We start from the raw sequence: 138,106 nt of genomic DNA on the forward strand, positions 1-138,106 counted from the left end.
TTTGGTTTTTCGAGACAGGGTTTCTCTGTGTAGCTTTGCGCCTTTCCTGGAACTCACTTGGTAGTCCAGGCTGGCCTCGAACTCACAGAGATCCGCCTGGCTCTGCCTCCCTAGTGCTGGGATTAAAGGCGTGCGCCACCACCGCCCGGCTTCTTAATAAAGCAATATGTTTATACAAAAGACTGAAATCCTATCAGTTTTAGTTTAAACAATAGAAAAGTTCATTAAACCTGAGAAAATAATTGTAGTCATAAAAAACTGTTAAGAAAAGCTTAATTGACAAATTTTCATAGTCAAAGAAAAGTATATATAGAGACAGGAATAATTATTCCTATTATTTCAACTAATGCAATGCAATCCTGGAAGAGAATGTGTCGAACTGTACATACTTAATAGCAGATTATGGATTTGAAGGATAAATCACTGTTCAACTAAAAATTATTTCAGTAAGAGATAAAGATACATTTGAATTTATTAGTGTTATTACTGGGTGTTATTCTTCCAGTATTTTATTAACAAAAGGTAGTTAATATGACAAAAGCCAGCTATACTATTTTTGTTACTTCTAACTGAAAAAAAAACTAAAATAATTAGCATTGCTATTGATTTAGCATGTCTTTGCTTCTTAGGCATGTGGACTAACTCGATGTTATTCTAAATAGTGAAAAGCATGCTTTGAATCTATATAGCAATCATTCAACCAAGAAATATCTGTTTAGTATTATTTCTAGACACCAGTAAAGCTCTTGGAAAATATAGATAACAAGCTGGAGTTATTGGCCTGCAGCTATATTTTGATGGTACATACCAGACTTCTCTGTCAGATGGAACATAGGCTGCAAGAGAATAGAAACTGAAGTGGTAAGAAGTTGAAAGGGCATTTTCAATGAGTTAAATAATCCTGTGCTTCTACAAGAACATATTTTAAGAAGGACATTAATATTTGTAGAAAACAAATATCATTACTGGGCAATGGTGGCACACACATTAGTGGTAAACTCATACTTCAGCACACTGATTGGTCCATGGATGCCATGTGGACAGCCTTGAGGGTGTTTCAAAATGTGTCTTTTATAAACTGTTCTCTCTTGCTCTCTTTGTCCCTCCCTCCCTCCCTTCCTCCCTCCCACCCTCCCTTCCCCCTCCCTTTCTCTCCTCCATCTGGTTACCTTTCTTTCCCTTTTTTCCTTCTTTCTTTTATTTCCTTACATTCTTTATTTTGGTAGACAACTAAAATATGATACTGAAATATGTAACCTCTCTTTCAATATATATCAAATCCAATCCCTTTTCTTTTCTCATTGCATTTCGTAAGGTGCTGAATGACAGAAGTAGTGATTGGCATCTTTGCCTGGATCTAATGTAATTGGACTCAACCAATATTATGTCCATTGTGCTTAAAACCTAGTAGTCTGAACTATGTCTATGAAATTGTCTATGGAATTTGAAGATTTTAGAGACAGAATCTTGAAGTATCTGGAATTCTTACATTACCCTTAGACCATGAAGCAACTGGCCATGGTCAGAGGCTAATGAGGGACAGCCAGTGTCAGTGTGAAGAGGGTAAGCCCCGGAAAGGACCAGACACATCCTTAGATGTAACACAGACATCATGAATCAATACAAACTTATGATCACACCGTATGAGTAGTTACAGGTGAGTAGATAAGTCTGACAGATATGATGGTGTTGGCATATTTGAACATATCCTTACCAATATTCTGTTTCCTACCATTCTTTCTCTTTTCTTCCCTTTCCTTTTCCTCTTTCTCATTGTTCTTCCACTCTCTCTCTTTCTCCCTCTCTCCTCTATTTGAGGATCAAACCTACCTCAGACGTGTGAACAAGTACTTTACAGTCCATTTTCGTAACAGAGACTTTAAGCAAATTCATCATCATAAAATTCTTATATCAATTGAATACACTTTTATTTAGGTGTTTCTCTGAGTAAAAGTCTATCTTAAACAACATGATGAGGAGTGATACATATCTAAATAGCCATGTCTAGAGATTAGTTTGCATCCCAAATCTAAGGAACTGGTGACCTATATGCTGACCAGCAATGATTATGTGACCATTCCCAGGCAATGTCACTGAACTATTTAGACCTAAAAGTACTCAAAACATATCTATTAATGTTTTAAAAGTTGTTGAAAACTGCTTTACCAAATAAAATTATGTCTTTATTTGACTTTTAAAATTAATTATTTTGTACCAAAAATTATAGCTACACTATAGCCACTAATAGGAGTAAAACTCAGATTTTTTTTTTTATGGGGAGGGTGTGGGTTTAAGAAAGGGTTTCTCTGGATAACAGTTCTGGCTATCCTGAAACTCTCTTTGTATAGAAGTCTGGCCTCAAACTCACAGAGGTCCACCTGCCTCTGACTCCTGAGTTATGGGATTAAAGGCATACACCACCACCAAGCCTGGCTAAAACCCAGATTCTAAATAGCACCTGACACCAGTTTAGTTGAACAACAACCTTTGGCCAAAGTGCTGAATACCCAAGACCCTTCCCATGCTGGCATTTAGTCTCTGGAGTTCATGGTGACGTTGAGTGTTTCATTATATCATTCATGTCAAGGAAACAGATCAAGTAGTGCTGTGGTGCTGTAGTCACAGATGTGTTTTCTATTTCTTTTTAAGTCAAATACACCAATTCAGTTGTTTGAAATTGGAAATTCTATCATGGACATCAATAGATACTGTGGCAAAGTGCTTTCCTTTATGTGTTAATGACTCTGCTAGCATATCATTGCTTAATGGGATAATTAAAACATATCTATAGGAAATGTTTTAGCCCACTTTGAAAGTTATAGAAAAGCTTCAATAGAAAATATTAGGAAACTATTGGGGTAAGTCTGTTCCAAAAATATTAAAAATCATTATTTATATCATGTGATTCTCACAATTTTCTAAAACTGTATAGTAACTTGTTTCTGACATTTCTTAATTATTTTATTGCATCAGAAACGAACCTAAGGAGTCATAAAAGCCTACAGGCAATGCAGCTAGAGATTAGGAGAGACATCCAGCAGTGATTAATTGGAATAATGGAAGGAACTGAAGGGAAGTCTGTACAAAGCTGCCTGAGGCATTCAAATAAGTCTGCCTTAAGACAATTGTCAAACTTCATGATGAAAGAAAGGAAAATGTAGAGAATACTATTTTTTTCTTGAATATCTCAGTTTCTCTGTTCTTAGAAATTAACATATATAACTTTAATTTACATTAAAAAATAAGAAATGTTACTTATCTAGCCTTCATAAGACAGTAGTTAGGAAAAAGTGGAGAAATGAGTAATTCAATTGCGGGCTCCATAGAGTAATTCCTTTCTAATGTCATAGAATGAAGTATTTCCCTCTGTTCCACATTTTCTCTAATACTTGATTTTGTCAAATCCTCCAGTATTCTCACTAATGCTCTACACACTCTCTAACTATCATCTATCTATCTATCTATCTATCTATCTATCTATCTATCTATCTATCTATCTATCATATATATATATATATAATATCTACCATATATCATATATATCACCTATCTATCATCTGTTTTTTATACCTATCATCTATCTGCCAATCTACTATACTCTATTTGTTTAACCTATCTACTACCTATCTACCTGTCTATCCATCTATCTATCTTCTATTTAATCAATAGCTCTTAATAGCTCAGCACAGATTGTTCCATCTGCTGCTCTAAGGCAATAGGCTAAATACATTTTTTTTTCTTTCTTTCTTTCTTTCTTTCTTTCTTTCTTTCTTTCTTTCTTTCTTTCTTTCTTTCTTTCTTTCTCTCTCTCTCTCTCTCTCTCTCTCTCTCTCTCTCTCTCTCTCTCTCTTTCTTTCTTTCTTTCTTTCTTTCTTTTTGAGGGGATTGGTTTTTTGAGGCAGGGTTTTTCTGTATAGCTTTTGGTTCTTGTCCTGGATCTCAGTCTATAGACTAGGCTGGTCTCGAACTCATAGAGATCCATCTGGCTCTGCCTCCTGATTGCTGGGATTAAAGGCGTGTGCCACCGCCACCTTGCTCCTAGATACATTTCTTATGCTTGTTCTCCATATGTATTTCCTTAATAAGATTTCAATTCACTTTCCAAAATTCTCAACACACTTTTTAACATTTCCTAAAGACTTTAAGGAGCTTTGGACATCAGGCTGGTTTCTGCACTTTCATTTTATTCTGTTAATTTTATTAATGCCATTGTTAAATGGACTGAATTTATAAAGAGCTTATACTATGTCTAATGCTTTTTATAAACTGTAAAAATATCCTAAAACAATGAAGCAGTTATTTCACAATATATTATATTTATTACTATAATTTTATATTTGTGACAGTTTCTAATGCAACTTAATTAGCATTAAATTCTCATGCCACCAGGTAAGGTTTAAAGGTCTTTTCATATATATATATTTTACACCAAATAGTGTATCCCCAGTAGTTTACAAATAAGTTTTATTATTAATATTTTTGTATTCCATTTTATTGACTTAGGATTCAATTTTACAACAATAGCAAATGATATAGTTTATATTTTTAATAATGCTGACAATCCATAATAATACTATAACTTCTCAAATTTCCTTTTTCTTTTAATAACATGGTCTATAAAAAGCAATTGCTAAAGACAGTCATATAATTTTGGTATCAATGCTTTAAATATATAAACATGATATTCTCACCGTAATTTAAAGTACCTTGATCTCAATAATTATCATTAAATATTTATACATTCGTGTATATTTGTTGATTTGTACTTCTGGATACCACATCAAAAATTATAAATACTAATTGCTATTAATACTCAGAAATATTATTTTCATAAATTAACATGGGGTTAAAAATATTTTAAAACATTGACTTAACCTTTTATTCTTTTACCTGTATTATATGTTCTAACTTAATATTATAAAAATTATCTGCATAGTGTTCCTGATAGATGAGAAGTTTACAATATTTTATCACTAATAATAAAGTTTGTTAGCTTTTTCCCAAGCTTTAACAGTGTTTTTCCCATCTTTTTATACTTTGGTGAGTTTTTACCATGAACAATGTGGTGATATTTTGTTTGTGCTCAAACACATAAAGCACATCCCCTGAAGATCAGAGGGTGGAGCTAGTCATTAGTTAACCATAAAGGTCTGGAGGTCTGTACAGACAGACAGCAAGTGAAATGGCTGGGCAGAGAGAGGAATATAAGGTGTGCGTAAACAGGATTTCAGCCCCTTTTGGGTCTGAGAAGTCATGGAGGTAAAGGAGGCTAGCTGCTTTACTTCCCTGATAGCTCATCATTTACCCAGATATCTGGCTCTGGGTTTTTGTTATTAATACCAATTAGAATTCATACTACATCTGGTGTCCAACATATGGGGCTTGAATTCATGAAAAAACAAAAACAAAAACACTTGCTTGTAGCTTTGCAGCCACCAGCACAGGCCAGAGCTGCATGCAGAAGAGTCACCATCCCTCTGAAGTCACTACCCTTCTGGCTAGGTTTTCCTTTCCTTTCTTTTCCCCAATTCCTCTGAGCAAGTTTGGGATTTTTCTTTCACAGTCTCTCTGCAGCAAATTTCACAGGAATTTGGGTTCCAAATGCTGCCAGAGTTAGTCCATCACCACTGACCAGATTTGTTTTTAGGCAGCTCCCACCACATGTTTTTCTCCTCCACCATCTCCTGCATTCATTTGTCAGACAGTGGGTTCCCTCTTCTGATGGGTTGTGGGTATTCCCTGTACCCCCTCCTCAAGCTGCTGCCAAACTATGTAGCGGCCTTGAAAACTTTCTCCGGCTTTCACTGTTCTGTGCAGAAGCAGTCATCCCCACAACTCCAGCAGCATTATCAACAGATTTGGTGATGATTGCAAATTCTTAAAGGGAGGAATTAGTTAAAAGAGAGAGATTTTTTCCCACATTGAAAAATGGGAAACACTATTACAATGGCGGGAGTTAGTCTCTATGATAATATGCTGGATAGTTTGAAAATGGAACAATCAAATGAGAGGATAATTAATTTAGATAAGATTAGTGTAATGTCAATTATAAACATTATGGGTTTCATTATTTTTGTTTTATCACTAAAAAGTTGGTTAATATGAATGCTAAGTTACAAGTTTTAGAAAAAGTTATTAAAACAGATCATAGAGATATTCAGACCCAGACAGAGGGATTTAAAGGAGAATGAATCTAAGCACTGCATTATAAGTTTACAGAGAAATCGCATAAGGTTTTCAAACAGGCAACCTTAATTTATCCAGTAACCTTAGAGGAACTGTCAAAAGATACATACCCCCAGACTCTGTAAGATCCAAATGAACTCCTGTTCATTGTGCAAATGTTAGATTTGAGGAGATTCGAGGAAGAGATAGTCTCATATGGTATGCATTCACCTTTTGTGAAGCAAATGATAAACTTGTAGTCAACTTGTAACAGAATTATCCCTCATGACTGGAGAGACTAGGTCATAGCAGTCTTGGAGCCTGGTCCTCAATTACAGTGGAGGACCTAGTGCAAAGACCATTGAACAATGAAATAGAGCTAGAGGTATGAAAATCTTCCAATACTAACTTCTTTTTTTTTTTTTTTGGTTTTTTGAGACAGGGTTTCTCTGTGTAGCTTTGGAGCCTGTCCTGGAACTCACTCTGTAGCTCAGGCTGGCCTCGAACTCTCAGAGACCCACCTGCCTCTGCCTCCTGAGTGCTGGGATTAAAGACATGTGTCACCACCGCCTGGCTAATACCAACTTCTTGGAGAGGAATATAATGCTCAGGTATGAAGGCAATCTCTATATGATGACCACACCCTGGATTAATTCTTCACAGCAATCTTGAATGCTTGGGACAGAATTGAAGAATTAGGAAAGAAAACTGAGTCATTTACTCAAGTTATACAGGGCCCCAAAGAAACCTTCACTAATTTCTTACAAAAATTGACACAGCAGTAATAGAATTATATCAAATTCAGAAACTAGACAAATAATAATTGAATCTCTGACTTTTGAAAATGCTGCTGCACAATGCAAAAGGGTAATTAGCCCATTAAAGGCAAGATCAGCACACTTAGAGAAATGGATGTGAGATAAAGTCAATATTTAATCTCATAACCGTGATGATGCTTGGATAGGAGAGGTGATTTCCAGAAATTTGAAGAAAAATTAAAATGTCAGATGTTTTATTTGTGGTAAATAAGGTCACCTAAAAAGGGATTATAAACAGGGCATTCCTAGAAATAATGTTTTTCTAAGAATAGTCCCATCAGAACACCCCTCCAATCTGGAGAATGCAGAAGGTGCAGCAAAGGCAGACATTGGTCTAATGAATGTAGATCAACAAGGGACAGTCAAGGTAACCAACTGTCTTTGGGAAACACCTTAGGAGTGTCTCTCATAGACCCCCATGTCAAATATGGTTCAATCATTTCCTGTAATTGTGGAAGAAACTGCTTCTCTGAACAATTAAAGAACCTAATGCCTATTGTCAAAAACCACACTGCTCTGGATGATAGAACAGCTATAGAAGACAGAAAAGAAAATTCAGGAGAAACAAATACTTTGGCAAACTTCTATAAGTGAACAAAGACTAAAATAAAAAACATGAATGATTTCACTGAGGGTCTTGTAGACACAGGTACATATGTAACAATAATTGTACCAGAATTTGGGCATCCCAATTTATCTTTTCAAGGTAAATGTTCAGCTTTTAGGGATAGGAATGTTATCTCAGGTAAAACAGAGAGCAAGATGGCTTGAATGGATAGGGCCAGAAAGACAGACAGAAAAATTAAAGCCATATGTGCCTAATAAAGCAAAAATTTATGGAGATGTGATTTGTTATAGCAACCAAATACTCAGATTAACATTCCTCCAATCTCAGAAAAAATTATAAATTTATATATGTTTCTGGGAAAAACTTTTAGAAGGTATTATAAAGAATAGTCAACAACCAATCAGATTGTACAAGAAAAGGACACAATAGCTTCTGATCTTTCAAAGTCACCAACAGCCCTACCTTTAAAACGGTCAATAGACAAACATGTATAGGTTGAGCAATGGCCTTTCACATTAGAGAAATAACAGGCCTTAGAAGAGCTGGTTCAGGAGTAGCTAAATGCTCAGCATATTGAAGAATCAATCAACTCTTAGAATTCTATTGTATTTGTTATTAAAAAGAAATATGTTCTGGCTTGCAAACTTGTACAGTCACTTTGGAAATCAGTATGGTGGTTTTCTCAGAAAATTGGGAATCAATTTACCTCTAGACCCAATGATATTACTCTTTTGCATATACCCAAGGGATGCCTAATAATACCACAAGGACACTTGCTCAATTATGTTCATAGCAGCATTATTTGTAATAGCCAGAACCTGGAAGAAACTTAATTGCCCCTCAACCAAAAAATGGATAAGAAAATGTGATCATATACACAGTGGAGTACTACTCAACTGTAAAAAACAATGACATCATGTAATATGCAGGCAAATGGATAGAACTAGAAAATACCATCCTTAGTGTGGTAACCCAGACACAGTAAGACAAACATGGTATGCACCCACTCATAAGTGGATACTAGATGTAAAGCAAAGAATAATCAGACTACAACCCACAGCTCCAGAGAAGCTAGGAAACAAGGACAACCCTAAGAGGGATGCATTGATCACCTTGTTAAGGAAAAACAGGAGATCTCCATGAATAAACTGGGGATGAGGGGGGCAAACAGAGGGGAGGGATGGGGGATGAGAACATGAGGGAATGTGATGGTCGAGCTAGGGGAGGGACGGAGTGAGAGAGCAACAAAAGATATCTGGATGGAGGGAGACATTATGGTTTAAGGGAGAAACCTGGTGCTAGGGAAATTCTTAGGAATCCATAAGGACAACCCCAGATTAGACTACTAGCAATAGTGTTGAGGGTGCCTGAACTGGCCTACCTTGGTAATCAGATTGGTGAATACCTCAACTGTCATCATGGAGCCTTCATCCAGTAACTGTTGGAAGCAGATGCAGAGATCCACACCCAAGCACCAGGCCAAGCTCTGAGAGTCCAGTCAAAGAGAAGGAAGAGGGATTATATGAGCAAGGGGTGAGGGTCAAGATCATGATAGAGAAATCTACAGAGACAACTGAACCAAGCTCATAGGAACTCATGAACTTTAGACTGACAGCTTTGGAAACTGCATGAGACTAGACTAGACCCTCTGTATATGGGAGACAGTTGTGTAACTGGGTCTATTTGAGAGGCCCCTGGCAGTGTGATCTATCCCTGGTACATGAGCTGGCTTTCTGGATCCCATTATCTATGGTCAGATACCTTGCTCACCCTTGATGCAGGGGGAGGGGCGTGGTCCTACCTCAACTGAATGCATCAGACTTAGCAGTCCCCCTCATGGGAAAACTTACCCTGTTGGAGAAGGGATGAAGGTTGAGGGAATGGAAGTCAGGGGTGGGGTGTAGCAGGAGGAGGGATGAGAGGGGAACTGTGGTTGGTATGTAAAATGAATAAAAAAATTTAAAAGAAAGAAATCTGGAAATTGAAAAATGGTAACTGATCTAAGAGCTGTTAATAAGGTGGTTCAGCCAATAGGCTCTCTATAGCCTGAAACTCCTTTGCCTTCTGTGTTACTTAAGGATGGCCTCTTATAGTTATTGATTTCAAAGACTATTTATTCACCATATCTTTACAAGAAAAAGACAGAGAAAATTTGCCTTTACAGGACCTACTTATAATAATTCTCAGCCTGTTAAGAGGTATCAGTGGAAGGTTCTCTCACAGGAAATGTTAAATAGACCCACCCTGTGCCAATATTTGTGCAACAGCCATTGGAAATCTATTGATTACCATTATATGAACTACATTTTACTACCTGATGTAGATGTAACCAACGGTCTTATAAAATAAGAAACACAGAGCCAATTCAGAGAAGAAAGCCAAGAGGTCAGAGCTAAGAGCCTCACCCTTCCTGATTCAGGGATCCTCTCCAGCCAAGAGAGCTCTCTGAAAAGGACCTACTTCCTGTGTGTCTGTCTTTAAAGTCTTCCTGTTCTGCCTTCTCATTGGTTGTAAACCCAAACATGTGACTGCCTCGTCACTACCTGAATGTACCGCCCTCCAGGTCCTTAAAGGCGTGCGCCACCGCCGCCATGCACTTGCTATGACTCTAATAGCTCTGACCCCCAGACAACTTTATTTATTAACATACAATTAAAATCACATTTCAGTACAAGTAAAATACCACCACATTTCCCCTTTTCTATTTTAATAAAAAGGAAAAAACAGAAAAAGGTTATAACTAACAAAAGAAAAACTATATACAAAAGTACAATGACTATATACAATATATACAAGTAATAAATGTCTAAACAATGTCTAGTCCATTTGTATTTGACAAATTCAGAGAAAATAATTTCATTATCTATCCTATTTTGTTAAGTCCAAAATGTATCTAATTCACTTTCTATCCTAATTAATCTTCAACTATAACTAACTAACCTTCAACTATAACTACCTAATCTTCAACTCCCTCAGAGACCCAAGAAGGAAATAATATTAGCTAACAAAAATAAAAACAGAAAGTGCATGCAAGCAACTTCCAAAAAATTTGTGAGTTGACAGAAACAGCCAGCTGCCTGGACAGTCACCTGAGGTTTCTCCACAGTGTTGGGGCATCATCTTCAGCCTATAGGCTTAGCATATCTGACAGACTCATTTGTGAAGTAGGATGTACACAAGGTCAACAGTTCAACCTCACATTGGGTGAGAGCAGTCCATGTACCAGAAACACCTGAATTCCACTAGTGTCATGTCATGATTCAGGATTTTAAATTCTGGAAATTGTTGTTGATTTTTTAATTCAGCTGTCCATTCTTCTTGGCTGTGTATATATGGCTTCATCTTAGCAACCCGTTCTTCTCCACATCCCTCTGTCAAATGCCAGTTTACTATTGTGAGGCGTGAGCTTAGTTACTCTTCAAGAATAACTGTTTCAGCTGCTGTTCCATTGCACATCAGAAGCCATCGGCCCACTGCCTGTTCAGCTGCCTTCGAAGAAAAGGGCACTGTACCTTTTCCAAATTGCGAAGGCCACTTCAGGGATGGTGCCATATTGTCCTGGCCTCAGAAGATGCCTTTTGATAAAGCCATAACCACACTTGTTTTGGCAAGAATCAAGTCCTTTGTTTCATGTCCTGTCTGTCCATATTGTCAGCAGTTTATTCAAGGATACTTTGTTGTCCAGTGGCTAACTTTTGCCACAATGAAAGTTAACTCCATACACAGTTTCTTCAATGCCCATATTTTCCCTGAAGTAGATTGGTACTGCCAGGAGCCGACATATCTCATAATCATAACAAAAAAGAAAAATTTTCTAAGTTATTAAAACATTTTAAATGCCATATTCTGTAGATCTCTGAAGGGTTTGAAGATGACCTGTCTAAAATATATCTGCTCAATTTTTAAAACATATCTAATATGACTACAAGTTCTATTGTAATGTCTAACTACTAACTTTCATTTCTTTATATCCTAATAGTTGGTAATAATAACATTCAAGGATCAGAAAATTGCATTGTTAAATGAAGGTATAAGTACAATTAGAAATATATATATAGCATTTTCTAACAATATCAATTTCAATATATATAATTTGTATACAATATAAAACAATCCAATCCAATGTAAAGTATTTAAAACTAGTAATTGTCTTTTTCTTCTTCTTTCTTTCTCTTTTTTTTTTAAACAAGAACCTTAAATCTAATCTCCTTTGCTTAGCCTTTTTCCTAACCCTTGACAACAACTTGTAACCAACTCCCCTAAACAATGAAAATTATCCCAGACCCAAAACCCATTAAAAAGACCAAAAAACCACCCGCCCCACACCACCTCTTTGGGAATGTGGGCGTCGTATTCTTAAAATTGCTTCCTGCTGGGTATGGGCGAAGTTATCTTTATCCTGAAAGAAAAATTTTAGGTTAATTGTCAAATTCTAGGAAAGGTAACCATATCCTTCATTATCCAGTCTGTGTATAATGCCAAAGTTCAGGGTTTATCTCAAGTCTTTATTCAAGTAGTCTTTGAGACTGGATCATCTCAGCTAGTCATCTCAAAATTGCTATGAGCACCTTGTAGTTCAAAGCTGATCTGTAGATGATGTTTGTCAGCTTAATGATGTTATTATTGTCCACGTGGAATTGTTGTTGTTGTGGGGCCCCAACTTCTTCCTGGAGACTTCAGTTGATGTTAGGCCTGGCCGTGATTTCCTGCAGAAAACTGATAAGAGACTCAAACACAAAGACATATATATGCAGCTAATTGAAGCCTTTTTTCTAGAATTAATTAGTACTCTATATGACCATTCATATCTTAAAGTTTAAAATGTATATATAACTATATATCTATATATATTAATCTTGTAGATTTTGATATAAAATTTATACTTTAAGATAAGTTTTAAAGAATCAGAATAGAATCAAAGAGTTGAGATTAGTAATAGAATAGTCCCTTAGCTAATTTGGCTTTTCTCCTGTCCCATAGCAGAAGATGGCTCTTTTATTCTGGCATGATACAGGGGGTTTGCATTTTCCTTTTAACAACATGCTTGAGTTTAAAGAAGGAGAGAGCCATTCTCCAACTCTAAAGTCAGCTTTAAATTTTTAATTGAACTGGGACTATTAGAAGACCAATAGTGTTAAATTTTTAGAGAAAAGCAGAAACAAACATTTAGGAAGACATAAAAAATTTTTAGATAATATATACCCATATGCCATTTCACTCTGTTTCCTGGGATAGATGATTTGTTCCTTTTCTCAGTTGTCTCATTTGTCCAGTGTTCTTCAGATTCCTTAACCTTCATTCTCCTAAAAGACAAAAACAAAAACCTTTCCCCAAGACTAATTTTGGGGATGTTCCTTTTTGGCAAGTTATTATCTGATAAAATGAAAAGACATGTGTTACTGGTATAAGTTAGTTTAAATTGGATGTTCATGCTGGTTGAAGAACTATCACCTCCTCTAATTAAGAGGTTTCTCTTGTTCAAATCGAACCTTTATCAATTTTGATGGTACCCACAACTTATCTTCTCCTGTAGAAACAAAAGCAAAACCTCGTCCCCAATGTAAAACATACCCTGGTTTCCATTCTGAGGTCAGCACATCCTTAAAGTATATAGGCTGATTTAATTCTGTAGTTTTTTCTATTATCCAATGTCTCTCTGCAGCTGTTGTTCCTTTCTCATTGGCATTAAGAAAATTCAAAGTTAATAGAGCATTATGAAGTCTGTTTCTGGGGGTTTTTATTACCCCTTTCTGTTTATTTAGCATATCCTTTAGAGTTCTGTTTGATCTTTCTACAATTGCTTGACCTGTAGGATTATGTGGTATGCCTGTAATATGCTTTATATTGTAATAAGCAAAAAACTGTTTCATTTTAACAGAGACATATGATGGAGCATTATCAGTTTTGATTTGTGCAGGTATACCCATGATGGCCATAACTTCGAGCAAATGAGTGATTACAGAATCAGCTTTTTCAGAACTCAAAGCAGTTGCCCACTGAAATCCTGAATAAGTATCGATAGTGTGGTGTACATATTTCAGTTTTCCAAATTCTGCAAAGTGAAACACGTCCATCTGCCAGATTTCATTTCTTTGAGTACCTTTTGGGTTACATCCAGCTGGTAATGGCGTTTGATTGTAGAAGGAACAAGTAGGACATTTCTTTACTATTTCTTTGGCTTGTTGCCAGGTTATGGAAAAATCCTTTTTTAAACCTTTACTATTGACATGATGTTTTATATGAAATTCTGAGGCCTCCAGCACATTTCCTATCAATAATTTATCAATCTCATCATTGCCTTGTGCTAGAGGGCCTGGCAGACCAGTATGGGATCGAATGTGAGTTATATATAAAGGATGACTCCTTTTCCTGATTGTATCTTGTAATTGAATAAATAGTGAAGTTAATTCTGAAGCATAAGGGATAAATTCTGCAGTTTCAATATGTAATACTACTCTTTCAGCATACTGAGAGTCAGTTACTATGTTGAGAGGTTCTGAAAAATCCATTAATATCAGCAGAATAGCATACCATTCTGATTTTTGAACTGAATTATAAGGACTTTGAACCACTTTACTTAAATTTTCTGATTTGTAACCTGCCTTTCCTTGTTTGTTGGCATCTGTATAAAATGTACGAACTCCAGATATGGGTTTTTCCCATACAATTTGAGGCAAGATCTAATCAGCTCTCTTTATAAGATCAATTCTATCGCTTTTGGGATATTTGCTGTTAATTTCTCCCAAAAAATTACTGCAAGCTCTTTGCCAAGGTTCACTTTCTGTCCATAATTTTTCAATATCCTCCTTAGTTAAAGGTACGACAATTTCTGCTGGGTCTATTCCTGCTAATTGATGAAGTCTCAATTTTCCTTTCCAAATCAAGTCAGAGAATTTTTCCACATAAGTTTTTAATTTTTTATTTGGTTTATTTGGTAAAAATATCCATTCTAATATAATATCTTCCCTCTGCATTAATATTCCTGTAGGAGAATGTCTAGAAGGTAAAATAACCAAAATGCAATCCAGCTTTGGATCAATGCGATCCACGTGTCCTTCATGTACTTTCTTTTCTACCAAGGCCAATTCTTTCTCAGCTTCAGGTGATAATTCTCTTGGACTATTTAAGTCCTTGTCACCTTCTAAGGTTTTGAACAAATTATGCAGTTCATCATTTTTTACCCCAACAATAGTTCTTAGATGAGAAATATCTCCAAATAATCTTTGAAAGTCATTAAGAGTCTGTAGTCGATCTCTCCTAATTTGCACCTTTTGGGGTCTAATTTTTTGTAGCTCTATTTTATATCCTAAATAATTAATAGAATCTCCTCTTTGTATCTTTTCAGGATCAATTTGTAATCCCCAGCAAGGCAAAATTTTCTTTACTTCTTCAAACATTCTTTCTAAAGTATCTGCATTTGAGTCAGCTAGTAAAATATCATCCATATAATGATAAATTATTGATTTAGGAAATTTTTTACATATCACTTCCAATGGCTGTTGTACAAAATATTGGCACAGAGTTGGGCTGTTCAACATTCCCTGTGGGAGGACTCTCCATTGAAATCTTTTAACCGGTTGAGAATTATTGTAAGTAGGCACTGTGAAAGCAAATCTTTCTCTGTCTTTTTCTTGTAAGGGTATTGAAAAGAAACAGTCTTTTAAATCAATAACTATGAGAGGCCATCCTTTTGGTAACAGAGTAGGCAAAGGAATTCCAGATTGTAGAGAGCCCATTGGCTGAATTACTTTGTTAATTGCTCTAAGGTCTGTTACCATTCTCCATTTACCAGATTTCTTCTTAATAACAAATACAGGAGAATTCCAAGGGCTGGTTGATTCTTCAATATGCTGAGCATTTAACTGTTTTTCTACCAGCTCTTCTAAAGCCTGGAGTTTCTCTGTTGTTAAAGGCCATTGCTGGACCCATACAGGCTTGTCTGTTAACCATTTTAAAGGTAGAGCTGTTGATGTCTTTGGAAGATCATCAGTTGTTGTGCCCTGTTCCTGTATAATATGGATGGCTGGTGACCACTCAGAATAATGCCTTCTAATATTTCTCTCAGAAACATGTGCTAGTTTATGATTTGTTTCTGAGATTGGAGGGATGTTAATCTGAGTATTCCATTGTTGTAACAAGTCTCGACCCCACAGGTTCATAGCTATGTTAGCCACATATGGTTTTAATTTTCCTCTCTGTCCTTCTGGACCTATACATTTGAGCCATCTTGCACTCTATTTCACCTGAGATAATGTCCCAATTCCTAACAGTTGAATGTTTACCTCCTGAAGAGGCCAAGTTGGATGCCAAAATTCTGGTGCAATTATGGTAACGTCCGCACCTGTGTCTACCAGACCAGACAACAAAACACCATTTATTTTTATGGATAATTTTGGTCTTTGTTCATTAATAGAAGTTTGCCAAAAAATTTTCTTTATGTTTTCTCCTGAATTTTCTATTCTCTCTGTTTCATCATCCTGACCAGCATGACTTATTCCAATAGGCATTTGGTTATTTAATTGTTCTGAGTTGGGGTTTCCTCTACGACTGCAGGAAAGGTTTGAACTGGATTTGCTATTGGGGCCTGCATGAGGCCCCTCTGGGAGTTTCCCGAAGACTGAGGCAAAGGATTACCCTGTCTGTCCCTTGTTGATCTACACTCGTTGGTCCAGTGTTTTCCCTTACCACACCTTCTGCATACTCCAGAAGGAAGGGGCAGTCTGTTGCCATTGTTCCTTGAAGAAACATTGTTTCTAGGAATGACCTGTTTACAGTCCCTTTTCAAATGTCCTTGCTTTCCACATCCAAAACATCTAACATTCCTCAAACCTCTTGAAATTGCTTCTCCTACCCACGTATCATCATGCTCATGAGCTTCAACATTAACCGTGTCTCTAATCCAATCTTCCAAAGGTGCAGATCTTGCCTTTAACGGCCTGATTATTGTTTTGCATGCTGCATTCGCATTCTCAAAGGCCAAAGACTCAATTATTATCTTACTAGCTTCTGAATCCGGGACCATTCTCTTTACTGCTGAAGCCAGTCTTTGTAAAAAATCTGTGAAAGATTCTTTTGGGCCTTGTACAACCTTTGTAAATGACTCAGTTTTTTTTCCTGGTTCCTCAACTCTGTCCCATGCATTCAAGGCTGCTGTTCGACATGAAATTAGGGTTTGGACATCATATAAACATTGTGCTTGTGCTGAAGCATATTGACCTTCTCCAATAAGCTGATCCTGGCAGACTTGTATTCCTTTATCCCTCCACTGTTTTTCTATGTTTTTAGCTTCATCCTTGAACCAAGTTAGCCACTGAAGCCTTTGACTGGGTTCAAGAACAGCTTGTGCCAGCTCCCGCCAATCCTGTGGTACAATCCTATTATATGTTGACCAAGAGTTTAACATTTGCTTTACATACGGGGAATGCATGCCATAAGATACTATTGCCTCCTTAAACCTTCGTAAATCTAACATTTCAATTGGAGCCCAAATATTTTGTGTAGTCATTTGATCAGGCAACTGCTGTACGGTTACTGGACAAACTAAGGGTGACTGTGTGAAAACAGGCTTTCTTTCTGTAACCCTATGATCCAATCTTGAAGCAACTTCACTGTTAGTTTCTTCTGTCTGAGTTTTTACAGGTTTATCAAGTTTTTCTAAAGCTGTCATCCTGGCACTTAAATTGACTATCTTTTTAAATAGTAAAATGAGAATAAGCATAGTAATAAAAAGCATAATTCGGTACATCACCCTTTACTATAGCCACAAACGACATAAAATACCTTGGGGTAACACTAACCAAGCAAGTGAAGGACCTATATGACAAGAACTTTAAGTCCCTGAAAAAAGAAATTGAAGAAGATGTCAGAAAATGGAAAGATCTCCCATGCTCATGGATAGGCAGGACTAACATAGTAAAAATGGCAATCTTACCAAAAGCAATCTACAGATTCAATGCAATCCCCATCAAAATACCAACACAATTCTTCACAGACCTGGAAAAAATAATACTCAACTTCATATGGAAAAACAAAAAACCCAGGATAGCCAAAGGAATCCTGTACAATAACACAACTTCTGGAGGCATCACGATCCCTGACTTCAAGCTCTACTATAGAGCTACAGTAATAAAAACAGCTTGGTACTGGCATAAAAACCGACATGTGGACCAATGGAATCGAATTGAAGACCCTGACATTAATCCGCACACCTATGAACATATAATTTTTGACAAAGAAGCCAAAAGCGCACAATGGAAAAAAGAAAGCATCTTCAACAAATGGTGCTGGCAAAACTGGATATCAACATGTAGAAGGCTGCAAATAGATCCATATCTATCACCGTGCACAAAACTTAAGTCCAAGTGGATCAAGGACCTCAACATAAATCCAGCTACTCTGAACCTGCTAGAAGAGAAAGTAGGAAGTAGTCTTGAACGCATTGGCATAGGAGACTACTTCCTAAATAGAACACCAGTAGCACAGACTCTGAGACAAACAATCAATCAATGGGACCTCTTGAAACTGAGAAGCTTTTGTAGAGCAAAGGATACGGTCAACAAGGCAAAGCGACAGCCTACAGAATGGGAAAAGATCTTCACCAACCCCACATCTGACAGAGGACTGATATCCAGAATATATAGGGAACTCAAGAAATTAGACATCAAAATGCCCAACAGTCCAATTAAGAAATGGGCTATAGAACTAAACAGAGAATTCTCAACAGAGGAAACTCAAATGGCCGAAAGACATTTAAGGAACTGCTCAACATCCCTAATCATCAGGGAAATGCAAATCAAAACAACTCTGAGATACCACCTTACGCCTGTCAGAATGGCTAAGATCAAAAACACTGAAGACACCTTATGCTGGAGAGGATGTGGAGCTAGGGGAACTCTCCTCCACTGCTGGTGGGAATGCAAGCTTGTACAACCACTTTGGAAATCAATATGGCGCTTTCTTAGAAAATTGGGAATCAATCTCCCCCAAGATCCAGCTATACCACTCTTGGGCATATACCCAAGAAATGCTCAACCACACCATAAGAGCACTTGTTCAGTTATGTTCATATCAGCATTGTTTGTAATAGCCAGAACATGGAAACAACCCAGATGCCCTTCAACTGAAGAATGGATAAACAAAATGTGGTACATATACACAATGGAATACTACTCAGCAGAGAAAAACAATGGCATCATGAGGTTTGCAGACAAATGGATGGATCTAGAAAAAATCATCCTGAGTGAGGTAACCCAGACTCAGAAAGACAAACATGGTATGTACTCACTCATAGCAGGATACTAGACATGAAACAAGGATGACTTGTCTGCTACTCACATCACCAGGGAGGCTACCTGGAAAACAGGACCCCAAGAAAGACACAGGGATCACCCAATGACAGAGAAATGGAATGAGATCTACATGAACAGCCTGGACATGAGTGGGGGTAATGAAAGGCGAGGGTTGAGGGAAAGAGAGCTTGGGGGAGCGGGAGATCCCAGCTGGATCAACAACAGAGAGGGAGAACAAGGAATAGGAGACCATGGTAAATAAAGACCACATGAGAATAGGAAGAAGCAAAGTGCTAGAGAGGCCCACAGAAATCCACAAAGATACCCACACAACAGACTGCTGGCAGAGGTCGAGAGACAGCCTGAACTGACCTACTCTGGTGATGGGATGGCCAAACACCCTAATTGTTGTGCTAGAAACCCCATCCAACTACTGAGGGATCTGGATGCAGAGATCCATGACTAGGCCCCGGGTGGATCTCTGGGAGTCCAATTAGCGAGAATGAGGAGGGTTTATATGAGCGAGAGTTGTTGAGACCAAGGTTGGATAAAGCACAGGGACAAATGGCCAAATGAATGGAAACACATGAACTATGAACCAATGGCTGAGGGGTCCCCACTGGATCAGGCCCTCTGAATGGATGAGACAGTTGATTGGCTTGATCTGTTTGGGAGGCACCCAGGCAGTGGGACCAGATCTTGTGCTCATTGCATGAGTTGGCTGTTTGAAACCTGGGGCCTATGCAGGATTGTTTGGCTCGGCCTGGGAGGAGGGGACTAGACCTACCTGGACTGAGTCTACCAGGTTGACCTCAGTCTGTGGGGAAGGCTTTGCCCTGGAGGAGATGGGAATGGGGGGGGGGGGTGTTGAGGGGAAGGTGAGGGGGACGGGAGGGGGGAGAACAAGGGAATCCGTGGCTGATATGTAGAACTGAATTGTATTGCAAAATAAATTAATAAAAAAAAAAAAAAAAAAAAAAAAAAAAAAGCATAATTCGGTCAACAGTAATCTTCTCATATAGCTGTTCCATTGTCAGACTGTCTAAAATTGCAAACAAAGCCCAATTTTCTTCCAATGAACACAGAAAACCCATTTTTTTTTTAAATGTGGAAAAAATTTCTCTTTTAAATAGTTTCCTTTAAAATATTCGATATGTTAAATGACTTACCAAGTCCTCGTAGAACAGTACCAATCCAAGGGAATTTCAAAACAGCCTCCTAGTGTCTGAGGTGTGAATCCAGAGAGAGAGAGAGAGAGAGAGAGAGAGAGAGAGAGAACACACAAGAACCGTAGCCACAAGTTCTGCCTAAGAACTTGAATCCAGCCACGTGTTCCCGCTTGAGCCTAGTCAAGCCTTGGCTCTGGCTACCTTAAGCTCCAACCACGTGCATTGGCTTTACAGGCAGGGGCCCTGTTCGGCAGGGCAGGCCTGAATTGTCTGTAGCACCGGCTTTAAGCAAGTAGCTCAAAGTTAGTCCGGCCTGAGGCCAAGCCGACCTGGGCCCGGGCTAGGGAGCCGGCCGCCCTGGCGGAAAACGGGACCTGCCGGCCGCCCTGGCGGGAGACCAGACCTGCCGGCCGCCCTGGCGGGAATCCGGACCTGCCGCCAAGCCAAGTTAAGCGGTTTTTAATGGATTCTTGTCACGTTGGGCGCCAAATGTAGATGTAACCAATGGTCTTATAAAATAAGAAACACAGAGCCAATTCAGAGAAGAAAGCCAAGAGGTCAGAGCTAAGAGCCTCACCCTTCCTGATTCAGGGATCCTCTCCAGCCAAGAGAGCTCTCCGAAAAGGACCTACTTCCTGTGTGTCTGTCTTTAAAGTCTTCCTGTTCTGCCTTCTCATTGGTTGTAAACCCAAACATGTGACTGCCTTGTCACTGCCTGAATGTACCGCCCTCCAGGTCCTTAAAGGCGTGCGCCACCGCCGCCATGCACTTGCTATGACTCTAATAGCTCCGACCCCCAGACAACTTTATTTATTAACATACAATTAAAATCACATTTCAGTACAAGTAAAATACCACCACAACCTGACTCAACTGTAGATACTTTAGAGGAAATGATTGAAGAAGTAAAGAAAAATTTGCCTTGTTGAGGATAACAAATATATCCTGAAAAAATACAAAGAGGAGATTCTATTAATTATTTAGAATATAAAGTAGATCTAGAAGAAACTTGATAGCAAAAGTACAGACAGGAAGTGATATAGCTGGGTGGAGAGAGAAATATAAGGTGGGTGGAGACAGGAGCTCAGCCTCTTCTCAGTCTGAGAAGTCATGGAGGTAAGAGGTGACTTTGGCTAGCTCCTTTGTTTCTCTGATCTTTCACCATTTACCTCAATATCTGGCTCCAGATTTTTATTATTAAACCCAATCAGAATTTACGCTATAGAACAATTTTTTCTACATAGACTGGGTACCAGTTTTAAATGTCACCAGTTCACATAGGGAATTAAATCAACAAATTTTGAGTGTTGAATATTTTGGCATATTCTATACCATGTTCTCTCATTATCCTGGCATGACTGTCAAACTTTCCTATATTAAATTTTATTTTGGTAATTTGATCCTATACTTATTTTTAAATGCCTAAGATCAGTGAGTCAGTTAGTTTTCTATATTTAGGACAAAGTATTTGAGATCATAATAAACTTAAGGGGAAGAAAAACATTTGGACACCTAAATTTGATGTTTCAATCTATCATTACTTGTCCCTTGTGCATGGGTTTAGGGTAGCATACTCTGCCATGAGAGGAGCAATCAGTAGGTGAGCCCTGGCCACCTCATGTCTCATAAGCGTGTGTGTGTGTGTGTGTGTATATGTAGTGTCCAGCTAAAATTATACTCAAAGGGAAGAAACAGATAAAACCTCCCTTAATTTGATGAAAACTAAATCATAAATGTCTAGATTCAATCAACTGAAATGAAAACAAGATGCCATGAAACCAATGAACGACTAGATAATTTTTAATCAACTGCATGAAAATTAAATCAAAGAAAACAGTTTAAAAGACTGGAGACTGAGGATCAGCAAACCAAATGGCCAACATGTTCTTAGTCAACAGTTTGTAGAAGATAACCAACTGAAGCCTCCACATGTCAAGGAAGAACCATCTGACTATGAATTCTCCATGAGGGATAATGGAGAGGTAAAGCAGTTCATAGACATAAAAGAGTTAAGAGACTTAATATCTGCAGATCCCCTTTTAAGAAGGTGGAAAGGGTGTACCTTAAATATCGAACATTTAAACTGATTGTTTCGAGGTATTAAAGAAACAAGAGAATGAATTAAATCAGTGGTTCTCAAACTTTCTAACGCTATGACCCTTTAACCTAGTTCCTTGTGTTGCAGTGACCCCACCAACCATAAAATTATTTTGTTGCTACTTCATAACTGTAACTTTCTACTTTTATGAATCATGATGTATGATAATATAATACTTTTATGAATCATAATGCAGGATATCTGATATGTGACCCCAAAGGAGTCATAACCCACAGGTTGAGAACCACTGAATTGAATTTATGCATTCATACTTCTTTGACAATTTGTTCATATGCATATTTTTAATCATGAAAAGTATTTATCTTAACTATTTTAGTTTCAGATTAACATAGTTAATATACTTTTGATAAATTTAAATGTCATTTTCATGAATAAATTGGAATTAGTGTACTTTTTATTACTGAATTAGTTTGTTTCCATCACTATAACAAATAACCAAGATGATCAAATTATAAAAAGAAAATATTGATTTTTTGGCTCATGAGGATCCAGTCCATTAATGATAGGTCCCATTGCTTTAGGGGTTGTTTCAAGGTAGCACTTTCTGTCATAGGTTCTTTGTGCAGTAATACTGTTCATATCATTATCAGGGAATAAATAAAATTAAATAAGAGATTAGGATCCCCAAATCCTATTCTAAGGCACAACTTGAAAGATAACAAACACCACCTGCTAGCCCCTGATCTCTAAAGGCTCCACTATTTCCCATACAGCCATCCTAAGAAGTCAGTTTTTCCAATGGACTTTTGAGAAACATTTAGATCCATCCTACACAAAACAAATGTATCATTTCTTTATAGAAAATACATTAAAATCCTCCCTTTTCTTTTTTATTTTGAAAATGTAGAATACATTATTTTGTTAATTTTATTCACTCTACTGTATTGCAGAAAACTTTTTTTTTCCTTTATTGACTGTAAGAAACACTTGGTTAAATAATGGCATATCTCTACACGTATATACTGTTTTGATTATATTTACCTGCTCTATTTTTCTACTTTACTCAGTCTCATTCTACTATTCTTGTATTCATGTAATAGTCTGTCTTTTGGTTTCATGATCCGATAAATCCTACATATGAAAGAGGACAGGTGATATGTGCTTTTGTGAGACCATCTTATTTCACATTACATAATCATCTCGAATTCCATTCATTTTTCCACAAATGACAAGACTTTTTCTTCATTGAATCCAAATAAAACTTCAGTGTGTATGTGTGTGTGTGTGTGTGTGTGTGTGTGTGTGTTTGTGTGTGCAAGTGAGTTTGTGGTGTGTGTGTGTGTGTGTAAATTTTTAACCCTTCATTTATTTATGAACACCTGAGTGGATTCTGTTAGTCAGCCGTTTTTAAGTGTAACAGTAGCATAAATATGCATGCATCAGATATACTAATTTATATTTCTCTGGATATATAGCTAGGTGCAACACAGCTGAAACAAATGTTAGTTCTATGTTTTGTACTTAAAAATTTCCATATTGATTTGTTTGAGCTGACTAATATTCCCATCAACACTGTACAAAAGTTTGTTTTTATTGAACCTACCCCATGTACCATGCCAAAATTTGTTCCAGTTGGTTTTCCTGGTGACAGTTGTGCTGACAGAGCTGAGATGGAACTTTGGTGTAGTTTCATTTGCATGTCCATAATGGCTTTGAATTTAAACATTTTTCATATATTTATTGGCTATCTTTGCTTCTTTTGAGAAACATTTCTTCTACTCATTTGCCCATTTTAGTTTGATTACTTACACTTTATGGTTAGTCATTTGAGGTATTTATGTATTCTGGATATTGATATCCAGTTTGATTAAAAATATCTGAAAAATATTTTGTCTATCTTTGTAGATACTATTTTATACTTTTAATTGTTTCTTTTCCTATGTATAGCAACATATGGATATATATACAAGTGCCTTTCCCAGAAGTACTTGTTAAGAAGACTGCCTTTTCTTCCAATGTTTCCTTTGGGTAAACTTTTCAAGAATCATATTAAATAGTTATGTGGACTTATTACTATATCTTCTGTTCTATATTATTGGTTCTCACATGCTTAGCTCATCTTTCTCAGGATTATTTTGGCTTGTCTGAGTCTTTTGTGTTTCCATATGAATTTTAGAGTTGTTCTCTGTTTCTGGGGAAAATGTTATTGCAATCCTCCTAAGGATTTCATTTATTGTTTTGTCACTTGTGATAATACAGTTATTGTGTAATATTAATTTATGAGCATACGCAGTCTTTCTATCTTGTACAAACTTTTTAAATGTCTCTGCTCAGTATTTTATAGTTTCATTAAAGAGATATTTTGATTTTTTTGGTTAAGTTCATGCTTAAGGATTTCATTTTATTTTTGAGGATGTGGTATAATTTTTGAGGATATGGGAATGGGGTATTTTCTCTGAATTTCATCAAGTATGTTACTTCTATATAGACAAAGTACTGATATTTATTTATTGATTTTGCATCCTACTGCTTTGCTGAAAGTATTTATCAGAACTATAGGTTTCTGGTAGATTCTCTGAGAATAGGATCCTATCATCTACATAAAGACACAATTTTGTCATTTTTTTTTTTACTTACATCCCTTTTACTTTCTTTTATTATTTCTCTGGCTAAGATTTCTCTTTCTTTCTTTCTTTCTTTCTTTCTTTCTTTCTTTCTTTCTTTCTTTCTCTCCTCCTCCTCTTCTTCCTCCTCTTCTTGTGAGGTTTAAAGAAGATAGAGCTATACTTGTATTTGTCCTTCTTGATTTAAAACATATGAGTTGTTGCTTCCTGGGCAAGTTTATAATTCCTGTGCCTTATTGCTTGTTTTAATCATTTGAATTTTTCCTCTTTTATTGAAAAGAGATTTTTAATCTCATATAATATATACTCATTTTCCCTTGCTCTGCTCCTCTCAATTCTTCCTCACCTTGCCTCCCATCTTGATCCATTCCATGTCTGTCTATTATTAGAAAAGAACAGGCTCTTAAGAGATAACAATAAAGCATAACAAAATAAAACATAATTATACAAAACAAAATCAAAGTTGGACAAGGTAAACCAACAGAAGAGAAGAAACTCAAAAGAATGCACAAGAATGAGAGACTCACTCATTCACCTACTCAGAAATCCCATAAAAAAACTAAATAAAAGTTATAATGTATATGTGGCGGCCTGGTACACACAGGGGCAGGTTCTTTGCTTGATCCTTCAATGCCTGTGAGTTCATAGGAGCTTTTATTCAGTTAACTTAGAGGGACTCGTTATCCTGGTGTCCTCCATCACCTTCAGCTCCCAAACGTCCTCTCCTTCCTCTTTTGAGGGGTTTTCTGAGCTTTGAGGGGAGGCATTTGATGGAGACATCCAGTTTAGAGCTGTGTTCCAAGACCTCTTCCTCTCCCTCTCCATACCACCATATCTCTCTCTCTCTCTCTCTCTCTCTCTCTCTCTCTCTCTCTCTCTCTCTCTCTCTCTCTCTGAATAATGTCTGGCTGTGGTTCTCTCTATTTGTTTCCATCTGATTCAGGAAAAAGTTTCTCTGATTACAAGTGAAGAAGGCACCAATCTATGAGTATAATAGAATTTCATTAGGAGTTATTTTATCACAATGTTTTCTTTTTAACCAGTAGTATTTGGCTTTACCCTAAGTCTCTGGGATATCTAGTCTCTGGTTCTTGGTCACCCAAGCAGTGGCAGGTATTGGTTCTATCTTGTGTTGTAGGCCTGAAGTTAAATAAGGCATTGACTGGTTACTCCCACAGCTTTGTGCCACCATCGCCCTAGCATAATTTTCAGTCAGGAAAGAACTGCTCATCCAAAGTTTTGTGACGGAGTTGGTGTTTATGTTTCTCTTTTGGTAGACTGCAGAATAACTTCTCATACCAAAGAGAGTCGAAGGTATGGGTGAAGGTTCTATATACACACCAGCTTGACCTTTTCATATTCAATAAGTTGTATAGGTATTGTCTTCAGCAATGGAACCTTGCTGTCAATTTTTGGAGAATAAGTTGTATAGGTATTGTCTTCAGCAATGGAACCTTGCTGTCAATTTTTGGAGAGCAACCCATTCTCTTGCCAATCACCTGGATTGTTATGGGATTTCCATGGGATCTCTTTGGTCACTTAGATAAATATTCCATAACTGGTCTCACATCAATTAATGAATCATAATCTACAGAACATGCAAACTATGCTGAATCAAATTTTTAATTATTTCCTTGGAAATGAGAATTTCAAAATAAGTTCAAAACATATTTTATGTTGTACACGTTGATTTATGTAAGAAAATTATACTTAATTACACAGAATTTTTACTTAAATAATACCACAAACAAGTCTATTTTTTTCTTACCAAATTCATGCTTAATTTTCTTACCAAATTCATTTGAAGGCCATGAATTTGAGGATGGTGGGAAAAGAGTAAGAAAAGATGTTATGACATATTTCCACAAAAATATGTGAGTATTTTCTTTTGCAACTGTCAAACTTCCCAGAGTCCCACACAGCTTCCATTGTTTCATACATGGGGTATGACAAAAAATTGCTGAAATTAACATAGATACATATATATGTCTGTATCAGAAATAAATATTCTCAGATAAGTAGAGAGTCCAATCAGTTCCTTGTTGATAGTTATGGCATCTACAGTAATTTTCCTGCCATAATACATTAATTCAAACTTGAATGATATATGGGTTTGTTATGAGAGAAAGAAACAGAATGAATTATATCTCTTCTTAAAATGAAAATAAAGTGTCCTTGTTTCTGTAACATAAGACAAAGACAATTCATATAAATAAAATCAGCATTTGAAAGGCTTCATTTTCATTTTTTTTGCTCTGTAAAAAGAGTGATGATTAAACAGAAATGGAAAAAATAAAATGTTTTATCCCATATATCATTTTTGACCAAGAACATTTTTTGGTAAGGTTTAAAATGGTATCTTAAAATCAAAATACCTTCTTCTTGAAATGCAAACTGAAAAATGTTCATTTATGTGTTAAATTGGTGGATTTTATATATTGCACCATATAAATAAATATAATACTTTATCAAAAAGACAAAATTGGACAAACACTGTAAGGTTAGAAAAAGGGAAAGCCTTAACACTGTGACTGGAAATATTAATCATCTCCCATGATATCAGAGGCACCCCAAGTCCAACTCTCAAGTCCTTCTTCATCTTGACACAAAGTTTAGAAAGGAACATAGGGGGGTGTTCCTGTGGTAATCAAAGAATTGAATATGGCCTGGGGTGCAGAGGAGGGCAGTTCATAAAGGAGCAATCATGGATGGCTGCCTGGTGGAAGAAAACGGAAAGTTATGCTCTTGAGAGACAAAAGCAAGCAGCCTCAACAATTTCTATAAGTAGCTGACCTGATGGACAGTCCCTCAGGGCTTCCAAGTTCACCGCTCACTGAGATTCAGTTACTCCCATCTCCTCGGATATTCCATTGCCTCTTCCTATACTTTGGCCTATGTTTTGTTTTAGATTGCCCAGCAGATTTTTTTTTTGTGTTCAACAAAGCTGTCTCCAGCCCTTTCAGGGAGACGAAGAGGTGCCTGGTGAATACATAGACTAGCACCATCAGCCCTACCACAGAGGACTCCATGAACGAAGCCTGGTGGTAGTGGATTCCGCCATTCACAGCAGGCTTTCTTTTGGACCACCAACCAGCTCCCAGATAAAGACAGAGAGAGATATTATTAGTTATGAATGCTAGGCCTCATCTTATGCTTGTCCCACTAGCTCTTATACCATAATTTAACCTGTTTCTCTTCATCTACATTTTTGCCTTGGGGCTTTTTAACTTTCTTTCACTCTATATGTCCTACTTTACACTGGCTGGCTGATCCTGGATGACTCTCTCTCTCTCTTTTTCCCTTGTTCTTTCAAGCCTAGATTCCCCCTCCCATTTTTTCTCTCTGCCCACTAGTCCTGCCTGTCCCTCTGATGATAAGCTACTGGCTGTTCGGCCTTTTATTAGTCCAACAGGGTTCCTTAGGCAGGAAAGTTAAACCAGCAACACATCTTTACATACTTAAACAGATGCAGCACAAACAAACATAATACATCTTTACATTGTTAAACAAATGCAGAATAAACAAATGTAACATATTTTTATGTAGTTAAAGTAATATTCCACAACGGACATTCTGATCTTGATTTATCCCAGATGAGGTTCATGAAGCAAATGGTTGTAGGGTCTTTTGGCTTTTTCCCTCTCTTCGTGCCTTGTTCCTCTTCTCACAGCAATTAAGGAAAATGGCATGGGAAATTCCTTAAAGCATCAAACAGAACCACCATACTCAGCAATCCTTTTCCTGCACTGAATCAAAAAGATACAGAGTCAACACGCAAAACAGACACCTCACTCATATTCAATGACACACTATTTGTAATAGCTGAGAGATGGAAGTGACCAGTGTCTCTCCTTCAACTAATAAACGACAAAGAAAAGATGGTACAGGTATACAAAAGGGTATAATTTGCAACAAAATAATGAAATGCTGCTACTGTGACATGAAGACTTCACCAGAGATCATTAGGAAAAGCAAAATGAGCAGAAAGGCAAGTTTGAGTGGTCACACCCATACGTGGAATAAAAAAAAATCTGTTATCATAATAGTTAAGAACAGAATAAATGATACAAAGGGCCATAGAGAGGAGGCAGTGGGACAATGAGTAAGAATTGATTAGTGGGTAACAGCTACATAGGAAAAAGCAGTTCTGGAATGTTATTTGTCCAATATAGTCACTATAAGCAGCTATAATGAGCTGTGTATTTCAAATACAGGGAGCCGAACTTTGAAAATTTTTATCACAAAAAATGATAAATATTTGCACATGCTACACTGTTTTAAAAAGTGTACACATATTGAAACACTATATGATAACCCATTTATATATATATATGTATATGATTATATATGATTTTATGATTCACTTGATGGATGGAAAAATCAAACACACGTGGCTTTTAATATTTCAATTATGAAATGAGACTTCATGTTTCATTTGTTCACAGAATAAATATTTTTCTAATGTATATTGTGTGGATGGCATGCTGGCTGGCATTGCATAATACTAATTAAATGGTGGTTATGAAATTGATGTCTAAATAACAAAAATGCACATAATTCTGTCTGTGATGTATATCAAATGGAAAAATGTGAGAACTTAATAACAGACATAGATATAATCTTTTTCTTGCATTATCACAGTGGAAGGCTGAACATTTTTTCAAATAGGAAACTAGAAAACTTCAAACATGATAATTAGATCAAAATCAATCTGTATTTTTGTTTTGTTTTGTTTTTTTCTTTTTTTCAAGACAGGGTTTCTCTGTGTAGCTTTGCGCCTTTCCTGGAACTCACTTGGTAGACCAGGCTGGCCTCGAACTCACAGAGATCCACCTGCCTCTGCCTCCCGAGTGCTGGGATTAAAGGCGTGCGCCACCACCGCCCGGCAAAAATCAATCTGTATTTTAAGAGAAGTTAGATGAGAAAAAACAAGATTAGATTAGATTGTATGAAAATATAAACAATTATGGACTTTCTTAACATACTTTTAACCAATCAAATGTTATGCCTTTTCTAAACACAAATTAAGATATTCCTAGAATTAGAATGCCAAAGGAAAAAGAATCAATCAGTGTATAATTAACATATATGCACTATGTTTTTATGAGAAGTAAGGTTGCCTTTGCAGAGAACGCAAAGCTCAGAAAAATCCTAGTGTTGGATTTTAACAGAATTTTAACAAGCTTTCTCTGGGCCTGCAATCAGCTCCCAAATAAAGACACAGAGACTTATTATTAGTTATGAATGTTCAGCCTTATCTTGTGCTTGTCCCACTAGCTCTTATAACTTAATTTAACCTGTTTCTCTTCATGTACATTTGCCTCTGGTCTTTTTATTTTATTTCATTCTGTATGTCTTACTTTTTCTGCTTCTTTCAATCTGCCTTACTGGCAGCTGCCTGGCTGGCAGCCCCGGGTATCTCTCTCTCTTTCTCCCTCATTCTCTGCTCCTGTCTTGAGCTTTGATTTTTCCTCCTGTTTGTTCCCTCTGCCTGCCAGCTACGCCTGATCCCTCTACTGCCTAACTATTGGCTGTTCAGCTTTTTATTAGTCCAATCAGGTGACTTAGGCAGGCAAAGCAACATATCTTTACACACTTAAACAAATGCAACATAAAGAAATGTAACACATCTTTACATAGCTAAAGTAATATTCCATAACAAAGATTCTAAGAAATCTTTAATGCACAAAGCATGGTTGCTGAAAAAAAATCCAATTTAAGTAATCAAATTGGGAAAAACAACAAATACAAAATGCAGAGCTGTTAGCTGCAAATATTTTCAGAAAACGCATTGACATTTCATAGTGTCTATAAAGCAGGGGTCAGAGAGGAGAGACTGAAGATGACATGGGATCGTGTAAGACAATGAGATGCACACTGTGTTCCCATGTTGTTTCATATCCATCACATATGCAGCTCAGCAGTAACATGGAACTCTACCAGGAACTCCAGAGACATGATTAATACAAAGTTCAATATACAGTTGGCTCTCCCTTTCTCATGTACAATGACAGCTCTCAGGTAGTGTTGGCCTTTTACTAATGTTTTGTTCTCATGATCCCTCTTCAGATATCCATAACCAATTCAACTGAGACTTACTAGTTTACTTGAAGTAGGATTGAGGTATGTGGAATTAAATATGAAAATATCTCACTAAAAATAAGAAAACAAGCAAATAAAAATAATTAGATAAAATCCAGGTACAAATGTGCTTTATTGTGTCTTTATTATATACCATACTGAAAATTAGCTTAAATATTGCTGCTTAGATAATTATAACTAATTATGCACAAAGTCAACAACCATCATATTTTTGTAAGTATATGTTTCAGCTAGATGAAACTAATATAATTCTAACACAGTCAATAGCTAGACATCAGAAATTTCAAAGGAAAGTAGCACATGAAAATGCTGTGAATTAGGGTGTGTGAACAACAAGATAATAATGTTTCCACACTTTTAAGATCTTGGGACACACAGAATTCTAACACTGATAAGCCATATTGAGGAAAGGAGTGGGTGAATTATCCAAGAATTGAGGGAAAGTTTGCCCTGAATTTCATACTTCCGTTTCTGCCCAACTGTTTGATAGATGAGCAAATCAATTTCTTGGCATAACACTAGTCAATTTACAGGACCCATAGGGAGTGCATGGATGGTGGCCAAACAGAGTGTTTGCTCAAGATAAAGTTGGTCAGGTTTTCAAAAGTAAATGCTATACTAAAGTTTTCATTTTGAGAATTTTCTAGCAAGATGTAGGTAAGAGGTGAGCTTAGCATTATTATTTGGGCTGGAAAAGTTTATCTTCTCTGAGAAATGCCTACTGTACATCAAACATGCAGATTATGTCTTTTGATCATGGTGGAATGTTCTTTTCTTTCTTTTCATTTTCTTCCTTCCCTCTCCTGGTGACTTTAATTTCCAAATTGGTCCCTCAAGAATCTTCATATATTCTTTACTTATATTCTATGTCCTTTCCCCTAGAACAACCTTTTCAATCATAATTAGCATATGGATTGAAATATATTAGTCATCTTTGATCTAACACATCAGACATTAACTGGTAATAATTATAGTTACACTATCAGGTTTAAACTCAGAATGTAACCCTTATAGCTAAATTCATGTTAGGAACTTTTGACAGGAAGATGTATTTCAGTTATACAGTCATTCTTGTCATTCCCTGCATTCATTGCTATCTTCTTACTTTTACCTCACAATAAACCTATGAGATAAAAATCATATTCATTTTAGAAAAAAAGTATGTCTCAATTTCTTCAAAGCGTGTGGATTCCAAGTCCAAGTTTGTTTTCTTTACCCTGCAGTTCTGTGATGTTCATACAAATGCCAAAATCAGTTGGTGGGCATCCCTCTGGTTACATCACTTTTCCTGTTACAGGGCGGCATTACCCTTTAAATGACTGAAAATCTGCATGTAATAAAAACAAGGTACACATTAGTAAATGTGTCCTTCATGATGTAAGACTGTCACTGGATGTCATACTAAACATTAAAGGAAAATGTTAAGAAACTCTGACATATTATAATGGAAATAGCCCAAACCAAAAGAAACAGACATATTTTTTAAATGGCAAAATACTGAATTTTATTAAAAAATATGGCAACTTAGTTACCAAAAGGCAACAGAGATGAGGTGAAAAAGGACATTTTTAAAATTATAAGCAATCATTTTATTTATGGATTTATAGTGTTAAAGAATATATAGAAATTTTATTAATGGATAAATACTGGATCCTTAGATACAATTTTACCTCTAGTCACAGGAATTGGTTTCAGAATAATAAAGGATCAACGTAACAGGATCCTTGATCTCAAATGCTATGTACCTAAGAGTAGTTACTCAAAATATATGAAGCAAAAACGACAAAGAGAAATGGATAAATTCATAGTCAATGAATTGAATTAAGGTTTAAAGCCTTTTCTGCTAATGATTACAAAAATAGCTTGTTCAAAATAAAAAGATAATTAAAATTTATTCTGGTCAAAATAGAAATAAGATAGATTACCTGAATCTCTCTGTGAAACTGTCAAATGTTTTGGATCTAAATTACCTGTTTCCCAATCATTTTTGAATACAAGTGGACTTTTTTGGAAAAAAATGGGAACTAAACTGAGAGTTGGCATTAAGCACTAGAATTTCAACCATGACCAATAGGCTTACCTTCTTCATTTTCAGAGCCCACGTCTTAGAGAGGTTGGAAGATATGACATAACAAAATACATAACAGTTTTAATATAAGTGTTAATAGAGAAATTTTATAATAAACGTAAGAATTAGTATAATAGGTTCATAAGCATCACTTCTGAACAGCTATAGAGATGCTACATCATTACTGAGGAAACTCATACCACTGAATTCTTTTCATGGAAAATCAAAACCTTCATACACTAAAGGGAGATACTGACATATAAAAATAAGCATAACAAAAGGTAAATAAGAATAACACCAAAACATATATCAGTACAAAACACTGACACAATCCACCAGTTTCTCATCTAATCATTACGTATCAAATCTAATTTTTATTCACTTTCCTCCTCAATGATTAAAGATAAACTACTTTAAAATATAACAACAATGCCAGGAGACTGATATGTGTTATTCATTTCCTTCTTCCCCTAGACTATATTATGAACCTATTATACTAATTCTTATGTGTATTATAAAATTTCCCTATTAGCACTTACATTAAAAATTGTTATATATTTTGTTATGTCATATCTTCCATCCTGTCTAAGACTTGGGCTCCAAAAATGAAGAACCTAAGCCTATTGGTCATGGTTGAAATTCTAGTGCTTAATGCCAACTCTCATTTGGTAAATGAGACAATAGTCAACTCCAAATTAACTAATTTTATTATTTACATATACATTTTGTGAAGACAGAGAAATATTTGTCAGCTTCACTTGCTTTTTTACATGAAGGACATAAAGCATGGCCTTCCAATTATTACATTGTCAAAAGTATTTGATGTATGAAATAATTAGTGAATGGTAAGAGTTTTCCTGGGCTTTGCTGAAATTCTTTTATACCATTTTGTATATAAAGATTTTTTTTTAATAAAAATGAATTCAAATAAATCAGAACATGCTCAGAAAAATAACTTTAATTTGAAGCTATCTTGTTTTTTAATCTCGTAAGCATTATGATAGGCCTTTCAGACAGCTAGTTATGCTGCCCCATACTTAAAATCCCAGCCCTTGAGATGCTGAGGCAAGAGGACTGCCTTCAGTTCAAGGTCAGCCTGCAATACACAGTAAATTCAAGGCTTTTCTGTACTATAGAACAAAACTGTCTTAAATAACAGTATTTTTTTAAAAAAACGTAACCTTTTAGATAGATGAAACCAACATTGCTTACTGTAAGTGATTTGTGTGATTTTTTTTCTTCTATGCAAAAACTAAGAACACCGCAACCCTGCTTAGCTATGAAGATCAGAGGGGATCCATCATGTTCAAGGAAGCATGGTTGTAGATGGGATTTTTTTTTCTAAATATGTTGAATTTCAAAACTGAGATTTTCAAGAACACAAAAAATAGGGGAGGCATAAAATATGAAATATATACAGACTTTAGCCAGAGTTACTAGTGATCTCTGAATTTGATAAAATAAAATAACTGACTAATATATTACTACAGAATAATAGTGATGAAAACTATCTGGCAATTCTAAAGGATTAGATGAATTCGTCAGCATTAATTGCACCTTCTGTAGAAGCTGCGTCTGAGAAAAAAATGTGTCTGCTAGGGAGGGCAAATGTGAGATTTATCAAAAACACACCAAATGCTAATCCAGTATCACATGATGTTCCTTTTAGAACATTAATTTTTGCTATTACAACTTTTAAGTTCTGATCAAAAAAATGAGATCAAATAATATGGCCATTGTGTTTAGGAATGCAGCTCCTTTTGCGGGAACAATGATAAGAAACATTACAAAGAAACCTGTAAGTTAAATGCTTTTCTCTTTGTAGGTGTGATATATTTTCATACTTACTACGTAGGCTTCAGAAAATACATTCTTCAAAACAAAAAAAAAAACATACAATATTAACTTGAAGAAAGCTATGCATATCTTTTCTTCCCTAGTTTAGCTCAATGTTGTGTTGGAAATTGATACAAAGGGACAGGAAAGATAAAATGATCACTAGTAAAACAGTCTCCAAGGCAGTTAATGAAGGCATAGTCCGCATCTTATAATCTCTGGCCATTTCTGAACTCAAATTGGTCTGGAACCCAACTTTAGACATGAAAGCAGTAGTAAGATAAACACAGAATATAGCTTGTCTGGTGATACATGAATTAAGAGCCACACAGAACGATCACACCCACACACTGAACAAATGTGAGCTACTGAACCCAAGTATTACCATGATGAAGAAATCTTTTCAAGAACCATGTTCAAAAATAATTCTTTCTTAAATTGATTTATTTTTGTTTCTAGTGCATTGGTGCTTTGCCTGCATTTGTCTGTGTGAAGGTGTTATGAGAACAAGTGTGTATCCAATATCTGAATGATAACTGTCTACTCACCCCATGGTCAAATGACCATTATTTAAGGAGTCTGGTCACTTCTTAAAGCACCTAGGTAGTGACTGGCTGCTTAGATGATGTTCTTGCAGAACTTTGAGTTCTACAAGTTTAATTTTGACACCGTGTCTATTCTCTCACTCTGTGAGTGCCCTTCTTTTCAAACACAGAGCACCTGTATGTGTGAATTCCAGCACTTGTTTGTACTCTTTGGGCATAGCTGATATTGGACAGGGTAGTTTTGAGTTGTTGCAATTTTCCTCTCTAGTTTCTACTTTGTGATACTTCCTCCTTATCCTCAGGTATTTTCTCAAGCCACCATTAAACTTTACCAGTTTACAATGTATTTCACTGCCAGGTATGGTGCCCTAGCTCTGTACTCCCAACCCTTGACAGACTGAGGCAGGAATGTTGTATGTTCTAGGCCAGTCTGGGCTACGCAGTGGGTACCAGGTTACTCTAAACGAATAGAGTGAGATCTTGCCCCAAGAACAAAGCTAAATAAATGAACACACTGCATTGTCCAAAAATTATACTAATTATTTCCAATTGGAATAATACAATATGCTTAAAATTAGCAAATGCTGTATAATCCTGACTTTCACAGGGATGAGAGAGCTGATTATTTCTATCCAAGAAGCAGTAAGTTACCAGGTGAGAAACCATCATGTCTATGCTGTGATTTAGCCTGAGAAATCAGCACTATAAAGCCAAAAGAACATAGATGAGAAAGACAAAGATCTCAGAAGTAACAATTTTCTTAAGATGAAATACATGGGAGTTATATACTAAAAGATCACAATAAGATCGGAATCTGCTAGTTTCTAAGCTATGGTCATGTGACTTAATGTCTCCAATTTTTATGTAGCCACATAATGGTCCATATTTACTAATAGGAATCTCAAAATCAGTTAAATTTGGTTTATAAGAGTTATTTCACCCCAATCAAGTGCACAAAGAGTGTTCAAGCGGTCCGGGATCACCTCATCAAGGAGCAGAACTCTCTGGAACCTTCCTTTCTCTGATTCTCATTTGTGAATATAATCTCTCTCAGTGAAATTCAGATGCAGAATTTAAGAACAGAAGGCTGTTCTCAACAACTGACTGCTTTATTTCCTAAAACTGACTATGCAATGGGAGACCTGTATATTGTAAAGGTAAAAAACACTGCAATTGTCAAACAAACATCAGTGCTGTTTTTCATCTTAGATATCTTCTCATTCTTACAATAAGCCATCAGACCACATACCTTCATCCTCAGTAGACAAAAGAACAGAAGAGTATGTGAGTTTCCTCTATCTACCTATCCCTATCCTCTATCTATCTATCTATCTATCTATCTATCTATCTATCTATCTATCTCACACAAGTTATATTTTATTATAGATTTAGAATTTGTATCTATATTAATTACACATAAGCACATGGTTCCTCTTCCTGTTGAACCCTAGTAACCACAGAACCTCACTTTACTGGGAACTTTAGGCATTAATTCCCTCAGATATAATCTTGAGCTCTGTAATTAATTAATGTCAAATGATTCTATAACCTCAAATATACATTTATTATGTTTAAATTTAATTTATTTTTGCAAATTTCATACATGTGTTCACTGTATTTACCTCATTTCCACCCTCCATCTTTCCCCTTCTAATTCCTACTTAGGAGCAACACTAATCTCACAGCAACTCCCTGACTCTCTGGTTCTTAAAATCTTTGCACTCCCTCTCCCGCGATGTTCCCTGAGCCTTACATATGGGAGTTGTTTTGTACATGTATCCGTTTGAACTATCTATACTACCATAACAGATTAAAAGAAAGCTCAAACTTGTTCTAGTCTCAACTTTAGAACTCATCTCCCCAATGCTACCATCCCTGGGGAACTCATCAGGTTTTCAGAGTTTGGTTAGGGTGAATAAATAATTGACCCTAATGAAGATGAGGGACATTTTTTAAATGAAGTTCAGGTAAACCGTATGGTACATTTTGAATGTTAGGGTTATTGATTTATTGTAAGATGTATTGATGTATTAGCAGAGTTTACTCATTTGAACCAATGCAGAACTCCAATACACACTTCCAGTGTTTACCATCCAGCATATCCTCTATCTAGTTACTATAGTAGTTACGAAAGGGGTTGTTCACTTTGAAGCCTCAGGTCAACCAAACACCAACCAAAACTTGATGAAGAATGTCCATGCTAATTTCTGTTCTGGATGTCCACCAATTCTTTGATTTCCACTGCTCTTCACAGATCACATCGATTTTTAAATTGTGGAATATGTGCTAATCTTGCACACCCAAGGAATCCACCAGGATTGGAGAGCATCCCTAGAGACACTTTCACCTATACCCAAATAAAGTGTGTAAAAGAATACTCATTGCATTAGGTATGCAGATGTTAGAGGCTCTTTAGATGCTTATCACTGGGAGTAAAATAAAGAATAAGCATAAATCAAACATTGTGGATAAAATAGAAATTACTACCTAGGCTACATCCAGAAACGTGTTAGTTATATATATATATATATTTTTTAAAAGAATAAGGTAAAGCGAGCACATATATATATATATCTTTTAAAAGAATAAGGTAAAGCGAGCACTGGTTTTTTTATTGTCTTATAAAGATAATAATCTTCGAGTAGAGGTGAATAAATGTAGCAATTACTGTTATTAATGTCATCCGTTCAGACAAAATAAAACAGTGCATTGAACAGCCTACTGCAGAATCCTTTGATTTAGCTGCAATATTTTTCCCAAAGTTACTTTGTTCTTTTTATTTTTATCATCAGGTCTACAGTAGTCTAGGAATGTGAAGTAGGAATCCAGTTGGGAACTATTTGGCTCATGTGAACTTATGAACTGTGATATTTATTTAAAATGTAAACTTCACTAATAGATTGTGTTATATTAACAAAAAATCCTCAATTATATTGCTCTTCAAAATTAAAACCATAATTTACTTGCAGCATCATTCAAACTGGTTTTTACAAAAAGAATACAGATTTTCTAAGGGGAAAACATTAATCAAACAGTACTGAATATCCCCACAAAGTTTTTGGTACTGTATGTCTCCATTCTGTACTTTGAGTGACTTATTTAACATAAGTGGGTTCATCACTCAATAGCTGTAAGAAAGATGTAGAAGTTCATAACAGAAAAGTGTTTTCTAGTTTGAACTGAGCCCACAAATCATTTATTAACTTTAGAAGGCCATGAGGAGATCTCTGTAAACAGAAGCACATCAGCTTGTGTCCAGGATCTTGTGTTTTATTGTGAATTTTCTATTAACTAAAGGAATGTACCAATACATGTCTCTGCACCATGGTGGCTCACTGCCCCAGGATTAGACCCCATATGCAAAGGCTCTCTTTCTTAAAAACAGGAAAGCACATGAAGAGACGCATGGTTACAGTGTTGCCTGGGACACACATGTATTTAGAAGTTGGCATGGAACTAATTAATTAAGGATATTTTCTACTTTCTCTTCTATCAGGTTCAGTGTAACTGGATTTATGTTGAGGTCATTGATTCACTTGGACTTGAGTTTTGTGCAGGACAATGGACATGAATCTATTTGCATTCTTCTACATGCTTCCATCCAGTTATGCAAGCACCATTTGTTGAAGATGCTTTCTTTTTTCCATTGTATATTTTTGTCTACTTCGCCAAAAATCAGGTGTTCATGGGTGTGTAAATAATGTTAGCGTCTTTGATTCAATTCCATTGATCCATGTGTCAGTTTTTTTGAAGCTATGTGTAGCATGAATCTTGAAAGATCTTATTAGTAAAAACAAACCTGGAGCCAGGTATTTGGATGAATGCTGAAAATCAGAGAAACAGAACAAGCCACAGCTAACCTCACCTCGCCGATTCCTTAACTGATCTTGTTTCCTCAAACTGGAGGCCTCTGTGTCCTTATCCGAATGGATCTCAGCTGAACTGCTGCTAAAAGCCTAAAAGCTTAACCAGCTCTAGTTCCTAGTCCTCACAACTTATATACCTTTCTGCTTCCTGCCATCACTTCCTGGAATTAAAGGCATGTGTCACCATGCCTGGCTGTTTATAATGCGGCTTTGAACTCACAGAGATCCAGATGGATCTCTGCCTCCAGAATTATGATTATGATTAAAGGTGTGTGCTACCACTGCCTAAACCTATGTATAATATAGTGGCTATTCTGTTCTCTGACCCCCAGATAAGTTTATTGGGGTGCAAAATGTATCTACCACATTTCCCCATTTTATGTTTAAAATAAAAAGTTATAACAAATATAAGAAAAAGTATATCAATATACACAGTCAAGAATTACATTAACAATATCTAGTCCATTCATATTTGACAGATTCAAATAAAAACTCCATTATATACATAAACAATGTCTAGTCCCTTAACATTTGACAAATTCAGACAAAAAATTTCATTTCTTATCTTATTTACATATACACAACGGAATACTTCTCAGCAGAGAAAAACAATGACATCATGAGGTTTGCAAGCAAATGGATGGATCTAGAAAAAATAATCCTGAGTGAGGTAACCCAGACTCAGAAAGACAAACATGGTATGTACTTACTCATAGGAGGATACTAGATGTGGAACAAGGATGACTGGACTACTACTCACATCACCAGGGAGGCTACCTGGAAAACAGGACCCCAAGAAAGACACGGGGATCACCCAATGACAGAGAAATGGAATGAGATCTACATGAACAGCCTGGACATGAGTGGGGGTAGTGAAGGGCGAGGGTCGAGGGAAAGAGAGCTTGGGGGAGCGGGAGATCCCAGCTGGATCAACAACAGAGAGGGAGAACAAGGAATAGGAGACCATGGTAAATGAAGACCACATGAGAATAGGAAGAAGCAAAGTGCTAGAGAGGCCCACAGAAATCCACAAAGATACCCACACAACAGACTGCTGGCAATGGTCAAGAGACAGCCCGAACTGACCTACTCTGGTGATGGGATGACCATATACCCTAATTGTAGTGCTAGAAACTCCATCCAACTACTGAGGGATCTGGATGCAGAGATCCATGGCTAGGCCCCGGGTGGATCTCTGGGAGTCCAATTAGCGAGAAAAGAGGAGGGTTTATATGAGCGAGAATTGTTGAGACCAAGGTTGGATAAAGCACAGGGACAAATAGCCAAACGAATGGAAACACATGAACTATGAACCAATGGCTGAGGAGCCTCAACTGGATCAGGCCCTCTGAATGGGTGAGACAGTTGATTGGCTTGATCTGTTTGGGAGGCATCCAGGCAGTGGGACCAGGTCCTGTGCTCATTGCATGAGTTGGCTGTTTGAAACCTGGGGCCTATGCAGGATTGTTTGGTTCGGCCTGGGAGGAGGGGACTGGACCTACCTGGACTGAGTCTACCAGGTTGATCTCAGTCCTCGGGGAAGGCTTTGCCCTGGAGGAGGTGGGAATGGGAGGTGGGCTGGGGGGGAGGTGAGGGGGGCAGGAGGGGGCGGGAGGGGGGAGAACAAGGGAATCTGTGGCTGATATGTAGAACTAAATTGTATTGCAAAATAAAAATTAAAAAAAGACAAGTAGTTCCTTTATAAAAGTAGGTTCAATAATCTACCTTTTATCATATCATATCCATATTCTCTCTTTACTCTTTTCTGAGTAGATTCAAAAGTCCACCTTTTATCTTATCATTTCTATATCTTCCCTTTTTTTTCAGAGTAGATTCATAATCTACTGCTTATCTATAGTCTCTTTTTTCTTTTTCTTTTTTTAATCAAGAACCCTGAATCTTTTCTCCTTTGTTTAGTTTTTTTTGACCATTAACAATTAAAAACTTGTAACCAACTATCATAAACTAGGACAATATCCATAACTCATTAAATGACCAAAAACACCCATCCCACCTCTTTGGAATGTGGGCATCATCATATTCTTAAAATTACTTCCTGCTTTCTGGGGGCAAAGACATTAGCAACAACCTAGATGCCCCTCAACCAAAGAATGAATAAAGAAAATGTGGTACATTTACATGATAGAATATTACTCAGCAGTAAAAAAACAATGATATGAAATTTGCAGACATATGGATAAAACTAGAAAATGTCATCCTGAGTGAGGTAACACAGACCCAGAAAGAGAAACTTGGTATGTACTGACGCATAAGTAGATATTAGATGTAAAGCAAAGGATAACCAGGCTAAAATCCATAGCCCCAGAGCAGCTAGGTAACAAGGAGGACACTAAGAGGGATGCATGGATCACCCTGGGAAGGGGAAATAGATGAGATCTCCTGGACAAACTGGAGGCAGGGTGTTTGGGGTATAGGGATCAGGATGGTCAAGATGGGGGAAGGGCAGATCAATGAAAGGAGATATCTTGATAGAGGGAGCCATTATGGGTTTAGGGAGAAACCTGGTACCAGGGAAACTCCCAGAAATCTACAAGGATGATCCCATTTAAGACTCCTAGCAATAGTGGAAAGGGTGCCTAAATGGGCCTTTTCCTATAACCAGGTTGGTGACTACCCTAATTGTCATCACAGAACCTTCATCCAGTAACTGATAGAAGCAGATGCAGAGATGCACAGCCAAACACAGGCTGAGCTCTGGGAGTCCAGCTGAAAAGAGGGAGGAGGGATTATATTAGCAAATTCAGTCAAGATCATGACTGAAAACTCCACAGAGACAGCTGACCCAGGCTCATGGGAGCTCAGGGACTCTAGACCAACAGCTAGAGAGCCTGCATGGGACCGACCTAGGTCCTCTGCATGTGGGTGACAGTTGTGTAGTTTGGTCTGTTTATCGGGCCCCTATCAGTGGGCCCATGACCTGTCCCTAATGCATGAGCCAGCTTTTTGAAACCTATTCCATATGGTAGGATGCCTTGTTCAGCCTTGATGCAGTGGGGAGTTTGCTCTTGCTTCAACTTGTTATGTCATACTTTGTTGACTTCCATGGGAGGTCTTGCCCTTTCTGAATAGAGACAGAGGAGGAGTGGATGGGTGTAGAAGGTAGATAGAGAGAGGGAATGGGAAGATAGGAGGGGGGGAAACTGTGGTTAGTATGTAAAACAGATTAAGAAAAAATAATTTTAAAAACCACCAAAATAACATTACTTACGGCTTAGAGAAAGCGAAAATGAGAAATGAATAACAAACTATGTAGGAAGAACTCAAGAGAGACTGCTTATGAGTGAGAAAAAATGCAGCCTACTCTCTAAAGATCCTGCCTTGATTCAGGGTCCAAGATTTTTACATAAACAATTGACCAGTGACAATAAGCCCATAGCACAAGACCACAGACATGTGAAGGAATACATTATCCAGAGTAGATGCAACAAACAGAGAGCCGTCAATCTTGAGTACTGTGCATATGTGCTAGAACATTGTGAAAGAGGATTTTTCGTATGCATTTAAATCCACCAAGTTTCACATGAGAAAGAATGGGAGAGAGATGGCTCCAGTGAGACGTCTGGAAGAATGGTTATATTCTGACAATCTGACAGTGACAAACGCAGGCTGAGATACGGAACAACAGAATCGTATTCATTGTTCCTGGGAACAAAACATGGTGCAGTCAGCTGGAAGATAGCTTGACAGTTTACTCCCAGGCTGGTCAGTTTTTGTCAACTTGCCACAAGCTACGGTCAACTAGGAAAAGGGTAACTCAAGTGAGGAAGTGCCTCCATCAGATTGTCCCTGAGTGTGTCAGTGAAATATTTTCTTGCTCAATGATTAGTGTTTGGGGGCCCAAATCTCCTTGGTTATGTCTATGGGCAGGTGGCCCTGGGTCTTATGAGAAAGCGGGGGTTGGGGGGGGGGTAAGACATACTGAATAAGCCTGTGAGCAATGCTCTGTGGTCTCTGCCTGAGTACCCACCTTTGGGATATGCCTCAAGCTCTTGCATTGGCTTCCCTCTAAGATAGACAACAACCTGTAAGACAAATAAGCCGTTTCTTTCCCCAATTTGCTCTTGGTCAGTGTTTTATCACAGAAAACTTGACACAGGCTAGAGCAACGAGAACTAAATATGGACTCCAAGCACCGCCTAATAGTTGCGTGGAATGTTTGCTGTATAGATTATACATGAAAAAAAAGCACCTAAAGAACAATATTTCACTTTGTAGGTAAACACACTATAATTTATCCTGGAAAACCAGCCAATAAACATTGGGTGGACTTTCCTATGTTTTCTTTTTCAAATTTTAATGTATTTTTTAGGTTTGGTTATTATAAATTTAAGAAAGTAAAATATTAAAGTGTTGCTTTATATAATGCTTCTAAGGCAACTAAAATTTAACACAAATAAATACATATCATCTTCCTAACTTGAAAAATCAGGGCAGATATTAGAGACTTAGGGAGTGGCCCCTAGAAAGCAAGTATTCATAAAGTGGTGTTCTTAAATTCTGTGGGGGCACTGCCAAACCTACCCGACCCGTGGGACAAATGGAAAAAAGACCTCTGAGTGAACTGCCAACCTGCGTATAGAAAATAAGACTCAAACAAAGGAAACAAACACAAAACCTAAATCCCCCCTCAAAAAAGTAGCTTTTAAAAATAATGTATTACAAATATAAAGAAACAGAAATTTGACTCATTTTAATGAGGCAATGCCATCAGTTAGAGAGAGAGAGAGAGAGAGAGAGAGAGAGAGACAGAGAGAGAGACAGAGAGACAGAGAGACAGAGAGAGACACAGAGAGAGAGAGACAGAGAGAGAGACAGAGAGAGAGAGAGAATATTAATGCATATTTCAGAACCTGAATCTGTGTTTAATAACTTAAACCTGGACATATCTTGTTATAGGAACTACTAAGAAATAAATGGTGCTGTTATATCCCTGAGGTTGGCTGAGTGGTCTGGCTCTAAAATGAGGAGTGGGTTAAGAACATGTTGATGTGAAGAGGTGTATGGAAGTGATAAAATGGTCAGGATTTGCGTGTTTCTTTAAGAAAGTGTTTTGTCTTCTAATAAAAGAAGGGTCATGTGTAAGTAGTAAGTAAGTAGGTCAAGAAATATTCATGGCCAATAGGATAAAAATTTAATTTTCTTTATATATGGAGTGAGGTTTCTAGTAGGTTGAAAATGCTCAAATGAATGCCCCCACATCCAGAACTATGTGAAAAACAAAAATTAGAGTCCATTGGTTATTTACTTTTTTTAAAAAAGACACAAAGTTGCTGGGAAATAAAGAGGTGAGGGTAAATCTCAAATTAAGGGAAAGAGTGGGGGTGAATGTGATCAAAATACATTCTCTGAAGTTCTCAGAGTTAATAAAAATAATCTTTAAAAGAAAAGATGTATGTTATGCAACAATCTTTTTCTACACTATGAATATGTATCACTTCCATTTGCTGGTAAGAAGCTGATTGGCTGATAGCTGGGCAGGATGAGATTGAGCAAGAGAGCCAGAATAGGAGAATTCTGGTAAGTCGAAGGGCAGAGTAAGAGAGTAGTCTACAAACTCAGAAAAGTTAGATGGCCATCCTGTACTGAGAGAAGGTACCAATCAATGTGACTAAATATAGATAAAAATTATGGGTTAATTTAAATGTAAGAGTTAGTGAGTAACAAACATTTAGAACTAATAGTAAGCCTCACAGTGGTTTTTCAGGAATTGGTGAGTTCCTGAAAATGTGCAGGAGAGAACCATCCATTTACAAAAGAGACACAAATGAACATGGGCTAGAAATGGACTGTGTGACAACTCTATCATATGCACAAAGAGAATAAGAAGGTAAGTATAGACTTACCAAAGGTAGAAAAGAAAAATGATATTTGCTAGGAAACTTAACTCATTAAAAGATAGAATCTGTTCAGATTAGATAAAAGATATTTTTAAACTTTAATCTGTGAGAATGGGGAAGACAAAGACACAGAAAGAGACAAACAGAGAAAATTGAGAACCATAAACCAAACAAGAAATTTTGAAAACAAATGCACTGGTGTACGTGTTATTTTCCCGCTGCTAGGTATATAGTATGCCCGTGCACAGGGTTTCCACAATTACAGATGAATGAACATTTTTACATGTCTTGCTACCTGGGAGCATTTTGGTTGTGATTACATTGATCATATAAAATCCCTGATATCCAGTTGCATTTGAATTCTGGATTTAAAAGCAAGTATTAAAGTAAAAACAAGTCCATCATATTGGGCTGAACATTCTGAAATGAAAACATTATTTATTGTTTGCCCTAAATTAAAATATATGTGGATATCTATGTTTTTATTTGGAAATTTGGAAGCCATCTCTTGTGTAGAGGCATAGGTATGAGTTGGATTTTTTCAGAGGACTTGATTATTTCTGTTTGTGTCAGTCACGGACAAACTTAGTGTTTTATGTTCTACCACGAAATGCATGTCCTTAAAGTCTTGCACAGATAAACATTCTTAAACTTTCTCAATATTTTACAACTAATATTACTTTTAATTTCAATCTTTTTCTTAGACTCCTCTCTTTTAAGAATACCCTGAATTGTACAGTTCAGAACATTCTAGCATGTCCTCTGGTTTAGAACCACAGTGCCCTCCATCATTCTTCACCATGGCTGTATCTACATGGCTCTATGAAGGAAGATAATTAAAAATATTTGAGATTCTCTCAGAAATATTTATTTATTTATTTATTTATTTATTTTAATTTTACATACCAACCACTGTTGCCCCTCCCTCCTTTTCTCCTGCTCTCCAGCCCCTCTTCCCCCCATCCCACTCCCATCTAATCCTCTTAGGGGATAAGTCCTCCCTTGGGTATTCAACCAGGCCTGAAATACCAAGTTGGGGTAGGACCAAGCCCCTCTCCCCTGCATCACGACTGAGTAAAGCATCTCTCTTCAGATTGTAAAAATCTTTCGCCTTTTACTAAAGAAATATTTTTTAAACATTGCCATAAAACAAATATTAGGAATATTTTAGTGAATAAAATAAAAAATGTAAACAGTAAACAAAAACTTCAGTTGGTATTTCAAGTTTTCCAGCCTAATGGAGTGATTCCAAATTCCTTGGTGTAGCTATTCAGACATAGCTGCATTTCTGTTTTGTTTCCCTATTGTACACTGCAGATAGTCAACACCAGCTCATGAGAGCTAGGTGCTGTATTTTTAGGTGGCTTGTGAGACACTAAAAATGAAATTATTAAAATAACTTCCACCACTGGCCTGCTGTAGTGGCATGAACCCTTAAGTCTAGGACTCAGGAAGCAGAGGCAGACTTATCTCTGACTTTGAGGCCAGCCAGGCCCATATTATGAGTTCAATACCAAATAAGGATACAAAGTAAAACCCTGACTCAAAACACAATCAAACAAAATAATAAACATCCACAATTCTCTTCATCTCCCTGGAAAAATCCCATCCCCTCCTGAGGTCCCAAAACATTTTGGAAGAAAGTGTGATACAGCAAAGCCAGCACTGTTCCTGATTGGTATTTTCACTAACATATTGTCCAACCTATGGGTTTGCAATTAAGACTCTTTACTCTTATATGTCTTTCTTGCTATTTGAGGGCTTGGAAGATGGTAAGAATACAACAATTTTTTGTGAGTGAATAATTCTTGTAAGCTAACATATTTTCTTTTTCTGGTATCTTGAGATTATCCCTCTATTTGGAAGCACCCAATTTCGACCACCCACCCCCTAATTTTTAAGAATTACTTCTAAAATTTGCATTTCACTCCTTTGCTATTAAGCTTGAACTTTCTTCATATATAATTTTAAGCTACTGTTATTTAATATTGTGAATCTTCTGGTTTTTATGTATAAATGAAATGCCTTCTCATGTTGAAACTTATGGCAGGATTTGTTTTTGCAGAATGCAGTAGGAGATGTGTATTGATAGCTACCACCTCTTGGAGAATTGTTATGTATTGTATATGCAGCAAATACCAATAGTAGCTGCTCTTTGACCCTGTCAGACATACTGGCATGTGCCATGTCCGTAGCTCTCAGAATAGTTTCTGACATAAATCAGGTTCTCAAAAAATAATTATTGAAAGTAAAATGTATTTATTTTGTATATACCTTCGAAGATCTCTGTCATAGAACTTATATCATACTGGGGTAAAATCCAGAAGCAAGATATTGTTGTAGTTTACAGAAAGTAAGGGCCTGCAGAATCCAGATGGGTCTCATGACAACTAGTCAAGAGTTCCTTGCAGACACAGGAACATTGTGCACATTCTGTTAGTAGCCCTTTGGTAAGTTTTAAAAGACAAAGAATCCCCTTGAACTTCCTCAATAAATGCAAAACTAAGATGCATTTGTGGTTTTGCTTGTGTGTATGAATGCAGTATGTGGCACACCGCAGCATCCCATTCTAAAATACTACTGCTATTCTTCTACCAAGAAAATGCAGGTAATGAATAGAAAGCCTAAGATTATAGACATTGCTAACCAAAAGCAATGATATTTCAGGGTAGCAGATAAATGTCTGATTTTTAGCTCATATAGCAAATGAATTCTGAAAATAAGAAACAGTGATTAAAGTAAGCCACTTAAAATTGATGACTTCAATACACAGAGATTTTATTTTGACATACGTAACCCACAGTCCTGATTTATCATCAGCAAGTCCATCATTGTGACTTATTGAGCCTCAGATTGAACACACACTCAGTAGGACTTAAACAGTCCCCAGTCCATTAATCATACCACAAAATACCCTACAAGAAAGCCATGTGAGGATTCTTAGTTTTTCATTTTTCTATCATATTCAACTATTCCTAGCCTTGGGTGGTTTTCTTGTCAAGAAATTCAATATGGTATTTTATTAGTTTGTACCCATGCCTACAAGTATTATTTTATCTTTTCTGCTATGTGCATTTCCTTTAGGATGTATGATACAATTTGGTAGTGGAAATAATGGAAAAATAACTTAATTTATTTGTAAACTATATTTGAAGGGTGGAAGAAATAAATATGAATCTTCCTTTTTTTTCTCCAGCCTTATTGGACCCTCCGGAAACCAGGATATCTGGGGGAATGTGTTTTCAACTCTAGTTATGGCAACTGTTCAGCTTAGAGGGCAGATTTGAGAGCCTGACTTTATCTATATATCTCAGCATTAAGTCCTGTGCACTGATTCCTCATTGATCATGGAGCCATTGAAAGATACCCAAGGATGCCCAGAACAGTGTCCCTTGTTCTTAATGGACCCAGGTCTATTTTATCTGTCCTTCAAACAGCTCATTAAAATTAACTTCTGAATTTTCCTAATCCCTGTAATCAGTCGAGATATATATCTATATCTATATCTATATATATATATATATATATATAGATATATATATATATGTGTGTGTGTGTGTGTGTGTGTGTGTGTGTGTATGTGTGTGTATGTGTGTGTGTTTGTACATATGTACTATTGAATGTAGGTACATATTTCAATACTAGAAGGCAAACAATCTTCAAAGGCTAGTGAGTGTTACTATATATAGGCTAGAAAAGATAAATATTTCTATTCATATTCTTAATTATAGTACTTCATTCATACCTAAGGACAAATTACAACATTTCTAGTAGTTCATTCTTTCCAAGAACACTTAGAAAACACCCAAAATACAGTATGAAATTGTTATCTTGAGATTATATTTTAATCCATCCTGTATTTACTTGTAAGATATTTAATGATCTAGTTAAGGCCAGATTAAACATTGCACAAGAACCCTGACTCCCAATCTCAGCTTTTCAATGCTCATTCACTCCCTTCAGATATATCTGGTACTGTTGTTGTTTGTTTTTGCTGTTTTGAGGGGCCGACCACCCTGTTTCCAAATAAATCACACATAGAGGCTTATACTTAATTATAAATGCCCGGCCTTAACTTGGCTTGTTTCCAGTCAGCTTTCCTTAACTTAAATTATCCCATTTATCTGTTGCCTTTGTGTTTTCATCTTTGTTTGCTTCTGTGTACCTTTCATAATTTCTTACTCCATGTCTGGTTGTATAGCTAGGTGACTGGCCCCTGATGTCCTCCTCATTCTCTGGCTACTTCTTCTTCTACTCTCCTCCAAGATTTCTTCTTCTGTCAATTCTCTCTGCCTATCAGCCTCAGCTATCCTTTCTGCTGCCTTGACATTGGCTGTTTAGCTCCTTATTATACCATCAGGCACAGTGTATTAGACAAGCACAGTAACACAGCCTCACAGGGTTAAATAAATGCAACATAAAGAAAAGTAACACACTTTAAAATAATATTCCCCAACATGGTACAGATCAGACATCAATGTTTTCAAGCATCTCAGATTTGTCTGGGTGTCTAAGTTCAAACACATCTTCTGTGATACAGACTAGAGAGGTTTCTATGAAAGGCAACTCCTTGATTATATGCCCTCACAATATTCACTGAATATTGTGTAAGTGTCAGAGATAAACTGTATTCCCAAACATCAATGACCATGTCTTTCCTGTGGTATGTTCATAATCTGCCAATGTTCTTTTTTCCTCTGGAAATTTGGACTGTATGGTCATCAATACACTGCTTATCCTCCTTTAAACCATGTAAAGTTTGAAAATGTTCCCTTTTTCCTGTTTCTTTGATGAGAAGAATAAAAGTTCAACTCTATCCTCTTCTCGAGTCCTGTGTCAGAAGATGCTGCACAGTCTTTCTACTTACTCTTCTGACTCAGTCTGCTACTTGCTTGACTTGGCAGTCTTTCTTTGCATAAGTGTCACTTCTTATTATAGGACCCACTAACAATTTAACAATCATCCATATTTACAAATCTAAGATGTCAATGTGATTTGCTGGAAACAACATGTACCTTCAAGACTAGAAAGAAAGCCAAAGTATTAGCTTTACAATTCCTGGCAAAATGCCCTAAAATATTCTGGATTCTATTGCAGTCAGTTGTAAAAATCAAAATGTTGGTATACACACAAATGTTCATGTCAGAATGTAATACTAGTGTGATAATACATACACAGAACACACACACACACACACACACACACACACACACACACACACACGCACACGCAAATGCACATGCACATGAGCATTCACAAGCACACATGCTATATGAGAGGATATTAACATTCTAAAACAAATAGAGTGACTGAGTCCTTCCTCTCTGCTTTCTCATATTACTTGGACCCTTAATGGATTTAAGGCTGTCCACATGTCCTTTTGAGTATCAATTGTCATTACTACATCAAAATATTCAAATAGTAATCTTTCCTGAAAACACATTCAAAGATAGACACAAAATTCCATTTGCCCAGTCATAGTCATATAAGAATTTCTTAATCCATTGAAGTTGATATTCACAATTAATAATTCCCAATAGTTAGATATCTCTTCAGGAAAAAAACATAGTAGGCATTATATATATCATTGCATACTTTTCTGCTAATAAATAAGCTTAAAAGAAATGTCCAATTTCAAGGTAGTGAAAGATATTCTGTAATTAATTCTGATACAGTGACTACCATGGAGAATTTGTCCTTGTTTTATCCATTCATTTGTTTCTAGTTTTTAAGCTGTCTGATCAGAGAGTTAATATGCTCAAATATTCTCTTATACCTTTGCTTTTGAATATCATGGGTGTAAGTGGGATTTCAAAGATTTTATAACTACTGTTTTTCTTTAATACTAAAGATAGGAAGATTTGTTGCCTGCACTCACCCTATAAGTTCCCCAAATGGGCAAAAGATAAATTCAAAACAAAGAGTCACTATGACACAGTTGATAGAATATTCTACCTAAATGTTAATATAATACTCACACACAGGGCTGTGTTTGGAGATTCCTGTAAGTCATTAAAACACTCTGACATAAATTAGAGACGATGAATATCTTAATCAAAAATATATGAAAATTACAAGCATACAGGAAGTAAAATGTTAACATGTCTGTTGTCCAGCACAATTTTCTTGAAAAGAGCCTTATCATTTCTGTCATACTTAAAATAAATCTTAAAATATACACTATTACAGAAATATATTATGTATGTGTGTGTACTGTTATATGTTCATGCAAGTATAAGTACTTTGCATGATAGGTTAATAAATTTCTCCAGGATAGAACAAAAATTGTGTTTTCTTACCCTCATGGTTTCTTATAAATATGTATTATAAATTACATATTGAATTGGTTTTATATTAGCTTATGAAAGCAAAACATGCAAATTTCCTTTTAATGTAATAATATTTTTTTACAATAAAGGGATACAAATTCTCATGTTGGAATAACTTTATTGAAAGCTACTATTTTATAAGCATTCAAATACTTTATATATTAAAATAAATAGACTTTAACCTGTGAAAAATAAACAAAACAATGAAAATACTAATAATAGATACTAAGAAAAATTAATTAACTGAAAATTTGCATGGTTTGATATTTTGTGGTGTTATTAGGCTTAATTCACTATAAGTCAGTGTAGTTAACAGAATAGTTAAATAAAGAAAAAAGGAAAAAAGAAAATTTCCAAATTACCATCAATTATTTTAGGAAGTCTGTGACATTATGAATAGTAAGTTATTGACAATGTGCCCATAATGAAGTAACCTAAACAAATTGCAAATATTTCATTTACCTACAATGCTAAAATATTTTGGATGTCTTTTTGTCTGTGAATCTTGCCTTTAGTAGCTGAAACCCTCCAGCTAATTTGAGTGATCTAGTCGCAGTGAAAAAGGAGAGTTTTTCTGTACTCTATAATGATACTTTGCAAAATATATTAAAGCAACTGTGAGTCAAGTTGTCTTTCAAGTGTCATAAAAATATAAGCAATGTTTCCTTACACAATGGTCTGTATGTTCAGAAATCATTTTCATAATATTTCTCTGTCAACATAAAAATCCCTTCTCACATTAAAATGCAAATTACATGCATTTTAAAGTAACATTTAAAGTTAGAAATATATCATTTCTAGATTTAGACTGAAATTATTTTCAAAACTAACCTAATGATTTTAGAAATGGAAATGGTCTTATAAAACTGAGGGGCTGACTTTATCCCGCAGAGCCTAAGGTCGACACTCCCTAACTTCCCCTCCTCTCACCTGATAGGAATTCAACCTGTTCTTGAAACACACCTGTGAATTCTCAGAAGATGAGTGATTTGAAACTTAGTTTTTGCACAAATATCAAAGTTGTTAGATGGCTGTGGTAGTTTGAATGTAATTGCCCCCTTAAGTACACAGGGAGTGGTACTAATAGTAGGTGTGGCCTTGTTACAGGAAGTGTGTCACTGTGGGATTGGCTTTGAGGACTCATATATGCTCATGCTGTACCCATTGTCTCAGTCTGCTTTCTATTGCTTGAGGATCAAAGAAATAGAATTCTAAGCTCCTTCAACACCTTGTCAACTCACTTGCCACCATGTCCCACCATGATGATAATGGACTGAACTTCTGAACTGTAAGCCACCCAATCAAATATTTTTCTAATAAGAATTGCTGTGATCATGATGTCTCTTCATAGTAATGGAAACCCTAAGACAATGGCAAACTAACAGTTTCTTCTGTTCAACTCAGTAAGTCAGTGAGAAGAATCAAGGCAACAAAGGACATACTATATTTCCAAGAGGGAAAGAGAACAGTAGCAGACAGCAAGAGAAAGGTCAAAGAAAGCTAAAAGTTCAGGGAGGGGACAAAGATAGAAAAGCAGGAAACAGTCCTCAACAATCCCCACTCAAGAGAGGAACAGAACTGATGACACATGAACAAGGCAACCAGAGAGCACAGGGAGCCCTGCTGACAAAACCTGATCATAGCCTCTGACTTGAAGTCAATACAGGAATTTGGTTTGAAAGTGACTGCTTTGGTATGACAACTTAGCTGTAGGGAATAATCCATTAAATTGCATGCCATATCTTAGAATCCTGTGATCAGATGTGATCTTGAAAAAAGGATCTATCACATGAGACTGAGCTACCCTTGGGACCTGAAAACATGGACAAATCATAAGGTTGGGTGAAGAAATGTCAATTTTGCAGCCTAGGTGGGCAGAGAACAACAACAACAACAAGCTGTGGAGAAGCAAGAACATAAAACATACCCTCTAAGATATTTAAAGAGCCAAAAGTGAGGACTGTGGAAAGGCAGTTGTTGCACCACCTTCTACAGTAAAGAGCAAGGCTTTGCAGTGTGGTTGATTGGTTGACAGCCCTGAGCAGATGAAAGAAGACTACCCAGTTTTTGCAGCAGCCTCCTGAGATTTATTGAAAATCTGTACCACCTGAGATTTATTGAAAGATCTAGACTTTTCATTGCTAAGACTCAGACTGATCATTATTTGCTCCCCCTGACTTCAAATTTGGTGATTTTGTTAGTGTTAAATGTTTTCGCCACTCTGAGTCATACCGTGTATGGAGCACTCCAGAGAAAGCAGCTAAGAATACTCTTGCATAAAAATATAAGACTTATTCAACCCAACAAATCAGCTAATCTCAACACAGAAACAGAAGACATATGAAATTATACACTGATGGTAGGAATATAAATTAGCCCAGCTATTATAGGCCTCTGCAATGTGTTACAGTGGTATAGCTTGGTCTTCTTATGGAACTCCTAACAGTGAGAGAGAGCAAGGGCTGTTTCTGACTCTTTTACCTACTCTTGAGACCCTTTCCTTTTACTGGATTGCCTCATCCAGACTTAATAGGAAAGGAGGTGCCTAGTTTTACTGCAACGTGATATGCAATGGCTGGCTGTCATAAGATACCATGGGAAATATATGGGAGGTCTGCCCTTTTCTGAAGAGAAAGGAGAAGAAGTAAGTGGGGATAAGAGAGAAGGGAAGTTGTGGGGTGGGATTGGGAAGAGAGGGAGGAGGAAGGTGCTGTGGGATGGTCTGTATGTCAAATGTGTTGCTGATTGGTCAATGAATAAATCACTGATTGGTCAGTGGCCAGGCAGGAAGTATAGGCGGGACTAACAGAGAGGAGAATTGAGAGAACAGGAAGCTGGGTGAGAGAGACACTGCCAGCCGCCATCAGGACAAGGAAGATGTAAAGTACCGGTAAGCCACAAGCCACGTGGCAAGGTATAGATTAATAGAAATGGATTAATTTAAGTTGTAAGAACAGTTAGCAAGAAGCCTGCCACGGCCATACAGTTTGTAACCAATATAAGTCTCTGTGTTTATTTGGTCAGGTCTGAATGGTTGTGGGACTGGGGGGTGTTAGAGATTTGTCCTGACTGTGGGCCAGGCAGGAAAACTCTAGCTACAAATGGCGCCCAATGTGGGGCAAGAGTTTCCACCTAAAAACTGAAAAAAAAGATTCTAAAACGGAGCTTAAAACAGTTCCTAATTGTCTCTCTCAAATGAGCAGCAGCTGCCAGTTTGAGCTACTGGCGGTTCCTAGCGTGTGTGCATGCTCGACCTGCAGTATGGCAGGAATGAGGCCTCTGCAAATGGCACATTAAGCTGTGTGGTGGATTTAGGCTTTGCTAGTACAAAACCAAAAAAAAAAAAAAAAAAAAGAGGTTTTTGGGCTACAGGCTGCTTTGATAGAACCATAGACCCACTATTTCTGAGAGTTGATGTCTCCCAGAGCTGGCGAAAAACGTACCACCGCCATGTTGGGAAGCTAAAGTGGGCGGAACCAGCAGCCATAGTGCCAATGCTGTTTCAGGCTTAGAAGGCTACAGTTTAAAGCAATAGGCTCAAGCTAATATAAAAAAAATAAGCCACATAAAGATGGCAACCACACAGAGAATCTGGATTATGTTCTCTTTGATATTTGTAACTAAAGGAAAACATTTGATTACAAAAGCTGTTGAGTTATGCCAAAATGTATATTTTAAAGGTACCTTGACTTCAAAATTTGGATGTAAGGATATGTTGCTTTGGAAAGGAGGCTCTGCTTTTGTTTCCACAGAAAGCCAGAGGCTATGGATTTATTCCAGATTAAGACACATCAGGTTTGACCAGCCAAGACCACCTGAAAGGTCTCCGATGACACCATGGCCCAGACGATCCAACATCCAGAACCGTTTCAAGGCAACTGGCTCAGACGATACACTCTCATGGACTACTCCATAACCCTAAAATATTCTTTGTGTCCCCATAAGATACAGCGCCTCCCTCCAGCAGGAAGTAGTAAGAGAAGCTACACCCAAATTCCCAAATATACCAAGCTGACTTTGGAGATGTGTAAAGGTTAAAACCTTCCTTTTTAAGAAAAGAAAAGGGGAAGTGCTGTGGGATGGTCTGTATGTCAAATGTATTGCTGATTGGTCAATGAATAAATCACTAATTGGTCAGTGGCCAGGCAGGAAGTATAGGCGGGACTAACGGAGAGGAGAATTGAGAGAACAGGAAGCTGGGTGAGAGAGACACTGCCAGCCGCCATCAGGACAAGGAAGATGTAAAGTACCGGTAAGCCACAAGCCACGTGGCAAGGTATAGATTAATAGAAATGGATTAATTTAAGTTGTAAGAACAGTTAGCAAGAAGCCTGCCACGGCCATACAGTTTGTAACCAATATAAGTCTCTGTGTTTATTTGGTCGGGTCTGAATGGCTGTGGGACTGGGGGGTGTTAGAGATTTGTCCTGACTGTGGGCCAGGCAGGAAAACTCTAGCTACAGGAAGGGGAAACTGTGATTGGGCTGGACAAAAATTAATTAATTAATTGACTAATTAAAATATAAAGAACTAAAAGTAACAGCAAGGATTCAAAGCCCTAAGGAAACATATACAGTCTGAAAAAAGTCTCTACTTGGGGTGATAATGTTCCCCACAAGAGTCATATGCTAGCTAACAAAACCCCCCGGCATAGGAAACCCCTCTTTAAGCTGTTGATCAGGGGAAGACCCAGAGATTCCCAGAACAATACAAGTTACTGCCTTTGCCCTTGGTTGCCTCCCAGTATTTGAAAATAAAACTGTGTTCTATAAGACACCACACACATTGGACTGAGAAGTTGGTGGGGCAGAGTTGGAATTGACCAATGATGGGTGATGGTACTCTGTATGCTGTGAATGTGTTGTTCCATTGGTTGATAAATAAAATGCTGATTGGCCGGTAGCCAAGCAGGAAGTATAGGCGGGATAAATGGACAAAGAGAATTCTGGGAAGAGGAAGGCTGAGTCAGGATATGCTACCAGCCGCCACCATGAGAAGTAAGATGTAAGTTTACTGGTAAGCCACAAGCGATAGGGCAAGGTATAGATTTATAAAAATGGGTTAATTTAAGATATAAGAATTAGATAGCAAGAAGCCTGCTATGGCCATACAGTTATAAGTAATGTAAGTCTCTGTGTGTTTACTTGGGTCTGAGTGATTGTGGGCCCTAGTGGGACTGGAGAAATCTCCAGCTACAGACCAAGAAGCCTCCATTCTCAGGAATCACTCTCATAGGACCAAAGGTGCTATTCAAAAGTCTAATTAGAGAAAAGAAATCAATAGCATCTTCCTGGCAATGACCATTGCAGCAACATAGCCCCAAAGGTGCAAGAGTACATATCTAGGTAGCAAGCCAACAGCTGTCTCCTTGGACTTAAGGCCTGTTCACTATGAAGGAATGAAGACCTGATAATCTTGGCCTAATATTCACGGATGATGAGGTAATCGACACTAGAGGAATACTGACTGCCACTCTTCTAAGTTAGTACAATTTCTAACTGTGTTCTAAATGTTCATCCTTCAGACCCACAAATAGGTATAATTCTCACTCTTCATCAAAGGATTTACTCTTTGTGTTAGATTGATACCATCACAAAAATGTACACATGGTCAACATGTAGAGAACAACTTACCATGACGTACCAACCCTTACTGATACATCTACAATGCAGAAGCTACACCAAAATCTTAGGCAACATGACATAAGAGGGAGCAGAGAGATACAAAGAGCCAGAGGACCAAGGTGTCTGCTTTGTATTCTCTCACACTTGGAATCTAGAAAAGAGAGGAAAAGAAATGAAAACTAACACGTTTTTGTAGAAGGGGGACAACTGGAGAAGATCAAGGGTAATGAGAGGATATGTAAGGGTCCTCATGATACTAGGAAGTGATAATCAACATATGAATATGATTAAAATGTTATATTCTCATGTAAAAATGTCATGATGAAACACATTGTTCTGTACAATTCGTACTCACTTAAAACTTTTAAATGAAAACATATACCACTAGTATAGATTTAAAACAAAATACCACTATATTTGATTTTGCTCCTTGATACAAATTAATATGACATTCATTGGGAATTTTTATGATTAATAAAAGTTGTGAATTCTAGGGTGGTGACATATTCTTGCAACCCGGTTACTAGAGAGATAAGGTTGAAAGATCACCCCAAGCTTGAGGCATCCTGGAATACACAATGAGTTTCTGGCTAGTCTAGGCTACACATCAAGTCCATGTCTCAAAAAAAAATCCCTAAAGATTATTCTGTACAGTGGGGTAAATATAATGATAAAACAAGTACTATAAGACATAAAGAGTAACTTCTTGTATAATACACAATTATCTTATAGAACATGTCTTTTTATTTAGTTTAGTGTTTTTCACTAATAAAATTTTATAAATGTATATAATTTGGTCATTTTCACCTGCTCCATTATATTTTTTAAAGCTCAAGAAATCAAAATATTTAAGGATTAATTTTTAAAAGCTATCAGGTGTAGACTCAGACATTTGAAAGCTCCAAAACAGAAAAAGTAAGAATATCTACTTCATAACCTGCCCAGAAGATAGAGATCATACATAATGTAAGCCATTTTCTAACCTAGGATCACTTTCATAAGTAAAGTTAAGCGATGATAATTTTAGTATACAAATATAAGTAAGTTTACTTTCAAATAAGTAAAGATCTACAGTTCTCAACTATTTAAAACTATGGTCCTTACTAATCTCATCTTGTTCCATAAATAAAAAGATGATTTATGTTTGAAAAAGATATTCATTTATCCCAGCATGTTAGCAGATTAAAGTAATTGAGTAGAAATGGCCCCATACTTTAAAATGGTTTGATGATACTTAGCTTTAAAAATTGATGAAAGATCAAAGCTTAAAGAGGAGAAAATTTCACCTATAATAAAGGATAACTTCTAGGCACATTAAATAGCCTTAGTCTGTATTGTGAAAGGCTAGAAATGTGCTGCTTTGAGGAAAAACCTGGAAGGATTTTCCTCTGATCATGAGAGAGACTATGATCTTGCAATTCTACCCACTGTGATAGGAAGGGGCAGAAGATTGAGAGGAGACAATCACATGATATCCATATTTTTCAGAAAATTGGAAAAAATGCCATTAAAAATTTATGGACTTATGCTTTCCCAAGTCATTGGATATATGTTTGAATGTCCTAAAACCATGTGGATGTACAAATATGAAATTTAGATTTTTTTTTTACTGTTTAATGGCAGTCTCTTCTGTATTATTCAGATTTTAGGAAGTATCAGGTCAACTTCATATTTTATTCTTCTTCATTTCCAAAACAGCTCTCAATGGGCCTTCTCTTGGTACCTATCTTTGTTTTTATACAAAGCTTGCAGTCACTCTCACATGAATTGTATCAAGGCACCATATTTATCTGCGCAATTATGTTTTTTTTTTCCAAGACAAGGTTACTCTGCATAGCAATGGCTGTCCTGGAAAACTCACTCTGTAGAACAGGCTGGCCTTGAACTCACAGAGATCCACCTACCTCTGCCTCGGAAGTGCTGGGATTAAAGGCATGTGCCACCACTGCCCAGCCACAGTTATGTTTTTTTAGCTTATTATTATTATTATTATTATTATTATTATTATTATTATTAAGTAATTTTCTATTCATTTTACATACCAACCACGGATTTCCCCCTCCTTTTTCCTCCTCCCAGCCTTTCCCCCCAACCCTCCCTCCATTCTCACCTGCTCCAAGTCAAGGTCTCCCATGGGGAGTCAGCAGAGCCTAGTACATTCAGTTGAGGCAGGTCCAAGCCCCTCCCGCCCTGCACCAAGGCTGCGCAATTATGTTTTAAGACCAATAGGTCAACACTGTGTCCTGAGATGATCTTGTTATGTGTCTAATAAAGATATGCTAAAAATTGTGTCCATTTCTTTCACACTGCCCATTGGGATAGCCCTCTTTTGTATTACTATGAGAGCACACTGAATAAAAAATTTAAAAAAAAAATTTTAATACAAACATAGTTTACAGTTTGGAAACATACACCCTCAAACTCAGAACAATGTTTAGTTCTTATTAATAAGAAATTGTAAAAGACCACAGAAATAATACTACACACCACAATGCTTAAAACAAACAAAAAATCTAGAAACATAACTTTGAAGGAAGAGAAATATGTAAAATAGTTTTAAGTTGTAACACTTTACCACAAAACTTTTTAAAGTTTCATGTACTCAATATTTTCTTTCAATTTGTTCCATACATTTAATGTGTATGTCATTGAATTATCAGGAATTTTTGAGAAATGTGATGGTCACCTGAAATACAAAATATTAAAGAATGTGTAGAAATTTCCAGAAGGATAAGCATATTTAAAGCTAAACTCTGAAACCCAACATAATAAACCATTTTTATGATTGAGGAATTACAGTACTCTGAAAGGCAAGAAAAATGACAGTCGAATAACATTTTCTCCATCTATAACATTCAAAAGACATTAAGGAGGCTGAGGGCAGCCACTTCAATAAAGAGTCACAGTCCTTTATCTACCACGTCTTTCCAGAACTGCCTACCAGTAGCTGAGGGGTAAAACACTCCCAGGGAGAACTCACTCTAAGATCAGACAACCATTGTTGCTTCTAGGATCTACAGCAGTGTATTGAATTAATAGCAAACTTGAGGAAGGATTATATTAACATACCCCATCTAAGTGACAGACACGTTGACATCCTTGTGTTTCAGCCAGTTCCTTCTCTCATAACTTTTTCAAAAAAAAGTGGTAAGAGAATTACTACTAAAGAAAACCATAACTCAGATCCACCTTACAGTGGATCTTCTGAGTCCATAGACTACCTTAAAGTGGGAATGTCTCTCATCTTCAAAACAGGCTGAGATGATGTCTTTTAGAACACTCACATTTGGCCAGTGGGTATTCATTATCATAGTGGAAAAAATATGGCTAAGAATAAGGCAACTTCTCACTTCCCACCCAAGCATGAAGTGTACCATTAAAATTTTCTCATGGGGACACAAGAATTAATAATACCCACAAGTATTGACTTCCAACTCTAATTGTTATATCATATGTAATTGATATTTATATTTGAAATATACTATATATTTCAAAACCTACCCTTGGTAAGACATAGGATTTGGTTGTTCACCTGGAAAGTGTCTTGTTTATTCACAACAGAAAAAAATAATCAGATCAGAACCAGTTTATGTATAGACGAAATAGAAAACAGCCTGTTCTGTGTTAACTTCTGTTTTCCAAATGCATGTGAATCATTACCTGCAAAACCATCACAATGTATACTCTATCGATGTCATCCTAGTAATCAGACCAGAGGAGCAAGAGTTGACAAGTGCTTTGGAGACTTTGATAAGATGCTAGCAGATAGAAGATAGGAAATAGGCAACATCACTGAGCCGTTCAGAAATCCAGCAGTGCAGAGCATAGCTTCCAAACTAAAAGATATATTTTTATATCTATACTTCTATTGCTAAGGTGCATGCAACATCTTACAAGTCTCTTTGTTCTGTAAATACATGTTCTGCATTTATGAATGCTTGAAAATCCTTTCAGTGGCTGAGTCAAATATTACTAATGCCAAGTGGGGCTGTAATGAATATTCTTTGGGAGTTCTAGACTGTGAGCAATTACTCTGGTGACACAACTTAAGAACTTATGATCTTAAGGATGCCATTGAGAAAATAAAGTGATGCCGTTTGTGACAAACATCAGAAGAAGAAACATAGTGCAGAACTTTGGTATCTCAAGTAAAAGCTATGTCATATGGATCAAACATGGATTATATACATATATATATATATGAAATATTTATATATATGAAATATTCATGTGTGTGTGTGTGTGTGTGTGTGTGTGTGTGTGTGTGTGTGTGTGTGTGTTTTGTGTGTGTGTGATAAAATGTACCCTGGAAAGGTTAAGAGTATCAAGGCTTCAATCATAAGGTCTGTTCTCTCAGAGACCCCCAGAATCAAAAGTGGAGTGAATAGTAGTGTGCTACAATGGACTTTTCATGACTGGGATACACAGATATGTGCAAAATGAACAAAGAAGCACCATTCCCTCAACCCATATCTATAACCAAGCCACTATGATCATATGTCTACCCAAAAATGGAGTAAAAATTCTTCCCAACTTCCTTCACAAATATACAAAATTGCTATTTGAGTATAAGGTAAAATGCATGCTACACTGCATTTCTACTTTGCAGTGGAAATTTGAGGTAATGCACCAGGAATTCAGTAGCAAGGCTAATTTATTTTGGCCTTTAAATAGAGACAGTAGCATAGAAGAAGTAAATAACACATTTGGCATCTTGTAGATGCACAGGCTGTCTATATATTTATTCCTCTACCAAATTCAGTGTTAAATGGACAGTGTGAAGCCGTAGTATGAAAAGAGCATGGTGACTAGAAGTGTATCAAACCTTTGAGGGAGACACAACCTACTAGTTAAGTCACTAGATGAGCAGCAGAGCCAGTCAGTTTGTACTGACTATATACCTTTTGTAAAATTATTCAGCAAAAGAAAGACTATCAAGAGTCTGGAGAAACTGATATGCTGTCTTCAATACATGAAGCAAGTAAGAAGAAATGATACCATATTCTATAAAGTGTCATGTACTTGGATCAAAATGTTAGGATTGTTGTCAGCTGAGAGTCTCATATTTGTCCTTTCATGGGAACTGCACTTGGCCAAGAGAGCCACTACACTAAGACATATACCTTCCTTAAGGTACCTTCCAATGGCTAATAGACGAGCATTCTGCAAGCTTAAATCTCTACCTCAACTGGGTTAATTTCATGAAGGTTGAGTCTGTCCTCGGAACTCATCATGGTGTTGTCTGCAACCTTTTTTGTGCAGGTTTACCATGATTCAGATCCTTCATTTGTCTAATCATGCTTCCATCATTCTCTCATAAGATTTCTTCTTGAGAATACTCTACAGTAACTCATGTGCAAACCCATGGTCAGAATCCCATTCCTATGAAAATAAGAACACTAGATACAACAAGGTGGCAGTTTTTTCACTTGACAGAAATTTGTTAATGCTTAAGATGGGCAAGGTATTGTAAAGCTGTAACCCCCATATTTGGGAGACTGAAGCAGGAGAATCAAAAATAAAAGGCAGCCTATACTACAGAGGTTGACCTTGTCTCAAAAAAATTTAAACGTACTCAGTGATGATGATTTTCCCACTGTCATTCCTATGAACATATCTGACATTAATGCCTGTATACAGAGATAAAGAGATGATATTGGCATACTTCTATTTTTCAAATGTTTTAAAATAGAAATTTTAGTAACTAGCAATGAGGGAAGCTGCAAATAAATATAGTTTATCACATTATAGGATTCTAGTAACTAATGAAATTGACCCATGTTTACTGGCACAATTTTATAAATATTCTAAATTGAGAAAGACAATTTCAGAGCAAGCCATGTATAATTACATATTCATTTTGAAAGCCTACAGACAGATATGGTACTCCGTGATTATTCTGAAACTTTTGTATCTTCAATTAAATCATGGTAATTGCTGTACATATTCTGATTCCCAGAAGATTTGCTATGTGGGGAAATAGAAAATAACCTTCAGGATAAATTGTTTAATAATAAATGAAAGAGCTCATCCTTTGATTTGTTAATGTTTCATTATCAAATTATTTAGGTTTAATTTTAATACGGTACTCCCACAGCAGGAAGTATTATTCAAATACACCAAAGGAGTTATTGCAACATTAGTTCTTTATCCAAGATTAATTAATTTTGTGTTTATGGGACAGGTCATTCTGGTTTTTCTACAGTCTGATTCTCGACAGTTTTATTTATGTAAGTCAAACACATTGTCACAATTCAAATAGCACTATGTTGATAATTTCAGGAATGTAATTAATAAAAGTATACTTAAAAGCTAATTTTATAGAGTCTAAAATAGATTTTCAGTTACCAAAAAAATTGTCATGTTTCATGTGGTAATAGTGACCTAAGCTTGCAACTTAAACTTCAAGTTACGACTTATTGGACATTATTAATGAACATGTATTAATAATTATGTCAATAATCAATAATTTAAAAATTGATCCAAACCAGCTTCCAGATTAGTAACTTGTTAAATAACATTCTATCAACTATTTTAGAAGAAATAATTCTATAGTTAGAATTTCTGTCTAAATTAAATGGTATTTGACATGGTTTATATTTTATATTTCCAAGTAATTTGCAAATGGATGGTTTAATTCATTATACTTGTATCCGTATTGGTTAAAAAGTACAATAAACTCATAATGATATGCAAACTCTTTTCCAATCCATTAAAAACCATTCTTAGTATTTCTTGAAAGTTGTCATTTTATCATTTTCTAAATAAATATAACAATTAGGACTCATGGTGCACACTTGTAACACCTTTATGTGGAAAGTGGAGGCAGGAAGCTTGTGGGTTTAAGGTCAGCCTGGACTACAAACCTATTACAAGGTTAGCCTGGCCCACAAAGTGAACCCTGTGTCAAGATAAAAGTAATCATAAGGTTAAAATATTGGGATGGATAAATGCAATTTCTATCAAGTTCAATATATATATATATATATATATATATATATATATATATATATATATATATATATATATTCCTTATATAGTACTAGTTCTTCCTTGACCATTCATTCAAATCCAGTAAGAACAAACATAAATATTTAAGAATACCCACATACAAGTAAAGAAAGTGGTATGCAAAATGAAAAAAAAATCCTCTTTTAAAATAAATAAATTTTTTTAAAAATATCAAAATATTTATCATGGTGTGCAGGTTTCTCTTACTGTAATAGGTAACGGGAAGAGTTCTGATGGAATGCTGAGAAGAGAAGTAGGTGCAGGGGAGAGACAGCATGTGCGTCTGTGGAAAGGATGCATTTCTTTACAGCGGTGCCTTAGAAAGCATGCAGGTGCCTCAGTCCCTAAAGCACTTTGATCTAATTTAACCAAATAGGTGTTTTATCCTTTTCATATGTGTGATGAAATTTATATAAAATAATAGCCAGAAAAGACTCTCAGCGATGTTCAACAAGCAATGACTTTATCTTAAATTGTGTTTATTGTGCCCGAGAGCAATCACACTGTAGGGAGAGTGGAATAAAGAAGTGACAGTTTGCCATCTAATTTTTTAAAAAGTAATTCTAAAGTAATAAAATGGAAAAAAACCCACATGGTCCTAGGTGTCACAATGGTAACACTCCTCAAGGCTTTTAATAATATATCTGAACAATGTCAGATATTTTCTGATCTTATCTGAGATAACCACAATTGACAATTGACAAAGATTTTAAGGGAAATTTCTTTTAGTGTGTGTGTGTGTGTGTGTGTGTGTGTGTGTGTGTGTGTGTGTGTGTGTGCATGTTTCTAGTTGGGGCTGAACTTATTCATAAATACTATAATTAAGTTAGACATGGAATGACAGAATACCAACTAACCATCCTTAATTTGGCAGAGGAGTCAAGTTCTTTTGCATGTATGGAAAAGAACAGAAGTTGAAAGAAAGTACTGGCTTTGGAATTGGATAAGTCTGGATCTGAATTCAAGTTCACAAATTCGTCTATAGATTAATAAGAAATTTTGGGAGTATCTTTTTCTTCTTGAAAATAAGAATTCTTTAGAATATTTTTCTGGAGATTGAATTGAATACAAGATATAAATTTCTCCCATAAATTTATAGGTTAAGCAGTCTCCCTCCCAGCCTTTGCCAACCCTTCCAGAGCCATGCTACCTCATGAGATGTGTGTAGACTGACAGATGTCCTTCTTGCTTATTTGTAACTGAATATAAACCCTTATATTTCTCATACTCCCCCTTATATATGATTAACAGAACTGTTTGTATCCATTGATAGATCTGGAAAGAATATCTGTCTTAGGGGAGGAGTGGTTACATTTTTCTTAGGACCCTAAAATTCCATTCACCCTTAGCTTGAACCAGTATACAACCTTATCTCAATTGCCTTTTCTGTGAATTTATTGACCATAAAAACACATAATTTGTTAACTGTATTACCAATATATTCACCTCTCTATAGTTCCTCTTCCTTTGAAGGTAGAAAATGCCAACCCGACATTTGATATTCTTGTATACCATCATGTCTGTTCCTGTTACTGCAATGCTACCACCATGAACAGAATCACCTCCACCAACACTCCGGCCCCCAAGTAACAGGGCATTTTGTGGGGTTTAAATCAGGTTGTAAGCATAAGTGCCCTTATCCTACCTGAGCTTCCTCTCCACACATACATGGTTACTGACTAAAAGGTATGTGAGTACACAGCAAGTTAGTAATCTTCTCTATGTCCAGAAGACAGCTTAAGCTTGTTAGAATCCAACTGTGCTGGGACCCTGATCTCTGACTTCTGGATTCCAGAACTCTGAAGGAACAAATGGCAGTTATTTAAACCATCCAGTTGACACCTAAAAGCCTTAGCACACTAAGGTGCACTCTGTTTCAGTCAACATTTTTCTTTATTTTTGGCATGTACATACATATTTTCACATTTATGTATAATGTAGTCTCATTACTTTCACATTCCATTACCCTGTTTATTTTCCTTCCTTTATCTCTGAACCTCCATTTCTTCATAATCAGTCTCCCATTGCCTAAACCACTAAAGTAAATGATGCCTCATTTTCCAGCATCCATTAATAGTCCATAGCTCCTCCAGAAGAGAATTGGACATCAACACTTTAGAGGTTTCCCAAATTATACAACAAGATAAAATAAAACAAATCAATAAATGTCCTTATGTACAGTCCCACCTTCCCTTTCTACCTATATTTGAATTTCAAATTGAAAGGTCAGTGTCATATGTTACAACAGAGAGCATTCAATTTACTTAGGAAAACTTCCTTTTAAAAAGAAAAAAAAAGGGGAGGTGTGGAGAGAAGCTGCCAAGGGGTTAATAAGGGGTTAAACGCACTTGTTGCTCTTCCACAGGACTCAGGGGAAAAAGTAAGTATATAGAAGTTATAATGATTTATGAAAATCACAGAAGTAGACTTTTCTCTAGGGTCTTTGACTTCTATGGCTTAGTTGAATAGGTTTTCAGTACCAGGCACAAACTCCTTCATGTTAACTGAGCATTAGGTTCAACTGGAAAGTTGCACCAAAAGGAAACCAGACTGGGAAGTCTTTTCTAGAATAAGGATGCCAGCAGATGTCAGGCCATTCACAAAATCCAAAGTACTCTTTAAGAACTATACTATATCCACTGTAGTCTAAAGATGGTAGAACAATATTCCAATAAAACATAACAACCTGCCAAGTAGGGGCCAAGTGGGAAAATAAAGAGGTAATGAAAACCAACCTGGGAACTTCTACCTATACCATTTAACAGGATAGCTGAGGCACTTGTGTAGTACTGTATACCAAAAATGAGGCACAAGGCAGGAGCCTATCAAGGTAAGAGTAAAAGCACTTGTCTACCATGATCCCCAGCACTGTTCCCCAGAATACTGATAACAGATTTATAACAACATGAATATGGTTGAGAATAATGAACTATAATGCAAACATGATTCAAAGGGTAAACTTTATTTGACACATGTCACTGAAATGAAAAATGCTTCATCTTTCTTTAATAAAACATGGATCATACTGGAATTCTATTTATTCTGCTTTGTATTGTTAAAATGATTAAATGAATTCATTTGACCTATTTATTTATCCTCTTATTTTATTCTAAAAGTCGAAAATTTTACTGAAAAAAATCAAAACCATTGAATATGACTTGCTGTGGTATTAATCTAACAAAATGTGTTAACACCAAAACTTTTACAGCATCTGGCAATCCTTTGTTTTATTCAATATTCATTGTTAAGGGAGTCATTTTGTCTTGGTAATTCTGTACTCTTCAGCAAGCTTTGGATGAAGTAGTGTTGCCTCTTCTCTTAAAAGTAGGCTTGTGACTATGTTTTCAACAATTTATTTCCTTATCCATAATTAATGGAAAAGTAAAAGCCTTGTCCATTATTTTTGTGAAACCTGAGACATTTATTGGTACCCTTATAAGCAACAATCTTGCTCATGTTCATGTTGGAGTAGCTAACCACTCCATGGGAGTCCCAAGATGCTATAGATGTCTTTCTATATGCTGTAAATGTGCATTGCTCTGATTGATTGATAAATAAAGCTGTTTGGTCAATGGTGAGGCAGAATAAGGTTAGGTGGGACATTCTAACTAGAGAAACAGGAAGAAGGCAGAGAGAGATGCTAGCTGCCACTGAAGGAGAAGCAACATGCCAACAGACAGGTAAAGCCAAGGAACACATGGCAAAACATAGATTAATAGAAATGTGTTATTTTAAAATATAAGAGCTAGCTAGCAAGAGGACTGCCATAGACCATACAGTTTGAAAATAATATAAGCCTCTGAGTGTTTATTTGGGTCTGAGCAACTGCAGGACTGCAAGACCAAGGGGCTTCGGGAGTCAGGCAGGACCAGAGAAAAACTTCAGCTACACCAAGATCTGCCCACTCCCTGTCTATCATGAATGGAGATCCCTGTGAAAAAGCACCAGAGATCTACTATTTTAGTTTCAACTGCTTAACTGATTACATTTCTTATTTGCTGACACAAAATAAAATCCAACATTTCTGATACTTGCATTAACTAAAGTTTTGTTGAGAATTTTTAATTCTTACTATAGCAATCACTTCTTTCAGGGAGACCATTAAGAGACTTAATATCACACAGTGGTATCTTAAAATTTTCTCAGTCCTTAAGGATACATATGCAATGCTTTAAATGAACACATCACTAACCATTATGAACATTCAAAATGACACCTAAATCATCAAAATGATTGTATTCTTGTAATGAAATACCATAGTGCTCCTTCAGTTTTTCTTCTTGACAATTAGAATTCCAATATATTACATTACAACAACCAATTCTTTTTAAAATTATGTGTGATAATCATTTAGTTAATGCAATGAATTTTAGAGCACATTTGGACTCTGAGGAAAAGAGCGATGTGAATACAAGCCAATTCTGGAATACAGAATTCAATCACAATAAAAAATCTCTGAAGTTCTGCTTTGTTTGAAGTGTAACAAGAAGGCGACAAACTCTGGAAGAGTAACATTAAAGAAAGCTGGCTGAAAATTACATTAATTCCAGGGACTCTCAGAGATGGCCATTCCATGTGACTTCCAGGGACTAAGAATTTTTCAGGCTTTATGACTTTGAATTCTGGTCTCCATTCCCTTTGCTCTATATACTTATTTTCAGATGTGTCTGCAATAGATTACCTATGTTTTTTCATGTGTCTGTTAATTAAACATTTGATAATTTTGAGTAAGGCTCTATATAAATGAATGCTTATTGGCTTACAGACAGTGCAAAGTGGCTAAGTGGCTCTTTTACTTAGATTTTCTACCTACAAATTATATAAGGAGACGATTTCACAATAGTCATGGATTTTACATACCAACCACAGATCCTCCTCCCATCCTTCCTTCTGCTCCCTGCAAGCCTGAAATGTAGAAGGAAAAAAAAATTCTTAACAACAAAATAGTTATTGAAATGAGAAGTAATAGGCTGAAAGCATGAAGATTGCACTTTCTTGTCTCCTTGCACAAGAGATAGAAGTAGCTGCTCACCTCCACATTAAGCCAAATTAAAGGGCTTTAAGAGGATCACTCGAAAAGAGGAGTGACACTGTAACTCAAGACTGATAAGTGTATGACTGGATTGAAGGATGTTTCACAGTTGAGCAATTTGGGATCTTCCTCTACTGGCAGGCAGTTGATCTCTTTGTGACCAACCAAATAATGATTATGGAGACAGATATGTATGAGAGATTCATGGTGAGCAGAATAGCAAAGGATGTGATCAGGGTAAACATGTGAAACTGTAAGGGGTTTTTCAGAAAGGTTAAAGGGAAGACATTGTTGTACAGGTGCCTGGTGAAGGGGAGTGAGGTTGCTAGTCCAGATGAAATGATTAAACAGGTTACATTTTTCAGGTTTCCTGTGTTTTAACTATGACATGGGGAGTCATGATGAAGTACTCTGAAGAACACACCCCACAATGCAATGAGAATGTGTGGGTCTGACATAAAAAAGGATATCATGAGTGGCCAGTGTTTCCAATAAAGAAACGATCATTGTATCATGTCAAAGAGTTTTCAAATCCACCCTAACTCAGTTTTCCAGTCTCAGATATGGTGGAGCAAACACAAGGGCTTTCAGAAGAGGCAAGATAAAGTAAAGGAAAAAATGGTGTGCATGCTCTGTTCAGTCTTGAGCGTCTTGGGGTCACAGATTGGCCTCCAGAAATGGAAAGAGGGCTGAAGTTATGAGCAACAGAAAGAGATAATTTAATATGAGACAAAAGGAGTGTCTGGAGATATGGCTCAGTGGTTGAGAGCACACAGTGCTCCTGCAGAGGGCTGGTGTTCAGTTCCTAGCACCCCTTCAGTGGCATCACCAGGGCCTGTAACTATAGCAAGGACCAGATGCTTTATGAGCACCACACCACCTCTTCCCCGCCCACACACACAATTAAAAGCGATATAAGTGAGGTCATAAGTTTGAAGGAGAGTAAGGAGGGATGTGTGGGAGTGTTTGTAGAGAGGAAAGGGAAGAAAAATGATGCAATTATGTTATAATCTCAAAATTAAAAAAAATAAATATAAAAAGAGTTGAAAATGTACTAGTTAATATTTAAGATGAAATTAAAATTTGGAGTTGAATTTTTTATGAATCATTCAAATAAAAGTAATTTGGCCAGGGCTAGAGAGACGCCTCAGCAGTTAAGAGCACGGGCTGCTCTGCCAGAGGACATGAGCTCAAATCTCAGTATCCATATGACATCACAAAAAAAAATGTCTATAACTCCTGTTCCAGGGGATCTGACATACCTGACATACAGACATACCTGAAGGCAAAACACCAACCAACGTACATACAATAAAAATAAATAAATTTTAAAAAAGTGATTTAGTCGCAAGAGTAGTCTGAAGGCACTTGCAAAGAAAATACTGAAAGCCTTTAAACTAACACATCTTTCAAAAAAATTAATTATAGTCTAACAATCTGAACAGTTTCAATTATTATGTACATATAGGCACAAGAATCTACATTGTGTGTGTGTGTGTTTGCAAATATGCACACCCACATGCATACATGTGAGTGTGAAGGCCAGAGATCAAACCAAAGTACCTTCCTCTGACACACATCAACACCTGTTTTGAGGCAAGGTTTTTCATTGAACCTGGATGTCACTGCTTCTGCTAGGCTTGCTGGCCTGCAAGCTCCACAGACTCTGCTGTCTCCAACCACAGTCATACCCTAGATCTGGGGTTACAGGACAGTGCCTCTGTGCTTCGATCTTACATGGGTGGTAGAGATTAGAACTTAGGTTCTCATACTTGCTCAGCAAGTACTTTACCAATTGATCCATTTTCCCAGCCAAAGAATATGCAATTTTATTGGAAATAGTATTTTAATACAATATTTTCTAACTATAGTTCCCTTCCAGCTATTTCTCCCTACTTTCCTATCCACCTAAATCTACTCCCATCCATTTCTTCTCCCTTTCATTGGGATACAAACAGGCATCTAAATGATGATGGTGATGATGATGATTATGATGCTACCAACCAAAGGAACAGGTAGGCAATCTTCAGATCTCCATTCTCCCTTCTCTCCTCCAAATCCAATGTTCCATTGTTATCACCAGATCTATAGCAGACTATCTGTTGTGGCCTCTCCTTTCTGTCTGTTCACATTCCCAGGTGGCTAAGTAGATCCTGGTGGCATACCCTGCTTCCCTCCTTCTGGTGAATCCCCTAATCACACCCCCTTCTAGCTCATTTCCCAATACCAAAAAATACATCCTATCTAGAACCCCCAGTGTCAACACTTGGCATCATCTCAGAGTCATTCCCTACCAGACAACCAAGAGTTACCACATTCTCTTAAGGATCAGAGAGGGCAAAAGAAACCCAAAAAGAGAGTGCCACACAACAAAGGCAAAACCAGATATCAGCACATAGAATCATCTTAAACAGAAATGTATTGGTAGAATTATGAGGCAACTCCATGTAGTTAAAAGGGAGGGCTTTATTTTGTGGGGTAACTTACAAGGGAAGGGATAGGTAACAGAGATGTCTTGAAACCAGAATAAAAACACAATAAGAAGTAAGAAAATATGTCTCTGATAAATCCCAGCAACCCTACTGCAGTGGGCTCTGAGAAATGCAGTATAGCTGAAGTACAACACAAGTACTTTAACTAACCTTTATGAATATGTTCAAGGTCCTTAAGGAGGAAATGAATAAATCCATCAAGGAAATCTATGAAAACATAAACAACAAAACAAAGTAAATAAAATAGTTCAAGACTTACAAATGGAAATAGACTCAATTAAGAAACTAAGGGAAAACAAGAAATGAAAAAGTTAGGAACTCAAAAAGGAAACTCAGAGGAAAGCCTCGCCAACAGAATACATGAGATGTCAGAGAGAACCTGTCATTGAAGATAAGATAGAAGAAAAGACCTTAGTCAAAAAATTAAAAAAGCTAAATCTAAAACCATCCCGGCACAAAATATCCAAGAAATCTGGGACACTATGAAATCTAAGAGTAACAAGAATAGAGGAAGGAGAAGAAACCTAGGTTAAAGGCACAGAAAATGTTTTCAAAAAAAAAAAAAAAGAAGAAGAAAATTTCTCCAGTCTAAAAAAGGAAGTGCCTATCAAGGTACAAGAGGAGGCATACAAAATACCAAATATACTGGACCAGAAAAGAAATGTCCCGCTGCATGTAATCATCAAAGCAAAAACAAAATAAAACACATATAGAATAAAAGAAGTCGCAAGGGGAAAACACCAAACAGCACATGCAGGCAGAACTATTAGAATAACACCTGCCTTTTCAATGGAGACCCTAACAGCCAAGAGGGCCCAGAGAGATGTTCTACAAACTGTAAGAGACCACACATGCCAGAACAAACTATATGTTCAATTACAACAGATAGAAAATGAAAGACCGACAGTGTATGACCAAAACAAATTTAAGCACTATCCATCAACAATCCAGCTCGACAGAAGGCTCTAAAAAGTGGTTCTCAACCTGTGGGTCTTGACCTCTTTGGGATTTAAATGACACTTTCAACAGGTGTCACCTAAGACCATTGGAGGAAAAAACAGATATTTATATAACAATTAAAAACAGTAGCAAAAATACAGTGATGAAGTAGCAAGCAGAATAATTTTATGGTTGGGGGTCACCACAACATGGGGAAATGTATTAAAAGGTTGCAGAATTAGGAAGAGTGCGAAACCGCAACTCTAGAAGGAATAGTGTCACCTGAAGAGGTTAACGACATACAAAAAAACACAAGAAATAAATAATCCCATACCAGCAAATCAAAAGATGTGGGCACAACACAGCAACAAAATAACAGAAGTCAACAAGCATTGTTCATTGATAACTCTCAAAATCAGTGGTTTTAATTCCTCTATAAAAAGAAACAGACTCCACAAGGATGATCCCAGCTTAGACTACTAGCAATAGTGGAGAGGGTGCCTGAACTGGCTTACCCGAGTAATCAGATTGGTGAATACCCTGTCTTCATAGAGCCTTCATCCAGTAATTGATGGAAGCAGATGCAGAGATCCATAGCCAGGCACCAGACTGAGCTCCAGGAGTCCAGTTGAAGAAAGGGAAGAGGGATTCTACGAGCAAGGGGCATCAAGACCATGATGGGGAAATGTAAGGAGACATCCAAATCAAACTAGTGGGAACTCATGAACTTTAGACCAACAGCTGTGGAGCCTCCATGGGACTGGAGTAGGCCCTTTGCATAAGTGAGACAGTTCTGTAGCTTGATCTGCTTAAGGGCACCCCTGACAGTACGGTGCATGAGCTGGCTTTTTGGAACCCACTACCTATGGTGGAACACTTTGCACAGTCTTGATGTGGGGTAAGAGCTTGGACCTGCCTCTACTGAATGTACCAGGCTCTGCTGACTCCTCATGGGAGGTCATAACTTGTTGGAGGAGGGATTGGGGGTAGGTTGGAGGGGGTAGGTTGGAGGCACAGGAGGAGGGAAGAGAGGGAGATCTGTGGTTGGTATGTAAAATGAATTAAAAATTCCTTAATTAAAAAATTAAGATAAAAAAACAGACTAAAGGAATGGATTGAAAAACAGGATCCATCCTTCTACTGCATCCAAGAAACACACCTTAACATCAGGGATAGACATAACTTCAGGGTAAAAGAGTGAAAAAAAAGATATTCAAAGCTAAAAGAACAAAACAGTATAGCCATTTTATTATCAGACAAAATATAATTCAAATCAAAATTAATCTGAAGAGATAGGGAAGAATACTATATACTCACCAAAACAAAAGTCCATCGAGGACATTGCAATTCTTAACATCTATGCACCAAATACAAGGTCTTCCAAGTTCATAAAGTAAGTTTTACTATGGCTTCAATAACATATGGACCCGCACACGTTAAGGATTACTAACTTCAATACCTCACTCTTGCCAAAAGACAGGTTATCCATATCTTCTGGCTCTTAAAATCTTCCTGGCTCCTCTTCCACAGTTCCCTGAGGTCTGAGTGAAGGGAATTGATGGAGACATTCCCTTTATGACTGAGTATTACAAAGTTTCTCATGCTCTGCACATTGTCCAGCTTCAAGTCTTTGAGTTTATTTCAAGCTACTTCAGGAGAATGTTTCTCTGATGTTGGATGAGCAAGACACTTATTTATTTTGTTTTTTGTTTGTTTGTTTGTTTGTTTTTTTACTCTTTTGGCTCTTTTGAGAGCTCGCTACCCAGTTCCCAAATAAATATATGAAAGCTTGTTCTTACTTATGAATGCCCAACCTTAGCTTGGCTTGTTTCTTGTCAAGTTTTCTTTATTTAGCCAGTCTACCTTTTGTCTCTGGGCTTTACCTTTCTCTATTTCTGTATATCTTTTCTTTCCTTTTTATTCCATGTCTGGCTGGGTGGGTAGGTTGCTGGCCCCTTCTTTTCTTGCTCCTCAATCTCCCCTCCCAGATTTCTCCTTCTATATAGTCTCTCTGCCTTCCATCCCCAGAGATCTTTTCTCCTGCCTTGTTATTGGCCATTCAGCTCTTTATTAGACCAATCAAGTGTTTTAGACAGGCAAACTAACACAGCTTCACTGAGTTAAATAAATGTAACATGAAAGAATTCAGCACATCATTACATCATTAAATAAATATTTCACAGCATAAACAAATGTAACACATCTTCAACTAATATTCTATAATACTGATCTTTGGGAATTTCAAAACATGTATTTTCATAGGCTTTCATAGTTAACAATGTGGCTATTTAAACACTGAAATACATGTTCTGGTTAAAGGAAATACTCTAGAAATTTCTCTGATACAATCATGAATAAGAAAAGAAGTTAACAATTATCTTCAACTTAATATTGTCATTGAAAATAGAAAAAGATAAATGCTTCAAAATTGTAAAGGTAGAATTATCAGTATTTGCATCTGTATATGGAAATACCACATATATGAAAAAAATCTGAAAATCAGCTGAACTTTTTTATAAAAGAAGAGAAATAATTAAGATTTATAGGTACAATACCCCCAACCATTGCAGCCTCAGTTGCAGGCCAGCAGACAAGACTCCTGCAAACAGGCCTGACCACAATCACCCTGGATCAGATCCTGTAATCTACAAGTCCCGTTCAGTCCCCCAAACAAACCCATCCGCTGGGACCACAGTTGCTCCCTGAGATACAGACTCTTGCAGCTCCAACTGGACCAAGAGGTAAGTGACTGTTCTCCCAGCTGGTCACCCAAGCCTCTAGGCCTTAGGCCCAGGAGCACAACCCATACCCCTATACCCCCACTCATTGCAGGCCAAGTTGTCTGGCCAGTAGGCAAGGCTCTTGAAGGCAGGTCTAACCACCACCACCCCCATCAGACACCATAATCTACAAACCCCACTCCATCCCTAGAACCAATGCATCTCCCAAGACTGCAACTGCTCCCAGAGATACAAACTCTGCCAGCTCCAACTGGACTGAGGGAGCCAATTTGACCAAGAGTAGCTCCCTGAAACAGACACCGTTTGCAGTGATAGGAGGAAGAGATGGGTGCCAGTGAAAGAATACATTCAACAATCTAAAGAGCAATATGGCACCACCAGAACCTAGTGGTTATACTACAGTAAGACCTGAACATCCCAACATAGAAGAAGCAGAAGGAAACAACCTTAAAAAAGACCTCATGGCTTTATGTACTGGGCAGCAGTGGTGCATGCCTTTAATCCCAGCATGTGGGAGGCAGAGCCAGGCAGATTTCTGTAAGTTCGAGAATGCATTGGCAAAGGAGACCACTTCTTAAATATAACACCAGTAGCACAGACACTGAGAATAACAATTAATAAATGGAACATCCTGAAACTGAGAAGCTTCTGTAAGGTAAATGACACAATACATAAGACAAAATGATAGGCTACAGAATAAGAAAAAATCTTCATAAACAAAACATCTGACAGAGGGCTGACCTCCAAAATATATAAAGAAATCAAGAAACTAGACATCAAAATATCAAATACCCCATTTAAAAATGGGCTACAGATCTAAACATAGAATTTTCAACAGAAGAATCCTAAATGGCTGAAAGACGTTTAAGGAATTGCTCAACAACCTTAGTCATCAGAGAAATGCAAGTCAAAATGATTATGAGATACCATCTTATATCTGCCAGAATGGCTAAGATCAAAAACATTGATGACAGCTTATGCTAGAAAGGATGTGGAGCATGGGGAACACTTCTCCACTGTTGATGGAAGTACAAACTTGGACAGCCACTTTGGAAATCAGTATGGTGGTTTCTCAGAAAATTGGGAATCAATCTACCTCAAGCCCTAGTGATAACCCTTTTGGACATATACACAAGGGATGTTCAATCCTACCACAAGGACACATGTTCAATAATGTCCATAGCAGCATTATTCATAATAGTCAGAATCTGGAAACAGCCTAGATGCCCCTCAACCAAAGAATGGATAAAGAAAATATGGAACATATACACAATAGAGTACTATTCAGCATTAAAAAGCAGTGTCATCATGAAATTTTCAGGCAAATGGATGGAAGCAGTAAAGATCATCCTGAGTGAGGTAACCTAGACTCAGAAGGACAAATATGGTATGTACTCACTCATAAGTGGATACTAGATATAGCAAAGGATAATGAGACTATAACCCGCACCTCTAGAGAAGCTGGGAAACAAGGAGGATCATAAGGGGGATACATAGACTGCCTTTAGAAGGGGAAACAGATCAAATCTCCACGAGTAAATTAGGGATGAGGGGAGGCAATAGAGGGGAGTAGATGGGAGATGAGAACATGAGGGAACCGGATGGTCAAGCTGGGAGAGGTACTAAGTGGGAGAGAAATGAAAGCGATATCTTAATAAAGGGAGACATCATGGGGTAAGGGAAAAACCTGGTACTAGGGAAATTTCCAGGAATCTACAAGGATGATCCCAGATTAGACTAGTAGCAATAGAGGGTGCCTGAACTGGCCTACCCTGGTAATTAGATTGGTGAATACCCTAACCGTCATCATAAGGCCTTCATCTAATAACTGATGGAAGCAGATGCAGAGATTCACATCCAAGCACCAGGCCTAGCTCTGGGAGCTCAGTCAAAGAAAAGGAAGAGGGATTATATGAGAATGGGGGGGGGGGTGTCAAGATTATGATGGGCAAATCTACAGAGACAACTGAACCAAGCTCATAGGAACTCACAAACTTTAGATCAACAGCTATGGAACCTGTGTTGGACCAGACTAGGGCCTCTGCATATGGGAAACAGTTGTGTAGCTTGGTCTGTTTGAGGGGACCCTGACAGTGTGATCAGGATCTATCCCTGGTGCATGAGCTGGCTTTCTGGAGCCTATTACCTATAGTGGGATGCCTTGCTCAGCCTTAATGCAGGGCAGAGGGCCTTGGTCCTGCCTCAATTGAATGTACCAGGCTTTGCTCATTCCCCATGGGAGTCCTTACCCTCTTGGAGGAGAGAATGGGGAGGTGGGGCGGGGGGGGGGGGGGGAGGAGAGTCTTCGGTGAGAGCAGTAAGAGGGATGAGAGGGGGATTTGTGGTTGGTATGTAAAATGAATAAAAATTTTTTAAATAAAAAAGATTTATAGCCGGGCGGTGGTGGCGCACGCCTTTAATCCCAGCACTCGGGAGGCAGAGCCAGGCGGATCTCTGTGAGTTCGAGGCCAGCCTGGACTACCAAGTGAGTTCCAGGAAAGGCGCAAAGCTACACAGAGAAACCCTGTCTCGAAAAACCAAAAAAAAAAAAAAAAAAAAAAAAAAAAAAAAAAGATTTATAGGTCCAAACTATTTTTTTCATTTGAATATTATACTTTTATAGTGCTTGTTAGTCCTTTATACTTTAAATTATTTTTAATATATCAAAATAAATTATAAGATAAAACAAAGAAACTTATTTCTATTTATTTAATTAATTTTTTTTTCATTTTACATATCAATCCCAGTTCCCCTTCCCTCTCCTTCTCCTACCCATCCACCTCCACCCATCCATTTCTCAGAGAGGGTAAAGACTCCCTTGGGGTGTCAACAAAGTCTGTCATACTAATTTGAGGCAGGACCAAGCTCCTCCTCCCTGTGCCAAGGCTGAGCAAGATATCCCACCCTAGGGAATATGTTCCAAAAAGCCATTTCATGCACCCGGGATAAGTCCTGGTCCCACTGTGAGGGGCTCTCCAAACAAAAACAAACTATTTTAAAGAAATCATTCCTTGTATAAATGCCAACCAAGGAAGGAAAAGCAGAGTAGAAAACACAATGTATAAGCATATCCAACTGTGGGTCTGGAAAGATGGCCAGTGGTTTAAGATATTTCATACTTTTGGAGAAGACCAGGGCTTTTTCCCAGGCACATAAATTGTTGAGCTCACTGCAAACTGGGACTCCATTTCTCAGGTTCCTGATATCATCTTCAAGCATTTGTGGATAAATATACACAAATGTATGCATACATTTACACAGACACACACTTACAAATAAACAATGAACATAAATTTTTAAAAATATCATTGTCAACAGTAGCAGCATGAAATGCTTCAATAGGTTGGAACAAATTTCAGTATAAATGTAAAATCACTACTACCAGAAAACACAGAAGGAACCTGGGATGAAGAGGTACATATCAGTTACTTCTTATAGTTTTGGTTGTGAGCCTAGCATTTAATAGCCTATCCACGTCTCCAGCCATATATTAGACACTTCCATGTGGTAATCTATAAATTTACTAATCCCAGTAAGGCTGAAAACATGTTATATTACCATTGTGATTGAATATAAACAATATGAGTGAAGAAAAGCATCTAGTTTGGATAGTCAAGAATTATGTCCCCCAAAAGAAATGTATTGGTATTACTAACCATCTTATTTAAAACTACACAAAAGCACACATAGAAATAACTATGATAGTATGGTGAGTATAAGTTTGAAATATTGAGAGTAACTTAATTCTCCATAGTGTCAATATCTTAAAACTTATAATGCATATGGAGAAGAACTTTTCATTAAAATAAAAATGCTGAGCTAAAGTTATTGACATTTTTATTAGTTGTTTGAGAATTTCATGAAATTAGTTCTGATCATATTCAGTGTCCTTCCCCCAAGTTTTCCTAGATCCGTGATGCCTTTACTTACCTACTTTATTTTGTGTCCTTTTTGTTTGTTTGTTTTTTGTTTGTTTGCTTGTTTGTTTGTTTTTTGTCTGCCTTTGGTTTCTATCAGCACCAATTTTTATTGTCCAAATAATCCACAGAGCACAGGCAGTTGGTCAGGGATAAACTCTTAGCAATAACTGCCCATTCCCTGCCCAACAGCTTACAATAGCTCCTAATCTGGTGGTGGAACTTCATGCTCAACTTCCTTCCCCATGCTGGCAGTTGGCCAGCCTTGGGATTTCCCAGATTCGGGCATGCTGTCACAACCACTGTGAACTCATTCAGCATCCAGCTATGTCCAGAGACACTGTTTCCTTGTAATCATCTATCACCTCTGACTCTTACACTCTTTCTACCCCTCCTCCCACAATTGTTTCTGAGTCTTTGGGGGAAGTAGTTTGGCATATATGTTTCCTTTAGATCCAAACATTCTTCAGTCCCTTATTCTCTGGATATTGGTCAGCTGTGTGTCTCTGTGTTGATGATCATCTAATGCAAACAGAACTTTCTCTGATTAGGGTTAAGAAGTGTATATGCCCAAATGATTCTATATCCTACTACAGAGACACTTGCTCATCCATGTTCATTGCTGCTGTACTCACAATACCCAGGAAATGGAAACTGATGAATAGATCATGAAAATGTGGTATATTTATACTATGGAATATTATTCATCTATTAAAAAATTAAATTATGAAAAAATTTGGAGAAACAGATGGAGATGAAAACAATCATTATGAGCAAGGAAGCCCAGATCCACAAAGACAAATATCACATGTTTTCTTTCATTTGTGTATATTGGATTTTGGATCCTCAGATATGTGTATTTCATTAGAAACTCAGAGGTCAGGAAATTACTAAAGGGGCATAGATAGAGAGGGGTATTCAGGAGAGAAGAGGTAGAAAGCACTGACTGACATTTTTCATGGATACAATGCTTTTGAAATACAGACAATGTGAAAAATCATATGTTCTATTAGATTATAGGCACAGATCTTAAATAATAACTAAAATTTTAACAGAAATATTCCCCTGTTGAAGACTTTTGGTTTTTCAAACTTATATTTCCTGTATTATTTGAATTTCTTTTATTTTGTATTATGCTTATAATAAAGATAAGCTGTGAATTTTAATATATGAAACTTACTTCAGTGATAAAAAGATAAATTAGAGAAATGTATAAAAAGCCCCCAAAGGATAGAACATAAATAGATAAAATAGAACTATAGTGCCTAAGGCATTACAGCAGTAGAACATTGGTTTTAAAATAAAATGTAACATCCAACAAAGATGGAAACAGCACATTCACACAAAACTTTTATGTGCCCCCAACTGAAGGTAACATGTCAAAAGAAAAAGGACTGCATACTACAATAAAAGAAGGGTAAATCAATAAGGAAAAGATTAAGTTTTGTGAATATCTAAACAATAAATCTACTTGATGTCATACAAAGCATCGTATAAGCCATAATCCAGTTTTATAAAACCTAATATAGGTCATATTATATTTTAACATTAGATCATCATCTAACAAATGATTGATTATATATTTACAGTTTTAACATGATATAAATTTAATGACATAACAATTTCTCATAGCCTGCCTTAAAATGCCTAAATACCTGAGAACAAACTGAAATGCAGTCATCTCAATTGTGGGATCTCAGGCTAACTGGACTTCCAGCTATGAAACTGGTATTCTTCTAGGTGGCACTCTGCAGCAACTCTACCCTTATCTTGTCCACAAAAGATAAACAAAATAAAAATATCTCAATTAGGCTTAACAAAAAGCTCATTTCTGACACCTTGTGCTTACTCTCTTATCTATTTCAATCTTTATTCCTCTACAGTGAGGTCAAATGGGCCTTTCCTATTTCCCTATGCACTGAAGTCCATATTAGTGTCTCTTTAAAACAATGCTTCAGACATTGAAATCTATTTTTGGGATACATTTTTGTCTTCTAAGGCCTCCAGTTCCATGAAAACATGTAGAAATTACATTGATGAAGAAACCCTCCTGAAACTCCCTTTTCCTTGGTTCTTCTCTTTATATCCAATACTTTAGCAAACTGTCTGGGATTGCCTATGATTTAATGATTGATTCAGCATATAATCTACAATCCTGCCTCCTATCACCCTCAGGAAAACAATAGTCTCCTCAAATATTAGCTGTAAAATAGAAGATAACTATACAACAATCTACAAACCCAGACAGACTAGGTAACAAGGAGGGTTCAAAGTGGGTGCCTGGATCTCCCTGGGAAGAGGAAATAGAAGAGATTTCCTGAGTAAAATGTGGGCACATGGGGATGGGAACATAAGCAATCAGGTTTGAGGAGATGGTGGAGGAGGAGAGCACTTGAAAGAGACTATTGGAAATGGGGGGCCATTTCAGGGTGAGATAAAAACCTGGGCCAAGGAATTCTCAGGAATCTACAGGGATGACCCCCGCTAAGACGATGCAATAGCAGATACGTAGCCTAAACTGTCCACCTCTTGTGACCATGCAAGACTTCAAGCGGTGAGAGTGAGAAAACAACCCAGCCACAAAAACTTCGAGTTATGTCCTGCCTCTGGGATGTGCTGGAATTTGGGTGGCCTAGAGACTGAGGGAGTGGCCAACTAATGGCCCGTCTAGCCTAAAACCCATACCAGGAAAGTAAGCCCACTCCTGACACTGCCTTGAGCACCAGGACCTACATATCGGTTAACCCAAGGCCCTAGGATAGAACCAAACACGACATGTAGGGGAAAAAACGACAATGTATTGATGCCTATTGATATTCTGCTGTACTCATAGATAAGTGCCTAGCTTAATTGTCATCAGAGAGGCTTCACCCAGCAACTGATCAAAATAGATGCAGACCCATAGCCAAACATTAGGTGAAGCTCAGAGAATCCTGATGAAGAGGGAGGGAAAAGATTGTAGGAGCCAGAGGGCTCAAGGACATCACAAGAAAACCCACTGAATCAACTAACCTGGGCTCATAGAGGCTCACAGAGACTGAACCGACAACCAGGGAGCTTGCATGGGACTGACCTAGGCACTCTGTATGTATGTTACAGTTGTGTAGCTTGCTTCCCTTGTGAGATTCCTAACAGTAGATACAGGGGCTGTCTCTGACATTTTTGTTGGCTTTGGGGGCTCTACTCCTCATACTGGGTTGCCTTGCCCAACTTAATACAAGGGAGGCAGATCTCTGTGAGTTCGAGGCCAGACTGGGATACCAAGTGAGTTCCAGGAAAGGCACAAAGCTACACAGAGAAACCCTGTCTCAAAAAACCAAAAGAAAAAGAAAGACAGAAAGGAACGAAGGAAGGTTCTTTGCCAGGCGGTCGTGGCGCATGCCTTTAATCCCAGCACTCGGTTTGACTATGAAGTGTTTAACATTTCCATTTAAATAACTCTAGTTTTTATTTTCTCCTTTAATCTGAAGAACCATTACATACTGACTTTAAATTTAAAAATGTACCAAGAGATTTATTTACTATATCCAAACATAAATTTGTGTGTGTGTGTGTGTGTGTGTGTGTGTGTGTTTTCCCAAATTACTGACTATAAAATGAATTGATAAATTGCTTCAGGACACATCTCTCCAACATTCAAGAGTCAGATGTATTATCAAAGACAGGTTTTAAAAAGCATACAAATTTAGGCAGGAAAATTTTTGTGTTATACAGTTGCAGTTGGTACACTGCCTGTTCAAAATGAGTTCCTTCTGCCAGGCCATATTTTCCTGTAGCAAGTCTATGTTTTATCATTGACCTTTGGCTTGACTCTATGATTTCCTTTGCCAACTAAAATATGACTTGACAGACATATTAATCATTCAAGTCAAAGTTTACATGTCCTTTCAGGATTTAACTCTTCCCTCTTCTGGCTCCCAATGGAAAAGCATGGATATTGGCCACTCATTTAATCTGAGTCCAGACTGAGATGACATCTGGCACAGAGTCTTGCTGATGGCCTCCAGGGCCATGTAACTCACCAGAGTCACCCTAACATAACAGCTCTCTCAAACTGTGAACAGAAAGAAATATTCAACCCTTTAAGACAATGAAATTATGGAAATGTTTTCTATTACTGAAGTGACTGATTAATGAAATATTAATGGAGTGAAACATGTAGTTAAGTCTAATAATGATTGCTTGCTCAAATAAGATAAGCATTTAAAAATATACCATTCATAGAGAAGGGTATGCATAATTCAACTGTTGATTATATAAACTGAAATATGCCTAAAATTCTCACATATTCAATAATACAATGAAGTGAATTAATAATTGACAAAGCACATTAAGTGTTTATTTTTACATAAAGTATAATGGAAGGATATGTTGTTGTTGATCTTGAAAATTAGAAAGATATTCTCAAGATCTAGGTAATAATAATATAAATGAGAAAAATAATGTACAAATCACTGAAAGACAGGAAAAAATGGAGTACATTGTATTTCCAATCATATAAGTGAAAGCCATCGTGGAAATGAATAGTAAATCTACCATGATGAGTTTGAGGACCTATTATACACTAAGTTCAATTGAGGGTTTAGCATGAATTTTTTTCAGTGCTTACAAGTTTGAAAGGCAGATACTATTAAGGCAGTATGCAATTTTATTTATACATTGTAAATATAAACCATAATGTTTATTGTTCAAATAAATAAAACACATCACATAGTGTGGATAGTAGAAATAAATTCTATTAAATAAATCAATGTAAATGTGTTAAAACACAGAAAAGACTTAGTTTTCAATTAATAAGCTATAGGAAAAATAGTCAAGATAACAAGGAACACTTGTCTATTAGTTTACACACACACACACACACACACACCTGAAAATCATAAGCATCCTTTGATTTTTTTTCCATCTCAGACATGTTGTTCTCTGCTTAGCATCCACATCTGCAAAATCTGCTTCTTCGGTATTTACCCAACAACTGGAATATTCTCACTGCCATACATTTAAAACATATTATACTTTATACCAGATAATGGGTCATTTTGCAAGTGGTGGCATGTCTTTGTTTGTCTTTTTGTAGGATTTTGTTTTCTACAATTAGTACTAACACTCAATATAATTAAGAATAGCCATGGGGTCTTGGATGTTTTTCTCCTCTTCCAGAAGAGCAGACAAAGAAGAGAGTCAGCCTTGCCTTAGCCTTCCAAGTTCTATGATGTCACCGAGTTCTCCTAAAAGTCCTATATAATGATTACCATTTTGAATCTGAGTAAAAAGAAGTGTTACAGGTTTAGGTAATCAATTTTGTAGCTTTAACAAGTCAGTGGTAATCAATCTATTTTTGCAAATGCATATAGAAAATGTTCCTCTTTTTTCTGCTTGAGGAGGCTGCCTTGATAGGAAATAAAAGAATCTCAAACAAAAAGTTCATATAAAAGAAAGAAGATGTTAATAAAAATAATAATAAAATAAAAGCAAAGCAAAAAAGGTAAGAGAAATACACACAGAAAAGTTAACAAGAGCTACATGAAATCACAGTTTGTGATGGTAGTTTGCATCATATTTAGAAAAATTGAAAATAAATCCTCAACTGTAGAAATTTCCAGTAACAACTCAGACTTATAATTGTGTCAAAACACATTATAACTTTTGTACTTGTATCTATTTTACAGAAGGTGTTCAGATGGTTTCTACAATAGTAGTTAACAGTAATTTATTGCTAAGTCATAGTGAATGTATCTTCCTTAAAGATAACTAAGGTGCCTACAATTAGATCAGAATGCATAATATACAAATATGAAAGATTGACTACTCATTGATCTTCCATGGTTTCTGGACTGTGAATTTAACAATTGATTAACAGTCTCTCAAGAAGAATCAAATATAATAGTGTTGTAACTGCTTGACATATGAAATGTGTCAACAGAAAATGAAATTTCAAATTAAGGAAAAAAGAATATAAGTAAAAAGAAACCTAAATATTCTTTGATTAATTGAAACCAAAACTAAAATGCTGCTTGTCAGGGTCGAGATAAACTACATATGATCTTCAAGCCTCAATCGTGAAACTTCAGATATGGTAAATTCCACTCTGAAAGAGCAAGGATATATCTCAGTTGGCATAAAATTACTGTTTACAACAAAATGTAGCATTAACTTGGAATTTCTGAAAATTTCAAAATAGGATGTTTGATATGCTCTGAAGAAACAATTGTGACACTTCTCACAAGCAAGTTTTCCAATACTTTCCTGTGTCTTAAAACATACTGAAAAGATATTTTTCTATAATCAAGTTATGAATTAACCATATTACAAAATGTAAGATAATGTATAGCTTTTTATAGATATTTTCATGGAAAAGGTAAAATATATGGGGCTAAAAATTGTGAGCTTTCATCTAGTTTATTTTTTGCAGATCTTTGATATGATTATAGTAGTTGTATTAAATTATCTTTGATGTAAATATTGATATGCTTACAAATTTAAGCTATTGTGTTTTAAATGAGCCTTATGTTGAAAAACTATAATGGCTAGTAAGATATATATTCTATCAATTACCATTTTATAAAATATTTTCAACTGGAGAGTTTCAATAAATAGATGATGAAAATGTTCTCAACTACTGAAATATATAATTTAATAAATATTGCTAATGGAAAAGTCATCATAGTTTCATTTTGCTATGCTCATAGAATAGTATCTCACTCAGCCATCATCAGAGAAGCTTCTTTCTGCAGTAAATGGGAAGAAATATAGAGGGACATAACTGGACAATGTGCAGTGAGAGATCTTGTAACACTCAGTCCTACATGTAATGGCTCCATCAAACTCCTAACTCAGAACACAGGGAACCACACAGAAGAGGAAGCAGAAAGATTGTAAGAGCCAGAAAGGATGGAGGATACCAAAGAAACAATGCCTTTCCAATACCACAGGACTGATGCACATATGGCTACACAGGGACTATGGCAACCAGCACAGGGCCTACATAGGTCAAAGCCAGGTGAGTCCCAGTACTGAGAGGGCAAAGTGGATACAAGCTCCCATCCCTAACCAAGATGCTATCTGCAATTTATAGCTTCTTGCAAAAGAAATATTAGGTTACACAGTGGAATCTCACTGGGTATACAAACCACACTTAAGGCAGTTGATGGCCAACACAGAACAAATTCAAAGGGAACGAAGAATGGATGGACAGCACAGTGCACATTCTGGAGTAAAGAGTGAGGATGCTTACTGCTGCATCCTGCAAGAGTGCTAGCACCCCATTTGAGCCCGACCTCTTTCAAAGTTATCAGAGTCTCCTTAAGGGGGTTGGAGAGATGGCTTAGTAGTTAAGACTGTGTATTACTCTTGCAGAGGATGTGAGTTTGATTCCTGCTTCCATGTGGGGTGGCTCACAAATCACATGTAACTCTAACTCCAGGGGATCCATTACCTTCTTCTGGACTACTCAGGCACCTATATTTATGTGCGTACACATACAAACACACACATACACACGTGCGTGCACACAGACACACTGGCACACAGAGATACATGCATACACACATGCACAAATGCATGAGCATGCACATGCACACATATTTTTGATAAAATATATCATTTATAAAAGGTTATATACATAAAATACAGAATTATATTTCTTTTTTGAAGAGTGACCCACTTGACCTTGTTAAAAGATGACATATTTGCCCCCAATTTTGGAACATTCTAAGAAATTTCTCTTAGAGACTAATTCTAAAAACAAGATTCAAAACTACGCATAATTAAATATTTTATTGGTGTTATAAAGAACTTCAGGTTTCTATGAAATAGAAGAAAGAGAAGATGTAATTTAATAAAGATTGCTGTGTCTTACAGCAAAGACAATGCCTTCTGTGTTGGCTGATCGTGGGTGTCAGTCTGACAATCAAGTAAATCTGGAATCAACTAAAACACAAGCTGCTAGCACTCTTCTGAGGGATTTTCTTGGTCAGATTCTTTGAAGCAGGAAAGCCCATCCCAATCATGGCCACCTTCTGTTGGCAGCCCTCATAAAGAGAGAGGAGAGAAGAAAACTTACCTTTTAGTCGGCTTGTCCTCACTCTGGCTGGCAAGTTTATCTATACTGTTGCTACTGCAGTCCCTCACTAACATTAGAACTAACACCTTCGGCATTCTATTGCAAAGATCAGCAGCTCTCCAGAAATTCTCCAGGCCTCAGCATGAGATTGGGACTGCTCAGACATCCAGACTCTTGGAATGAACAACTAACAGATTCCCAGCCTTCCCAGTTTGAAACAGGCATTGTTGGAATACCTGGACTGCATCCTACAATACATCTCCTTTTATATATGTTAATATATGTATTATATATGTTATTGCTGTTGTGAAATATGATTTTAACTAGGCAGAGATATGTTACATTTGTTTATGCTATGGAATATTACTTTAACTGTGTAAAGGTTTGTTACACTTGTTTCTGCCACCTTCACTGCTGATGTAAAGATGTGATACTTTTATTTATGCTGCATTTGTTTAATTATGTAAAGCTGTGTTGCATTTGTTTCACCTTGCCTGACTAAGGCACTTGATTGGTCTAATAAACAGCTGAATGGCCAATAGCGAAGCAGAAAAGGGCTAGGCAAGGATGGCAGGGAGAGAGAATAAATAAGAGGATAAATCTAGGCTCGAGAGGATGAACAAGAGAAGGAGAAGAAGAGCATGAGGGACATGCCTAGGGCAAGAAGCCAGGCAGCTGCCAGACAGACAGAAGTAGTGAAAGTAAGTTATACATGAAGAAAGAGTAAAAAGCCCCAGGGCACAAGGTAGATAAGGAGAAATAGGTTAATTTAAGTTAAAAGAGCTAGCCAGAAACAAGCCTAAGCTAGGCCAATCATTCAAAACTAATAGTAAGTATCCTTATCATGATTTGGGAGCTGGTTGGCCCTAAAGAAAAACCCTGGTACATAATATAATATAATATAATATAATATAATATAATATGGTATGATATGATATGATATGATATGATATGATGTGATGTGATGTGATGTGATATGATATGATATGATATGATATGATATGATATGATATAATATAATATAATATAATATAATATAATAAATATATACACATATACATTCATTCTATTAGAGAACCTTGACAAATATACCTTCTTAATGAAATGATGCTCAGTAGAAACTTATGTAATAAATAGAACTACATCAGGCATAGAATGTAGCTAGATATGTGGAAGGAAGGAAATAATTGGGGATAAGGACAGTAAAACAATCAGTCCTTAAGGATGAAAAGAAGGAAACCTGTCATGATGAAGAAGATAGTCTTGCAATTCTGTGTTGCAGAAATATAGTAGGACTTTGTTGTGTTTAATTAGTGATTTTGAAGTTAGTCTTAGGAGACATTGGAAGTGTTTCATTTTATCAAGAAATCTCTGTAATAAGATTTGTATTTATAATAAGTCTAAATAAAACACGATAATGGCTTAGAAGAATCTGCTTAAAAAGTGTGCAGTAAGACTTTAAATTTAAAAAAAAAATGTGAGTTGTTTAGATGCAGAAAATGACTAAGACAGAACCGTGCATTTCTGATAGGGATAATGTGGAAGCTGAGAAATGGCAAAATTTGTCAAAATGAGTAATGCAAGAAATATCAGTTATTAGAAAAGGTATCAAGAGTTTGGTTTTGGAACATAATATTTGAGATGTCAAGGTGACACTGATAAATATCGGTGTATTTAGATAGATGAATGGCAGATAGCAAGTAGTTATGTAGATAAACAGACAGACATATAAATGACTTTGCAGACAAGACTGGCACAGGGTCATTTCCAAGTTACAGGTATCTTTAAGCTGTGAGATACAGATCCAGTCACCAGGAAGAGACTATGGAGCATGAGTGTCTTGATGAATTCCAGAGTCATTACTAAAATGAACTGATATGTTCACACAAATTTATACAAGGATAAGCCTTCTGCTCAGAATTTTCATTTTGTCAATGACAGACAATATATCACCTGTCCATGACTCATAAGAAAACATACATAAGATTTAGATATTCTGATACTGGAAGAGGGAACATGCCCTTTATTGGGTAGAAGGCAACTGTGGTGGGAGAATGGAAATATTGCCAAATTTAAAAGCTAATGGTAGAAGCTCCACAGGGGCCTGTGTGCAATAAATAAAAAATTGAGGAGTCAGTGGCATGTGTATAGTAATCATGAGATCATATTTTGTTATTTACTGAAAGTGGGCAAATCGAAGCCCCTTTTTCACATTGCCACATACATGATAGTTACACTCATATTGAATATTTATATTATCCATTAATACTTTCTTATTTTTAATATTTATTTTTAAGTGTATAGATGTTTTACCTGCATGTATGGCTGTGTTCCATGTGTGTTCCTGGTACCTTCTGAGGCCAGAGAGCTGTCAGATGCCCCGAGACTGGAATTACAGACAGTAGTGGGCCGCTGTGTAGATGCTGACCATCAAACTCAGGTGCTCTGGAAGAGCAGACATTTCTATTAACCATCTCTCCAGCCCCTACCAATTGATATTTCTACATTCACAGCTGTTCTCACTTATATATCTCTAATAATCTCTAGGAAATGCCTAATTATTTTTGTTTTAAGAAATCTGCAGAGGCACCAGTCATCATCGAAATGATGAAATATAGTAAGTAAAGACATTCCTGCCAAACTCTTTGGCTTTAACTCCTATTAAAACGCATACGCAAACATGCAGAATACAGACAGGGAGGAATATCTGAAGCTAAACCAGTTCTGAATCAGAATCAATTCAATTATTCTTAGGCTTATTGTGCAATTTATGGATTATCTAGCTCGGCTCCATTTCTATTTACTTTTGCCAAATTTTCTGTTTATTATAATTCTTCTAGGACATGATCCAAGAAAAGGAAAAAATCTGATTGAAAACATGGTTATTTATGAAAGCTGTCTTTCTTAGAGAAAAAAACTGTTTGGTAGGGTAAGAGTATGATTATGTATAGAAAATTAAATTAAGATATCATATGTGGATGTAAACTGCATATTTCATTAATTATTTTAGCTATGTAGGTTTAAATTATTCTTAGCTTTTTGCACTACTCTTTTGATATTTCAGTCTTTATTTTTTTCCAAATACGACTTTGCCAAAAGCATAGTAAAAAGATGTATTTGCAGATTCTGAGACTGGAGCAGCTAATAAAGATCCTAGAGTCATACTTAATCAAAATATTTACTTGCTACATATACACACACAAAAGCATAAATATGCACACTGTGTAACTGCTCAAACACACATACACAGACATATATACACATATACGTGGATAGATATGTGCTCATTTATACCCAAATATGCATAAACATATGTATACATACACTTGTACACATGTACACATGTATATACATAATCATATAAGCATTCACATCCACAAACCAGACTATTTATAGACTTTAAATATATTTTCTGTGTGTATGGTGTGTATACATGTCTGTGAGTTTAGGGGCACATGCACCCTGAAGCATGTGTACAAGTTAGAATACAGCCTTGGGTGTTAAGCCACACTTTTCACCTTGTTTGTGAGAGGGTCTCTTGTCCACCATGGTGGATGCCAGGTTAACTGGCACATGAGCTTCTGGAGAGTCTCCTGTCTCCACCTCCTGTCTAGCTTCAGGAACAGTGGGATTGCAGAAGTCATCTACCATGTAACGTTTTATGTGCATTTTGATAATAGGAACTTAGGTACTGTGTTTTCACAGCTCCTCAGTGTGTAGATTTTAGATTATGAGATTTTTTTTCTTGTATTTTTCCTCAGTGTTCATCTTAGTTACTGTTCTGCTGCTGTAAAGAGACACTAAGACCAAGTCAACTCTTACAAAGGAAAACATATAATTGGGGGCTCGCTAATGGTTTCAAAGGGTTAGTCCTTTATCATAATGGCCGGAAAACAGACAGGCATGGTGCTCAAGCAGTAGCTGGGAGCTTTACATCCTGATCCACAGGCAGCAGGCAGAAAGACACTGGGACTGGAGTTGGCTTTTGACATCTTAAAGCCCACACCCAGCAACATACCTCCTCCAATGAGGCCACATCTCCTAATCCTTCCCAAAGAGTTCACCAACCGGCAACTAAGCGTGTAAATATATGTGCCCATGGGACCACTCTTTTTCAAACCACCATGTATTTTGTCCATTCTATGTAAATGGTTTGCTGTTTAACAACAACTTTGCTAGCTTTGCAATACTTATTGTGAATGTTTCTTAGTCTATTGCTTTTTTCTCTTCACTTTGCTGTATCATGTAGTATGTACATTTTGTGGTTGCCCCACAGTTTTTGGATCATCTATTCTGTTGGGTTTGTTCATTTGTTTGCTTTATTTTATTCTGTTTCTCAAGTTTACCTTTTAAATTTTTTACTTTGGCCAAACCTGTTGAGATTGAGGCACGATCTTTGGACACTCCATACCAAAGACATTTTGATGCCTCCCCATTCACTTTCTTTTTCTTTTTCTTTTTCTTTTTCTTTCTTTCTTCCTTCCTCTCTCTCTCTCTCTCTCTCTCTCTCTCTCTCTCTCTCTCTCTCTCTCTCTCTCTCTCTCTCTCTCTCTCTCTCTCTGACATTCTAGCTACTGGAGACTATAACTGAATAATTATTCTCTTCTCTGTGGAAATCCAGTGTAGCCTTGAACTCATGGTTTCCTTCCTTAAATAAGACTGATAAAGCTGCAGAAGATTGGCCTTCATTTTAACTAGCGTATTTACACTGCTAACAGGATATTCAGATATACTTCAAATGATCATGTTTCCTTTCTCTCTTCCAGAGGATAAGGGGATATTTCTCCAGTACTCACTGGGAGACACTAGAAAAGCTCCTACAGGTCAAACTCAAAAAAAGCAAGTGGATCAGAATGACTGGGTCTTTGATTTTCCTCTTCTCATAGGGCATTCATCCAGGTGGAGTCCCCAGCCATGCATCAGTTACAGTGCAGATTTCCCTGTGTCAGCGTGGCCTCTCACAGATGGTTGCACTCTGGGTTTCTGCTTCAGCAACCTGTGATTCTCTGTGTCTACTCATAGGTCCACCTAATTTCTGAGAGGGGCACAGTGCTTTGCCCTTTGACCTCTCCTCTCTGAAAGATCTCAGAGGGGTGGCATTTTCAGTTTATTCAGCTTTTTCCTTCTTAAAAGACAGGGGTGACTCTCAGCTTTCTGTGTATGGAAGTAGAATGCAGAATTATTTCTTCTTCTTCTTCTTCTTCTTCTTCTTCTTCTTCTTCTTCTTCTTCTTCTTCTCTCCTCCTCCTTCTTCTTTTTCAATAGTGAAGTTTTGAGAAGAAGGATTAAAAAAAATCATGAGGCGAATATATTATAATGGGAAATTTTTGCTCTTGCATAGGCACAAATGAACATATTTTATGGATATAATGCTTGTATCATTTAAAGAGCAAATGCATGTTAATATTATTCTACTTTGCTTAGAATGTTTGCTATCAACTTCAATGATACTTCTGCTGACATTTGTCAAGAACAACCAGTGATTTATTCAAGGCTATTGTGGTATACTAAGTTGCTGTTCATTAACTGGCAAAACGATGAGATAAGACAGGCTGAGAAAACAATTTTGTGTTGATAAATTGCTGTGTACTTGTTTGAGAGACCGGCATAAATAATCTTATTTTTCAAGGTGCAAGGAGTAGATAGCAGGAGTCTGTTAGGTGCTGTGCCAGAAGTAGGAAGACAGCAATATAGCATCCTCGGGGCTTACTGTGTGAAGCCCATTAATTTATGTTTTGTAGTGAGGAGAAGAATTTCTAAGGACATTCTGAAGTCCGTTTCTGATAATTATCAGTGATGAAAAGTCATTGTTGAAAAGTGACGTCTATTCTTTGTGCTGTTTAGGAAAGATATCTGTGTTGTTCAGGAAGTTTATGCATTCCCACCTGAATTCTTACAGGAAACAAGAACAACAGTTATTCTAAGAGGATGTTCTCTTCCTTCATCACTATCTTTTATTGTTTCATCTTAATTTTAAAATGAATTATTTTATATGGTAAGTTAATTTCATGCCAAATTCAGTGTTTAAGAATACAGTTAAGTATGCCATATTGGGGAAAATTGTATATGTGATAAAATTGATCAAAGTCTTGGGAATATATTATTAGTAGTATAAATATTATTGAAATACTCATTAAAGCTGTAAGAATCAAAGTAATTCTTCCCACATTAACATTCCATCTGTGTCAGAACAAAGTGGAAGTTTGGTCTTTATCACTAATTAGAAAGTAAATATAGCATTTTAGATTTGGAAAAAATATTGTTGGAAATTCAAGTATCGCTGACACAGTTTCATACTATACAACATTTCAGCCAGTAAAAACACAGGGCAGGTACAAATACTGCATAAAAATACTATCTCCATTTTACTATATTTCAATTCCATTATGCAAAAAGAAAAGTTACATGTAGGTGTATATGGAGCAAGGACTGAGAATACTGCATCTGCTGGGCTCCTGTGCCTACTGATGTGATTCTCTTGATAAGATTCTGCTGGAAAATTGTGCTCTGTTGAGCATTCTTTTCCCATTAAGTATTTTGTTGTTTAGATTCACATGTACTTTTTGTCTTCTCCTCCTCCTTCTCCTCCCCTCTTCCATCCCATCTGCTCATCCTCCTCCCTGCCCCTCCTCTGTGTAGTGTGTGTGTGTGTGTGTTTGTGTGTGTGTGTGTGTGTGTGTGTGTGTGTGTGTGTGTGTGTGTGTGTGTGTGTGTGTGTGAAGGTGTCTTGGAGGACCAGAAAAAGGAGAGGTGTTGGATTCTGTGGCGATGTTGGTGATTGAAAGGCACCTATTTGGGTGCTAAGAGCTGAACTCAGGTCTGTTAGAAAAATATCAAGAATTCTGAACTATTGAGCCTTCTCTCTGGCACCAGTCATTAATTATTCACATATTCTCTATGCATTCCTTTTTATCTACAATTCCTGAGACTCTCTGATAAATTTATGCTTGTCATGTAGAAGGTTATTTGTGTTTTTAAGAATTGATGTTTGCTTCTATTAAAATATAGTGAGTTTAACACTCCATGGAAAGTACCACCAAGAAGAACAAGATGCCTTCAATTGAATGCCTAATTTATATATGAGACTCCCTGTAATGAGAACTTGATTTTCATAAGGAGGTTACTTTCTGGCTTGATATGCCCAAACACTAACCTACAGAAAAAGGAAACAGCACAGTATCTGAACTAAATTGATTCGTGTAATTTAGAGAATTTTTAATAGAATGGAAACAGTTTTCTATTTCTGATCCTGTTATTTATCTATTTTGTGAATCTAGAAATTATTCAATGAGTCAATATATTTAAGAAACAGACATAAATCTGGAATAAGGGACTAACAGGCAAAGGAAAGGGAACTACCAGCGGTGGAGAGAAGGCAAAAGTGTGAGAAATGGGCAGGGGGGATATACCCAAATGCATGAAAATGCCATTGTGAAATTTACTATTTTATACATTTATATGTTAATAGAGAACAGGTGATGATACATAAAAATTAATATAAAATTGATTTGCTACATGTTTTATTTTTCTTTTCATACAAGACACTTGGATAATATTGTTCCTCCACCCTCTGTCCTCCCAGATCCGTCCCACCTCCCTATCCAGAGCTTGTTTGTGCTCTAAGTATTGTACCTCATGAGCTGCTTTTCTGAAGTATATTCTCCTCACAATGCAGCAGACCATGTATCTTCCTGATCTTGGAGGTCATTATTTCAGTTTTGAACAGTGCGTATATTATTTGTATCTTATAAGAAATATTTGGTTTTTGAAAAAAAAACATTTTGTCGAAGTTTAATGACTTATTTGGTTGTTCATAAAATTCACTTTAATTTTTTTCTGTCTACAGCATTTCAGGATGGACAACGATGTTCTCTTCTCCTGGTTGTTTTCTAGCATGAAGCATTGAGCAGTGCTGTAGGATGTCTTTCTATATGCTGTGAATGTGTGTTGATCTCATTGGCTAATTAATAAAGTTCTTTTGGCCTATGGCAAGGCAGCTTAGAGGCAGGCAGGAAATCCAAGCAGAGATAAGGAGAGAAAAAAGGAAAGTAGGGAGAGACACCTAGCCATGGCACATGGAGCAACAAGATGCCAGCAGACTGGTAATGTCAGGGCCATGTAGCAAAACACAGATAAACAGAAATGGGTTAATTTAAGATGAAAGAGCTAGTTAGCAAGAAGATTGCCATAGGCCATACAATTTGTAAATAATATTAAGCCTCTGAGTGCTTATTTTATTAGCAGCTGCAGGACCGTGGGGTAGGGCAAGACCTCGGGGCCAGGCAGGATCAAAGACACTTACCACTACAGAGCAGAAATAGCAGTTTTTCAAATTTCCCAAACTTCTCAGTTATTCACTATGGAAATTTAAGATGGTATAAATTCATCCGTGAGTTTAGTTTAAAGTCTGTGGGAAGATTTCCAATTATGACTCACCTCTTTCAATAATTGTGGTCCAATTCAGGTTCCTGTCATAGGTGGTTTCATTCATGAAATGTTTTCAATTCATCCAATTTATTCATATTACTCTGACATTTCCTTGCTATCTTCCTGATGCCCGCCCACAGATCCACAGAGGCTCTGCCACCTACACTCCTGACTTTAATGCCATTGTTCTGGATTTGTGCCATCACTACAGCTAAAGGCTTATGTATTAATACATTTCAACTGCAAGTTTAGCTCCAGAGATTTTACCTATCACATGTTACTCTGACATTATGATGTTACTCTCATCTACATTATTTATTCTCTTCTCCGTCAATGGAATTTGATCTGCTTCTTTGGGGGACTTTGTAGACATGTAGATTTTAGCCAGTCTCTTTTATTTTTTATAAAGATTCTGTTATATCACAGCACTGCTTGAGCTCTTCTAAAATTTTTTGCTGCTATTCAAATTTTGCTAAAATCTGTTGTAGTGATTCAAGAGTAATTTAGAAACTTGTTTATTTTTTCAAATATTTTGGAATACTCTGCACATGTTTTCATTTTCGGTTTATAATTCATTAAATAATGCATTTCCTTAGCATCCCAATCCTTTTTCACTTTGTAAGTACATATGTGTGCCCCAGAATATTGTCTAATTCATGAATATTATGTTTTTACTTGAAAAGAATGTGTACTCTGGAACTGGTAAACGTAGTTGTCTATTAATATTAAAATTATTTAATGCTAGGACTGGAGAGGTGGCTCAGGGGTTAAGAGCACTTGCTGTTCTTCCAGAGGACTCAAGTTCAATTCTCACAACACATAGTAGCTCACAACTGAAGCTCTAGATAATCTGACACCCTCTTCTAGGCTGTAGGGACACCAGGCATTCACATGGAACACAGACACATGCAGATAAAGCAGCCATACATACAAACTAGCAATGTAATTTAAAAAATAAAATTACTTAATAGTATGTTTAAAATATTCTCCATCTTTATTGATTTTCTGTGCATTTATTTTACAAAATATGAAGCAAATACATACCTCTGAACCTCATGGTGTTTTTAACCTCTATGTCCTTACTTCTTCAGATATTTTGAACTTTTATCACTAAGAACATGCATAATTTACATTTGCTCCTTGTTGGTTTTGTCATAAAGAAGTATGCTTATTTTATCACACAGAAGTATCCCTTTTGTTAGCTATTGTTCTCAAACTGAGGCCTGCTTGGTTTGATACAAGAAGACTTACTTCAGCTTTGTGAGGATTAGTGTTTGCATATTATAACGTCTTTTTTTCCTTAGGTATTTATATATTTTTGAGCATTGCATACATGAGTACTATACTCACAGCATTTTCGACATTCTCTTTTTCTTTATTAACCCCTTCTATGACTCTCAACTCCCTCTCATATTGACTTTTGCTCACCATTGCTATACACACACCCAACCCAGTGAGTCAACTGACTGTTGGTTCTGTGTGCATATGTTTAGGGTCCTCAGAAATATGGTTGTCTAAATAGGACCTGCGTAATGACAACACTATATAATGTACCAGTGCGAATGAGGTAAATATCACCATTTTTATATTTCACCTCTTTAAACTATGTGTATTTGCAAGCTTGTGTTCTTGTGTAGCTTGTGTTTTTCTCTCAGGGTCCCACCAAGTCTTCGCAGTCCCGTAGCCCATTTATAAAATAAACATACAGACACCTATAATATTTAAACTGTTTGGCCTAATGGCTCAGGCTTCTTGCTAGCTGTTCTTATATCTTAAATTAACCCATTTCTATTAGTCTGTAAGTTGCCACATGGCTCGTGGCTTACCAGTACCTTACATCTCGCTTGTCATGGCGGCAGCTGGCAGCATCTCTCTTCCTCAGCTTTCCACCTCCCAGAATTCTTCTCCTCCTTGTCCTTCCTACCCTATCCTTCCTGCCTGGCTACTGGTCAATTAGAGTTTTATTTATCAACAAGATACAGGACATCCCACAGCATTCTTGGGCCTTTTGTTTCTGCTATTGTTGAGAGTCAGGGTCTTACATCATCCAGGTTGGCCTCAAGTTGCTGTGCAAGTGACAGTGAATTTGAACCACTGATTCTCATGCTTCTACCTCTCTAGTACTAGGATTACAGAGGAAAATTGCAATTCCTAATTCCTGGGGCCCTAAAAATAGAACCCAGAAAGTGACAAACTCTAGAAAAGCATTCAACCAAATAAACTACATCCTAAACCTCGTCAAACCTCTGATTTACATTTATATTTTCACTTATAATAAATCTATTCAGTATGCTTCATTGATTAAACAGTTTCTTATTTATGGAACTATTTTATTTCAATGTGAAGTGTTTAGGTATATAATTTTAAGTACATATTGTTATGAAATACACAGATTTATTGGCAAATATCACAAAATCTACACACAATGAAAAATCACCATAAAAGGACAGAAATATTACCTCTGCCATCTCATGCCTTGATAACTTTAAAATTATATTATATGTGCCATGCAGCACACAGCGTAAAATATTCTTTATTTCACTGATCCATGCTCCATTTGATAGACAGTGAATCTATTTTCTTGTTACTTTTTCCAAGTTAATGGTGACTAAGGACCATACTGGTGAACCCCTCCTTGCCCAGGTCATAACAGGCTTCTCAAAATAAACAAGAGAACATGTCGCTGGAGTATTGATGTTGAAGAGAATCCACAAGCCCACTGTTTATTGCCAAATAAACATCTGAATATGCATTTGAACCAAAATTACCTTTAGAGTATGTGCAGATGTAGAATAGGAATCAGAGTAGCAACAGCATATTGCACAAAGTTTCCAAAAACCAAAATTTATGAAATCAACCAAGAGGTAGTAAAGTGATCCAGATAAAAAGTTTAAGAGGCAGAAGCTCTCTTTGAGTGGAATCAAGCAATGAGTCTAGAAGCAGAAAGTTTAAAAAAATATTACAATTAATCATAACAAGAGAGATCAAGCACCAGGTTCCAGGTGCTTTGAGGCCTGGGTGCTGTGGGATGTTCTGTATGCTGTGAATGTGTTGCTCTGATTGGTTGATAAATAAAAAGCTGATTGGCCAGTGGTCAGGCAGGAAATATAGGCGGGATACACAGGCAAAGAGAATTCTGGGAAGAGAAAGGCTGAGTGAGGAGAGACGCTAGCCTGCTGTTCTGGGAGCAGCATGTAATGACATACAGGTAAAGCCATGGAGACATATAGTTAACAGAAATTGGCTGAGTTTAAATGTAAGAGCTAGTCAGTGGTAGGCCTAAGCTAATGGCCGAGCAGTTTTAACTAACATAAGCTTCTGGGAGATTATTTTATAAGTGGCTATGGGGTCTGTGGGGTTGGGCAGGACTGGACAAACTTCAGCTACACCTGCGCACAAGGGGGACAGCTACAGCTCTACCTCATGACACTTGCCCTGAGAGGTCAGAAATCCACCATTATCGTGAGCAAGTCAATGTTGGGGAAATGAGAGAGGATGGGGAGAAAACTTCTTGTGCTGAGGAGAGAGGCAGATCTGAAGAGCAGAGGACAGTGAGAAAACAACTGACATGGATGGCCTGCTTACCACCTGGGGACATGGTGATGTCCTGGCATGGGCCACTGCCATGGGCCGTGCCTTGATCCATGGCCATGGAGCAGCCATGGTGGTCTGTGTTGATGTCTTGGCTCTTGTTACCACCAAGGGCCCTGAAGACAGCCAGAGGCTGGGACACCACCTGTGACCTTGTTAGTGTCCGATGAATGTGCTCCCACGGGACCATGTCATTCTAAGAGGACTTTGGGGCCACCCAGGTCTATGGACTGCTGACAAGGGCCATGTCTGGATCCGTGGCCCTGCTGCAGCCATCCTCTGTGTTGATGTCAGTGGCTCCTGTTGCCACTGAGGGCCGTGTAGAGGCCAGTAATCTAGGCTGACACCTGAGGCCACGTTGGTGTTTGAGGGTCACGCTGCTGTCGGGGCCATACTGATCTGAGCGCCTGCACTGCCACCCAGGGCCGGTGTCATCAGGGACTGAGCTGCTGCCAAGGGCCATGTCTGGGTCCATGACCCTGCCACAGCCTCAGTTAGTATTGGTGTCCATGGCTCCCATTACCACCAGAGGCAGAGAAGATACGGCTGCACAGAACTGACCCTTCCCCTCACTGGCTGCAGCACTCAGGAAATTAGGCCTTGCCCCTCACCCGGGCAGCAAAATAGAGCTGACCCCATTGACGGGAGTGCCGGTGACCTGACCCCAGAATCGTGTATGAGATATCTGGCCACACCCTTCAACTGCCATATGATGGAGTGTACAAGAGAGAGATGCATTTCCCTATCCTCTCACCCTTACCACAGATGGTGCATCGGAGAGCTGACCCCGAGGTCATAAGAGTGAGAGAACTGGTACTGCCCCTCACCAGGGGCAGCACTCAGGAGAGCAAGCTCTGTACCTTGCCCAGACAAAACAGTAGAGCTGACCCAGTGGGTATGTATGTGGTTGAGCCAGCCCCAAGGGCGTGAGAGCAGGAGAAGTGGCCTAGCTCCTTGCTGCCTGCTGCAGGGAGTGAGCTAGCTATACCAATGCTGGAGAGAATGTCCTGGTGGTGTTGAGGAGGGAAAACTGGCAGGCTGACCAACCCAGCTACCACCCAAGCCCAGAACTTGGCCCACCCCAACATCGACCTCATCTATGAACTGCTGAAACATGGAGGCACCAGACCTGCATACCCAAAGCTACAGGATCTCCATGACACAAGGCAACAACAGGATATCCAAGAGGAGTCCCAGTGAGGGCCCAGTATTGAGGGTGCACAGACAACCGAGGACTTGAATCAGAACAATGGCTCATTGCAATGAACACTTACAAGTAAAGATATGTGGACTAAGGGGTATACTGTGTGACTCACTGTGTCATGCTACAGCTTACACGCATGTGTGTGTCTGTGTGTGTGTGTGTGTGTGTGTGTGTGTTGTTTTGTTTTTGTTTTTGTTTTGTCTGTTTGGGTTTTCTTTGTTTTTCTTTTAAATTTTATTTTATTTTGAGGGTGCAAGGGTAGAGGGCAGATATGGAGGGATGGGGAGAGATGAATGGAATTGGGATGCGTAATATGAAATCCAGAAAGAATCAATTTAAAAAAAGGAAAAAAAAGAATACATATACAAGGAAAATAAAGGAATAAATAAAGAAAATGAGACTAGGGTGGATGCAAGCCCAGCAAATTCAAGGCACTAGCTTGCATCTTTACCATTGGGGAGGGGGACAAAAGAACTCATCAAGTAGAGGACACAGATAATTAAGCAAAAAATAATAATTAAATAGAACTAATGGGAAATGTTGAAGTTGAAAACCAAATATTCAAAGTGAGAAATTTACTAGAAAAAAAATCAATAACAGATTTGCAATGGGAAATGAAAACAGAAATAATATACATTCTGCAGTTTAAATAGAAGAAAAGAAATACACACGGAGAAAGGTGTTTGAAATTATAGACTTGAACACAAAATATTTATGTATGCATGCACGTATATATACGCAAAATTATAGCTAGATGTTAGATAGACCAATAGGAATATGTAAAGAGAGCAAAGATGCAGAAGCAGTATCAGTACTACTGAAATTAGGAGGCACACAGGGACTGGAGAGATGGCTCAGTGCTTCAGCATATCCACTGCTTCTGCAAAAGACCTGAGTTCATTTCCAAGCACCCATATCAGGCGGCCCACAACCACCTGTAACTCCATGTCCAGGAAATCTTCTACCTGTGGCATCTGCTGGCTCCTGGACACACATACACATATACATACATAAACGCATACATGTACATAACTAAAAGAATACAATACATATTTTTGAAAGGATGTTATGAATAATACATGCCAACTTGTCAGGAAACTTAATAAAACCAACATGTTTTCATTGATACAGAAAGTACTGTAAATGACTCAAGGAAAAGCCAACGTTCTCCATGGACCTTCAGCAAGCCAAGATAGTCACAAAATTTCTCTCAGCACAGTAATCTGGCCAAGATATCTTCACAAAGGAACACCAGATAATACATTTTAAAAGTCTAATCCTGGAAAACATCTCCAAAATGAGATGGAGAAGAGAAAAGAATAAATAGTAATTTATTCTCTGAGGCCAGTATTATCTACTTATCATACTGGATGAAGATTCCATTATTTCAAAAAAATCATTTGAAGATAAAGACACATATGGAAAAATTGTAAAACATTATTAGAATTAAGTTTCCCAACATGTTAAAAATTATAAACTATGACCAAAATAATGTACCCAGGTAGAAAATGTTGATTTATCTATCATATATTATTCAAAATATTAATAAATTGAAAAGGTCTGATAATGTGAACATAGACAGGAAAAGTTATGCTGAAATTTGATACAATTTTCCAATAAAAATGCTCCACAAACCATAAATAGAAATGACCTTCTACATCCAGGTAAAGGCCATCAGTCAAAGCCTGCGAGTTATGTCCCCCTTAAGAGTGAAAGACTGGATATTTTCTCCTAAGACTAGGAAAGACAACACAGCTCTCTTCCTGCTTGTCTTTATTCTACACTGTAGGCTCCAGTTACAACAATTAAATAATGAAAATTAAACAAAAGTTGTTCATGTTGGGAAGAAAAAGCACCATTACCTGTGTGTACATGAGATGATACTGCACATGAAAACCCTAGGTGGTTCACTAAAAAAAATGTATTATTTGCACAAAATAACTTCAACAAGATTGCAGGAATCAAGATGAACATATCAAATCAATTGTATTTCTTCTAAGAGAAATTATCAACATAATAACATATTGAAGAATTCTCTTACCAAAAAATGTATAAGAATTACACATCAACAAAATAAAGTGTTTAACTAAACATAAATAAGTAGAAAAGCATCATGCATATATATATATGCATATGTATTGACATTTATGTGGAAAAATACTCAATATTTTAAGATGCTAATGTTTACAAAATTCGTGTGTTGATGCACAAATAGAATTAAGGCTCCCTGAATAGTCTAGATGCCTCTCATACAAAATTTAACAGTATGACATTAAGATTCATGCGAAAGCACATGGGATTCCTAGTGGCCAATACAATATTTATAAGGAAAAACAAAGGTAGAAAAAACATTCTGATTACAGAATATATTGTATAACTTCAACAATGAAGATAGCATGCCTTAAACATAGAGGCATACATGAGGATCACTGACAGCACTGAGGGTCCAGTCATAAACTTGTCGATTTAATGTGGGTCTCACTGTTGTTTGATCAAGACGTGAAACAACAGACATCCAGTTCATTGGAAAAAATGATGCTATGATGACCACATGTTCATGTGTACAAGAATTAAGTTTAATCTCTATCTTACCACCATAAACACTTTAAAATGCCTCAAATAATGACTTATATTTACAAGTCAAAAACCACAAAACTCTTAGAAGGAAACAGAAATAAATTTTTTTGGCTTGGATTAGATTCTTAGCTATAACGCAAACAAGTATCATTTTTAAAAAAAGATAAATTAGACTTCAAAATTACTAACATTCAAATGATACCAGAAATAAAATGAAAAGGTATAATAATTTATGTAGAGGCAAAAAATACTTGCAAAAAAACCACTTGCTATTCTTTCCAGAATAGATAATTGATCATATAATATAATATAATCATTAAAAAACAAGTACAAAATAAAGCAACATAGTGAGGTGTAGTGGTTTACACTTGTGATCACAGCACTCAGGAGCCTGAGGCAAAAACGCTGTAAGCTCAAGACTGTCCTGCACTGTGTCTAATGCACAATTAATGATGAAAAGATGGAAAGGTGGAGCCCCATGAACGTTAAGAGTATTTTCTCTGCATAATAAGAAAAAAAAAAAGACATACCAGACACAAGGAAATGTTTTCTGCCAGCACTGATTTGATACAAATTTTGTGACCAAAGCACACAAAGGACCCTTTACATGCAACAAGAGGAAATGAACAGTTCAACTAAAATGCAGACAAAGGATTTGAAAAAGTATTTCACCACAGAAGATCAATTGTTTTCAAATAATCATTTGAAAACCATGCACATCATGTTATTAGAAAACTGCAAACTAAGTCAACAATGAGATCCCACTGCATATGTATTGAATGGATAACCTCCCCCCACCCAAACAATAATAGCAACAAGTTCTGACAAGGATGTGGAACAAAAGAAACTCTTCCTCAATGCTAGTACAAATACAAAATAATGTGATCGCTTTGGAACAGATTTGATTCATTACTTTATAAAACACTCATTCCTTATGATCAAAAACCATGGCTCTAAAGGTTTACACAAATGACTTGAAAAAGTACGACTACTCACTATTTACAAAATTGGAGAAAACCAAGAATTTCCTTAAAAGATGATAATAGTAGACAAACAGTAGCTCATCCATGCAATGGAAGATAGATTGATCAACATGAAATGAACTTCTGAGCTTTTTCAAAGAAATGGAGGCACCATAATGCATAGCTCTGATTGAAAGACGTCAATGTAAGAAGGCTACACACTATATCATTCCAAAACATTCTAGAAAAAGATAGATGTGCAAAGACAAAAAAGAGATGAATGCTTCCCAGAGTTTGGATAGGAATAAGCCAACAGTGAGTGTGTTAAAGACAGATTTTAAGGCACTGAAATTATTTTACATGATAATTTACCATATATTTACCATAATAGTGTATCCACATCATCTGAATTTGATGAATACTTAGTATATACAATTGTTGTATATATAATAGAATATATAACATTACTAGTAAACCCAAATATAAATATAAAGCTTAGTTAATAAACATGAATCACTTGCAACAAGTTGACCACACTAATGCAAGAATACAATACAGGAAACTGTGACTGGATGAAAGAGAGAAAAAGAACTCTGTCTTTCATGTTTAGTTTTTCCAATACAACTAAAAATTATCTAAGAACAAATATATTAATCAGAAAGGATAAGCTATTATGAAACTTTCTCTTGGTAAGGTCATTGTGGTGGTTTGAAAGAAAATGGCACCCAAAGGGAGTGGTGGCACTATTAGTAGGTGAGACTTTGTTGGAGGAAGTGTGTCACTGTTGGGGCAGGCTTCTAGGTCTTTTTATTTCAACCTTCCCTCAGTGTGACAGTCAGTCGATTTCAAGATGTAGGGACTCTCAGCTCCAACATCACATCTGCCTGCTTGCTGCCATGCTTCCCATCCTGATCATAATGGACTGAAACTCTGAAACTGTAAGCGAGCCACCTCAATTAAATATTTTTTATTTATAAGAGTTGCCATGTTATGTACTCACTCATAAGTGGATACTAGATATAAAGGAAAGGATAACCAGACTATAACCCACAGCTCCACAGAAGCTAGCTAACAAGGGGGACCAAAAGAGGGGCAAATGGATCACCCTGGGAAGGGGAAATAGATGAGATCTCCATGAGTAAACTTCAAATGAGGGGTGAGCAATGGAGGGTAGGAGATGAGTGATGTGGGATGTTCTGTATGGCAAATGTGTTGCTGATTAGTCAATAAATAAAACGCTGATTGGCCATTGGCTAGGCAGGAAGTGTAGGCTGGACAAGGAGGAGAATAAAGCTGGGAAGTGGAAGGCTGAGTCAGAGAGACACTGCCAGCCGCCACGATGACAAACAGCATGTGAAGATGCCGGTAAGCCACGAGCCACGTGGCAAGGTATAGATTAATGGAAATGGTTTAATTTAAGCTGTAAGAACAGTTAGCAAGAAGCCTGCCACGGCCATACAGTTTGTAACCAATATAAGTCTCTGTGTTTACTTGGTCGGGTCTGAGAGGTTGTGGGACTGGCAGGTGAGAGAGATTTGTCCTGACTGTGGGCCAGGCAGGAAAACTCTAGCTACAGATGGGGGTTGTGGACATAAGGGAATGGGTGAAGCTGAAACATGGATGGAGTGGGAGAGCAATGAAAGAGATACCATGATAGAGGGAGACATCATGGGGAAAGAGAGAGAAACTAGGACCTAGATGACCCCAGCTTAGACTACTAGCAATAGTGGAGAGGGTGCCTGTACTGATTTACCCCAGTAATCAGATCAGTGAATACCCTAACTGTCATCATAGAACTTTTCTTCAGTAACTGATGGAAACAGATGCAGAGATCCACAGCCAAACACCAGACCGAGCTCCAGGAGTTCAGTAGAAGAGAGAGGGGATTCTATGAACAAGGGCATCAAGATCATGATGGGGAAACCCACAGAGACAATCAAACCAAACTAGTGGGAACTCATGAACTTTAGATCAGCAGCTGTGGAGCGTGCATGGGACTGGACTAAGCCCTCTGCATAGAAGACAGTTGTGTAGCTTGATCTGCTTAAGGTGCCCACTGGCAGTAGGATCAGGATTCATCCCTGGTGCATGAGCAGGCCTTTTCGAGCCCACTACCTATGATGGGAGACTTTGCACAGCCTTGAGGCAAGGGGAGGGGCTTGGACCTGCCTCTATTAAATGTACCTCCCCAAGGGAGGCCTTACCTTCTTACAGGAGAGAATGGAGGGATAGGTTGGGAGAGGGAGATTGGAGGGGTGAGAGGAGGAAAGAGGGGGATCTTTGACTGGTATGTAAAATAAATAAAAGAATAAAAAAATTAATTAAAAAACGTAACCATGGTCATCATGTCTCTTTACAGCAGTAAAAAACCTAAGGTAATAGATAATTAGCCAAAAAAAGTAAAGATTATCAATATGCAAGTGAATATACCACAACCTCAGCATTATGGAAATAACAATCTAAGTGAAAACAAAATACCTCTTTTACAAATTGTCAAGTGTTCGGTAAAAACTCATTCTTTGTTAAGGGGAATATAAGAAATGCAGCCATTTTGGAAAACAATTTATCAGTTTCTTAAAATGCTAAAAACACACTCTTCTAAAGTCTGAGCAGTCTTATTTCTAGTCTTCTAACCAAGAAACCCCAAATGCTCCAAAAATAGTTTACAAATGTTTGCATCAAAATTATTCATAGTATATCCAAATCAGAAACAACCATAACTCAGTGAGTGGATTGACAAAATGTGGAATAGCAGTTCAGTTGAATGTTATTCATCTGCCAACAATGACACACAAATTTACACTGTGTTATACTATCTATGAAAAGTAGGGCATTAAAGATGTCATAGTGTCACCCTCACAAGAAAATCCAGAAACCTATACCTGTGGGGGTGTCAGACTGTGAAATGTCTGGGATTTTTCTTTGAGATATGAAACTTGTAAGCAAGCACATGTTGCTAATCTGCTGTGAGGCAGGGGGAGGTATCCTGACTGCTCAGGGAGTCAGGCAATACCTTGAGCTGCTAGGACACCAGCTCTGGCACCTAGAGCTACAAGGAGACAGCTCAGCTCTGGAGGAAAAGATATCCTGACTGCTCAGAGAGTCAGGCAATACCTTGAGCTGCTAGGAGCTCTGGCAGCTGGAGCTGCAATGAGACAGCTTGGCTCTAAAAGGAAAGGCATCCTTATTGTTCAGGGAATCAGGCTATACCTTGGGGTGCTGTGGGGGGTGGTCTCATCACAGGATATAGCAATCTTGCTCCTCTCCTAGAGAACCACTATAGCTGAGCTTTGCTCAGCGGCCACTTAAGGAGCCTTCCCAGCAGAGCTCTGCTTCTTCTCTAGCCCAAGATGTTACTTTTTTGCTTCACTCTGCTGAAGGGTTTGAAACCCCTGCAGAAATGTAGCAATCTCTTTGGCTCAGGTGAAATGTTACTTTTTCTGCTCTGCCTTGCTCAGTCCCCTAAGGGACACCTCAGCGAGGTTCTTCTTTGCGCTGGCAAATGAATATCTTCACACCCCAGACTCTTTTGGGAAAGAGATTTGTTTGGGAAGGAGGGGTCCAGGAGAGTGGCTGCCTCTACCAGGGTGGGAAAGAATAGTCAACAACTGACCAGGCAGGGTAGTTTATATAGGATTTCTTAGGGCAGAGTTTCTCCCTGGAGAATATTTTCTGTCCAGGGATTGGTTAGTTTTTCCTGCTCAGGGATTGGTTAGTTTCATTAGTCAGGGGCAGAGATGGCCCTGATTTCAGAGCCAAACTGTGTTTCTTTCACCGGTCTTTCTTACCTTTTTGGCTCTAATTCTAAGGCCAGGGTATATTTCTTTTACTGGCTCTGATTCTAGGGACAAAGTGTGTTTCTTTGGCACTGGTTTCAGAGTCAGGGCATGTTTCTTTGGTTCTGCGTTCAGGGATAAAATGTTTCTTTCATAGGATCTGGTCCCAGATTCAGGCTGTGTTTCTGAATTATATATAATTATTAATAATTGCTGGTAAAAGAGTATCATGAATGTTATAATTTATATTATATATGTGATAATATATAACATATATATGAGTCATATATAACATATAAAGTTATATAATGGGTATGTCTCTTCCTTTGAGTTTCTATTGCTGTGATGAGACACTGTGACCACAGCAACTCTCATAAAGGAAAACTTTTAATTGGGGAGGCTTACAGTTTCAGAGGTTTAGTCCATTATCCTCATGACAGGACATGGCAGCGTGCAGCCAGACATGGTGCTGGAGGAGGAGCTGAGAGTTCTATACCTTGATCCACAGGCAGCAGGATGTGAATTGTCTCACTGGGCATAGCTTGAGCAGAGGAGACCTCAAAGCCAACCTCCACAGTGACACACTTCCTCCAACAAAGCCATGCCTACTCCAACAAAGCCACACCTCCTAATAGTGCCACTCTCTATGGGCTCCATTTTCTTTCAAACCATAACAATATATATCATTGTTAACAACTGCTTGGAAAGAAACGTCAGTTAATCCGTAACTGACCCTGTGACTGACCAAATGGCAATACCTCAGGAAAGACATTTAGAAATGGTGTATTCAGAGCCCCTAAATGTTTTTTTTTAATGGAAGTCAACAGCTAAATCAACAACAGAACAATTAAATACTTCAAACTTCAGCCAGGACAACAGTAGTATCAAAAAGAAACTAAACTGTGTGCATTAGTCAGGGGTCTTTCAAGGAACAGAAGTACCAAAATGAATCTATGTTAAAAGGGGGCTTATTATAGTGGCGTTCAAGCTGTGGCCCGACTAGCCCCACAATGGCTGTCTCCTGACACAAAGACCAAGAATCTGGCCATTTTTCAGTCCACAAGTTTGCATGTCTGTGCTGGTCTTGCATCTTGTTGCGGTCTCAAAGAAGTAGGCTCTAACACCAGTGAAGGCATGCCTCAACAGCAGGATAAATGAACTTGCCAGCAAGAGTGAAGGCAAGCAGGCAAAAACAAAAGTATCCTTCTTCTTCTGTGCTCTTTATATGTTACTGCCACTAGAAGATGTGGCCTAGATTTAGGATAGGTCTATGGATCTCAAATGATCTGTATTTAGGGCAGATCTTCCAACACTAACCATCCTATCAAGAAAAATCCCTCAGAGGTGTGACCAGGTTCTTAGATTTTAGTTGATTCCATATATAGTCAAGTATACAATCAGGAATAGCCATCACAGTGCATGTAATTTATATATAATAATGCAGAAGTTATGGTTGAATATAAAGGTATAATATAATAAAATAAATTGTTCCTGGAAGTACTTCCATGATAATAAGAATTTAAATGCAATAACATGTTATTGAAGATATCTAGCTATTTTATTCAATGATAAAAGTTTTAAATTTTAGATAAATTTTCCAAGCACATTAGCAATTTGCTAATACCTCGTAACTGGCACCAACGAAATTTAAAATATATTTTAAAGAATTCAAGTGGAATGTAAATTTATTTAATGATACTACCACTTTCTAAAGTATTTCAATTTTTATCGCTTATACAAGATATTCAAACCACAATTTTCCCTCTTACCACTCCTCCCCACCATCCAGTCTCCTTCTGTTTCCTCTTCAGAAGGGTGCAAGCCTCCAAGACCTGACGGCCTAACAGGACAAAACAAGACACAATAAGACAAGGCAAAAACCCTTAGAGGCTCAACAAGGCTACCCAAGAGGAAGAAAAGAGTCTCAAGAGCAGACAAAACAGTCAGAGACACATCTGTTCCGACTATCAGGGGTCCCCACAAAAACATCAAGTTAGCAGCCATAAGACGTATTCAGAGGATCTGGTATAGACCATTGCAGGACCTGTGCTTGCCATTTCAGTCTGTATGAGCCAATGTGAGCCATACTTAGCTGATTCTGTGGGCCAAATTCTCCTTGTGTCCCCCACCCCCTCTGACTCCTACAGTATTTCCTCCCTGTTTTCCACGGAGTCCCCTTTTTCTGAGGAGAGGGATCTGATGGAGACCTCCAGTTTAGACTCTCTCTCTGAATAATGTCCGGCTGTGGTTCTCTGTACCTGCTGCCAGAGGAAGCCTCTATATTTAGTGCAATTAAAGACAGCTTCAGGAAGCTATAACAATTACTTTCTTTGGGGTGTTGGATTTGACCATTGCATTGGCATCTGATGTATAATAAGCATTAAATAAATATACTTCTACCATTCCTCCTTTAATATTTTCATTACCTCTAAGCCCAACTAAAATTCTCTTGCTACTTAATTTTTTTTGTAAGATACAGTATTTTCATACATTCATTCTGGTTTCTTTGCTTATTTCTTTCTGGTTTGGGTAGTTTGTTAAAATAAAAGCCTTCCCAAATTTTCTTCTGCTGAATGATAGTGCCTTGAATTTTAATTTATATCCTATGATTTTTGCAGATAGAAATTTCCATTTTGTTTTATTTCAAATTAAATGCTATTGAAAAGTGTAATGGTATACATGCAACAATATATGCTGCTGTATTGTGGAGAGAAGACCAAACCTTTCACTGAAAGAGCAAGTCAAGTAGATGAAGCTAAAAAAGAAATACAAAAATATTTGCTGGGCCAGACTGATGGGCAAAGGCTCTTGATATAGTCTGGGAATCTGAATTTGATCTGCAGAGTACATGAGGTGGAAGGATAGAATGACTCCCAACAAATTGTCCTCTGATGTCCACACAAGAATCATAGCATTCATGTACCTACACACAAAAAAGTAAAAAAAAAAAACTCCTTTAAAAACTGTATCATATATATATATATATATATATATATATATATATATATATCCTCAAACTACCTACCTTAGAAATTGAGAAAGAGCTGTGTTTCACTGCTTTGTTTTCTGTTTGTAATAATATAACTTTACAGTGAAGTAAAATTTTTCTCATTAGTTCTCTTTAATATGGGGTATGTTTATTTTGCTCCTGTTTTTATTCTTTTTTTAAGTTATTATTTTATTATTATTATTATTATTGGTGTTGTTGTTGACATTATTACTATTATTATTGTACAGCAGCAAAATACATACAAAAATAAATAACTCTTCAATGAGCCTGATAAATTTCTTCAGAGCTCCAATAACTGCATCTTAATGTCGATCTCAACCATTTTCACTGACCCTCCTCTTTGCATCCCACCACTGGCTAAGTGTGAAGCCAATTTCAGTTTCACATCATTCTTTTGTATATACAATACTGTGGATATCTAAGCACAGGGAACAATTATTCAGCTTCTAAGTTACCCTAGGTGCCTTATGTTTCTAATTTTTACCTTAATCAGAATCCAAGAATTGCCTTATATTTGCAATTGATTTATATCTCTCTATCAGTATTTTATTAAGCATGTTGTATTTCTAATGTTTGAAATCTTTTTTAATTGGAAGAGTACTTGTCTAAGAACTTGCTTGAGAACATATGTGGCACTGGCTATAACTGAAGAAAACTGAGATATCAGAGTTTGATTTCTGCAAGGAGTCTTTCTACTTTACTGGTTTGTAGATGAGAGCTTGAACTAAAAGGCAGAACTTGTGCTAATCAATCACTCACAGACACACTGAAGCCGTCATCCTCATTATTCACCCAATGAGTACATCCTAAAGAGAGAGTGAGTGACTCCATGCCACAGGAATTCTTGGACCGTATATTCTTTCAGCATCACAAGCTGTCATTCTGTAAGAAGTTATTCTATCTAGATGAGCATATTTATTCAATCTGATGTAAGAAGCTTATGTAACATTTTAGAAGGAAGGGAAATCTAGCACAATCTAGCATCGATGATTGGAAATAACCCTTGAAATGTCAAGGATGTTAAATGATAATTAACAGATTAAATACCAACAAGTATATTTAATAACACTGATATTTTGCATTTGGACCATAGCCAGGAGCATCCATAAGTGCACTTACTAGGGGATCTTGGCAATCTGATTTTGAGTGGAAACTTTGCTTATTCATGTATATTTTAATTATTCAAATGTAACCTCCAGAACATAAGGTATTTTAGGGAGCATTAAAGAGTGGCACTGAATATATTTTGCTGGAAACAGGAAAGTGTTTGAAAGTAAGTTGCATGCACTTTTAGCTTATGCCTTAAATTTTTTTAAAATTCATTTTAGTTAACCTCAAAATTTTAGTTTATGAGTTCATATTCAATGTTTTATAAAACATAAAACATAATTTAATCTATCAATAATTCATCAAGCAAGTAAATCCATGTAGTATTCTAAGCATAGACTGAAAGGAAAAACTAAAACAAAAATCCTTGCTTTCACTGAACCTACTGTGCTGGATGGTTTTATTTCAACTTTATACAAGTTAAAGTCATTTGAGAGGAAGGAACCTTAATTAAGAGAATGTCTCCATAGCATCTGGCTGAAGGCAACCCTCTAGGCCATTTTCTTAATGAGTGATTGATGGGAGAGGGACAAGCCCATTGTGGGTGATGATATCCCTGGGATGATGGTCCCAGGTTCTATAAGAAGTCCCGTTGAGAAAGCCACGAGGAACAATCCAGTAAGCAGCATCCCTCCATGACCTCTGTATCAGTTCCTGCCTCTAGGTTCCTGCCCTGTGTGAGTTCCTGTCCTCTCTGCTTTTGATGATGAGCTGTTATATAGAACTGTGAGAAAAATAAACCCTCTCCTCCCCAAGTTGCTTTTGGTCATTGTGCTTCATCACACCAAAAGATACTATAACTAAAACACCCTGCAAAAAGAGAAAGATGGAAGAGATTCTGGTTATATTTCTGGAAAAAATAATAGATGTATTATTTAGCATCTGCCATGTTCCAGACATTGTGATCAGCTTGAGTCATAAGAAGATAAGTTGGAAACATTCTTCCAACCAAAACCACATGGGAAACTGTGCTTTCTGGATTTTGTCAATTTGACACAAGCTGGGATACTCTTGGAAGACAAAATCTAAATTGAGAAAATGGCCACCACTGGATTGACCAGTAGGCAAGTATGTGGAGCATTTTCTTGATTGATAATTGATGTGGAAGGTACCAGCCCCCTGTGGGTAGAGCCACCATGGGCATGTGGTCCTGGGTTTATAAAATGAGTAAACTAGGGGTAGCAAGCCAGGTGTCAGTGTTCTTCTGTGTTCTCTACTTCAGTTTGTGCCTTCAGGTTGCTGCCTTGACTTTCTTAATGACAGACTATAATACTGTAAGTTAAACAAACCCTCTCCTCTGTAAGCTGGTTTTCGTAATGCTATTTATCATAGTAACAGGAACCAAATTAGAACAGAAGCTAATAGAACACAGTCGATATGAGATGCCAGATGTGAACTAATGAAATGTTGGATGGGTTAGATTATGTCTTAGAAGATAATGAAAGAGAAGAACTAGATAAAGCATGTAAGGATATAGGCATTTTTCATTTTATTTGGATGGCAAATTCTTAGACAAAAAAATAGGTTAGATGAAGTAAAGTTAGCTTTTAGTTTGCTATAGAATGTGACAATCTACTAAAAGTACCAAGGTTAGATTGCTGAGTGTGGAAGTTGAAATGCACTTTAACAACATGGAAGTCATTTTGAAAAACAAAACTCATTAATTTAAAAAAAATGTTTTTGTAAACTGATTCAAGTTGATGTAGTATTTGACCTAAATCAACATTGGTGTGATAGCTAGTCCTTTGTCAAGTGGACACAAGCTAGAGTTATCTGAAAAGAGGGAACCTCAATTGGATCCAGTTGTAAGGCATTTTCTTAATCACTAATTGGTGGAGGAGGACTCTGGCCCTTATGAGCAGTTCCATCCCTGTGCTAATGATCTTGGTTTCTATAAGAAAGTAGACTGAGCAAATCATGGGTGGGGAGGTAAGGATGGCAATCCAGTAAACAGCATCCCTCCATGGTTCCCTGCATAAGATCCTACCTCCAGGTCCCTGCCCTGTTTCAGTTCCTTCCCTGACTTCCTTTGATGATGAACTGTGATGTGGAAATGTAAGCCAAATAAACATTTTCCTCCCCAATTGCTTTGTGGTCATGGAGTTTCATCACAACAATAGAAACCCTGACTAAGACAATTGGTAAAGTTATTATAAATTTGTATATTATCCTATAATTGAAAGCTTATGAAGCTTAAGTTTCTGCCTAGATTGATATTATTTTTTTTTTCATTTAACAAATATCTTAAACTTTGGTGTTAGAATAATTTAAAAAATCTTTCTTTTATTAACTTTCTGAATTTTAGTATCTCACTTTGTTTCTTATAAAAGGGTGTATTGGTCAAGTTTCTCTAAAGTAACAGAACTTATAAAATGAGTCACTCTGGATAGCTAGATAGATGACAGACAGATAGATAGATGATAGATTGATAGATATAGATAGATGATGATAATGATGAAGATAAATGATAGATAGAATATATAAATATATATATATGGAGAGAGAGAGAGATTTATTACATTCTACATATATATGGGATTTATTAGAATGACTTACAGGTTTGAATCCAGTTAATCTAATAATTGCTGTCAGGGAAGGGAAAGTCCAAGAAATCAGTACTTCCTCAGTCCATAAGGCTAGGTGTCTCAGCTGGTCTTTGGTGTATAATGGAATAAAAAAGAAGTAGGTTTTTTATTTGCTTGCTTGTTTGCTTTGTTTTTACATCTCAATCAAAGTTTTCCCTCTGTCCCCTCTTCCCAGTTCCTCGCCCATGCCTTCCCCTCTCTCCTCCACCCCATCTAGTCTTCCACTGTTTCTCTTCAGATATGAGCAGACCTCCTGTGTATATCCTCCAGCCACGGTATATCAAACTGCAGTGAGACTAGGTACCACCTCTTCTATTAAGGCTGCATGAGGCAATCTAGTAGGAGGAATGAGTCCCAAAAGCTGGCAACACTGTCAAAGACAGCCCCTGGTCTTGCTGTTAAGAGTCTCACACAGTGACCAAGTTACACAATTGTAACAGATATGCAGAGGGCCTAGGTCAGTCCCATGTAGGCTCCCTGGTTGGTGGTTCAGTCTCTGTGAGCCCTTATTAACTCAGGTTAGTTTGTTCTGTGGGTTTTCTTGTGATACCCTTGACTTCACTGGCGGCTACAATCCTTCCTCCCCCTCTTGCGTACGATTCCCTGAGATCTGCCTAATGACTTAGGCATTTGACTACGTGTCTCTGCGTCTGTTTCCATAAGTTGCTGGGTAAAGCCTCTCTGATGTGGATCAGGTGCCAGAATATAGAGGGAGAGAGTACTGGGACAGACAACTAGAATCTGGGGGCATCTCTTGGATGAGCTGAAAACCTAGAGCAATGGAAAGTTCTAGAAGTCTGTGAGGGTAACAATAGCTAAGATTCTCAGCAATAGAGAATACAAAGCCTGAACTGTTCAACTCCTGAAACCAGGCAAGACTTCCAGGAGCAGGAATTTAACCTAGCCTTAAACACTTCAAACTACAATTTGCCCTGCCTACAAGATATGTTAGGGCAAAGATGGAACAGAAATTGTGGGGGTGACCAACTAGTGACTATGACTGTCACTTCTGGAGACCCATACCCTGAGAGGGAGTTCACCCCTGAAGGTCAGTACCCAGAGGCAGGATATACCAGAAACCTAGGTGAGAAAAAAGCATGAATGGCAAAAAAAAGTCAATGAAATGACTCCTAATGTTATTCTGCCATTCTCATAAACTGATGCCTAACCCAGCTGTCAAAAGACTTCAGTTCTAATGTCAGAGAAGGAATGGACTTGCTAGCAAGGCAAGGGCAAGCAGGCAAAGAGCATGAGCTTCCTTCTTCCATGTCCTTTTATAGGCTTCTCATAGAAGTTGTGGTCCAGGTGAAAGGTGTGTCTTTATGCCTCCAGATCTGGATTAAAGGTGTGCATCTTCCTGCTTCAAAAATCCAGATTATAATTGTATCTACCTACTTCAAATTAGCAAAAAAAAAAAAAACCCTCACAATTTGCCCTCCTTTTTTGGATTTTAGGTAATCCCAGATGTAGTTAAGTTCACATCCAAGAATGGCCATTACAAAGAGCAAGTTCTCTCCACAACAAAACCCTTAGGTATTTTCTTCCATATAGCTCTAGAATTGTCTTTTCATCTTCATCAACCTAAAATGTTCCTCCTCTTATAGCAATGCCTTCCTGACCTAAGACCAGTAACTCTCCCATTCCCATGGACATTAGTTATTTCACCCATAGTTCTATGAACATTTCCTGTCATGTATATTTCTGACAATGATCATTCTGATTGGGATGAGATGGAATCTTTTTTTTTTTTTTTTGGTTTTTCGAGACAGGGTTTCTCTGTGTAGCTTTGCGCCTTTCCTGGGACTCACTTGATAGCCCAGGCTGGCCTCGAACTCACAGAGATCTGCCTGTCTCTGCCTCCCGAGTGCTGGGATTAAAGGCCTGCGCCACCACCGCCCGGCGAGATGGAATCTTAAATAGTCTGCATTCTCCTGATGACTAGGGATATTAACCACCACCTTAACTATTTCCTACCCATTTGGACTTCTTTGGAGATCATTTAATTCAGTTCCACAGCATGTTTCTAAATTGGGTTTTTTATTTTCTTTCAGTTCTTTGTACATTCTTGGTGCTAATTATCAGATATACAGCTGACAAAGACTTTCTACAATTCTGTGGGTTGCCTCTTCCCTCCATTTACTATTTGTCTTACAGAAGCTTTTTTTTTAGTTTCATGAGGGCCCATTTGTCTATTGTTTGTCTTATTTTCTACCTTTCTGGTCCTCTATTCAGAAAGTCCTTAGCTGTGTCTATACAAAAATAAACCAATAAATATACTACCTGATCTGTCATATTCATTATAACACTATCCACAATAATCAAACCCACAGTCCATCAACTGATGAATGGATAAAGAAATAGAGGTTACTTAGAACTCAAGGAATGTTCCTCAGCCTCAAAAATAAAAGAAGCCATGCAAACAGAATTAAAATGAGGAGCTAAATAATACAGAGGTAACAGGTAATTTATGATTTTAGTATTATGTAAAAATCTAAAATATGTTCATAGGTGTGCGGACTAATGTCAGGGTCTTCAATTCGAATCCATTGGTCCACATGTCGGTTTTTATGCTAGTACCAAGCTGTTTTTATTACTGCAGCTCTATAGTAGAGCTTGAAGTCAGGGATCGTGATGCCTCCAGAGGTTGTGTTATTGTACAGGATTCTTTTGGCTATCCTGGTTTTTTTTTTTTTTTCCACATGAAGTTGAGTATTATTCTTTGCAGGTCTGTGAAGAATTGTGTTGGTATTTTGATGGGGATTGCATTGAATCTGTAGATTGCTTTTGGTAAGATTGCCATTTTTACTATGTTAGTCCTGCCTATCCATGAGCATGGGAGATCTTTCCATTTTCTGACATCTTCTTCAATTTCTTTTTTCAGAGACTTAAAGTTCTTGTCATATAGGTCCTTCACTTGCTTGGTTAGTGTTACCCCAAGGTATTTTATGTCATTTGTGGCTATTGTAAAGGGTGATGTAGCTCTGATTTCCTTCTCAGCTTCTTTGTCCATTGTATATAGGAGGGTTACTAATTTTTTTGAGTTGATCTTGTATCCTGCTATGTTGCTGAAGGTGTTTATAAGTTGTACCAGTTCCTTGGTGGAATCTTTGGGGTCACTCAAGTATACTATCATGTCATCTGCAAATAGGGAAAGCCTGACAACTCTGAGATACCACCTTACGCCTGTCAGAATGGCTAAGATCAAAAACACTGAAGACACCTTATGCTGGAGAGGATGTGGAGCTAGGGGAACTCTCCTTCACTGCTGGTGGAAATGCAAGCTTGTACAACCACTTTGGAAATCAATATGCCCCTTTCTTAGAAAATTGGGAATCAGTCTCCCCCAAGATCCAGCTATACCACTCTTGGTCATATACCCAAGGAATGCTCAATCATACCACAAGAGCACTTGTTCAGCTATGTTCATATCAGCATTGTTCATAATAGCCAGAACATGAAAACAACCTAGATGCCCTTCAACTGAAGAATGGATAAACAAAATGTGGTACATATACACAATGGAATACTACTCAGCAAAGAAAAACAATGACATCATGAGGTTTGCAAGCAAATGGATGGATCTAGAAAAAATCATCCTGAGTGAGGTAACCCAGACTCAGAAAGACAAACATGGTATGTACTCACTCATAGGAGGATACTAGATGTGGAACAAGGATGGCTGGACTGCTACTCACATCACCAGGGAGGCTACCTGGAAAACAGGACCCCAAGAAAGACATGGGGATCGCCCAATGATGGAGAAATGGATGTGATCTACATGAACAGCCTGGACATGAGTGGGGGTAATGAAGGGTGAGGGTCGAGGGAAAGAGAACTTGGGGGAGCAGGAGATCCCAGCTGGATCAACAACTGAGAGGGAGAACAAGGAATAGGAGACCATGGTAAATGAAGAACACATGAGAATAGGAATAAGCAGAGTGCTAGAGAGGCCCACAGAAATCCACAAAGATACCCCCACAATAGACTGCTGGCAATGGTCAAGAGACAGCCCGAACTGACCTACTCTGGTGATGGAATGATCAAACATGCTAATTGTCGTGCTAGAAACCCCATCCAATGACTGAGGGATCTGGATGCAGAGATCCATGGCTAGGCCCTGAGTGGAGCTCTGGGAGTCCAATTAGCAAGAAAGAGGAGGTTTATATGAGCGAGAATTGTTGAGACCAAGGTTGGATAAAGCACAGGGACAAATAGCCAAATGAATGGAAACACATGAACTATGAACCAATGGCTGAGGGGTCCCCAACTGGATCAGGCCCTCCGAATGGGTGAGACAGTTGATTGGCTTGATCTGTTTGGGAGGCATCCAGGCAGTGGGACCAGGGCCTGTGCTCATTGCATGAGTTGGCTGTTTGAAACCTGGGGCCTATGCAGGGTCACTTGGCTCAGCCTGGGAGGAGGGGACTGGACCTGCCTGGACTGAGTCTACCAGGTTGATCTCAGTCCTTGGGGGAGGCTTTGCCCTGGAGGAGGTGGGAATTGGGGGTGGGCTAGGGGGAAGGTGAGGGGGGCGGGAGGGGGGAGAACAAGGGAATCCGTGGCTGATATGTAGAACTGAATTGTATTGCAAAATAAAAAAAAAAGAACAACCAAAAAAAATCTAAAATAGAATTAAACTCTAAAAAATAAAGAGTAAAACAGCAGCTTCCAGAAGCCAAGTTACATATGAACTGAGAAGGAGTTGGTTAAGGATAAAACTTTCTGTATCAGGAGAGAAATATGTTCTGAGCATCAAGTGCTTAACATGTGATTACAATTAACAAAACGCAACTGTATACTTGAAATTTTGCTAAGACAGCAAGACTTAAATGTTTTCAATAGTAAATGAAACAAACCAAAATGGTAATTAGGTGGTGGAGATGTTGACCAGTCTACAGGTGACATCATCTCTCACTAGAAGGATCAAAGTCATCGCATCAAATACCTAAAATGTACAATTGGATTTGTCAATTATATCCTCTTAAAGCTGGATTTTTAAAGCATTAATAGAACTAGAAAATAGAAACAGTAAAACCCTTATTTCAAAAACAGAAGATATTTGTATAAGAATCAATTAACTTTCAAAGGCTATCATTACCAGAGCACATCCAAAATACAGTATATGGAAGGCCAATATAAGCAATGAACCCCAAAGGGCCTCATTTTTCTGAGTATTGATGATATTGTTAAAGTTATTAAGAGCATAAAAAAGTTTCCAATCTTCAGTAAGCAAAGGAAATCATGTCTTGTGCAGTGTCACTGCCTTCTGCTGTGGGATGTTCTGTATGCTGTGAATGTGTTGCTCTGATTGGTTGGTAAATAAAATGCTGATTGGCCAGTAGCCAGGTAGGAAGTATAGATGGGATAAGCAGACAAGGAAGAAATCTGGGAAGCAAAAACAGAACTGAGGAGGAGATGCCAGCCTACCATCCAGGGAGCAGCATGTAATAGCACACAGGTAAAGCCATGGAAAACGTGGCAACATATAAATTCACAGAAATGGGCTGAGTTTAAGTGTAGGAGCTACTCAGTGGTAGGCCTGAGCTAATGGCTGAGGAGTTTTAATTAATATAAGTCTCTGTGTGTTTACTTGAGTCTGAGCAGCTGCGGACTTGGTGGGACACAGGAAAGCTCCAGCTGTAGCCTTCTCATCCCTCCCTGTGAGAGTTACACAGAAGTCATGCTTCTTACTCATGAGACTTCCACCCTGGGAGCATGGACAGCTCTGCCTAACTCCCCCAACATCCCAGCAGCCTTTTGCAGTGCACAGGTCTCATGCCATGTCTCCTGATCACCATGACATATGAAGCCTTGCCCTTTGATAGAGTGCAGGTGTAGGCAAAGCTGACAATCCTGTATGCCATTCATCTATTTCTCTGAGATATCACAATAGTAACAATGAAGGACATCTTGTGGAGTTTTAAAAAATTAAGAAGGGAACATTTTTGTCTGCATCAAAAAGAAATACTGAACAGTTTCATCCCTAAGAAGAAAGTAGAATTAACCCCACAAAATATATTTTTTTTGTAGTCTGAACACTACTTGCTCATTCATAGATGAAGTGCTGGAGTGTCTTTTCTTTTTTCCTTCTGCTGTTATACTTTTTAATGTCAGAAGTTTGGTTAGAAAAAAAATCTAAAAGCTCATTATTATTAAGTGGAGCAGTGGAACCCCAGGTTTTCATTGTGTGAAGAGAGTAAGTAATTGCACATGTGGTTTTCCCTTTTCACTAGACTCTCTTTGAAAAAGCACAGTAGAGGCAATTTGTGGTTATGACTATCTATACATAGGTGCAGTTGGCAGGCCTACATATAGAATAAATTACCAAATTTTAGTGTGCCATTAGATTCAAAATGCTCCTGCACCAAAATTACCCTGTGCCGTGTTCTAAGTGTGTAATTATGAGATTGAGGTAAATTTACAATATTGGAATCTGAATAAAAGTTCTTCACTGACATGATAAATTACAAAGTACCAGATAGTTAAGCATTTCAAAATGTTTCTTTCAATGAGTATATATGATGGCTTACATTTATTGTATATTTAACTATCTCATTTTTTGTCTTACTGGCTTCCTGAAAAATTATTATGAATATTGGAAACTTTTCTCCACAAATCATGGAATGTTTTATGGCAATTTTATATGAATTTAGGTGAGTAGGAGAACTGTGTACTTTTAGTGACAGGGAACAGATGAAAATGGTTAAACTCAAGGTAATGGATAACATTTTGATATGAATAATTGTCTGTCAACTTGTTTATAATTATAATGTTCATATTGTATTCTTGTTATGGTTTTATGATTCCTTACTTTGACCAGGTTTCATACCAATAGAACTTATATTATCACTAATTTTTATTATAACTATAGAAGCAAATGAATAATAATCTCGCACATGTAGAAAGCACTTTAATTCTTTATTCTTGACAGTCTCATACATCTATACAATGAAATTTTTATCAATTTCTCCTCCATTACCCTCTCCTCTCTCATCCCTCTCTCTCTCTCTCTTTCCTTGAAGCACTTCTTATTCCCAAGCAATCACCCTCCGACTTTAATGCCTTTCTGTGTGTGGACCACTGAGCTTAGTAAAGGTTGCTTGCATGAGCATGGGTTGAAGGTTAATTACAGAATCATGAACAACATTTTAGTGGCCATACTGCTGAAGAATATAATGCTCCCTCCTGCAGTAATCACTAAGTGCCAGTCGTCTCTCAGGGAGGGGTAAGGCCTCATTAATCCATCACCCATCCATGATGAAATGTTGATGAGAAGACAATTTGTTGAAGAACAGTAGGTGTGGGTGTTCAGTGTGATAGCTTTTCATAGCCTCTATGTTGCGGAATATTAGTTGAAGATGTGTTACATTTATTTGTGCGGTGGAATATTTGCTTAATAATGCAAAGTCGTGTTGCATTCTTTTATGTTGCACTTGTTTAACTCTGTGAAGCTGTGTTACTGTGCCTGTCTAAAACACGTGATTGATCTAACAATCTCCTGCCGATAGCTAGGCAGGTGAGGAATAGGCAAGGCTGCCAGGGAAAGAGAATAAAGAAGAGAAATCTAGGCTCAAAAGAGGAGTGAGGAGTGAGAAAAAGAAAAGGGGGGAGGACACCAGGGGGCAGCCACCTCATCACAGAGCCAGCCACTGAGTAAGTAGGAGAGAGATATATAGAATAAATAAAGATAAAAAGCCCAGAGACAAAATATAATTAAAGAGAAATGGGATAATCTAAGTTAGAAAAGCTGGCTAGAAACAAGCCAAGCTAAGGCTGGGCATTCATAAGTAAGAATAAGTCTCCATGTATTTATTTGGGAGCTAAGTGGCAGGCCCCCAAAGAGTGAAAAAATAAAAATATAAAAAATCTACACCTCTCTTCTTCAACACTGGAGAATTCTCAGGTGCAGTTAACTTTTCAGGGCATCATCAATTATGTGCTACAATAAAAATCCACTAATGGTCTAATTAAGTCATTATAAATGTCTGACTACTATATTTCATTCTTCATTTGAATGTAAATACTTGCCATGAATATCAGACGGCAACAGCCATTGGTGATTCATGTGTCTAGAGACATATTTGTGATTTTTATCAAGCAGCATTAGTGGTAGACTTTCTTAAATAAAAAAGAATTAAAACTAAATTTATAGTAGTACTTATACCCTGCTGTCATTCATGAAGGAGACAGAAGACCGTTGTTCACTTTGCCTACATTGTACCTGAGAGCAAGCAGTCATGGAAATATTTCAGCATGATCCTGACCCACAGTGTGATACTTATGTGTTGCAGAAGGCATGTGGGATAATGGATGAGTGGAGGAGAGCTTTCCAAGCCTCCATGTTGACTATTTCCTAAGTAAAGAACATGGCTTTGTGTGACAAAAATAGAGTAGACTGGTGACCTAGCTGTGGTGTTGCAGGAGGAAACACTTTACATTAATTGAGACATTTAACAAACTTAACCTAGTAAACATCATAGCTTGGCCTAGCCTAACTTTACATGTCCTGAAAAGAGATACATCACCCTACAGGTAGGCAAAGCCAATTAACAGAGTCTGTTGAATACTCTCTTGAAACCAAAAAAAACTGAATTGTTGGGTGGATATAGTATATGAAACTGTAGTTAGTGTAGACATAAGAAGATGGCATTCCTATGAAGACAGTTGTTTGGCTCAAACTGTTTGGGGGGCACCCAGACAGGGGGATCGGGATCCATCCCTGGTGCATGGGCAGGCTTTTGGGAGCCCAGTGCCTGAGGTGTGATGCCTTGTGCAGCCTTGGTACAGTGCAGATGGGCTTGGACTAGCCTAGGCTCAGTGTGCCAGCCTCTGCTGACTCCCCATGGGAGACCTTGATTTGGGGGTTGTGGGAATGTGGGGTGGCTTGGGAGGGAGGGCTAGGGGTGGGAGGAGGGAGAAAATGGGATCTGTGGGTGGTATGTAGAGTGAGTAGAAAATTTCTTAATAAAGAAAAATGAAAAAAAGAAAGAATTAGTAGTTAAGGTCTAGTAGAGAAAATATTTCTTGACATCCAATGTTCAACAACTAAAACAGAAAACCAAGAATGTAAGATATTGCAATCTGATAAAAGTTATCTTGAAATCCAAAAAAGAAAAAAAAAAGACAAAGAAAAAGAAAAAAGAAGATGGCATTCCAAGATGATCTGGAAACACAATATAGCATATTGATTTTTTTTACCCCCTTGGATTCTATGGCTGACTCAAATCTGCAGCAAGCTGCCTCTACTCAGCATAATTAGAAAGTAAAGTGCCACCTATCACAAGCTAAGGAGAAAATCAAATGCCAGCCATGGTGTCTACTGACCATGGATAACTGTTACATCCTGGTAAAGTCAAAGAATTATTCATAACACAAACCATTGTAAGTTGGAGAACATCTGTATTTTGAGAGTTTAATGTTTGATTAGCATGGGAAAAACAATGAGTTTTGAAGACAGGGATCAATTTCTATTGCATTTTTCACACTAAGAATACTTTATCTTAAAAATAATGCTTACCTAATACTATGCCAATAAAATGAGAGTACTCTGTAAGAGGAACCTTAAGTTTCCATTTGCCTTTATTGAAAACTCAGAGCACAGGGAACAGTCTTTGTTTTCACTCACAGATGGCAGAATCTTGGCTTCATAGATCATTAAAACTTCATTTTACTAGTTTTGGTTATGAGCCTAGCTTTTAGTGGCTGAGCCACGTCTCCTAACAGTGGGAGCTGGAACTGTCTCTGACTCTGTTCCCTGTTTTGGGACCCTTTCCTCCTACTGGGTTGCCTCATCCAGCTTCCATAGGAGAAGAGATGCCTAGGCTTACTGCAACTTGATATGCCATAGCTGGCTGATATCCATGGGAGGCCTTCCCTTTTCTGAAGAGAATGGAGAAAAAGTGGAAGGGGGAGGATGGGCAAGGAACTTGGAAGAGAGGAGGGAACAAGGGGAAATTGTGATCAGGCTGGGGAAAGAAATAAGTAATTAATAATAAAAAATTAAGAAAAAAAACCCTTCATTTTATGAATTATTTTAAATGTGACTATGTTTGGAAAAACATCTTTTCAAATATGCACCAATTGAAATGGACACACTCTTTAAATTTATTTGAGAAAATTTTATATTACCCATGAAACTTCGAGAAAAAAGATAGTCATTGATAAATTGCTATGTCTTTAAATAAACTCTAATTCTCTTAAAATGATGACTATATACATATGCAGGTATCCAAATACACACATGTACACACTCATATATGATAGCTCCTTTAGACTACAATGTGCATTTGAATTGGGTTGATTTTCCCTAGTAAGATTGTGGAATACTGATGATAGACATGTGGGGAATATTTGTAATATTATCTGTTGGCTGTGTATTTCTCTCAGAAGGACATTTTTATTATTTTCCCATGTTTCATAATTTTTGTTTCAGTTTTAATTGCACTGTGCCATTATGGATGTAACTCATGAATTGTAAGAGAATTTAAACAATATTAGCCAATAATGTTTTTCCTTTGTGTCTTAACTTAAATTCTAATGTCGTATACTTATTTTGCCACTCAAGTGTCAATTAGACAATATCAGTAAGCACGTGAAAAACATAAAGCCAAATTTTAAGGTTTAGGTAAAATTACATCACGGGATTATAGATGAGATTGCTTGGTCCTGGTCCCCAGCTGGTGCACTTTTTTTTGGCGATGATATAAGTTCCATGGAGAGAGACTATCAGGCCTCTGGGAGTGGGTCTTATGTGAACATATGGCTTGAGTACTCTCTGTTTCAGACTACTGAAGGTAAGACATCCCCAGCTACCTCAGGCACCTCTTACCACATCAATGAGCTGCTCTGGTTGCTATGTCTTCTGGCCATGATCCAGTGGATCTGAAATACGGGAATTTCTAGCCTCCTAGGTTTCAAGTTTTGTCACAGAAATAACCCCCCTCCAATATTTCAAAATAATGTTCCTTGTAGCACTAAAATTATACCCTTGCTTGCCTCCATATCCCTTCAAGTTTGGTACTGTGAAGTTCAGAAGACAGGAGATAGAGAGGGATATATTGCAATCAATCTTAAATAATGATAGCAATTTCAAGATGTCTGTATCAACTGGATGTAAGATAATGTCACAACATCTGAAAAGAATTAACAAAGATGTCAGGCCTGAAACTGGGGACCTTATATGCAGTCTAACACTGCTCTGAATGTTTCTGTGGCAGGGTTTTCCACTGAGCCTCACATTCAAATCAGTTGACTTACAAAAGAAGAATGCTTTCACAGTGGAAGTGCCCTCTTCCAACTGTCTTGAACAAGAGAATGATCTTCCCAGAACTCAAGGGAATTGTGCCAGGCTGAAAAAGCTATAAACTTGAAGTGCAGCATCAGCTCTTACCTGTGTTGTTAGATTGGCAGTTTGGCATCACAGGAGGCATCAGTCCTTACTAGATCTCTAACTTCAGGGCCATGCTGCAAATTTAGGATTGACAGCCTCTGCAATCACATGAGCTAACAAGTTAAAAATAAATATCTTTATGGAGTGGGGATGTAGCTAAGTTGCGGAGCACTTGACTGATCAAGATGAAGATATCCTTGGGTTTAATATCCACCGTTCAGATTCTACCCCAAAAGTTAAAAAAAAAAATAAAATTAAACTCTGTCTACACACACACACACACACACACACACACACACACACGTGTGTGTGTGCATATATACATATTATGATTCAAAATATACTACATACCCAGATGTTTGGAGAATTCTATAATACACTGGTGATCGCAATATTGTAGTATATTTGTGGCTTACCTAAGTTTTCTATAACTGCATTTTTCTTCATGGTTTCTATTCAAGATTCTTTTGAAGGTTTATAGATTATATGTAAAAATTAGCAGTGTCAGTAATGTCAATGTTTTTATGAGGCACATCCATGAACTAAATATACAGAGAGATTCTTTTTATAGTTGGGTGTACAGCCAAAGTGACATGAAATTTGTCAAGCTTTTAGAAACTAATCAACCTGCATATATAATTCTTACTTGTTGCTGAAGTGTATTTTATACTGTCACCTTCTGAAGTATTGGGAGAACTTCACAAGATGAATGCTTTAAGTCACAGAGAGTTCTGTACTGAACACTAAAATAAATTTCTCAATCATTCAAGTTTTGACTTACATCTTAGCATAAGGCAAGTGAAAAATCCCATGATAATTCTGTTTGGTACTTGGAAAATAACAAAAACTTTTTGCACATTTAAAGCATGCATTTGTCAGCCAAAGAAAAGAAAAGAGAGGGATATGTGGAAAAGGCACTGAACTATTTTAAGCTATTCATCTGTCTTACTTAGGGTTTCTATTGCTGTGAAGAGACACCACAACCATGAATACTTGTAGCACCAATCTTAAATGGTATTATTAATAAAAACAAACCCAGGAGCCAGGTATTGGGGTAAATTCTAAAAGATCAGAGAAACAGAACCAGCCAAAGCTTCCTCACCTCTCCAATTCCTCAGCTGATCCTATTTCCTCAGACTGGAAGCCTCTGAGTTCTCATCCAAATGAATCTCAACTGAACTGCTGCTAAAAGCCTAAAAGCTTAACCAGCTCTAGTTCCTGGTCCTCAAGCCCTATATACCTTTCTGTTTTCTGCCATCACTTCCTGTGATTAAAGGCATGAGTCACCATGCCTGGCTGTTTCCAGTGTAGCTTTGAACTCACAGAGATCCAGATGGCTCTCTGCCTCTGGAATGCTAGGATTAAAGGCATGTGCTACCACTGCCTAACCTCTATGTTTAATATTATGGCTGTTCTGTTCTCTGACACCCAGATAAGTTTATTGGGGTGCACAATATATCAACCACAAATACTCTTATAAAGGAAAACATTTATTTGAGTGGCTTACATTTTAGAAGTTCAGTCCATTATCATCATGGTGGAACATGGTAGTGTGAAGGCAGAGACGGTGCTGAAGGAGCTGAGAATTCTACAGTTTTGATCTATAAGCAACAGGCAGTGAAATGGGACATTGGGCATGCCTTGAACATATATGAGACCTCAAAGCATGCCTCCTCAGTGACACAGAGATTGAATAATGACCCCTTCTATACTTGACATACAAATAAATCACTGTTAAGTCTCAACCTTTTCTTTCTTGTTCGCCCACAAGATTACACATTAATCAAGACATTATGATATAAAACATTTTATAAACTTAATAAAGTTTCACAGTCTTATGAATTCAAACACTTTGGAAGTTGTCTGCCCCATCTCTTTTTTTTTTTTTTTTTTTTTTTTTTTTTTCAGAGGTAAACAGCCAAAGAGATCAGAGCAATAGCCACGACTAACTTTAGCTTACCACCAGAAGTAGCTTCCCCAGAGAAAGAGAGCTTCTTTCTGTCTGACTTGTCTTTTTATTGCCTTTCTGTTCTGCCTTCTCATTGGCTCTAAACCCAACCACATGGCTTCCTCATCACTACCTGTCTATACAGACCTCCAGGTTTCTATGGTTGGTACTGGGATTAAAGGTTCATGTCACCACGCTTGTCTGTCCTTGACCACACAGAGACTCTGCCTGCCATGTGATTGGATTAAGGGCGTGTGCTACCACTGCCTGACTCTGCTTATGGCTGGCTTTAACTTCTGATCTCCAGGCAACTTTATTTATTAACATACAATTAAAATTACATTTCAGCACAAATAAAATTTCACCATATACACAAATTGTCAAAATATAGAGAATAAGTGAATGTTGACCGAGCTCCAATTGATAACATCTGTAACCAAGCCTTACACCTAAGGCTCAGAGAAAATGGTGGAAGAGCGGGTAGGAAGGTTATAAGAACCAAAGGATCTGCCACTAATCGGTGTCTTCTGGACATGATAGAGAAGCTGTACCGATGACATCTCTGACATCTCAACAGCATGGTTGCCTAAGCAACACCTGCATAATGATAACACCAACTGACATGCTAAAGTGGATGAGGGATGTTTCACCAGGTCACACCCCTCGATGAAGAGCTATAGGCAATCAGTGGCTACTGGGAGAAGGAGAATCGGTTTTCTTCAGGGACAAGTTACATGATAAAATGGTCAGCCTAAGAAACATCTAAATGTGAGCAGCATTAAATGGACTTAGAAGGTTGCGTGTGTGTTTGTATGTATATAAACACGTACATATCTATATGTAGCAGTAATAATTGAAGAAGAGGTCATGAATGTAAGAGGGAGTATTAGAATACAGGAGGAATAGGAGAGTGGAAGGGAGGGATAGAAATGATGTAGATACCATACACATGTATGAAATTCTCAGAAAATTTTAAATTTTTTTTTTTTTTTTTTTTTTTTTTTTAATCTGGTAATCAAGAGAGATTTATTTTGGGGGTAACTTACAGCCAAAAGGGGTTGGTTACAGGATCTGGGAGAGATGAGGTACCATTCAGCGGAGAACTCTGGCTTGGTGTCCCATCCAGCTTCCAGGACCACAAGGTATCCAGAAGGGCCAAACAGGTACGCACCTCAAGTATTAAGGGGCTCCCTCTCAGCCATGCCCCAAGGGCAGGTCATAGGCAGTTACCTGCTGTCACTCTAGGGGCAGTGCTTCAAGGTCAAAGCTGGAACAGCTACCCACTACAGAATGAGGAGGGTTTATATGAGCGAGAATTGTTGAGACCAAGGTTGGATAAAGCACAGGGACAAATAGCCAAATGAATGGAAACACATGAACTATGAACCAATGGCTGAGGGGTCCCCACTGGATCAGGCCCTCTGAATGGATGAGACAGTTGATTGGCTTGATCTGTTTGGGAGGCACCCAGGCAGTGGGACCAGATCTTGTGCTCATTGCATGAGTTGGCTGTTTGAAACCTGGGGCCTATGCAGGATTGTTTGGCTCGGCCTGGGAGGAGGGGACTAGACCTACCTGGACTGAGTCTACCAGGTTGACCTCAGTCTGTGGGGAAGGCTTTGCCCTGGAGGAGATGGGAATGGGGGGGGGGTGTTGGGGGGAAGGTGAGGGGGACGGGAGGGGGGAGAACAAGGGAATCCGTGGCTGATATGTAGAACTGAATTGTATTGCAAAATAAATTAATAAAAAAAAAAAAAAAAGAAATGAAAGTTAGTAGTTAGACATTACAATAGAAGTTGTAGTCATATTAGATATGTTTTAAAAATTGAGCAGATATATTTTAGGTCATCTTCAAACCCTTCGGAGATCTACAGAATATGGCATTTAAAATGTTTTAATAACTTAGAAAATTTTTCTTTTTTGTTATGATTATGAGACATGTCGGCTCCTGGCAGTACCAATCTACTTCAGAGAAAATATGGGCATTGAAGAAACTGCATATGGAGTTAACTTTCATTGTGGCAAAAGTTAGCCACTGGACAACAAAGTATCCTTGAATCAACTGCTGACAAAATGGACAGACTGCCCCATCTCTTTTAAGCTCCAAAGTCTCTGTAAAACTGCAAAATCTCTTTTTTTTAATTTTAAAGCTTTCAATTGTGGACTCCTATAATATATATATTCTTACTTCAGGAAGGAAAAACCAGGGCATAGTCACAATCTGAACAAAACAAGATGTGACTCCCAGCTGTGTAAAAAACACAATGCCCAATATCTGAGATTCACTCACAATTCCACTGGGTTCCTCTAAAGGGCTTGGGTCACTTCTGGAGCTCTGCCCTCTGCAGCATACACAGCTTGTTTTCAAAGTCCTGGCTGGCTCCACTGCTGCTGCTCTTGGTGGTCATCCTGTGGTATTGGCATCTCCAAAATTTTGAGATCTTCTGTTTAAACTGGACTGTACTTTCACCAGTAGCCTCTGCTGGTCTGTTAAAATGCCAAGCCTCAAATTCTCTGTATGACCCCTCCAATCCTGGGCCTTCAACTGCTACTGAGGCTGCACCTTTACCAATGACCCCTCCTGGCCTCTCACAGTGCCAAGCCTCATCTGCTTTCCATGACCCCTGCATGTCTTAAAAATGAATATAACCTGGGTGATTCTAACACTACCATGTTCAACTGCCAGCACGAAGCATACCTTGGGAACCTCTGGAACACATCCTGCTCTCCCACTTCATATTGTTAATGTTACTGATTCCTTTGAGTAATTATGAATACATTTTTAATATTTTTTGTTGTTTTTACTATATTTTTGTAATTTGAAACTATTTTTAAGTTCAAATATAATTGAACATATTCTTTCCCTCTGCCAAGTACTTCTAGATCCTCTCACCCTCCCTTTCCATATAGCTTTAAGTTCTTTCCCAAAAACCAAAGAATAACACAATACAACAACCCCACCATCAAAACAAGAAAACAAAATAAAATAATACAAAAAAAACCCACCAAACTGTAGCCAAATGGAAGAAAGAAAATCTGTGCAGTCCATTATGTTTTGGTCAACTACTCCTGAACATGAGGCCAGCCCAGGAGTGATTGATATATCTAATGACACTCCATTGGAGAAAACTGATTTTTCCCTCTCCCATCAGGTATAAATGACAGTCCAGATGTTGACCTTTACACTAGTGGCTAAGTTTTAATTCATTATCTCCTTCATTCATTATTTCAATATAACAAAATAAAATATATTATGAAAAAAACTATCACATCAAAGTTGGACACCACAAACCAAAAGGAAGAAAAGCCCAAGAGAAGGCACAAGAATCAGAGACCCACTAGTTCATGTACTCAAGAATCCCAAAATGATATAGAAATATAGGATATAGATATGATAAGATAAAAGGGTAGATTATTGAATCTACTTTTAAAGAGTAACAACTTGTTTGAAATGTTTTATATTTCTATGGATTTTAGTTTATTGATACAAATTTAAAGTTAATTTTGTTGTACTGTATGTATATTTCTAGTCTTGTTTAAAGTATTTTGTTTGTGCAACTCATTTGAAATTGTAGTGTAGAGTAGAGAAATACAGATCAATAATTAGTCGTTCATGATAATTAAACTTAGAGTCATATTAGCTAAATTTTCTAGGTGTACATAGATATATTTCAGATAGATAGGTAATCTTCAAATGCTTCAAAGACCTACAGAATATGGTATTTAAAATGTTTTAAAAAGTTAGACTTTCTGGACAGTGAAACACATCTGATCCTGGCAGCACCAATTTACTTCAAAGAGAAAATGGGTTTCGAATACACTCTATATAGAGTTTATCTTCTTCTTGGAAAAAATAGCCATTTGGACAAGAAACTGTTCTTGCCTGTACTGCATGAGAAAATGTTGTATCGACTGGACATGGAGGACTCATAGGAAGGTGACCACTGAACTTTGCAAGATGAGATGGTCCTTCCGGTTCCTGCTTCGTAGAAGAAACTGCCAGATATACTACAGGACACAGAGAAAAGTGACTGAACTAGGCCTATGGACTGAAGATAGATATCCCAAAGTTGCAGAGGAACTTTAGGTGACTGTCCAGGCAGGCAGCTGTCTCTGTCATTCTAGATTTTTGAAAGCTGCTTACAATGCTCTTTCTGTTTACTTAGGTAATATTTTATTCTTCTGAGGTCTTTGATCTAGTTGAAAACTAGATAATTATAATTATGGCTTTCCTTGGTTTTGAGAGGGGATAAGGTAGATATGAAACCTTAGACTCACAAATATATAATAGATAGGACATCTTCCTTAATTATGCCAAATATAAATATAGATATTATAACTGTAATTCTTGCTTGATAACTGTTTTGTTATATATAATTTTACTATGTTAAAGTTAAAACCTTCCTTTTTAACTAACAGAAAAGGGGAAATGCTGTGGAATAATGCTTTTGTACACTGGTTTAACAAAACACTGATTGCCCAGTAGCCAGGTAGGAAGTATAGGTTGGATAAGCAGAGAAGGAGCATTCTGGGAAGAGGAAGACTGAGTCAGGAGATGCCAGTCTGCCATCCAGGGAGCAACATGTAATGGCACACAGGTAAAGCCACGGAACATGTGGTGACATATAGATTAATAGAAATGGGCTGAGTTTAAGTGTAAGAGCTAGTCAGTGGTAGGCCTGAGCTAATGGCAGAGGAGATTAATTAATAGAAGCATCTGTGTGTTTACTTGGGTCTGAGCACCTGCAGACCAGATGGGACACAGAAAAACATTCAACTACTCAAAAAAAAAATTTAACTGGAAGTCATAATATGTACATATGCAGAAGACATGTGAGGACTTGTGAAGGCCCTGTGCATGCTGCTTCAGGCTCTGTGAGTTCACATGAGTTTTCACACATTGATTGAGAGGACCTTCCTTTCTTGGTGTCTCCCATCACCTCTAGCTCTTTGGACTCTTTCTGCCTCCTCTTACAAGGGGTTGCCTGAGATCTGAGTGGAAGAATTTGATGAATACATCGCATTTAGGGCTTAGTGTTCCAAGATCTCTTACTCTCTGCATACTGTCTGACTGTAAGTCTCTATATTTGTTACTGTCTGCTGCAGAAGGAAGTTTCTCTAATAATGGCTGAACAACACACTGGTCTATGAGTATAGCAGAATCATTAGGAGTCATTTTATCACTACATTTTTTTTATGTTTAGATTAATAGTATTTGGTTTTACTGTAAATTCCTGACCTTTCTAGGCCCTGGTTATTGGCCACCCAAGTAGTGTTGGGTATGGGTTCCATCTTGTGGAGTGGGCCTGGAGTCAAATTTGTTATTGGTTTGTTACTCCTAAAGCTTTGTGCTACCATTGACCTAGCATATATGGTATACAGAATACCATAAAATATCAAGGAGTTTGTGGCTGGCTTTGTTAATCCCATAGAATCGAGGAGAAAAACCATTGACCCAAATTATGGCCACATTATTTGTGTAAACATCAGAGATGAATGGGCAGCTTTATCTCCCCAAGGCAAGGTTTATGTGATTAGCCCTGAAACAATTTCTCAAGTCCTTTTTATAGGAAAAAATTAAGATGAGGGATTTTGCACATAAGCATGGTTACAGAAGTGAGTCCGGGCAGTTAAGGAAAGTGAATCATGGAACAACTTGTATAAAACACTTGTGAGAACAGGTGTCTTTTGGGGGCTTGGTTTGCTGTAAATCCTATGAGTACTGGGGTAAAGCACAGCCCAGCTCTGAGAAAAGGAAAATAAGTTTTATAGTAAACAGAAACTTAACTTGGTCACAGACTCAAAATGGCTTATAGGAACAAATTTGAGACAGGCTAGTTTCTCAGCTTGGCATTTATGTTTCTCTTTTGGTAACCTGCAGAATATTTTCCTTTACTGAAGATGCTAAAAGGTAGGATGAAGGCTCTATTAAGGTACCAGTTTGACTTCCCCTTGTTCAATGAGGTGTACAGGTGTTATCTTCAGCAATGGGCCCTTACCATCAGCTTGTGGAGAGTAATACATAGTCTTGGCAACAGGGTGAGTTATTTGGTAAAATTTTAGAAATCTAGGGCTTGACCTTTAGTGAAATATGTATTGGCATATTTCATATTTTATGAATATTTTATCATATTTGAAAAAATCATTCCTAGTTTAAAATTGTTCATCCCCAAAACATACATACATGTAGCATATATACATATATGCATACAATAAAAATTAGCAAAAAAAGAGGCAATGAATTTGAAGGGTATATGGAAAGTTTTGGAGAGAGGAAAGGAAAGGGAAATTTTTGTAATCAGAGTATAATCTCAAAAATTTAAAAAGTCTTATAAATACAAGAACAATTAACAGAATTAAGAGCCTGGGTCGAGTTTAATTAGCCATATTCATTGTTACCATTTCTTTGTGAAACTGAACATGTTTTTTGAACATTGTCTAAAAGTTTAAATAATTGTTTTTATTTAATATTTCTGTGTTTTTAATGAATTTTCCTCTGTGGGAGATTTTTTTCCAGTGGGATCACAACTTGTTCTACAGTTTTAAATCTGAAAAGCCTCCATAGATGGCTCGGTCATAATTATTAATAACAAGATTTATGGAGGTTGGGGATTTAGCTCAGTGGTAGAGTGCTTGCCTAGCAAGTGCAAAGCCCTGAGTTCGGTCCTCAGCTCTGGAAAAAAAAAAAAGCTTTATGATGGCTTTGTAACAAGGATACACTGGCTACACCTTAGTATCCAATGTTGATGCAGAAATTTAGCAAATGTGCACTGTTAGTGCATTCTAGTATTCTTTACCCCCTATCAAGTCACTCTATGAACATTTCTTAGAGAGCCCTAAATATGCTAGAATCTATTTCATAATCACTTGAGAGCTTCCCAGTCTGAATATTTAAGCAAAATAAAAAAAAATTAATTTACATTTCTTAGCAGGAAAATGTATAATTGTATTTACATGTAAGCATCTCCATTGTTTATAGTGCTTAACACACCTTAATATTTGTAGGAAGAACCAAATATCTTATAGACTAGTGTCTAGTCCTCCATTTGAATAGTGAATATCCGGTCAACAAAACTGAGTCAGTCCCCGCTGCTACTCAAGTGTTGTTGTGTGCTTATGTGCTGCCAAATGAAGGCCTTTGGAGCTATTGTCTTTGAAACGCAAGTAAGACCACTATAAAATCATGCCAGAGGTACAAATCACAGACTATCAGACGTGGAATTGAATTTAGGAACCCTGTAAGCTTGCTTTATATTGACAAAAGAAAAGATCCTAGCAAAGGAAGTAGATGGCCTCCCATGATTGATGCTTCATGATAGAATGCAAGGTAGACTCAATGAACCCTGGCTCCTGGCTTGAAGATTTTCCAGGAGACCACTATACTGGAGTCTATAGAAGAGCATCCTCTTGCTGAATTACTGGGAAAAGAACATACAGAAGCTGTCATAAGCACGTTATGGTTTATTAAAGTAAGAACAGTCATTTTAAAACAAGAGAGAAAGAATAACAGTCTAGGATTCCAGAGTTTCCAGCAGAGTGGTATAGAGAGTGTTAACAATGCCCAGTAATGTGTGTGACAACAGGCACAATAGTCTCCCAACAAATGTAGGTCAGTAGAACTGTATTGGCTTGGGATGTTTCAAAATGATGGCTTCTATTAGTGTGACGGAACATAATTGACCTAAATGCTCTGGTTTTCAGTGCTTCCCACAGACATAAAACTCATGCAGCATGGTGCATAGACCCACCAAAACTCGTTTTCATAAATAAACCATATGGCATGGGTCTAGGCCCCAAGTATACAACAGATTCTTACATCCCAGAAGCTAGTGAGTGGTTAATTCTTCCTTGGGAATATAATTGACCCTTTACTGTGCAATGAACACCCAGAGCCTTCTATTAACTCTTTCCAGTATAATACTTGACCCAATTCTCAAGTTGAAAACTGCTTCTAAACATCTAAAACAGAATTACGGGAAGTGCAGAAAGAGGTCAGTTGATGTTCCTAGAAAGTGTTGATCCCAAATGATTCTAGTCCCTTGGACTTCCCTTCCAATTGGTCACAAACCATAATCAGATTATGAAAGGCAAGAAGTTGGAAGAAAGGGTTCGAGAATATTTTACCACAGTAAAAGCATAGTGTCTCTGATTCCCACCAAGAAAAATGTGTGTGCTTTAAACCTTGTGTTGATGCAAACAACATGTTATCAAAGAAACTGACCAGATTTCCAGAAAAGGAAAGCTCAAGTCCCAGGTATATTTTTTCTTTTTCTTTCTTTCTTTCATTCTTTTTTTTTGTGTGTGTGTGCAACTATTCCCACTGTGCCTTATTTCAAGTTATAAATGAGGTCACCAAATCCATAATTGGAAGAAGTTATGCATAAGTGAGTCTTATAAGCCCATGTGAACCTACTCTACCAAGACACTGAATTTTATTGAGTGAGACAAGCAACGCTGTCTCTAAGGCTCCAGTGTTTAATAACCTGTTATACAAAAAATGTGTCCTATATCAAGTGTTGCACCAACTGTCAACAAAGCCCTTGAGAGTGAGTCTCACTTGCAAAATAAAATTTGTTTTGTCTGAAAGTATTATAATGTCTCTTCCTTTAGATTTTTAACTATCTATATAAGTATTATAGTTTTAAAAGGTAGACCTTGAAAAGCAAAATAAGACCCAAGTTCAAATTTGGATTTAGGATTTGGGATATTTGAGGGCCCTCATCACCATCATGATTTAAAATACTTAGAATAAATGTCTCATTCACTTTATGTTTGCTGCCAGGAACAATAATTAAAAGGATCAAAGCAACACAAGCACAGTATATTCATGAAACAATGTACAATATCCAGTTGTTTAAATGCATGCAGGTCATCTCTGAGGGATTTTTATATCTAGCATAGAAATTTAACTACCTAGAAAAGAGGGAAACCCCGAAAATCATAAAAATGAAGAGCAATTTGGGACCAAAGCCAGGACTCACATTATGTTTTTGTTGGTGATGTCTCTAATGAGTACTCCAATTCCTTAATAAGTCAAGATTGGTGATTAAAAAGACTTCACAAATTTGCCATTAGAACCAGTTAAGCATGTATCAAATAGGTCAATACATCCATACGTGCTACACATTTCATGCCATTATTTTTGCTTTCTATTCAGTTCCTTTGTTCTAATTTGCTAATAAAAGAATCTCATGCACGTGGTGTTAATTTAAAATCACCTAGAGTGAAACTAGCTAGAGTTGCTTGGGTGCCAATAAATAGGCTTTTGGATACACTATTGGTATTTAATAGCTTGTAAGCTATTAACATTCATGTAGTTAAGAGACAGTGGTTAAATGAGACTGAAACTCAATGCTTTATTTATGCCATATGTGATTGCATTTTATTCCTGTGGTGCCTAGTGAAATATTCTGTATCTGCCCTGTGATTTAAGTCCAATATAAAGAGTGTGAACTCACCAACATCCAGCCCACATGGAGCTTTCTGAGACTAGTGAATAGAGACAGCAGCAAAGCTTGTCAGCCATCGATTACTCTTTGCTTTTCTTCTCTATAAACATTTTTTTCTAATAAAATGCACCGTATACTTTAACTTAAGTGAGTATTGATGTCTATAGACTACCTTTAATGTCAGGTCTACCATAACTATAAGAAATTTAACAATTTTAGTGAGCAATAAAATGTAGATCATCTATAATTTTACCACAAATCAAAAATTACCATATAGCAAGATTCTATTTTGTGTGATTACAAAGCCAAAACATCAATAATTCCCCAATAAAATATCTGTCTAAGCTATGGGCTATAATTTACATATAATATTACTTACATGTATTTTTTTTTCTCCAAAGAAGTTTATCCAGATAATAAACTATGTTAGAAATCATATGCATCACTTTAGTTCTTATGTAAAATAATATAGAAGCCACATGGCAAATCAATGTTACTTCCTGATGGCAAAGGCAGGAATGAAATAAACATGAGAAATACTGGTTGAATTTCTTTAAAAAGCAAAGTATACTGTGTAATATACTGAGATTTAATAAATTCTGCAAAGTTCCATCATTAAATTAACATAAAATTATGATTGAATCCAGAACAATTTAATTCTGATAACAATGGACGTTGTCTAGAAGTAATGAAGTATGTAATTTATCTTAATGAAAACATGAATGAAAAATAGCTCCTCCATCAAGATCATGGAGAAGGGCACTTGATCTAAGTATTTAGCACAAAGTAGTTTTGATGGGGAGAAGTGTCTGTCTCTAAGACTTCTAATCTTACCTACAATGGAAACACTTAAAAATTCCACTTTAACCCCATTTTTTATTTAGACGAAATATAAAAAAATAGGAAACAAGTAACTAGCTCTAAGTAAATTATGTTTAATGTATTTAAGATTCATATAAAAGGATAGT

The 138,106-nt window shown here is 37.3% G+C and overlaps 1 long non-coding RNA gene across 1 annotated transcript; it reads right to left on the minus strand.

Moving 5' to 3' along the window:
* Positions 1 to 26,348: 26,348 nt before the first annotated feature.
* Positions 26,349 to 89,547, minus strand: LOC128110487 (uncharacterized). Its single transcript, XR_008218223.1, has 3 exons — positions 89,427 to 89,547; positions 68,791 to 68,835; positions 26,349 to 28,437 (listed from the first exon to the last, which is right to left on the minus strand). It is a non-coding gene; the product is annotated as an uncharacterized LOC128110487 (long non-coding RNA).
* Between the last annotated feature and the right edge of the window lie 48,559 nt (positions 89,548 to 138,106).

Source organism: Peromyscus californicus, unplaced genomic scaffold (assembly GCF_007827085.1).
Source record: "Peromyscus californicus insignis strain IS unplaced genomic scaffold, ASM782708v3 Scaffold_15__1_contigs__length_86483966, whole genome shotgun sequence".
Classification (NCBI taxonomy): domain Eukaryota; kingdom Metazoa; phylum Chordata; class Mammalia; order Rodentia; family Cricetidae; genus Peromyscus; species Peromyscus californicus.